At 45.7% G+C, this 142,671-nt stretch overlaps 2 protein-coding genes across 5 annotated transcripts; one reads left to right on the top strand and one right to left on the bottom strand.

Annotated features, from left to right (window-relative positions):
- The first annotated feature begins 34,164 nt into the window (after positions 1-34,164).
- HPCAL1 (hippocalcin like 1) lies at positions 34,165-100,319 on the top strand. Of its 3 annotated transcripts, XM_065631128.1 has the most exons (5): positions 34,165-34,415; positions 50,863-50,909; positions 95,875-96,277; positions 97,411-97,516; positions 100,119-100,319. In XM_065631128.1, the coding sequence occupies exons 3-5, from the start codon at positions 95,900-95,902 to the stop codon at positions 100,214-100,216; spliced, it is 582 nt and encodes a 193-aa protein (XP_065487200.1). In that variant the 5' UTR covers positions 34,165-34,415; positions 50,863-50,909; positions 95,875-95,899; the 3' UTR covers positions 100,217-100,319. The 3 variants fall into 3 exon arrangements, with proteins under 3 accessions (XP_065487200.1, XP_065487201.1, XP_065487202.1); XM_065631129.1 differs by lacking the exons at positions 34,165-34,415; positions 50,863-50,909 and adding an exon at positions 74,021-74,109; XM_065631130.1 differs by lacking the exons at positions 34,165-34,415; positions 50,863-50,909 and adding an exon at positions 74,928-75,000.
- Positions 100,320-119,638: 19,319 nt separating this feature from the next.
- ODC1 (ornithine decarboxylase 1) lies at positions 119,639-128,938 on the bottom strand. 2 transcript variants are annotated; one of them, XM_065630805.1, is made up of 12 exons: positions 128,774-128,938; positions 126,059-126,167; positions 125,737-125,882; positions 125,396-125,569; positions 125,051-125,223; positions 124,624-124,758; positions 124,370-124,451; positions 123,956-124,039; positions 122,516-122,678; positions 122,323-122,435; positions 121,854-122,068; positions 119,639-120,126 (listed from the first exon to the last, which is right to left on the bottom strand). In XM_065630805.1, the coding sequence occupies exons 3-12, from the start codon at positions 125,836-125,838 to the stop codon at positions 119,985-119,987; spliced, it is 1,383 nt and encodes a 460-aa protein (XP_065486877.1). In that variant the 5' UTR covers positions 125,839-125,882; positions 126,059-126,167; positions 128,774-128,938; the 3' UTR covers positions 119,639-119,984. The 2 variants fall into 2 exon arrangements, with proteins under 2 accessions (XP_065486877.1, XP_065486878.1); XM_065630806.1 differs by lacking the exon at positions 128,774-128,938 and adding an exon at positions 128,495-128,549.
- Positions 128,939-142,671: the final 13,733 nt, after the last annotated feature.

Here is a 142,671-nt window from a genome sequence, read left to right as displayed (position 1 = left end):
GAGAGCAGGATTCAGATTTTAAGGATTAACAAGGATTTCCAGTTGCTAGAAACAAGAAGAAAGCTGCTATGAAAAAGTACCCGCTGCCTGCTCTGCATTTTTTCCTAATGAATTTGCTGTTATACTGAAATGTCAGGCACAGTCACTGAAATTTCCTCCTTTTTTTTTCCATTTTTGCTATATTTGCTATGGCTTTTCACCTGTTGTACCTGAAGTTCTCTTTTTTTTTTAATCATCGGTAAAGCTTTCTTGGCCTCTGGTGTGAGCAGCTGACGGGGGGGTGATGGGATAAAAGGGAATAGAAGTCCCACGGCCAGGCTGAGGCTGAGCAGTAACGGCACAGCTGCCTGTGACTGTCAGAGCTGAAGATGATGAGCCCAATGATCCCTTCAGCCGTGTGTTTCTGCTAGTGGGTTACAAAAGCTAGGAAGTCATGTCCTTGTCCTCCTGCTTCTAGTAAAGTAACAACAGCAACTGAAGAGAAGACTGAAAGTAGAGGTTATACGAAGAAAACAGCAGTTGCAAAATTTTGGCCATGCTGTCAAAGTGAGGGCAGATAGTTTGGGTATAATAGTTGTGTAGTTGTTGCCGTTTTAGAGTGTTGCCGTTCTTTGTCATCCAGTATCACAGAATCACAGAATCACAGAATGTTAGGGATTGGAAGGGACCTCGAAAGATCATCTAGTCCAATCCCCCTGCCGGAGCAGGAACACCCAGATGAGGTTACACAGGAAGGCGTCCAGGCGGGTTTTGAATGTCTCCAGAGAAGGAGAATCCACAACCCCCCTGGGCAGCCTGTTCCAGTGTCACCCTCACTGAGAAGAAGTTTCTTCTCACATTTAAGTGGAACCTCTTGTGTTCCAGCTTGAACCCATTACCCCTTGTCTTACTGTTGGTTGTCACCGAGAAGAGCCTGGCTCCATCCTCGTGACACCCACCCTTTATATATTTATAAACATTGATGAGGTCACCCCTCAGTCTCCTCTTCTCCAAGCTAAAGAGACCCAGCTCCCTCAGCCTTTCCTCATAAGGGAGATGCTCCACTCCCTTAATCATCTTTGTGGCCCTGTGCTGGACTCTCTCCAGCAGTTCCCTGTCCTTCTTGAACTGAGGGGCCCAGAACTGGACACAATATTCCAGATGTGGTCTCGCCAGGGCAGAGTAGAGGGGAAGGAGAACCTCTCTCGACCTACTAACCACCCCCCTTCTAATACACCCCAGGATGCCATTGGCCTTCTTGGCCTTCTTCACCTAGAAAAAGCTGCTGATGGAGTTTAGCTGTAGCTTGTGACAAGTACTTTGTAGTCACTAGTCAAAAGATCATCTGTTGGCTTCGGTTTCCTCACATAATGAAAAGTGAGGCAAATATTGGAAACTCTTGCACAGGGAGATGAAGAGAGTCACTTGTGGTTGTGCTATCAGTCAACTGCAGAGCTGGGACCAGCACTCAGCTCTGGAAGAGTCCCACCAAGGCAGCTCAGTTCTGTTCATAGCTTGAATTGTCTGATTTTAATTACAAGTTCCAGCTGGAAAAAAAGTGGTTGGTTGTATCCCGTTGTGCTTCTTGGGATGGTGACAACTTAATAGGTTTGAGGGCAATGTCCCTCTAATGCAAAGTTTGGGGGTATCATCATTTGGTGACGTAAAACTGTTTTCCTGCAAGGCGTGTGCTGTGCAATCCACGTGTTCCTGACTGAATGTAGCCAGAGAGACACATTAGCATTTCTCCCACAAACAGCTTTAGTCTTCACTTAGAAATGGGAACTATTTTAGAAACAGGCTGTGAATACAGATTCAATGATGTTGTTATAATTACTGTACCAGACAAGATGCCTCATTTTAGGAAGGGGAAAGTAGTTACAAATACAGCATCTCATAAAAGAGACTTTAATTAAGTTAAGAGGCAAAATATAATAACAGTCTTTTCAATGTAGACATGCTGTATCAAAGATCCCCAGACTGACAAGAAGATTAAGCTGGTTATGGTTTCTACGTCAGCATAACTGTTGAATTCAGCACTTGCCAAAAAAAAAGCCTGGATCATAAAATAGGAAAGTTCCTACTTAGCCCACTATGGAAAGTTTTCAGGATTTTTTTTTTAATTTGGATGAAACAGTTTTATTCACAGTGAATGGTTTAATACCATGTGCATTTGTATAATGAGAGATAGAAGATCCTTAAATTAATGAAAATTACCCAGGTTCTATCTCAATTCTTCCCAATATAATTACATGCTGGGCACATGTATTCATATATGCAGTGCTACTCATATATACAGTGCTACTCATATATACGGTGCTCCCACTAAAGCACTGCCAGTCATGGCAGAAGCTTCAATGGCTTTTCCCATGTCCCGCAGGAGTCCTTTGGTGGTGGTTCTGTGATGCTTCCCACTAAAACTGTTGGTGACCTTCCCAAAGCTCCCCAGCCCTTGTGCCGCTCCAGGGGTGACTCTACTTCCTACCCCAGCTTGTCCATGTTTGTGCTCCTTTCCTGCTCTGCATTGCTATTTATTCTCCGTCTCTGCCAGGTGACAGGGCCTCTCTTTAGGCTGGGCTTGGGATGCAGAAATAGAGGAAGCAAATCAAACTTGTTTCATGTCTTTATTCTCTGGATAAGCAACAGCTTCCTTGTGTGATTTAGAAAGCCAGGCTGTGTTGTCTTATCCCTGGCATTGCCTTCGGAGTGGATGGTCCACCTGGGCTGGCTCCTGGACATCCTCCTTGCTTCCATGCCATGGTTAAAGCCCCTGGGTTTGGCTGCTCTAGAAGCAGATGGGACCATCTGGGACTAATGCTGGAGCTTTTAACCCAGGAAGCAAAGGGTCAGATTTTCTGATCAAATAAGCATCAAGTACTTCTTGCGGTGTGGGCTTGTTCTGCCAAGTCCTTAAGACCTTGGCCTGAAATCAGAGGCATCAGTTCCTACCTTTGCCATAGACTGTTTTTTCCAAGTCAGGCAGGTCCATGTCAATAAAGACAACTTTAGTGCCTAACTCCACTTGGAATGTTATTTGTTTCTAGTTAACTTCAGCGTGACTTAAGCACTTGGATCTAGATCTTCTCTATTTATGGTTCCTTTCCCTCTTATTTGCCAAAGCTGGTAAGTCTGTTCCCTGAAGAGCTAACGCTGTGCACGTGAAATAATGTGTATGATAAGACACTGCTACAGTAATACTAATTGTTAGTGAAGCTCTGGCACAGAAGTAGTAAATGAGAATTGAGAATCACTATCTGCTTATACAATTTCATTGGGACTTTAAGTTGGGGAGCAAAGCAATAATACGGTGCTATAGATCAGACTGTAACTTCCTGACAATTTCATTTATAATAGTCCTTTTGAATGAAAGATATTTCGTGAATGTTATTTTAATCATTCAATACTTCAGACATACCCTGCTACTGCTGTCATTACCGGGAAAAAGAAGGCCTTTGGAATTAAAATGAGATGCAGAGAGCATCATTCACCGGGCTGATTCCACTTTTGTTGGCAATCTATCAAATATGCTGCCAGTAGGAGTCCGATTCTGCAAGATGAAGAACAGTCAAATCTGCTGGCCCCGCTGCACCACACGCTGGTTTTCAGCCACGTTTGAAGAAGAGTTACTAAACATTCATTCTCAGCCACAGCTGGTGATGGGGTCAATCCTGGATCCTTGACATTCTCTCAAAGGTGGGAATGTTTCACTGGCAACAGGAGAGATGCTGAAGGCTCCCATTCCAGGGCCTTGTTGCAACAGCATCAGCATTTTCATCAAAAATATCCTCAGAAAAGCATTGCCTCTACCCCTAACATTTTCATTGCTTGGGTTTTTTCACTCCTCAGGTTTGTTGCAAGTTTTTGATAATGATGTAAATGGCATCTGTTTTCACTAGTTATAGCGCACAGCAGTCTTGGGAGACAAGTAACCCTTGTCCTATTAAGGGTTTGGTTTGATGGTTTCTTCCATCTGACTTAGCTTTCACTTAACTAAGAAATTGCAGGGAGGTATTAGCTCTGTTTGGGGCAACGAAGCAGTTTCCCAGGGCCGGGGTTATCTGCCTGCATGTTTGAATCGGCTCTTCAGGCACGGTCCCACAGGCAGGGACTATCTAGGGAAGTCTGGGCAAAGCCACTGTAGCTGTTGTGGTTCTGCTGTTTTGTGCAAAAGGCTGGTCTGAACCTCTCCATCCTGAGCTGCCTGAGATATCCCTTCTGATTTTGGCTGGTCTGCAGCTTTTAGAGGCATTCCTCAGCTGTTTGGGTTCTGCTCTGGGACCTGGCATGCCTCAAGCATCCCCCTCCTGCCCAACTTGGGAGCCACGGGCTCCAGCTCGCTCATACCTCCCTGCCATCCCAGGGGTCCCTGACTTTCTGCCTGTGCTTCTTTGCAAGCACAATTCCTATCAACAACTGGAGATTTCAACCCAGAATAGGAAAATAACAGGTTAGAGGGTAGTTCCTGAAGTTAAGAGTTCATTCTCGCTTTTACCTTTGAAGATAAAGTGATGTGAGGACCATGGTGGATGGATGAGGTATTTGGAAGTCCAGGAGCATGCAGACATTCTCAAGAGAAAGTGGGAGAAAAGACTCACAGATGAGTCAGCTGAAGGTACCACCCTCCTACCCAAAAGCACCTGGAACAATAGACTGTTGGAAAGCACCTGGAAGGATCAAGTAAGACAGGTAGCAGCAAATACGACACTGTCTTTTGAATTCCCAGTTATCTTCTCTTTATAGTTAGATGAAAGTCGATGTGCTCAAGGGAGAAACAGGTATCAGAAATACTGTCCTCAGGCTTTGGACGTTACATGTGAATACCCCATCTGACCACGAAGGAAAGCACGGTCTGGCTGAGCCTCCCATGACATATATGTGAGGTTGGTTCATAACAGTGTATGAAGTGTGGTAATGGTTCACTTCAAAATGAAAGGAGTTGTCCTTGGACACTGCTGCATCCATCCTGCATGTGGTTTTGCTCTGTGTTCTTCAGTGATTACCTGGATGATGGACCAAGGCAGTCTGAGCTTGTTAATCTGCAGACAACGTGCAACCAGGAGTATGTGCAAGCACATTGGTGGGCAGGGTGAGAATTCAAAATAACCTTAACAAAAATGGATTAAAGCTGTAGGAGGTGAGTCAATGACAGCAAACACAAGGTGCTGATGTGTGGGGGAAGATAGGGAACATGAGGATGGGCGGCAGCCCCCCTCTGTGGGTGGAATGACAGAAGTGGCAGGCTTGTGGTGACCCTGGCATGGGGCTGCTGGGAGAGGCAGAGAAGAAAGGAGAAATCATTTCTTTGTGCCTTTGATGGATAGGTTAAGAAACAAGAAGCTTAAATTCACAGGAAGAAAGATTCAGGTTTTATATTATCGAGAAACTCTCAAAATGCCAGGAAAGCAAAGTTATGGCAGACCAGGGGGGGAAATGTTTTCTTATGTCTCCCTTCTCTCAACCACCAAATTATTAACAGCTGAACAGTTTCCAATGGTGGACAGCCTAGTTCATCTGAATTGGTTTCAGGCAAGTGCTTCTTGTTTTTCAGACCAAAGCCCAGAGATCAGCACTCAGTCTGTCTCCATGACAGCAAAACACTGATTTTTTGGGGACACTCATGGAGATTTAAATTGGGAGCCTTATGGCTCTTGAAGCCTGGTGGATAAACACTGGGTTTGCTCCTGGCAGATGTTCTTAGCACAACTCTTAAAGAAAGCAGATGTGAAGCTGGGCTGCAACCAGGTGCACAGGTGGTGTGGGTCGATGCACTGGCACAAAACAAGCTGGAGGAGAGATGGCTTTGCGTCTCTCCACAAAATGCTTGAGAACTGGTGAAACAAAGGGCTAAATGTGAGCCTGGCATTGTTGTTAATGTTTTAAATGAGATGTTAAGCCAGAAAAAAAAAACGGAGACTGAGTCATTTCTTTCTGTCCCTTACCCTCTCTTCTTGTCATCTTCAGCTCGCCTCTGCTCATCGTGCCCTCTTCTCACATCCAGCAACCAGCCATGGGCTTTGGCAGGTTTCCCAGACCTCCTCCATGGTCCAGCCAGCACAGCTGGAGACAGCAAGCTCTGCTGCTGGCCACACTATCCCGAGAAGGTGGATGAAGGCACTTTCCTCAATCCAGGACTAGATGTCAGCCTTCTTTACAAATAATGGGTCCTAGATTTTGCAAAGATCTGTCCTGCCTCCAGCGGCGCTTACTCCCCTATGAATCCTTATGCAGTGAAATGTCCCAGCGCTTGCTGTGAAAAGGTGTAGAAACAGCTTTATTTATTTATGTATTATGTATTTAAAGATGCAAGATAGCTATAACCTTGTCAGGTTATATTCCTGAGGCCAAATTCTCTTCTTATGCACTGTTGCCCATTTGGTTACTATGGATGCCCAAGTAGGTGAAAAGCAGTGTTGGGTTTCTGTTGTCACACATTCCTTCTAAGTTGCTGCCAAACTGGAAATTTTAAATAACACATGTGAGTAGAGTTCCAGTCAAGCTGCAGAGGTCCCATTTGGATGCTGAGTGTCAGGGTTATATTCTGATCCTTAGAGATGCTGAAATGTGTTTTATGAGACGGAGTCAGGCAGTGGTCAAGGATACTTGAATCTTTTGTGAATTATTTGATCAATGAATATTTTATTGTTCTTGTAGTAAGAAGGCTAATAGATTGAGTTTTCTGATTGCTTTTTGATAACATTTAACAGTTCCAAATGCTTAAACACCTTCATAGGTTTTGTTACCTGCAATACCAGAATTAAATATATGAAATAGAAATTACAGTAAACTTTGCTTGTAGCTCCATGAGAAGTATTTCCTATTTAATTTCTGCAATGTTGTCAGTATCTGCATGATACTGGTATCATGCTTAGAGAATAGTTTTACCTGATAAAACATAACAACTATTAGCACATTATGTGTTATGGTTTCAGACACAAGGAATTGCTCAAGTGCATAATCCTGCCTCGAAGACAATCCAGCCCTTCCCAGAAGTATGGTGAGTTTCAGAGTTATAGAAGAGTGAAGGAGCAGAGTGAGCATGTGGCAATATGTTCACACCTTCTTTCCATCTGCATCTCCAACCTGTTGAGAGCCACAGGTGGTATTTCTCCAGGTTGATACTCTTCAGTGGGCTCCCATCCTCCTCCAGATTTGTGTAACTCCATTTTTTTGCACCTAGAATCTTTTTGCAACCCGCAGCAAGGAGCTCCAGTGATGTTTCCTAATCAGATATTTTTGCATGCTCACTCTGCTGTCCAGTTGGAAAGTGTCAAACAAAACTTATCAGAGCCAGGTTCAGAAACAATCATCCTGTTTGCCCTCCCTGTCCCACTTGGACTTTGTGGCTCTCTATGATGCCTCCAGTCTGTTTTCTCTACTGGCCTGAAGATGACCAGCGTGTTGAGCTTTCATTGCCCTTCCCTGTCTCTCCCAGCTCCAGCCCATGCTGCTGGAGACGGAGGGTACCCGACCCGCACACCCTGTGCCAGACAGAGATGTTCCCTGCATGGTCTCAGTCCCATGAGGACAATTTCTTTTCTGTCCTTTGCTTCTTCCCTTATTTTTATGTTCCTACTTTGAACAGCTACTATGTTGAGTTCTTCAAAAACTATCCCATCCATTAACCATATGGAAAAAAGAAATTAAAATTAAAATTCATCATTGTGTAGGATTAGAATTTTTTTCCACTTATGTCACTTTGTATTTATCCATAAATTACATACTAGCTTGCTACATAGTTGCTGCCCAGTGAGGTTCTTCTGAAATTCCTCTGTTATCTTCAAATTTTTTTATTCTAAATAACTCTGTACTATCAGCAACATTTTTTCATGCCATTATTCAAGCTCTTTACAGCTCTTTACTTCTATTATAACTTCAGGATCTTTTTCCTGAGTGGTAATGGTTTGTTCAGAAACCACTATTGTGGAAGTAAATCAAGAACTGTTCTTCTCATCTTTATTTATCCACGGTGAATTTAATTTGCCATTACAGAAAATTATGTTGCTTTAAAAAACAGAAGATATTTATTTAAAACAGATTTTGGTAAGAAGAAAAGTTAAAATTAAACTACAATAACGAAATAGATGATCTGCTTTAAGACATGAAATTCTGACAAATGTATTAAGGCCAGAACTTGCTATAAAATCTCAGAATTTTAGTTGATGATATAAGTTAATTAATGTTAAGTTTATTAATATTAATTTGATTAAATATAATATTTAAGAATGACACTGCTTGTTTCCAAAATTTGAAAAAAGAAGGAGCATTAAGCTCATAAAAGTTACCAGACAAGCATCTAAAACAAGTTTTTTGTCAAAATAATAGGACAGTTTTACAGCTGTTTCATCTCAGCAGGAATTCAGCAGGGTTTTTGTTTCAGCATGTTTCATCTAGTTCAGCTCAGAGACAAGCTAATTGAAAGCTGAAAAACTGTTTCAAAATAGGAAAAGCAAAGTGTGATCTTTCTGCATTAACAGAGAAGTAAAAGTGGGATGTGAGAAGACCAGCTCTACTGGTTTTAATGTCTTATAGGACCTTGTGGTTAGTAATGGTCACTTGCCATAGAAAATGTGTATGTTAATAAATGAGAAATCTTTTCAACAGCAATCACATTTCATTGAGGACTTAAATAATATGCAACCAAAATAATTGATTTTTTTTTTAAAAGTTGCTTTTGTATTTTGTGTCTATATTTTTAGCCAGATACAGTTTGACCCAAATTATCTAAGAAAAAATCACAAGCAAAGAACAAATCTTTAACTTACATTTTAAAATAGAAAATTATGAGCTACAATAAAAATTGGCAATCTGGATGCACAAATACAGTCTATCCCCCAGCCCTCAGAAGGCACCATGCCGATCTCCATCTTTGATTAAGTTGCAAATTGTCATATCCTAGTGGATGCCAGGCAATAAGAATGATTTTTTAATTTTTTTTTTTTTAGTTCAAATAAAACATGCAAAGTATGATTAAAATTAACTCATTCCTATCTGCAGTTGGCAGAATTTGTTGAAACTGGTGAAAATTTTAAGTGGTCAGAGTCAGCTCTTTAGGAGGGAGCTGTCACTGTATGTGTACTTCAGTGCCCTCGGGTCAGCTGGCAGCTCAGTGCACAATCCTCCCTGGCTGATGAAATCAAGATAAACTCATAGTCCTGCTTTTAAGTCTGTGGGCACGATATCACAGCTAGAGAACCACGCATGGCATCTGTCTGTGGCAATAGGTTAAAATGAAGGGGAATGGTTGGGTGACTTCAGTAATGTATTCTGGCTAGAGTCTTCATGCAATTTAGCAGCCATTCCAGGTAGACCTTACCACTGATAATAAAGGTCTCCTGATTGGGAAGGAACGAGAGATTCCTTCCCAGACAATGGTTCTGACATGCGGAGCTTGTGTGAGTTTTCATTTTCAGGCACTCTGCAGCAATGTGTGAATGGTCACCCAACATCGCAGCTTCCTCCGGGTGACATCTGGCTCACTGCTCCACATCCCGCCCTAGGAGCTTCCAAATTTCAAGAGGCTCCTCCTGAATTCCTTCAACATAAATCTGAGTCTTGGCCAATGCAAATCCATGTAGCTCCATTGACTGCAAAGGAGGTCATTTAATAGCAACCACAGACTGAGCCTTGTTTGTGTCTTAACTCTAATATAAAAGAAACGTGGTAATTGTTCATGTTGGTAATGGCCTCCCTTCCTCATGTGCCCGCTCTGAGGTATGAATTAGCTTTCTTGCTCCTTCTCTGATAAGCTTAACAGGGTGGCCTTCTTGGAGGAGGATTCAATTAACATGCAAATATCAGATTGTATAGAGAATAGCTGACACCTCTGACTAGACCTTTGTGAACTTAATTCATAAAGCATTGTAAGCAAAATAATTGCTTCTTTTCTGAGGCTGTAATTGCCGAGTACATTATACTCGGTGTTCAGGAAGAAATCATCACTGTGCTATCAGACAAAAAATCAGGAACTAATAGGAAACACACAATTTTATATCAGGGAAATACAAAACAAGGTCATGTAATTTCTGCACATAATTGTGATAATGTAAGGCCTAATTCTTCAAGACCACAAAATTCACGCACTGAACAGGAGTCCTGATCATGAGGGTAATTCAGGAGCGGGTTCCTACTAAAATAACACTTGTGAATATCATTCCTAACTAGATCTAACTTAGGATAACAAAGCACTGCAGTAAGCATTTGGATAACACACGTTAGATTCGATCATCAGATGCATATATAGATAATGACATTTAAAAGTTTCAGGGAGTCAGCCGACTTGCTTTTACCACACGCAGCTTTTTAAAGCAAATTATAACAGACCACCTGATTAGGGAGATAGTATCTCTGCTGCTGATTGGAGGCAGAATTTGAGAGTAGATGCTCTCACTCCAAACCAGTGAAGCAGAGTCAGGAAGATTTCTTTTGACTGTGGTATTTTTGTGGATGGACCAGATCAAGCAGATGGAGCTAGTCTTAAAAAGCAGATTAAAAATGTAAAAAGAAAAAAAAGTCCTTTCTAGCAAAGAAAATATGAATAGAACTGTATAAGAAAGGGAGGATCTTAGATGCTGGAATCTCGTGTGCTAAACTTGTCTAAGCGAAATACCTGTAATGGGGTTATCAGCTTCAAAACAAGGCTCGTGTTGGTACTGTTGCCCTCTGAGCTATTGCAGTGCTCCTGGGACAGCTCACACGGCCAGGACACTCACTTGGACTAGGTGATGGAGTAAGCAAGCTCTGACACAATTACTGTATAATAGGAGGTGAAATTATCCCTTAGAGAGATATTTTCATTGCTATGAAGTTAATCCAGTTAGGCTAACTTGTGCCAGGCATTTATGAGTGTGTTTAAATGAAGGAAAGACATCCTCCTTTTTAAGGATTCACTTACTGCCCAGGCATTGCTTGCCTTCCCCTGCCCATCACCCACCCATCAGTATCCAGTGGGAACAGCCACGGTCCTTGTGAGCTGAAGCTGTAGCTTCTCACACAACAGGAGCCCAATTCAGGGCATCCGGATGCTACCATAAGGTAAACAGCAGCGTATGGGTAGTAGTATGTTATGTAAACTGTGGGAGAAAGAGATGTTAATATGATTATGAGACATTCACTGATGCACTCCTGAATTCCTTCTGCATACACATGCCTCTCTGTACCTGGGATTATTGACAGAGTTTTAATTTATATGTTAAATACAATGCACTCATAGTATTGGTGTGATATTACAGCAGTCTTCTTATCTTTCATTACCAACTCCAGAAACAAATAATATTTTTTGCTGGTATCTGCATTATTTGTAACATGTTCACCCTATTCATGACAATTATTTTGTTTCTGCTCTCCTTCCATGTGCATATGCAACGTATCAGCCAGGTTTCACAATTTTCTTTCTCTTATAGTTCAAGATTAAATTTCTCAGAATTGTATTTTTTCTTCCAAGTAAGACTGACCATGCAGTCCAATATTGCTTCTTTTCTGAGAGTATTAGATTTCTCGACAGATAAAATATGGACACTATTAGATGGCATTGACTTTTTTAAAGCTGTAAGTAGTAACTGACAAAATCAGTAACACAGACCATTCCAAGCAACCTTTCATCCTAATAATTCTTTGGCTTAGTCTGATACAGAAATTAATTTTACATAATGGGAGAAGATATATTTATGGAGCCTTGAAAGAGCATATCTTCTTCTGAGTTATTGAGCAGAGCAGCTCTATTTTCTTTTTGAAGTTTGTGTCATTCTCTGTGGTAAATGACTAAAGATGCTATTCGGCTCTGTGAGTTAAAATTTCGTGCAGTGGAAGATCTGGCTAATCTGCCGTATAGTTATTACAGTCATGCTGTGCGAGTTTTATAACTCTGCGAGGGTCTGCAAGAGGCAATCTGTAGCTGATGCTGCTTGGCTATTTGAAGATGGATATTTCTCCAAGGCTTTCGATACGGTTTCCCACTGCCTCCTCCTAGAGAAATTGATGTGTTATGGTCTAGACAAGTGGTCTGTGGCGTGGGTGGGGAACTAGCTGACAGGCTGTGCCCAGAGGGTGGTGGTAAATGGCTCCTTTTCAAATTTGCAACCTATCATGAGTGGCATCCCCCAGGGATTGATTTTGGGCTCAACGCTGTTTACTGTCTTTATAAATGATCTGGATGATGGGATCAAGTGTACTCTGATGAAGTTTGCTGACGACACCAAACTGAGTGGTGAAGTGGACACTTTGGAAGGGAGAGCCGCCCTGCAGGATGACCTGGATAGGCTGGAAGAGTGGGCTAACAAGAACTTCATGAAGTTCAACAAGGAAAAGTGTAAGATCTTGCACCTGGGAAAATGTAATCCAGGAGTGCAGCACAGGCTGGGATCTACCCGGGTGAGGAGCAGCTCTGCGGAAAGGGACCTGGGGGGCCTGGTGGACAAGAAGCTCAATATGAGTGAACACTGTGCTGCTGCTGTGGCAAAAAGAGCAACAGGATGCTGGGTGCGTCAACAAGGGCATCGCCAGCAAAGACAAAGAAGACATTATCCCGCTCTACTCAGCACTTGTCAGGCCACACCTGGAATACTGTATTCAGTTTTGGTCCCCACTACATAATAAAGATGTTGACAGGCTGGAGACAGTCAAGAGAATGGCCACAAAGGTGATCAAATGACTGGGAAGCTGCCATATGAAGAAAGGCTGGAAGAACTGGGTCTGTTCAGCCTTGAGAAAATAAGGCTTTGGGGAGACCTTATCGCTATGTTCCAGTATTTAAAGGGTGGCTATGAATAAGATAGACACTCCCTTTTTACAAGGAGTTACATGGAAAAGACCAGCGGCAATGGGTACAAGTTACTTGTGGGGACATTCTGATTGGACAGAAGAACAAAACTTTTAATGATGAGAACAATCAGGCTTTGGAATAATTTCCCCAGGGAAGTGTTGGATTCCCCAACACTGGACACCTTTAAGATTGGACAGGGTGTTGAGCCATCTTGTCTAGACTGTGCTTTTGCTGAGAAAGGTTGGGCCAGGTGATCCTTGAGGTCCCTTAAAACCTGGTATTCCATGTTTTGCAGGGATTTATTCTCAGAGACAGCAACACTCTGACTTAGTGAGATCGGTAAAGAAGAAATTGTGAAGGTGGGGTGGCAAAGGGGCCTCTGCAGTGCTGGAGTCCTCTGCTAAGGCTGTGATAGCATCTGGAGAAAGCACGTGTGGCTGAGGATGAGGGCGATGGGATGAAGCTGCCTTACCCAGAGTCTGTGTTGCATAGATAGGTTCAAAGCCAACTTAGGTGCATGTGTTTGGAGGTGGTGCATCCCAGCCATGTGATCTACAAGGAAGAAGGTTTACATGAAGAGCCAAGATGACATCTAGCAGATCCCTAAGCCAGAGGCAATGTTTTTTTCTCCTTTACCACAGATGGCTGGGTAGAATTTATCCCCAAATCCAGAAAAACTAGTGTCCCAGGCTCCTCCAAAAAAGAGCTGCAGATACTAAGTGGAGGACAGAGCTCCCACTCTTGTTCAGAGACAAATATATGGGTTGGCATGTGTGAAAGAGGACTGGGGTGGGAAGGGCATCCTGCAGCATTGGGGTTGGAAAGGGACAGAAGCCAGAGACTGCAGCTATTGCTGTTACTGAAGTGGGAGAAATGGTGCCTGCTTCTGCGAAGCGTGGACATGGAAGGAAAGAGCTGGGGAAAAGCTGTCCTGATAATAGAGAAATAATATTGTTGATTCATGTTGTTGTAACAGTCAAAGGGCAAAGCTTGGGTTGTGTGCTAGGTAAACACATAATTGCATCAGCAAATGAGAGTAAATGTCAGCTTTGCTTTGAGGTGAGAACCCCATTCTAATTAAGGGTAAACTAAAGCCCATGACAGGCCCAAATTACTTGGAAATGTCATGTTCTGCAGCGTGGTGCAGGGTAACATAGAGACCTACTTTTTGGGTAACTGAGCAAGGGATTCTTGAGCTATAATACACGACCATGAAAGGTCCTCCATCAGCTTGTAACTCAATGTGCATTTTTTCTGTTTCAGAAGCTTGAACTAGGTATTTAGGAAAGGATCAAGATGACTGCTGGCAACAAAACTTGATGTTTTTCTGGCATTTAATGAAATAAAGCTTGTTTACTCTCTAATTTTTGTTGTTACTAAACATGAAGACTATTACAGGTAACTTGTACTTCGTCAAGGCTTCCCTTTCTCTGTGCCTCCAGACTCCTGGAGGAGAACACTTAAAGTTGCACAGCTGTGTAGATGTAGAGTTACTAAACAATTCCCATTCTCAAGTCCTGTTTCAGTTGCTCATGCCTTGCCAAATAAGACTGAATCCAAGTGGATTACATATTATACTGCCTATCCCAGAGCTTGGTGGCTTTGCAAGCTTCAGCAAATTTGGAAAAAGTCTGACACAAGCCAGTTTAATTTTCTTAAGTCAGAATTCTTGGAGCTCTTTAGCCCAAACTTCAGTGCCTTGTTTTTGAGCAGGAATTGAAGCTCAGTAGGAGGGTTTGATTTGCAAATGGATCCATATTTGGTTTTCCCTCTCACCCAAATCTGGCCCAGATACAAACCTCCAAAAAAAAAGTTTAAAAAAAAAAAGAAAAAATCACTATTTCACATACACTTTAGATATATGGTTCTTCAGGTTCTTGGATGATTTCATCTCCAAATGCAAGGCTCCAGCCCAGCATAGTATCTGGAGCTCTTCCTTTGCAATTGGATATTGGAGACAAGAGTGAAGAAATGCTTCGCTTGCAGCTGAAGCATATGGCTGCATAAAGCAGAGCTGTGAAAAGCAGATGAAGAAGATGCAGACTAGTGAGTGAGGAACAGATGTGAAGATAGACAGGGTGATCTGGGTGATAGAAATAGGAGCAGAGTAAAGCATGGTAAGGAGCTGGGATAGGAAGCAAGAGAAGACAGTGAGGAGGCAGGTGGGTCTGTAACCAATGATCTTCTAAGATCAAATTCAGGATAAATGGGTTTCTTTAGCATCTTCCCCAACAAATAGTCAAGAAATAACGTCAAATAAAATGTGAGTGTCTTCCTACACAGAAGACAAGAGTTTGTTGTCTCCACTCCACTAGCTTATTTTGAAAGGATTCACAGGTTGAAGCTGCCCAGTTTGGGTAAGGACTGCTTTGGGGTGTGTCTGGTCCCAACAGATGGGATGAGGGATGAGTTAACTCCGAACGCAACACGCGCCCTGACTCAACAGATGAGACCAGGTGTGAGTTAACTCTGGGTTAATTCTGCGTGGCAATGAGAAGTGAATGACAGACAATCACTCTGGGGTTCCAATTATGAATTTACTAAAAGCACATGGTGGTATGCAAATTACAGCGATCAGTGACTTGGCAAAAGTATGTTATAGTAACATGAAACTTATCAATACATTGACAGCAAACGCCTTTCTAAAAAGAGTGGATCGGCAACAATTAGTAACTGTAATGCAAAACTTAACAAGACTTTAGCAGCAGAACTTATAATGGTATTACTTTTATATGTTCAAGAAAAAGAAAGAGAGAGAGAAGGAAAACTACCATATGAGAAAGAGAAAGGGAGAGAGAGAGAGAGAGGAAGATATCACCCCTCTACAGGTACATTGGTCCCGCGACGACCTCTGGAAGGGGGGACGCGTTGAAGATTTACATGCCGCCCACCCGTATCATATATGAGGTTGTTTTATAACCCTGTTCATTTACATGTGAGATAGGAGAGGGCGGTTCTTCTCCTCCCTCTGATCGTTCTTCATGCTAATTAGGAAGACTCTTCTGGAAATGGGTCTGGGGTCTTCAAACTAGGGGAAAGTTCACAGTACTGGCCAGAAGTGAGTTGTTTTGCCCGTCAAGGGTAGCTGTTGGTTCGTGGTTTCTTCTGGTAGCTGGCTGTCCGACAGATGGTTCATCTCTATCATCCCAATTGGGCCATGAGACCTTTCACAGCAACACTGTTAATTGCCCTTCTCTTACAAGGCATCTGCCTCCATGGCTGTAAAACTTTGGGAAAGATAAGACGAAGTGACAGCTATCTTCTCCTCCCAACGTAGCAAAAACCAGATGTTTAAGGCATAACAAGGTCCTTTGTTCTGCTAAGGATGGGGGGTGCGCTTCAAAGTTGTCACAGGGTGGAGCACAGAGACACTTGAGGTGCCCCATACGCACAAGAGACAACACACCAGTGCATCTGATGGTAGCAGAAAATAGTTGAGACATTTCAGTGGAAAGCCTCCTCAGTCAGTGCTGTGGGATGAGGCCACCTCTGAGGAACACAGCTGCAACAGTAAGCGGACTAGTCTCCAGTGATAGCATTTGAATAATACTATCAATGCTATCTGACACGTTTTAGAATACACTGATATCTTATATAATATCAGCCAAGGACTGAATTGCTTTGCCAAGCTTCATCAGGACAATGCGGACAGATTGGCAGAGCACATCATACCACAGACTACGTGATACTTCAAGGGAGAAAAGTGCAGGAGAGGTGAGATATTGAACTTTACATCTTTTTTATTAACGTCAGCTGCAGAAAAGAAAGAATTCTATGTGTTTCTATGCCAAACCTAAAGGATTCCATTCACCTTTGTATGGCAAACCCTAGCACTTATTTGCCATCTGAGGGCCTGCTTATCTCAGACAGGAGAGGCACCTTGGGTGTCAACGAAAGGACTGTGAAGGGTTGATAGCATTTGAGCAGGGTCTATGTGGAGATGCAATGAATGGACCAGGCAGGTATTGAACTTAGCAAGTAGCCAAGGGGCAGTGATCACAGGAAAATGATGGTCCTGCAGCTTGAGCACAGGCTGAGTGTGGTACCTTGGCTGGGAGCAGAAGAAGGGAAAGGCTGGGGAAGAAGTGAGGGATGCAGCTGAGTCATGAACGCAGGCAGCTGGGGGTGTGTGGAGGTGCTTTGCGCTTCCATTGAGAGCCAGGGAGATGTGAGCAGCAGTATTTCAGTTGTGAATGACTGATGCAGGCTTGTTTTGAAGGCACAGCCTTAAGTCTCTTACCTGTTGGAGGTAACATTTGCAAGAGCAATACGCTTCCAATGCAAGACTAGTGCTCTTGAATCCAACCGAGGAGGCTTGTGTGAAATATGATTTGTCTTGCAGGGAGCTCAGAGGTGCACCCTTGTTGGGGCATGGGGACCAGGAGAGCACTCAGAAGTCCTGGCAGGCCCCCCAAGCAACAGTGCGAGGGGCTGATGGCTCTCAGAGCTGTTTGAGTGCAGTTGTGACATCAGTACAGAGAAGGGACCTTCCCCTGTGCTTCCACTAACATCTTGAGTTTGACCACCTTGATGGCATGCTCCATCCCTGGAAATATCCAAGGCCAGGCTGGATGGGGACATGATCTAATTGAAGATGTCCTTGCTCAGTGCTGGGGGTAGGACTAGATGAGCTTTGGAGGTGCCTTCCAACCCAAACTATTCCATGATTCTATGAGCAATCCCATGGTCGCTGAATGCTTGTTTGTAGAGCTGAGAAAATGATAATGGATTTGCAAGAGTAAACTCAAATAATTGAATTCACTGATTTGGAAATTTTTCCTGAAGCCTCGTTTGACTTCTGCATGCCTTTAGCATATGCATATCCTGTAAGTGCCTGGAGAAATTCTATATGCAGGTCACAAAACAGATCTTTGGATCTCCTCTCAGGGAAATGCAGAGATACTTAAAACAAGACTGAAAAAGTGCCCCTCTAGGGCAATGCTTTTCTGGCAGACGTGGCCTAAATGGCCATATCAACACAAAAAAGTGTGTCAGATTCTTACATCTGACAGAGTAGGATTCAAATCTCTCAAATATTAGACTTAGCAGAAATATATAATTTAACAATTTAATATTAACAATATATTAACATAAATTTCCTATTGAGGCGGGCATCAACTATGCTTAGACTGAACTGAAAATGAGGCAGAGGTGGTGGCCCTGTCTCCTGCAGCCTCAGTCCCCAGGCTGGGACCAAGCTCAGGGTTTCCTTCGTGTGGACTGAAGGGATGCGCTGAGGGTACCCAGGTCCAAACATGGACTTGGGCAATCTCTGGGTCCCTCTTCATCCAGCTGAGCCTAAGAGACAATGTGTATGTCACAAAAGGCTTTTTCTTGCCTTGCGAAAGTCCACATAAAAGAAACTAGCCTTGAGACATACTTTCAGCAGAGAGATGATGTGCTGAACATACAGAAAATTTAGGGTTCACACACTTTCCTGGAAACACAGTTTTCGTGGGACAATCTTTTCTGTCAGTGCCAATGACCTACCTCAGGAATATTATTCTATAACTCTGCTCAGGTTCTTCACATAAGTAAAAGAAGATAAAATACAAGCTCCAGAATCTGAGTCAGGGCAGGCAGGTAATGTCTGAGAGGGTTTGCAAACCAGTTCTGGTGGTGGCTGCATCATATTTCTGTAAGTGCTTGTTTCAGTGCTGATGTCATCAGCATCATACAGGCCTATTGCAGCAGCATCATGTCTCTAGAATTTAAATAAATAAATAAATAAAATCAGTTTGGAGTTGAAATTTACTTTTTCCTCTTCTTTTAGGCTTATGGTTTTTGTATTATACATTTAATTCTGTGGTCACTTTTCATAAGCTCTTGCACGGGATTTTACTTCCTCCTCTTCCCTGGGAAGAAGGTTATACAAGGAATTTCCAGCTGTGTTCAAGTACCGTGCAAATATGAAATTTTTAAAAAAACCTGTCTATTTAAAAGGTGAGAGTCAGACATCTTTGCACAGAGTTGCAGGAAACAATGGATGAAGTTTGGAAGCTTGTTACGAACATGAATGGTTCTGCTACTTGATCTGTTTGATTTGTACTTAATTGTGGCTTAGATTTAAATGAAGCTAAATGCCAGAGATGTCAATCTATCACAGAAATGGTACAAAATCTGGGAATCTGGCTGCAGAACTCATGTTGCTCAAGGCAACCTGCATTCATAGTTGGAGAATTAGGTAGCCCATCCTGCTTCCCATCCTGCTTTTCCTACAACACGCAGAGTCATCTATTTGGGTGATGTACATACTGCTGTCTACTGTAAGTCTTGGTGATACTTTCCATGTAGAAAATGCCAGATATTCACTGCCAACACGTTGAAATGGAAAGCCTGCTACAATTCGAAAATAAATATCCTGGGAGATTCTCGGCTGTGTTGAATTAAGAAAGGAAGAATAGTTCAAATGTTTTTTTCTAAGCTCAGTTAACTCCATGAGAACAGGACACAGCTGTGAATCCCTTAAAGGCAGTACACATTCTCTGCCAAGTTAGAAGGCAATTATTCTTCATAAATCTGTCTTTTTAAATTCAAGCAGATCGATTTTCTCGTCCATCCTTTCCCTATGCAAGCACGCGGAACGGCCCTTTTAGCACCACCTCCAACCAAGTGCCCTGCTTACGAGGAGAGCCACACCATGGAGGCGATGAAAGCCCTGTCAGCCCTGTGTATCCCTTTATAATGGTGGATGTAAAGGTACGTTCAGATTTTTAATGCTTTAACCAAGAAGCTTCTGTGCTGTTTTTAAACATTTCCTTGGCTTTAGATAACTGACCTCTATACAAAGAAACAGGACACTCCTAAAAATGTATTTCTAGGCAATGGGCAGAAAAATGTTGCAATAGGACAGGATAGTTTCCTTATGTATACTGTCATAGTTGCATCAGCATAGGTTTTCTAGAGCTGTGCTAAATTGGCTTGGTTACAAGACAGTCATCTCCTAATAGCCCTGTTCTGCCAAATCACCCAGACTCTGAAAGTCACAATGGCTTCTGCCCTTTCTGCTGACCCGTAACCACAGCTAGACATTCAGCAGGTAAAGCCAAGGCAAATATTGCTTGGTGCAGTTGTGAGCAAAGCCTGTGTAAAAAGATGTGTGAGATTCAGGAGGACTGGTTGCCTTCAGGGATTTAAGGTGCTCATTGTGATCTAAGTAACATGCTAGTCTTGATGTTTTTCACTTTTTCTTTTATCAGATAGGGAGAATGCTTTGCAGTGTTTGTAAATTACTTTTTGATTTTACTGATTACAACCATTACTGCTATGATGTGTCTTTTCTGGCTGACATCTGGTGGATTTAGTAAGGCCCTGAAAACCAACAAACACTTTGAGAAAGGGACATGCGTTAGCATAAATTGTCCTCTCCCGTGTTGCAGTGGCACAGCAATGAATGAAAGGGTTTTCATTTTTATATATATATATATATATATTTTTTTTTTTTAAGACCAAATTGGTATATGTACCTCCTTTGCATTCTGCCATAATGAAACAAAGCAGGTAAATGAGATGTTTGTCTTTATCAACCAGCCTCCAGAGCCCAGCCTGAGAGGAGAGTTAAGAGGAGCTGAGGATTGGGATGTGGTGTGGAACAGGCCCAGCAGCAAGTCGTGGGTCAGCTGCTTGGTGGCGCAGAATTGGACTGGGGCAGCCTGGGAACACACGCAAACTGTTGCCAACTTAAATCCAGGGGAAAAGTGTGTTCTAGGGCTGAAGAACTATAGGAAATTGTGCTGTCACTTAGGAAATTTCTGATTTATCTCCATTGGCATCATAGAAGGATCCTCTGGGGTCTCAGTTCCACCCCTGATCCCAGTATGACCAACTTCAAAGTTAGGTGAGGTTGTCCAGGGCCTCATCCCATTGAGTTCTGAAATTTCAGGATGGAGGTACCACAGCTTTCCTGAGCAACTTTTTCCAGTGCTTAATGACCCACCCTCATGATGGAAATTTCTTCCTTGTTTCTAACCAGAATTTCCCTTGCTGCATTTGTGACTTCTGTCCCTTGTCCTCCTGTGATGTGCCTCTGCGAAGAGTCTGGCTTTGTCCTTCTCCGTCACCCACCATGCTATTAGGCAGCAGGAGGCACTGCTGCTTCCCCCTAAAATAGCAAATGAAGGAACTAGAACTGAGCCAAGATATTCATAATAGCTTCTGGGGGACTGAAAGGCCATGTGAATCTCAATTTGTGAATCATTTCTGCCACAAAAGCAGATGGAATTCAGAAAAGTCAACAGCTCGGCATTGGCTCTTTCAATTTTACCTTGAATTTGAAGTGACCTAGATATTGACAAGGGATGGTGGGAGAGAAATGCGCTAAACAACCTGGAGGTCGAACTGAAATGTTGCTCTTATTTGACCAATTCATAATTTGTTGTTGATATTTTAGTTCCACAAAAACTGTTGAGAAAAGCTTTGAGCACCCCTTTCTCAGCTCCCAAGGAGACTGGAGCATGTCTCGCTTGTGCCTTCCCGGAGGTTTTGCTGCAAAAGTGGTGGGGCGTCACTGGGCTTAGACAAGAGTGCTTCCACTTTCTCCAAACTGTGGTGTTGGCCAGCAGAATTGCATGTTTAAACTCTGCAAATATAGAAAGCTGCAGCTGTGAATCCTCTGGTAAACCACAGGAAAATAGGGCTAGAAAGATTCACAAGGGCTCATTTAATCTTTTCTTCAGCCTCAAGGCAGGTTGTACCACTTTATCACCTCTAACCACCACTTGTCTGACCTGTTTGTAGCATGATGGAAATTTCAATCCCCCCAGTGGTCCAGTCCAGTGGTTTGATGCCCTTACCTGTATATTTTTTTCCCTCTTACTTGCTTTAATTTAAGCTCACAGCTCCTTTTCACCACAGACATCCCCCTCCACTTACGACAACATTTTACGTAGTTGGAGGATTATGTTTCCCTTCAGGCTTCGCATATTTAGGCTAAACCCCAATTCAGTCAGTCTCTGCTCTCGGGATGTTTTCCACCTCCCTGCTCGGCAGCTGGGCTCTCTGCAAGTGCCACTCCTCAAGCCACGGTGCATCACTCTGGCTGCTGTGGAATGGTAATTTCCCATTGTATGGGCTCTGCTCTTCCTTTATCCATCCTAGAACATCTGTCTTCTCCACAACAACCTGAAGTTGTTGATTTATGTTCACTCTGCAACCCAGAACCGCCCTCTCAGACCTTTTTTTGGCAGAGCTACTGCAGCTGAATCCAGTCTGTGTTTGTGCAGCTGATTGTTCCTGCCCACCTCACACACGTCTCTACTGAACCGCATCCTTTTTTCCAGGCTTTTTTCCCAACTTGTCAGTGTTGCTTTGGATCCTGCCCTCCTCTGTACCCGCAGCTCCCACTTGCTTTGCCTCGTCTATAAGCTGATAAGCATACTCTCCATTTCTTCACCATCTGTACCCTTACCACATGCTCTTCAATTGACCCTAATGTTTTTGGACACATGGGACATATGTGATGTTTCACCTGCCACTCACTTAAGAGCTTAAGAGCTCTAAAGAGCTGATTCTCGTAGAGATGGCCTTTTTTTCCTCTTGCAGCAAGAACCCCACAGCAAAGCTGGATGCATCTTTGACTCCTACAGTAATCCTTGCTTCCTCTCTTCAGTTGCTTTGTGTAATGTCAAACAGCTCCTGCAATTACAAATGAAGGAGGGATATCTGCCTACAATACAAGCCTCCTCTTATGCACATTTTAAGTTCAAGAACTGGCATGGATTTATAGGTTTTTTTATCCTTTGACTTTGAAACATGCCAATGCTCTTAATAAATAAAGTCTATAGAAAATCATGGCTCACCACTACGAAAAGAGCACTCGTTCGATAACATGTTATGAGTGTACCAAATAACTTAGTACTGGGAACAAATAATGCCATAACGGTGAGCTCATGGAAGCACAGCTGACATGGGTCAGAGCCCTCTGTCATTCTGCATGTGTCTTTGGCCAGGAGGTACGACGGGAAGTGCCTGGTCCGTGCTACCAAGAGTCATGCTGAGCCAGGGCACTGGCCATTAAGACAGCTCTTCTGCAGCAGCGATAGTCTCTCTGTTTGTCAATCTGCGAGCAGCCTGTCACTTCTGGCTTGCATAAAACTCAATTCTCAGGTGATCTGTTGCTGTTATTAGAAGCAGGCAATAAACTTCAGCCTCTCTGTGGGTATGCTCTTTTACCAGAAAGCAACATGTGAAGGCCAGAGTCTGTCCTGGAGAGCCCTGTGCAGAGCTGCGGGGAGACTGCTGAGATGCCGAGGGCACCAGGATTGCATGGTGCCAGCCGTAAACCAGTCACACAAGGTTGGCTCCTCCAGTATTCAATTAAAACGTGCCCCATATATAGCCTGACTACGTGTGTTAGTCTGTAAACTATAAAAATCCCACATCTCCTTACGTGAGCGTGGCAAGTTAAACAAGCAGTTCCAAGGATTCCACGCCTTGGATTGGACACTGTAGTGACCGGCTTCAAAAACTGGGAAACTGGAAGAAAATATCTGTGTTTGCTTGCTGGTGACTCAGGGCTCAGAGTTAACGTTTTTAAACTTGTCATGAAAAATATAGACTAGAAATATAACTGGTTTGAAAATTGAAGGTCTGCATTCATAATTAACACATGAATTCCAGCATCTGGAGCTTTGAAAAAAGCCCAAATGTGATAAGGTCTGCAAACAAATGGAGATTTTATAGGACCAGTTGTAACACAGTAGATGTAACAATAGTGGAGGCAGGGTGTGTGGAAGCAGATTGAACTACCATTACAACAAAATGGTTCAAAAAATATCCCTCCCTGTTTGCAGGTGGGGCGGGAATGTTAACATGAAAAAAATTCACTCATTTCTTCTACGCCTTCTATATTAAGAGGTGCTATTTTAGATTTCTACTAATTTCATCAATCTAACTGGGGTCTGCTTTCTCTCCCTGGGCTGAATCCATCCCGGGAAGAGCTCTGTAGAAGACTATGCAGTTCTGTTGAGTACCAATTTGACCCACTGTGCTCAGCTGTCCTGCTAATGCATCTGTCTTGGGCCCAAGTGCTCTCCTGATTTGTACTAAAATTATCCTAAAACTAGATTTTTCTAAATTTCATTCCCTCGTAGCTTTTTATAGTTCTGCAAATTAATTATTCAGAGCTGTGGAAGTTCTCAGCAGCGTTCTTCCCCAGCTTTTATGGACACAGATGCATTTGGCTCAGGTAGAGCGGAGCACGAGCTGGTGCTTCAGATGGGGATTAGGGAATGAGTTTAGCCAAATGTTAACCATGCTTTGTTCAGCATTTTCTTGGTAACATCTGTATTTCCTTCCTGGCATTAATAGGCTTTAAAGCAACCGTTTACCTGTTAAAGGTTGGTGCCACCTGTGGCATCGTGGGGCAAGAGGGTTTGCAAGGAGCAGATGGAGATGGGGACGAGTGTGGCTGCAGAACTGGGCACTGCCAAAGACACCCCCACATTTTGGCTGGGGTGAGAGTCAAGTGGAGCAGGGGTGCAGTGGGGAGGCTGAAGGAGACAGACTTCTAGACTGGAACCAGAAGCTGGGGAGGAGTTAGCAATCTCATTTTGCTGGCTGGGAGTGAGTGGACGTGCAGCTGAGGATGGCTGGGTTCTGGGGGACACGCTAGAGGGGTATCTCTCCGGGTTGCAGGCTGGGGAACATATGTTGTTACAGCCCTAAGGCTTTGTTTGAAGCCTTCATTTGAGTTGGAAGTTATGAGGTGTGTTTGGAGGTCATGGAGGCACCAAAGCATGGACCTATGAGGCTGCTGCCAGCAGAACTCCTCTGGCTTCCTCGGCTGGGGACAGAGTGGCCTCCAGCACAGGCATGTGGGGAACAGCACCCATCTTGGGGTGTCACTCCCTCCCTCGACAGATTCGCCCCATCTGCCCTGGGGAGTCACAGACACTTTGTCACTGAGCCCTTTCCCCGGAGGTTGCCACTCGTGCTGCGGGTTTCCACTGCACGGAGTGGTGGTGAGGGGTCCATGCTTCAGTCACTGGGCTCTGAGCAGGACCGTGGGTCCCCTGTGGTTGGCTCTGAAGAGGCAATATGGCAGTGGAAAATGAGATTGAGCCTCTTCTGCCTCCCACATCCTTTTTGGGTTAAGTGTAGAGTGTGTACTTTAATTAGTGATGATACATGAGGGAGACAGGACATGAAGCAAAGTTCGAATTAAGTATCTGCAGAGCTGGTGAGAAGGTAAATATGAGCTCCCAGACTTGAAGGATTTTTTTCAGTCCTTTCTTCCACAGCAACATTTTGAGTTTTAACTTAAAAAGCCAAGCAATCATTGTTGCAGCTTTTTTTTTTTTTTTCCCACAAACCCACCAGCTTTGATGTCCACTGGAGTCTGGGTCCCCACCATGCACAGCTTTGCATCAGGCAAAGAGATTCTGCTCCCCAGCTGCAAATGCACGAGGAGGGCAATGGACTGATGCCTGCCTGACACCACCAGACCTCCTGCAGCAAATCACCCTTTAGCAGAACCAAAACATGATGGGTTTAGGGCCTTTCCTCAGGGATGGAGGACTCGGCAACCTGCCTGACCCCTCTCTCCCATCACTTTGCACTGTTGGGGGGGCAGGATGTGGGTGCACCTCTGCCCCTGCATGCATTTCTGCTCCCAAAATCAGGAAGTGCCGCTCTCAGCTGTGTACTTTGTATCACTGCCCATCCCTGGGACATCCAAACACCTCCACCTTCACGTTGAGCATCCTCTCCCTGCTGGGGCTTCACACTGGAAGTGGGTGGGATGCTGAACACAAATATTACACGTGTGTCAAGAGGATAAATTAAAGTTTATTGAAGAACAAGATAACCTTACATTTCAAAATTGTTGTTTCTTAAGTGTGTGAATTCCTCTGTCTGTGCCCTATATGACAGATTTTTTGCTTGCTTTTGTAAATAATACAGTATTTAATTGTTGGACAAAGCATGCTACATAGCAAAATATGGTTTCTAATGCATTTTAAACTAGTAAATACCAAGTATTCAAACCCCCTTTGCTATCATTTTTCTTTTAATAATGATTTTGGTGTTTCAGTATGAGTCAGGCAACAACTCAGGAATTGCTGCAGAAACTTCGCTGAAAACATCTTCGAAAAACCAGTTATGAGTCAGAGGAAACACAGCTGAATTTTACTGGTTCAGGCCTGGCTTGGTTGAGTCTGTAATTTCAGAAACCAAACTCCACATCTGGAATTGTCTACAGTTTGGCTATTAATAGGATGTCTGTATTTTTATTTGAATACCACCACCAACGGATGAGGAAGGTGGCGGGTGCCAGCACCCACCACTGCCTGGTGGAGAGGACCCCACTAGAATGGGAGATTTCCTGCAGATATGACTCAGAAATGGAAAAATGCATTGCCAACATGAAAGAAAACCATAAAGACAACCAGCCTGGAGAGAAAGATACTGGAAGACCCCAAAGGCTACAGAGTCCCTTGTTTTTGCTTTTGCCTCTGCTAGTGTAACTTGTTTACCTACCTTTTTGTTACTAGAAATTAAATTTTATATGCCATTTAAGGCTGGCTGTTCCCAACAGGAGCCCAAAGCAAAGCAGCAGTTGTGTCGCTCTCGAGAATTCATGTGTGCAATGGCAGAAATGTGCTCTTTGCACAGTTGAGGCCAAACTGTATGTTAATTAAGCAGTGCTGAAATTCTACTAGTTTATGTTAAAGAAGACCCACTCCAGCACTTTTTAGGAATTTATCTGGTTTACGTACTCATTGGGCGCCCTTGATTGCTTCTTAATCTCTGTCAGCATGTAGGGATGTCTCTAAAAGTCCCTATCAGACAGAATTAATGTCATTTAGATACCCCCAGCATGGAGTAAGTAACTGAATTTCTCTTACTTTCCTAGATTTTTTTTTTTTAATCTAAACCAGCACACGTGGTATAATGATAATATGAGAGATCTGGTAGCATTTGCACAACAATCTGAGCACAGAGAAGCTGCTGTGGCTTTAATAAGCTGTGCCACTGTTTGCCTCTGAATGCTGTCGGGTGTATGGGCTGTGAGTGGCCACACCGGCGGGTGCTGTGGGCACCACATACCTTGCCACAACACCAGTGGGATGCTGATGGTGTCATGCGTTGTCCAGGATCTTGCTAGTGGGCTCTTTTATTGGATTATGGTCTGTTTGGAGGGGGAAAAAATATCCTCTGCTTGAAGCAAAAGAAGCCTCATGGTTCGTGTTGTGATAAAAGGTGATTACACATCCCTGAAAACCACAATTGCTTTTATTTGCAAAGTTGCTGCCCCTCTCTCTGTTCGTTTTATAAAAATGCAAGTTTTGGCAGTGCTGTGGCAAAGGCAGGGCAGGATGCTTGGCAAGGCCAGTAAGTAACCTGCCCTTCGGAAAAGTCCTCCCATTTCTGCAAGAGCCCTCTACACTTCGCTGTGATTTTCCCATCGGGTGAGCAGCACCAGCTGCTGACCAAGCTCCTGAGGGGTTGTTGCTCCCTGTGTGACTGCACCAGCCCCACCACATCAATGGATCTCGCCTCCCCCTCCTCCTGCACCCACCACGTCAGGCACTCAGCCTGCGTTGCTACCTGTCCCAGCTGAGCCCGTCCCAGCTGAGCCCATCCCAGCTAATCCCAGCCTCCAGCGGGTGGGAAGCCCCAGCAGCACCTTTTCCTCAGCCCGCAGGCTGCAGGGGCTTTGCAGAATCATACGCTGTGATCTCTATCCGATGGGAAACACACACCGATTTTTCATGCAAAGACCAATGAGTGAAACACAGTTGTTCACATGCATGAATGATCAGAGGTCTGGAACACCTCTCCTGCAAGGACAGGCTGAGAGAGTTGGTGGTGTTCAGCCTGGATGAGAGAAGGCTCCGGGGACACCTTATTGCAGCCTTCCAGTACCTAAAGGAGACCTACATGAAAGCTGGAAAGGGACTTTTTACAAGCATATAGTGATAAAACAAGGGGTAATGGCTTTAAACTGGAAGAGGGGAGATTTAGATTAGAGATAAGGAAGAAATTCTTCACCATGAGGGTGGTGAGGCACTGGAACAGGCTGCCCAGAGAAACTGTGAGTGCCCCATCCCTGGAAGTGTTCAAGGTTGGGTTGGATGGGGCTTTGAGCAACCTGGTCTAGTGGAAGGTGTCCCTGCCCATGGCAGGGGGTTGGAATTACATGACCTTTAAAGGCCCCTTCCAATCCAAACTATTCTATGGTTCTGTGGTATTTCACTCCTTGAAATCAAAGCTTGAGGCAGCAGAATTGGGACATTCCTGCAACAGCACGGAAGATCTGGTGATTATCTAAATGCGTAATCAATACCACCGTTTAATTATTAGTGTGCATTTGTCAAATGCCCAACAATGTGATTACCCTATTTAAGGATTTTCTCCAGGCATAAACCAACCTTTCTGAAATTACTAACTTTTTTCTTTTTGAAAGTGTTAATTAATACTTTTATTGCCTTCCCCTGCGATTTGCTTTTTGTTAATTACCAACAGGAGCAATACAAGAGTGCTCCATCACCCATGGCAAAATTAATCTGACTTCCTCCAAATTGCACTGAGCGATCCACATGGCTTCGCCTTTGGGTACTGAGAGGTAGAGCCTGATCTCATGGGAAACAGTGTTCTGCCAGGCCCTCTGATTTCAGGGTGGGCTTGTTCAAATGGGAGCAGTGTGAGGACTTGGGTATCCTGGCAGGAGGGTCTGAGCCTCGAATGGGGGGTGCAGCACAGTGCAAAGCCCTTGAGCCCCAGAGCGCTGGGGCAGCAGCATCCTGATGCCAGCATGCAGGGTCCCCCGGCTCTCGCAGGGCTCTGGAAGGCATCCCAGAGCACACAGGCTGGCAGAGCGCTAAATTAGCATCTTGTTGGCTCCATCATCCCCAAAAGCATTGTCGGGTTTCTTTCTTTTCTTCTTTTGTTCAGCCATATGAAAACAAGCGGTCTTAGCAAAACCAAAAGTCACTGTGGGGAAATACCGGGTTTTACTGTATTATTTTTTATTGCCCTGATTGAACAAAAATACTTTGTTTTGTTTTGCTTTTTAAAGCTTTTGTAATACTAGGCTAAAACATTCATTTCATTTAGACACACTAGTATTTTTCACACTTCATTTCTGGCTTTTGCATTTTCCTGTTGTGGTTCAGAATAGAAACAAATAACAGCATTTATATTTTCTGCTGCGTAGAAACGTGAGGTTTCTTACTCTATCCCACCTCTCTCAGCAAAAATCTGTCATTTTGGACCACAGACCCAAAGTTCGCTCCACTGCATCCCATAGACATGATAGTCTTTCGATGGGACCTCTTCCATTTCAAGGCTCCTTCTTCTTTTCTGCTTGGGCAAATCAGACACATGGTTTTGTGTTTCAAAATTGCTGCTACTGCCCGTGTGACAAAATAGCCCGGGTGGGAATGCCAAGTCCAGGTGGGAATGCCACGGGATCACAGGCAGACACCCAAGACCCTGCTGCTCTGCCCTGATAACAGGTGTCCCTGTGCACAGAGAACTGGATTCTTGATAGATGCAACTCGAAATAAGCACATTCAGGCTATGGAGCAGAGGAAATTCAACTTTAAAAAATAATTTTAGTTAAAACACTCCCCGCCCACACTTTTTTTGATGATAAATCCCAGCAAACTTTGTGGCAAGCCCTGGAGTGCAAAACTACAGTAAAGCACCATGGAGAGAAAAGAAGCTTTTTAATTTTCCCTATTCAGCAAGGTTTTTCCCTTTTTGTGTAAGAATCTTTAATATTAAAATCTTGTTTAAAACATCTAACTTTAGTGTCTGGCATAGCAACTGCAGCCTGGGAGGCAAAATCGAGCCCCTTTTAGATTCCCTTGTAATAAACTGGTAGACAACAATAAAAGAAATGAAAAAGCGCTGGTTGAATTCATAAATTCGTCACCTCTGTCAGTCCTGATATTTTTAATATTTCCTCCCTCAGTCATTCTATTATCGGAGAGAAAAACCACGCAGCCAAATTTCCCCTATATTGCTTTAATCATTGCTCTCTTTGACTTTGAAAAGGACACCAAGTGTTCTTATATATGTAAATGTGCCTGATGGCTTTTGCTGTTCACATGCTAAGTCCCCTGCAGGCACTGGGCTATCCCTGGGGCAGCCTTAATACAAATGTAGGTAGCAAAGTGCATTTTTTTCTTTGTCCAGCTGTGGAGGCTCACATCTGCTGTTCTCAGGCTTAGTGTCAATCATCACAGCTCTTACTATTCATTTTTCCTCTCAGGGGAAGAAAGCACCCAACACAATCTCCTGCTAAGAGAAAGAGCAGCAATCACGCAATGATGGAGTACTGCCACTATTTTTCTTACCTTTTTTTTTTACATCTATCTGATGTTACTGGCAGAGCGGTAGGCATAGCAAGTAGGTTGGAGATTAAAAAGCATGCAAAAATTACATAAAACATTGTATTGTAACTAAATTCTCTGAACACCCATTTACGTTTGCTTCACATTATATTATTCAAACTAACAAAGGGACTCCAGAGGGTACTAGCAGATTCCCCTCTCCTGCCTCTCCCCATCCTCCAAGGCCATTTACAACGGGCCAGGAAAGTACACTAGAAGATCCTGCAGGGAACAATCCTGCTTTGGGAGGAAAATGCACAGTAAAAACCTACCCGCTCTTTTCCACCTCCAGTTTCTGTGATCCATATGACCGGCAAAACTGCTCAGCACATTTGTTTTGGCCGTACGTTAAATACTGGGTCTGCCTGTTCGGGCGATGCTGCTTGCCCGTACTGCTGGTGAGAGCAATGCATGCAGCTGGCATTTCCCAAGTTATGTTTGTTTGCACGTTAAATCCAACTTGGAAATGCGAAGGAGCACAAAGAGGGGTTAAACTGATGCAGGCAAAGTTTCAAGCCCCAGCATCTCATAGCAAAAAATGGGAGGCTTCATAGATTCATAGATGAGCATTCAAGTTTTGATTACTGGAAGACAAAACTTACCAAAGAAAATAGTTCTGATAAACAATTTGGGGATGACCAGGATGACCATGACCCCGGCTCAAAAGACATACTTTTGCTGTCACTGTCTGCAATAGGGGCAAGTCCTGGCTTGTCTGGGAGAGGCAGATCAAAGCCTGTCTGACCCACGCAAGCTTTCCACCAGACACCTGGCCCGAAAGCGGCTGGAGCAACCGGCCGCCTTTAAGGACGCTGCCAGCGCTTTCCATCCCAACGACCATGACAGGTTTCAGGAGACCAACGGGGAAAGAGTGAACAGAATCCTTAATCCTTGCCGGCAGTTTCCTCCTCTGTTTTTGTGGTGCTGGGCTGTCCAGGTTAAGCTGATGAACTGCTCAAAAAGGGTAAATATCGCTTTAATCTCTTCCTTGAGTTAATCATGCCAAACCACAGGAAGGCAGGTAATAATTCTAGATTAGCAACAGCCATATGAAGCTCACATTATTATGGCAGATATGTAAAGAATAGCAGTATGCCACACACATCAAATACTTCAGTTTCCATCTAATCCCTTGGTGATTAAACCCCAGAGAGCAGAAGGAATTTCACACAGTATTTTCAAATTCAGCATAGTCTGAATGATCCAGATGAATCCAATTTAATCCCTCTTTGTTTCTCTCTCCTGATTGTGGAAACAGAACGAAAAGCAGAAAGAAAAATCAAACAAAAGGTGAGATCCGAGAGCAGCCATGGATTTAAGTTTGGGAAGGCCCACGCTAGGTCATCATGGGAGTATTACAGATAGGCTTAATGAACTAGGCTATCAAAATAAGAACTTCAGATAAGCCACATACACCCAGAGGGCCCAATCTTGCAAATATGCCTACTTTCACAGGACATTAAGTTCCTGCAGTAATATGCTCAAGTACACACTTAAGTGCATAATATGAGAGAGTAACTGCCTACATATGGATCTTAACTTGCAAGTGCAGGGCTTGACTGTTTTCACGTGGCAATGTTCTCTGAAGAGGAGAGCAGAGCTGGGAGGCTGCAGAGCGGGAGCAGCAAACTCATTGCAGGAATGCATCTGCAGCTTCTTTTTATCTCGGATTGTTTGTGAGCAGCCAAAGACTTTCTAAGGTCAGCCTTCCTTGTTTCCCAATGGGTTTCTGTAACTCAGGAATTGCTCATTATATAGCATTAATACTCAAAATCATCTGAAACGTTTGCGGTGGTTTTTTGGTTGGTTATCTATCTGAACTGCACCACCTTATACCTAGTCACAGCCGGAAAGGTGCAGTTCTTAAAGAAATAAGTTGGGTATAAATGATAGTAATGCCTCATTTGGTTCTTGTGTGTTCCCCAATAACTGCTGAACCCAGATTTATTTCCAGTACTTATGCGATTTATCATGGGAAAATATACAGAATACTGGAGGGCTTGAAGAAAAGAGCAGCCATGGGCACTTCTCAAGTAAGTACCCATCAATCATGAAACATCTGTGAGTCTCCCAGCATAGGCAGCTCTGGAAACATTCGAGCACGGTGCTGAGTGGGGGCAGTGCAGCACAGGGACACCCACCTGAGTATCACCCCAAACTGAGGGCAGGGCGCTCACAGCCGCCAAGCCCCATGGAACCAAGGCAACCCTGTGAGGAACCGCTGCAGCCCCCAGCCACAGCTGCAGGTCCCACCTCTCCACCTGCGCGTTGCAGGACACGGGGCAGCACCGTGCAGAGGAAAACCTGCTGCTGGGTGAATCCATGTTAAAAATGAAAGCGGGATTGAGTGCCATAGACTGCCTCGCCTCGTCTCACCAGAGGGCTGTAAGTCTCAGCACAGGCCTCAAGCAGGTACTTGCTCAGTTGTCACCTATTCCTGGGTGGAGTTGTCACCCGCGCCACCGCCCTCCCTGGCAGAGCAGCCGGAGAGGCATGGTGGGAGCCGCCACCCCATCCCCACGGCCACTGCGCTTACGTGGGCAAAGCTCGGGCAGGGGAGGGTTTGTGGGGAAATCAAGGGGATTACTCGCATGTAATCATCTCCTGCAAGGAAAACCCAGCTCCAAGTATGTGAGGCTGGCAGCGATGGTGGTTGCATACAGTTTTCCATTATATGTTGCTTGTCGAGTTGCTTCTGGTTTTAACTGTTCAGGTTCTTTAGTTTCTAAGCTTGTTCTTTGCCTTGGGCTGACATTTTTACTATCTTTTTTTTAAGCTGGCAGAATGGCTGAACTATTTCTGAAAGGCTTTGGAGAAAATGGTTATTGTTGATAACAGTTTCATCTCTTTGCATCTATGTATTCAGTTTCAATGTATTCAAGCTTTGGACTATATGTAAAAGGTTGGTGCTGCTTTTTTTTTTTTCTGTCCTTATAAAAATCTGCTGGACTTAGTGCAGAGATAAGCTTTGAAAAACTGCTGCTTTGGTGGTGGTGGTGGGATTTTTCTGTTTGTTCCTGCCCCCGCTTGCCTCCCAAGGTTTGTCGCTGAAATCTTTTAAGTATCTTTTCCCTGGTGTGGCCTTGATTTCAGCTTTATTCAGTTCTTATCTTGCGACTGCACCGAATGTGCTCACTTAGTCTCCTATAATGGGAGGCAGAGTGAAAGCTACCGATAAGGCACGGTGGCAACTATATTAAATTCTCCCTGTATTTTTGACTTGAAAATGTGCTAGGCATGAGCTAGGGTGGGGTGGGCAGGAAATATCCTAACGGGAAGATTCACTTCTTTGTCTGTGCTGTAGGCCGTATTTCTGAGCAACGCTTCCTATTACCTCCCTCGGGAAGCAGATTAGCAGCAATCCCTAAATGCCCTCCATTTTGTGATGGGGTACACGGGTAAACAGTCCAAGTTCACGTCTCGCACAGAACCGCCTGTGCTTGTCTCTAGCCGGGTGGGGCTACACCCAGCCACAGACTCAGTTTACGGTACCAAATTTACCTGCACCACATGCACCTGTACCGCTGTCAGCCTTGCTGGGGGACACTTTGGGTGGCGGGGGGGCTCGTCCGCATCCTCCTGCTCAGTAAGGCGGCGTGGGGTGTGTTGTGAGGCTGCTGCGCTCGCTGCCAGCGGCCGCTCCGCGCACCGAAAACTTGCCACCTCCAGCCGCGCTGGTGTGAGCTGCTGCCGCGGGAGTCCTGCTCCATCGTTTATTTCCTTTGGGATTTAAAAAAAAAAAAAGGGGGGGGGAGGAAAAAAAGGAAAAATAAAAGCAAACACGAAAAATCCAAACTTTTTTGCACCCCCTCCGCATGCCCACGTTGCGGACGAGGCCGGCGGCGATGCCGGCGGGGCGGTCGCACCCCACCCGCGGGCGCGCAGCCCCGTGGGGCCGCCCCTCCGCGCTGCCCCGCACTTCCTGCCCGGCGGCGGCCCGGGGAGGCGGGCAGGGCGATACCAAGTGGCCCGGCTGGGCGGGAGCGCCGGCGGCGGCGGCGGCCGGGCCGCCCCTGCGCGGGGCTCGGCGCTGCGCACGCCGCGGGGCGGCCGCGGAGCAGCGGCGCGGTGCGCTCCGCCCCCCGGCGCGCCCGCTGCCCCACCGGGGAAGTTGAGCTGCGTCCCTCGCTCTCCCCAGTCCCTCGGCGACGGCTCCTTCCTCCCCCTCCCTCCAATGCGCCTCCCGCTCATTTCCTCTTTTCCTCCCCGCTCGCCGCCGCTCCGCAGGCGCGCGGCTCGTCCGGGCGCCGCCGCGGAGTTGTAGCTCCCAGGAAGCCGCCGCGCCCCCGCCCAGCCGCCGCCGCTCCCAGACCGCCGGGGGACCGCGCTCCGCCAGCCGGGTAAGGGGCTGGGGCTGCCCCGCTGCCGCCCGCGGAAACTTCGGCGGGGCTGCGGGAGAGCCGCGCTGCGCTCTCCTGCCGCGGGGACCGGAGAGGAGAGGCGCTGGGGTGGGGGGGTTGGAGTGCTTTCCGGATTTTGTGAGGGGTATTTTTGGGGAGCGAGGGTTGGAAAGACCCCGGCTGGGTTGCGGCCGCGGTGCGCTCTTCGCATCTCTTACAGCTCCGCCGGCTGCGGAGCGGAGCGGGCGCCCCCTTCGCCGTCGGGGGATGCGGAGCGGATCCCTCCGGCTCCGTCGCCGCGGGGCTGCGGTGGCAGCGCCCGTCTCGCCCCGAGCAATGGGGAGTGCCTGCGCTTTCCCCTGCGCTCGGAAAAAAATATATATGTGCGTATTTGTACGTCTTTTTCTCTCTATGTGTATATCTGTACGTATACATGTGCGTGTACCTATACACATGCAGCCCGCGTGTGTATCGGGGGTGTGTGTGAGTCTCGCCTGATGCTGAAGGGAGTTACGCAGCTCTCCTTTATGGTGGTTAATGGTTTACTCGGCGAAGTTCCCGCCGCATGAATGTTGCAGAGCGCTTTGAGTCAACTCCTTCAGATCCGGACTTCCTATTTGCCACCTTCCCAAACGGCCTCTGAAAGATGCTGGCATTTGCCCCTGGCAAATAGGCTTTTTTGGCTGTCTCCTCCCATGGGAGATGTCCGGGGCCGTGCTGGACGCCAGATGATTGTAGCCGAGGTCACCCCAGTCCCCTAAACCCAGGGTAAGGGGGGAACACCCAGCTCCTGGGAGGTCGTGGCAGCAAAGGCGTGTGCCAGCCATGGTTTGCATTGGGCTGCCTGAGGACCCGCCGCAGCGCAGGGCTCTGGTGTGCAATAGCTGCTAGAGTGCTGAAAATCGCAAGAAATAGGAGATAAAACAAGGCAAGTGGGTTCATAAATGAGTTTCCATGCAAATAAGTTTCTGCTTGGTTTGGGAAAAGGTCGTGTAATGCATCATCTGGAATGAAAAGGTTTGCTGAGAAAAACAGCTGGGTGTTCAGTAGGTCTGTGTCTGCTGCTTGCAGCTGGGTATTTTGTAACTTTATGACAAAATCCTGAGTTTTTTCACAGACATACTTATAGGCAAGTGCTGGAACTTTGCGTTATTCTGTAATCCAATTCACAAGTGAAAAAATCTGGTAGGGATGTTGAATTTTCTCTGAAGGAAGGAAAGGAGGAATGAATTACTCCCTCCCCAAAATATTCTGCAGTTTTTCCAATAGGAACCATTTATTATGGGTTCATGTTCAAAAGGTCTTCCTGTCTGTGGAACTCGAGCAAAGACCAGGAGACTATTTCAGCAGCCCACTGGTGTGGTAATGCTGTCTTGTGTGGAGTCCCACCAGCATCATCGGTGCTTCCCACAGCAGCCAGGGAGCAGAGCCGGAGAGGAGCCCATGTGGGGCCCTGACTGCTTGGGGGACAAGTATCCACCTCGCTTCTGGTGCCTCGGCTCTTCTCAGGTGCTTGGATTGGGAGCCCTTTGATTCAGGCAAAAGGATCTTACAACTGCATGTATTTGATTTGATCTAGTGTGGTGAGGCTCGGGGAAAAAGGCAGATTATCTCCACACATCTTCCCTTAGGTCAGGTGGGGAGATGCTGGCCAGCCAGCTTCTTCCTGACATCTATTTTCTGTCTTTTCTTTGTTTCTTGCTTTAAATTTAGGGTTTCTCTGTGTAGAGATGGAAGTGTAGGAAACTAGGAGGAAAAAAAGCACGTGCCGCTGTAGAGTGGCTGTCGCAACGCTGGCAGCAGCTCTGCTGAGGAGTCAGCTACGCTGGCAAAGAAAGTACTTTTTGTTGGCATGGCTTAGCCCATTCAGGCAACTGCAATGGTGAGAGGAGTTCTGCCAGCTGCAGGAGTGGGGTTTGCTCTTGCGGCTGGGTGCTTGCACCAGCAGGAACTTGTGCAAGTGTAGACAAACCTTTTGAGTTCTCAGATGAGGCTGTCGCTGTGTAGGTGCAGGCGATGCCTTGCTCGCTGTGTGTCGCAGCTGGCACCATGGTTCTGCTGCCCGAGCTCATGGGCATGGCAACAGCATGGACCAGTTGTTGAGAGCTGATGATAGAGATTACTTTGTAGACTAAGCAACATTAAAGTTGGATTATGACTCTGGGGGAAAAAAAAAAAAAAAGGAAAAAAAAGAAAGCATGTGATCTGTGATTAGAAATGGTTGCAATTAAAAATACTCATGCAACATGATTTTATTTTTCTTTCGAGCAAGACAGTATTCTTTTGAGTCAATTACTTTGATGAGAGACAAGAATGCTGGTAGGCCAAGGGGGCAATCTGAAATAAAATTCTGTATTTTTTTTCCCTTGCTTTTAGTGACACAAGACTGTTAGGAATGAGGTTGTGCTGTCTGCGTATGCAAGATGCAGTGATACTCATGAGAGGAGGGTCTCACGCTTTTCCAAAGAACTGCTGGTCTTTCCAACAAGCATGACTTTTAGGTCAGATTCAGTGACAAATGCAATAGTGAATGGAAGAAAAACAGACTTTGTTTTTTCTTTTCTCAAATGTGCTTTTCCTCATGTTCCTAGAATGCTTCCCATAATGTCTGTGTGTGGGATCAGTTTCTTTGTCTGTTTTTTGTATTAGAAGATAGTTTGTGTCGAACTTCAGCATCTTCAGGGGGCTTAGCTCAGACTGAAGTTAAATTTATTTTAGCAAGAGGTGATTTATCTTAGCTCATGTTGACTGTATTACTGTATTGTGTGGGATCTTACCCATGAATGGTGGAAGGATTTGCTCTAGAAAAATTATTGGGTTTTAGCTTTTATGATCAGAAAATGTTTTAAATCAATGCCTGAAATTTCTGTTGTTCCAATAATTCTCTACCATCCTGAGAATATGATAAATGCAAACAATTATCTTCACTTCATCAACCTTTTGCTGTATAAAAGCTTTCACGGGTCAGTTGTGTTTTGCTAACTGCTAATTAACCCATTGATTTCTGCATTTCTTGACTTCCCTGGATAAACATCTTTTGCCTGTTGTCACACTCCGATAGCAAAGTAGTTGTGAATCCTTAAACAATGGTAGCAAATACTGCATGAAGGAGCTCCCTTACCTTACCTCCCTGAGTCTTTCAGTGGATAAGAGAGAATATTCTTCAGCTGAACCTCCTGGAAATGTGACCTTTCTGGAAGTTCAGTGTTATGTTGCTTAATGACTGGGAGACTCACGGGATTGACTGCGGGATGAATTATGCATTTTCCTGCACTGATTGCATGGGAATTAGAAGGCAGGAGCTGGGGGGGAGAGATCCATCTTGTAATCTAAGAAATATTGCCCTTCTTCTGGATTGCACTACGTGAGATATGCCTTTATTATTATTAAGAAATGCTGCTTATAATTCACACAGCAGGTTTGTAGATACCTCTGAATAACCAAAGTGGAAAATGTTTATAAATACAAAAAGGGTGAGTGTCACGAGGATGGAGCCAGGCTCTTGTCGGTGACAACCAGTGATAGGACAAGGGGCAGTGGATACAAACTGGAACACAGGAGGTTCCACTTAAATTTGAGAAGAAACTTCTTCTCAATGAGGGTGACAGAGCCCTGGAACAGGCTGCCCAGGGAGGTTGTGGAGTCTCCTTCTCTGGAGACATTCAAAACCCGCCTGGACGCCTTCCTGTGTAACCTCAGGTATTCCTGCTCCAGCAGGGGGATTGGACTAGATGATCTTTTGAGGTCCCTTCCAATCCCTAACTTTCTGTGATTCTGTGAGATGGCAATTGTACTTTGTCTTTTTCAATGTTTCTTGTCCTGTAGGTGTGTATCTTATTAAAGTCAAAGAAAGCAGCAAGTAGTTTAAGGAAATCTCCCTGGTGATCTGTGTTAGTTGAGATACTGTGGAAACCCACACCAGCAGCATTCTGCACAAAATACGCCAGCTACAACCTGGACAGCTTTTCTCTTGCACGCCGCATGTTTCCCGATGATTGAACTGCCTGTGTCAAGCGACACAATCTACTTGAAATCTGTCTGGGTAAAAAAAAAAAAAAAAAATCAAAACAGCAACAAAACTTAGATGTAGCTATAGTTACACACAGTTCATGCACCAGCCTTTGAGACCTTCTGCCAGTTTTTTTTGATGACTTCACATGTATTTTAGCTTTATTTTATTTTTCTGCCCTTTCTTTTCAAGGGAGATCAGGCTGCCTAAATGGGAAAGGGTACAGCTAGATAGATGCATCTTTAACAACTGGGGGAAAAAAAAGGGATGTTTGCTATTATTTCAGTTGCTGTAATCTTAGTGTGTTCAGAGAGGTGTTCTGAGCTGATGGTAATCCCTTTAAATATCCACTTGGGTTGGAAAACACTGGATTTGGGTGACAGGGACACCTGGAGACTTCAAGGGTGGAGGGCATGGCTTGCACCTACAGAGATGCTTGCTGAACATGAGACGTACTGAGATGCTGACCTGCCTGCCAAGAGCAACAGCTGAACTTGGGCAGCTGATTTAGCAATTAAATTGGGTTTTTGTTTTGGACAATGGATTTATCATAATGAATTAACCGGTGGACCTGTCGGAGTGGCAAAGGGGTTTGTTTTTGATTCCCCAACCATGCAGCTTGCCAGCATCAGGAGTGTACTTCCCACCAGTGGAAGCGCAAGAAACATTTCATAGTGAGTGCCCTGGGAAGAAGCAGCATACGTGTCTATCTTCTGGTGTGCAAACCCCAAATTCTTGTAATTTCTTGAAAATGCAAGCATATGATGGACGGTATAGCTTGGGCATGGGATAAGGAAATATATCTCACTGATGCCTGAAAGTTGGCATGTGGCTTATGCAAAGTCATTTTAGAATAGGCGGGGGTGGCAGTGGTGGGAGGAGGGAGGAAAAGAAATGCCTTGGGGGGGCTGGGAGCTGGAGTGTGGGCGAGCTGCGAGCCTTCCTCCTGTGCCGCTGCTCTTCTTCACCTCTGCTCCGCACAGGCTAGCTCGGAGGTAGCAGGATATTTTTTTCACATTTCTTCTTTTATTTCTAAAGGGCATTGTGCGCAGGATGCTCTGTTCTTGGCAGCTCGCCTGTGGTGTGAGGAGGGAAAGCTCGCTGCTTTTGGTCGTGCTGCAGATAGCCACCGTCAAAGCCAGTTAGCATTTGCAGAGCATCCTTTCCATTTTCTCTTTAGTGAAGCTATTTTTTTTTTTCCCTGTTATCAGGTAAATGGTGTTTCTCCAAAGACACCACTTTGTGTTTTTTAAAACTTATCTGGGGAGAAGCAGACTTTCCTTTGGAGGACAGTTTGGGGCTGGTTGATGAAGAGCTGCTTGCACATGAGAGGGGAGTGGGAGTTACAAGGGAGGATGCTGTGGATGCATAACCATTAGCACTGACTTTAATTATGAAATGTGTGCTTGAAAGAAAGCAAGCGTACTTTGCGGTGCTTGGGAAAGGGCCTAGAAGCAACATCTGTTAAATATGTTAGAATACTCTTGAAAATGCTATATCCCCTTCATCAGAACTGAAGGGAAGGCTGCAGCTTAGAACTTGTTCTTGGGATTGCAGACCTGGCAGGCGCTGCACGGCCAGTGGGTGTCACAGGCCTCTCCACAGAGTGGTCAAAGCATCGCCCAGGAGCAAGCCAGGGCTTCTGCTGTTCATTCGAGTTTCTTCTTTGATGGTCAATACCCTTTTGTCTCATGTCACCTCTCTGTCTCCTCTCCCTGCTGTCTGTCTTCCTAAAGCTCCTCTTGTGCCGAGAGAGCTGGAGTCGCTGTATGGAGGAGTGGGGAGAAGAAAGTGGGCTCAGCATAAAAGGCCCTCTGTGATTAGACATTACTTTGATTTTTGATGAGCTGAGTTTTATTGCTCTTGAGCACATGTATGCCAGCTTTGTTTCAGAGGGATTCTAGGGGGCTTTCCAGAAAACGGGTGCTTCTGTGCGTAAGAGTTTATTGAAGGAGGCACTTATGTAAAATATAATGGGGCTTGGAAATGCATGCACTTGACAGTCGGTTTTTTGTGACAAATTTCTGAAAGCCAGGACCATTTGAATTGGGAACGAGCATGTACCTGTGTCCAGCCGCTCTCCTGGCTTTCTGCAGTGAAGCCTGGATGGCTACATTCAGTGGCGGGTGTCAGGCCAAGCGTGTCCCTGGTGTAAGGAACCTGATTCCCCCAAATCCCATAGCAAATTATTCTCTTTGGCTTAGGTTTGACAAGGAGAAACCCACTGAAATCAGTTGTGGGAGACCTTTTCCTTTCAGTTGGCTCCCTTGCTGTTGGTAACTCACCGACTGAGGGGGTTTGCTGGGTGTTTCAGTGATGACTGAAACCCTTTCTGAGGTTGTCAGGACAGGAGGGGTTTTTTTGTTTTGTTTTGGTTTTTTTTAATGGAAATTGGATTTCATTCCAGCTGAGGGTAATTGGAGCTGTAGTAATAATCTGAAAACAAATGAGAATGAGCTCTGTAGACTCCAGCCACAATTTTCTGTTCTGCTCATGCCGTGCTTCTTAAAATGGCATTCATTCCTAAAACTGGCCCTAAAGCTCTTTTACTAGGAGCTGTGCTTTTCTCAGGAGATCTGCAAAGTGAGGGAAGACCCTCCTTCATTTTTTAATGCATCCTCTAGTCCTCCTCTTCCATCTCCTTAAGGATGCCCTGAACCTGCAGACTGACTGGTCCGTCCAGGCTTGTTCCCAGTGGGAAACCTCCTGACCCAGGTGGCACTTCGCGAAGGAGCAAAGAGCCTGTCTCATCCTGTTCCGATGGTGAACATCCCTTCAGAGCAGCCTGCGGCTGCAGGAGGAGGAATCTGTGACTCTGGTAACGTCTCCCTGCCCAGCTGGGAGGAGAAGAGGAGTCTTTGCAGAAGAAAATCCCATCACCAATGCTTGCCAAGGTACCGCTGGATCCTCCAGAGTGGAGAACCAAAGCAATCACTGTGCTCATTACCAGAGAAGATCTCTCTTCTGACAAAATGGGTTGCTGCATGCGGGTTTTGCCAGATCTGAGCTTCTCAGCTGCACCGACTATGATTTCTTCTCTCTCAGATCTCCTGGTGTTTGCCCGTGTCTTTCATCACCCCCGACAGGGGCTGTCTGCAAGCTTTTAGCAGGGTGTGTGCCGCAGCTTTCCAGAAGTCCTGTCCTATAAGTGAGGCAAGCTGTTGCAAACTGACAGCACCAGAAACAAGTGAGTTCACTGACTGCTCATTTTTATGGGTGTAATTCAGAAGGCATGGTTTGGAAGTGAAGGTGCCCTTGCTGGCTATTTCCAGAGCCCTGGCTTGTTGCAGGACATGTTCAGGGATCGTCTTCCTTGGCAGTTGGCTTAACCATTGTCTTCTGGGGGCCAGGAGCTTCACAGACGGGTGTTTGCTAGTCTCATTCATGTTGAGACATTTTGAGTTAGCTGCATCTTGGTGCCAAGCTTTGTTTTCAGATGCTTGGTGCCCATGGCTGGTGCTGGGGTCTTGTATGCCTCATGAATGGGCTTGATGGCCTTTTACGCTTGGTGAGGAGGCATATTTCTAACAAAAATGCTCTGCATTGCTTACTCAGTTTCATTAAAGGGTTGCAAAAACATTTCGGGGGAAGTTTTAATATTCTTGAGCTATATGCATTTAAAAGGAAGGGCTGACTAATGAATATTAATGCCTGCTCAGGGTTTGTAATGAGCCTGCCTCCTGGTGTAACAGTCATTAGACAGAAAGACAAACCTTTGATGGCTTTTAAATATGAGGGGTATAGTCCTGTGCCTTCTGCTTTCCATGAGAGCCCACTTGCTGCCTCATGCCCAGTGTTTGGGTGGACTGTGACCCGAGGAAGATGTGCAGGTGGTGCTGCAGGCTGAGCTCCTCAGGGCTGGCCACTGATGCCACTTCTTTCTCTGACAGCATTCGTCGCATCCCTGTGCCAGGTTCTGTGGCTCTGGCCAGAGCCTGTGGCTGGTGTAACACGGGGTCTGCAGGGTGCCCATTTGCCACCACTTGCCTCTTCTCCTCCCCCAGCTCACCCTGCTGTCCACACCAAGCCATGGAGATGGCAGACTCCTTCTTCCTGTTATCAGCCTCCATTTAAATGCATTTCTTAATGTCAGTCAGCAGTGGAAGGAGAGGGAAAAAATCCCTAACCAGAATAGCAATGATGACAGATCCCAAAGTGTAGACTTCAGGTTGATCACTTGTCAGTCTTTCTCCAGGTGCCTGATTTCATGCAGGTCATGGCTTCCACCTGGTATAAAGAGGAAGGGACTTCCATCGCTGTCATCTGGCTGTCCCTGCAGCTCCCGACGAGAGCTTCTCCTGGCTGTGTTTCAGGGAGCCCTGCTGCTGGTTGAAGCCCATCTCCACATCCCTTAGCGGTGCCGGGACAGCCTGTGCCAAGGTGAGCTGTGGGATGCGGGAGGGCTGTCTGCTGGCAAGCGGCAGCCTGTCCTGGCACAGCAGGGGAGACCATCAGCCTCCTGGAAAAAAACTTTTGTTACCTGAGGTTCATATTTTACAGTCTCTAAAGCTGTGGTTGGCATGTGCAGGAAGTTTTGCTCTTAATGTTGCTTTTCCAGCTTTCTAGAGGTTAAGACACCGGTACATCTGGTTTTTGCTTTGCTTTCAAGGTGGTTTTCCCCTTGTAATTATGAATATGAGAATGTGTACATTTTTTAAGTGAATAAATGATCTGCCCAGGAGCACTAGTTTGTGATAATTTAAACGCAGCTGCATGTTCTGTAGCTGGAGTGTGGTTTTATGTAGTGTAAAAGGAGCTCTAATATGCAGAGAGTGTTAAGGTTATATGAGGCATCTTGGCTGTGCCATAACAGCATTTATCACTGTAATTTGGTTTTTGAATAAATTCTGGCTTCATTCAGTCCTTGGAAAATTTTTGAACTATTTCAACTGCTGATCTGTTGTGTCCCTTCACCTCATATATTAAATGATAAAAATTTGCTATCTCCTTTAATAAAAGACAGTTGACACTATGTCTTGTGTAGCTGCTTAGGAAATCTTATTTTAGCAGATACCTCCCTTCCCATGACCTTCCTTATTCACTCCATTCCTCCCAAATCTTTATTGTGCAACTTGAATGTGATGTTTAGTTTACAGCATCCTGTGAAGCAGGGAAATGCAACTGAAAAGGAGGCTAAAAAGGGGAAGAGAGAAACTTCCCGGACAATGAATGTGTAATGGCATAATTTAGTTAATTGTTTTGGAAAAAAGTTTAAAAGAGGAAATAGAGTGAATAACTGGCACTGTTATGTCCCCAGTTGCCTGTATCCTTTTTAACTATGGGCTGATCGCTTGTGCGCAAGTCAGACCAGGCAGTATGTTGTTGTTGTCAATAGTCTTTTTGGGGAAAAAAAAAAAAAACAAAAAACACCACCAAAACAACCCTGTAATTTAGTAAGAGAAAATATTTAAGTGAAAATAATTCATCTTGCTTTGACAATTTAAGGTTAAATAAAATGTAATGCATTTAGTTGGCAGAGTCTTTGAATTTTCATACCTTCCTTTCCTTCCTTCATGCAAATGCAACTTCTAGGGGAATTTAGTGCAGTATATGAGCTTATACAGCTTCCTTTGGCAATCAGTTCTGTGATAACATCGACTTACCCAACTTAGCTTCTAGTGTAGCCCTAGTGCTGTCCTGAAAAAGCCTTTGCTTACCCTTGAATTCGTAAAGCTTCCTTACCCTATTGTGGTTTCCTTTCAGTTGGTTTTGTGGAACCCAAGTGTGGGCTGTGTTTAATAAGCCAAATAGCTTTGCTCGTGTGAAACTGTGCTAACGACTGCAGATGTTAATTACTCATTGAACTGGGCAGAAGAGGTGTTTGTACAGCTTCCTCACCCCTTGGAAGCAGGTCATCATGGCATGGTCATCCTCAGTAGCCAAAGGTTGTCGGCCAACTTGTGAGAGGGTCTGTTAGCAGGAGGGACTGGAGCCAAAACCAACGTGCAATGCAGAAGTACAATCTGCAGCTTTGAGCTGAAGTGAGCAAAACTCCTCAAAAGCCAGAGGAATGGCATCTGCCTGCCCTGAGATGAATCTGTGGTGGTGTAGGCCATGATGTGTTTCATGATGGGCCTTGTTGGTGTGGAGGTTTCTCCTTTGCATGGCCTTTTTTCGGTTTCTGTTGCTTTCCCTGTTGTTCCCCAGAATCTGGCAGGGGTGACTGTTTGTGTTATGATAGCATCAGCCAGAGATAAGGTTCTTGTACTGCACGCTTCAGGCTGTTCTTCTGCCAATGGCATAACCACTACATTGCAGCTGTGTTCAATAAATAAACCTTTGGGAATGCTCGGAGTGGGGTTTTTTGAGATGTGGAACAAGTTACTCACTTAGACCTAGTCTACTAATTTAGGTCCAAGCTTTTTGGATTGTACTCCAAGTGTTTCTATGCTGTAAAGAGAGCTCCAGCATGGCAGACATGCAGTGGAGATGTGTGGGGCAGCATGGAGAGTTTCCTGAAATCCCCCAGTAAAAATTGAGGGGATGGATGCGTTACTTCGATGGGATTTCTGTGACTCTTGTGAGCCCAACTCTGATGTCTCACAGCTAAAGCGTGATGTTCCTGCTTGGGTAGGAGCACAAGTCACAAACAGTCTTCCAGACAGAGACTTAGGTCTCTTACTGTCTTGCAGAGTTTACATTTAAGCACCCAGGTAAACATCTTGTGATGCTCTCGGAACTTGTTGACTTACCTGATTGACCGGAGTGCCAAGGGAGACTGAAGGAAAACAACCTTTTGCTGGGGCAGAGATTACAGGACCATCCTGCAACACCCAGCAGCCTCACTCTCCCTGTTGTGTTTTTTGTTTTGGTTTGTTGTTGGGTTTGTTTGGTTGGTTGGTTTTGATGGTACAATATCTACCATTGTTCTGTCTTCTCTGCTGAGAGGTAGACCTGGCTTTGCATTTCAGCTCGCCGTTACAGGTTAAATTCACCAAGCACTGTCAGGGTGGCTTCGTGAGTAGATGTAGGTACTGGTGATGCTGCAACAGGCTTCAGGTTGTAAAAACTTGTGTTGGGAAGTTGTCCAAAAAAAACTGCAGAGGGAGAAAGCCTGAAGGCAGAGAGCTGGCAGGAGTTGCAACACCTTCTGAAAATGCAGGCTGCTTTACAGCATGAGAAATCAAAGTTGCCTGGGAGCCCAAGTCTGTACAGGTGCAGGAGGTGCTCCAAATAAGCAAAGATGGCCTCTGAGGAATGTTTTGAACTCCTCCCTGTTGCCGTTTCCTGATACTGTCCCTGCTTGGTGTTTCCTTCCTGCTCTGGCAGCTGTGTGGTTACAGCCTTGCCTGTGAGAAGTGGCGCTTCGCAACAGTGACTACCGGGAACTTTAACTGAGAGTTTTTGGGCTGTGGGACCGTTGTGGTGCATATGCCCAGCATGATGCATTCAAGTTGAGATTCACTGTTGTTATGGTCGTGGTGACAGCTGGCAGCAGGTATGGGGGGTATCTCCTGTCTGCTGCCAGAGCTGATGCACTTGTGGCTCGGCTGGTGGCCCGAGGCTGAGGGAGTGACATTCAGTCTCTGGCCTAACATTCAATCTCTGACTTAACCGTGCGCCTCCCGAGGTGTTCCTGGGGAGCCTGTAGGGTCTCCATACGTCAGTTTCCTATTGGAGTGAACGGTTTGTAATACATTTCTGTGAGTTTTGCAAGCACCTTGCTTAGGTGAAATGGTAACGGGAGAGGTGCCACTAGCTGCGTCTGAGGCAGAGGGAAGGAGGGACAGCAGTTTATTCTTTTGACACAACAGAAATCTCCCTCAGCAGTACCAGCCCCTCAGGGTGTGCACAGCCTGAGGTGTATCAACACCAAAGCCGTAGCAGGGTATTGAGGAGAAAATTAGCCAGTGTAGAAATCTCTAGCTTTAGCACCCTGGAGCTCTGTATGGGCTGGAAAACCTGCCCAGGAGCCAAGGGAAATGAGCCCATGCTGGGCTGTGCTGACATCTGGGCACTAAGCTGTGCCGAGTGGTGTCAGCGATCCCTGGGGCTTAGGTTGGCCATGAGCTTGAGTAGTGACAGCCCTTTGATGGACAGGGTGAACTGGCCAATGCCTCTTCTGGGATGTAGCAGCCTTAAAAAAACCAAATCTGGATGACAGAGTCCTCTGGGAGTTTCCTTGCACTGTGGCTTGAGAAATATGTCGAGGTAGGATCTCTGAGAGCTGCTGGGTAGGCTCTGATGTGATGGCTTACGGGCCTGGTGTGAAAGGTGAGGAGGAGAAAGGGAGCAAGAGGTGAGTGGGAAGAGCCTGTGCCGTGGGGGAATGGGTCAGAGCAGTTTGTCAGCTGGCACGAGTGCTGGCACGGCTACACATGCACTCCAGATGCATCCACGAGTGTGTGGAGAAGTGCAACAGCCAAAGGTGAGGTGCAGTAGTGGGTGATAAGCTGGCTGGCTGGCAGGGCCTGGAGGAAAATTAGAATAGTTCATTTGGAAGGGATCTACAATGATCATCAAGCCCAACGGCAGAGCAAATTACAGGACAATTAATTTCTTGGCTGTCCTTGGACTATTGGTACCCACATGTGAGGGGGCTGCAAAATTTTGTGTCCTACAAGCCCTTACCAGTTTGTATTTGCAAGAAAAACAAAAAAAGAAAATAAACAACAAGACATTTTTATAAAATAGCAGAGTCTATTTTGAAAATAAATTGCAAATAAGGGATAGCAGAGACTTCATGTAGCGCTGGGGGTTATCTCCACTGCTGCATGCAGTGTTTGCAGGCAGATCACACCATCCACAAACATAGCAACGTTAATGACGGTATTGATTTATCTTAATGCAGTTATGAAAGCTGAACCTTGGAGGTGTAGGAGGGCCTTATTAGTAATGAGCATCAAGACTGATCAAGGACAGTATCAGCCAAAGGGGAACAAATGGAGGCTAGAACAGGGCAGAGTAAAATAGTGGCCATTAAAGGAAGAAAAGTGCCCACAGCACTTGAGGCTTCTCCATCACATAGAAAGAAATCTACTTTATATATAATGTTTGTGACTCGAAGCAAAGGAATGAGGTTAAAATCACTTGGGAAAATGAGACAAAAGAAAAATAATGGTGTCTGCCCTGATTTTGGTGCAAGCTAAGGCAGGTCCGAGGACGCTGCAGGACATGGCAGAGCTGCAGTGCCCATGGGGGCGGCGAGGTGGGCGATGTGTGACTGTCGGGAGTTTTACCCCTGCCAGGTAGGTCAAAGCATGGTCTAAAAAAAACCATTTGTCGCGTTAGTTTCCCCAGTCTGTCAGTGAAGCTCTTTTTATAAGGAGGATCTTTACAAATGATTCTTTGGAGCAGTCTCCTCCTTAAGGTTTTTGCTAGCAGCTTCGACACACTTGCCTCTTCCTGCCCAGCCTCCAAAAGTTACTGACATCTCTTCCTTTAATTCTGCTTTGTAATTGAATTTCTGCCATAAGTTGCTTCTGCTAATTCAATTATACCTTATTTTAATTGGCAGTGGATTTAAATACTTCATGTGCTGTTAGCATAGAGATTAACGTGTGCTGACCGGTGACCCGCTACTCCATCAGAGTGGAGCAAAGGTTTTGTATGGTTATAAGAATTTAAACAGCCTTTTTTTTTTTTCCAAAAGTCTTTTATAATGCCAGAGTCTAGCCAAGGGCTGGGAAATGCCATTTATTTTGACATTGAAATATAGCCAAATAATCTTGCGCTATTCTGTAAGGTTTATTGAATGGGGAAGGCACAATGATTCTGTACCAGCCACAAATAAGAGAAATCAGAAGAGCTTTCTGTTTCCTATTTTGCCACTGATTTGGTTCAGTCCTTACCTTGCCTTTCCACTGTGTTTTATTGGATTGGTGGTTTAGAAAGATAACATCCATCCCTGTATAAAATGACGATACTAGGTTTTCTTCCTAAAAAGATGTTGAAGCTAAAATATCTTGTTTAAATGCTTGTATTGCTGCCAGGTTGCAACATTTGCCTGCCTGGGGATCTCAAGAGTAATAGAAAATTTCATGGAGTCTTGGATCTTTCTTCCTGTGAGCAGAAAACTGATGTAGTTCACATCTGCACTGACAAAGGAAGATACAAGGATAAAACAGGAGAAGAACCATTTAGGGAGCACTCAAGGGTTTTTCTCTTTCTCTTCATTTTTTATTCCATTGTCTGTGGGCCTTAGGGAAGGGTTTGTTTTGTGGGCCCCAACCCCCCCCCCCCCCGTGACACTTGTCTCACTCTCATGATTTGCAGAAGGAGCTGGATTTCAGCTGGCTGCTTGGCTTTGGTTCTTTTCAGTTTCTTCTGGGTGATAATTTTTGAAAACCTGTGGAGAATTTGTGAGGTTTCCATAACAATGAAAAGGCAAAAAATAGTACTAAATTTTTTAAAAAGGAGGAGACGGATTTGTAGTACAGTCAGTCTGACTTTTATTACAGTATTTTCCTGGAAGTCAATAAATTATTTCCCACCTAGGCATCTTTCTCTGGGTGCTTATGAATAACAGTCAGCATGGCTTATTCTGAACAAATAATGTCAGACATCCTAATTTCCTTTTACAGCAGGGTAACAGGTCTTGTGGACAGAAGGAGAGCGGATGATACGATGACGTACTTCAGTCCTAGTTAAGTTTTTGGCACTGTTTTGATTCTCAGAAGGAAACTAGGGAAAAGAAATTTTGGTGAAACTTTCACCTTATGGATGGTGCAGTGCAGGTGTGCTAACTGTGCTCCAGCTGAGCTCCAGTATCATCAAGCTCAGTCATCAAGCTCAGTCATCAAGCTCAGAAGTATTGGGTGGGGTTTGCAGGGGTGGACCGTGTGGCTTGGGTCGTTTTAACTGATGCATTTGATACAATACTGGTTCAGCCTCAACAAGTAGCACCAAAGTAGGGGAAGTTACAAGCACTCGGGAGGAGGGATTAGATTTTCAAATAACTTTGGACAAAACCAGGAAATTAGCTTGGAAGGTCCATCGTTCACACCTGAAGGCATTAACGTGGGCTTGCAGTTATTGCTGGTGAATGAGTTGGCAGCACAGGCTACCCAGGGATGGCTGGAAGGGCTCCACTGAAAAGCCTCTTGGGATCATGGTGGGTCACACACTGCTTTGCTGGTATCGTCCTGCCCCAACAGCAGCAGACAGAGCCTTCCAGAAACAGGAGGATGGGCTTGTTGTGTCCTGTGTTGTCTTCTGCTGCTTTGGCATCGCCGGAGTGCTGGAGCCAGCGTGGGGCCCTGCATCTGGGGTAAGATGCGGAGAAACCGAGAGGCCGGTGGGGGTCTGAAGAACAGGACCCAAGAGGAAAGATGGGAAGAAACTGGCTGGGTGTGTGGTCTGGAGAGAAGGCAAAGGATTGGCACAACAGGTTTGTGCTGTCTGGAATGCTGCCAGGAGAGAAATGTGGAACCTCTGCCCCATATCTGTGGGGGTTAGGGCAAGTGGTAATGAGTTTGAATAGTATCATGAAAGGATGAAACTCCTATTGTAGGGATGCTGAAGTGTTGAAGGAGATGGTTGGGAGGCTCTGGTGATGTCTGGGATCTCTGTGGCTGGGGTTTTGCATTGGGGAGACCAAATGTGTGTGTTATGGGTGGGCTGGAGGCACCTGTAATAGGGTCCCAAACCCACTGAGATTTTGTTTGCAGATGTTTTGGGGTTACTGGGTCAGACAAGGGTCTGACAGGAAAGAAGTTGGTATGGTGGGGCTGGAGAAGGTGAATGCTTGGTGGTAGGGGAGATCAAGGTCAGTTCTGTGGGAGAGTGAGAATTGGAGCAAATCACTTGGTTTTGATTTTCTAATCTGCAGACTTTGAGAGATGAGGAATTGCAGGAGCAGGTGAGCTCATGGTGCTCTCATATGTCACTCCTTAAGCACTGATGAACCCTCAGGATTCACAGCTGGCAGATGCTGAAGGGATGCAAATTGTTATCCTCTCCTTTCTGGACAAGCATGCTCAATGGGAAGAGAAGTGATTTCTAACCTTTGAGAGCAATGTTTAATGAATCCAGAGGACTTGAAACTGTCTCTCTCATGTTTTATTTCTTTTTCTTCTATTTTTAGATCTAGGCATAGTGATATTTTGATGTATAAACCTAGCAAACCTTCTGAATCTGAACTTGATACTAACTTTGTAAGATGAGTTTTACAAAAAAGATTTAAAGTAGGGATGGTGGTTTCAGCAAATTTTTCAATGCCAGAAGAATTTGCTGTCTGAATTTGAGATAAATCTCTGCATTTATCAACATGGGAGATCTTTTCTGTTTCAGGACAAATAATAAAATGTAAATGCAGGCAACAAAGTGGTTTCTTAGTGTAGGGTAAGAACTGGAGCAGGGTTTTTACATGTTGAGACTAATTCTGCTTTATTTTTCAGCTGGGAAAATTAGTTCCACAGGGAAGGCCAAAAAGGTGGGAAGGTTGTCACTTAGAAGAAAGCTGTAATGTAAAGCATGTTTGGTTTGTGTCTTCTCCAGGCAAGCAAGCCCTGTGGACTTTCTCTGAAGAGGTTCCAAGATAGGTGGTGAGTACTTTCCAGAGCCTGCTCCTTTCAAGGCACTCTTTAAATTAGTAATAGAAAATACAAGTATTGTTTTTTGTTCTACATTGTGTGCAGAAGTTTGTGTTTGCTGAGCTTGTGGCATGCTTTTATTTTAAAGCTGGCAGGGCTAATTTTTGGGTCGGGGTTTGGCATCAAAATGTTAAGCTTTACCTTTGCACCAAAATGAATTTCCTGAAACTTGATTAGTGAAAGAAATATTATAATATTTTAAATATTTGACTTTGGGGAAAATCTGTGCAAATTATGCTATATTTTTTAATAAAAGTCTACACTATCCAGTGGAGTAAAGTTTTTATTCCTTCTGTTCTGTCCAAGTTTGTTATCTAAAGGAATGCAACTTTCAGAGGGTTAAATGAGCTGCATAACTCACGCTAATCTCTGCTGCATGTGACTGATTTTTGTCCTGCCCACACCCAAGACTTTGATGTATTTTGTTTGTATGCACCTCATTAGGTCCTTATTTGTAACTAAGTGAAACATTAAATTGGTAAAGAACTGTAGGAGAATGAGATTGCTAAGAAATGCCGATGATGTGGCACTGAGAGAGTCACCTCTTACGCTGATGTAAGTCAGCGCAATTTATTTTACTCTGGTGGAGCTGATCTCTTCCGGCGAGTGCCAGCCAGGACGCTGCTCTGTAGCACCCTTTGCTGTTTGTTTTTGTTGTTTCTAGAGAAAGACATACTCTGTTTCCTCTTTCAGTTCTAGATGTCTTTCCAGAGAGATTAACCAAAGTATATCATTACCCATTAATTGCTCAGGAAGTTTATTCTTCAGTTGTGTTTCCCTAGTGCACAGAATGCAAGTTATTAGAGCTCTTCTGTGTTCAGACTGACTAACGAACTACAGGTCAATGTCCCAAACCTCTAATGGACTTCCCCTTCTTACAAAACAATGTATTTTCTATAGATAAGGTGCCTTTTGATACACATAGTCCCAGGTTGATTTGAAGTGTCCATACAGCTGAAATGTAGCCATCTGTGCTTGTTTCTTGTTGGGCCAGGGGAGCATGCTGAGTTTGGTGTGTAGTACTGTGCGTGTGTCCACCTTAAATACATGTTCGTTTTGGCCATAAAATGCTTATTTAGCATTTATAGAGGGCTTATTTAATGCCCCTTAAATGTATTTGTTATCAAATATGTCTTTCATCAAAGAAGACATCCGCTACTTAATAATCTGCATTATCTATGTTTTCTGTATAAGGGGAGCTCATTTAATCCCAGATGGTTCTTCTGACTAAGGGTTATGTCCCTAAAACATGAGCCTTACAAGGCCAAATCATGAACCCCATGTGCTTTTTGCCAAAACACTCTTGTGAGTAACAGCTAATAAACCCCTCCTCTGCCCCAGCCCCGCAGCTACGATCGGGTCTGTGTTATAAACCTGCCCACTGTTGGTACTGATAATTGCTATATGGGCACCTGAATCATCAGCTGATCTTTCTGAGATGTTGAAAGATGAATCAAGCTCTCTTTTCCTGAGGGCAGAGGGGAGTGTGAGGTTGGTGACTGTAATACCATGTGTGTAAAGGCCAGGCAATTTTAAACCGTTAGTTTAAATTGTACTTACAGTTGAATTTTCTTCTTTTGTTGTTTCAGGTGACACCTGAATAGGTTATAAGTAAAAAACCACTTGTTGATACTCCAGGCTGTGCTTGCTATAGTTAATGTTTCTTTTTCCTGGGTAGTCCCTTTGGGTAGTGCTTTCAAAAGCATGAAGGTCCTATGGTCTTTTGGGGAAAACTTGGGCTCCTGATGTACTTTTGCAACCGGAGTTTATAGGTGTTGGGTGTTTATACATCACATTTTGCCTACTTTAGTGGTCATATTCCTCCTCACCTTTGTGAATTCAGGCATGTCCTCTGTTCCAATTTGTGAATGTAGATGACCTGTACCAGTATGAAGGTACATCCCCAGAGTGTAACAGTTTCTGTGTGGAGCCTTACGGTGGTCTGGTAATTCATGTTTAACATATATTAAGAGACAGATTTGAAACCAGACCAGTGCTGAGCCAGCCGGGCATTTTCCAAAATGTATGTGTGGCTAGTGGCACGTGGGTGGCTTCAAAGCAAAGTATAGCATCATGAAAACAAAGTACGCATGTGAGTGCCTGAATGTAGCTTGAATTTTACCCCAGCTGAGCACACCTGGAGGTGAGTGTGCTGGCTGGGGAAAGGGGGACCAGGCACTCGGGTGCTCTCCTGATGGAGTACCGCAGGCTCTGACGGAGCAAGCTGCTTACCCGTGGTCCTGCCTGTAAGCACATAAGCAGCTCTGAGCAGCGGGGCCCAGGAAGCCAGACACACAATGGGACACGCACCCGCGTCAGGGCTGCCCAGGGCGGGACGGGCAAATCCGTGCCCATGCTGGGGTCTGTTGTGCCTTGGCGTGTTTCGCGGTGCTGCTGGGGACCTTGTGCCTGGAGGTTGGAGATGCCTTGTGGGCATGAGGGCTGTCTGGGACCCAGGTGCGATGCGGTGGGGCCGCAGCAGTGGCATCACCGTGGCCTCTGTGCTGGTGTGAAAGACTGAACGAGCAGCTGTGCTTTGCAGCAGAGGACAGGGCATGAAATGGTGTGAACGACAGCAGAGACTGCCTGTTGCTTGTGTGGATGTGGGGCTCTGCAGCTGAAATGGGGCTCCTCCGGTCCAGCGCTGGCGTGCATCACTGCAACATCCAGGACTTGAGTTTTGAAGTGAAACCTTTTGCAGCCAAAGACTGGCAGATCTGTCCTACCAAACTGACTTTGAAAAACATTTTATTTTTAAACTGCAAGCTGACCTGAAACCTGTGTAACTTGTGTTTGCAAGGAACGGGTGGTCTCATGGAGTACTGGAGGGCTGGGCTCCTGGAGATGCCTCAGGACCACCTGTGGCTCAGCATCGAAATCAGTGGATGCTCTTGCTGTTGGCGCTGGGGTGTTTTTGGAAATACACCACGGGCACCTCTCCATGGCCTGGCTCTGGGACCTTCTCCATTGTTAGGACATCCTCCATCACCGGGATATCCTTATCCCTGAGTCTCAATGCCTCCTGGCACGGCTCCCCCTCTGCTGTCCCTGCCAGCATCTCCCTGCCCTCCCCACAGCCCACCTCTGTCCCCACATCCAGGGCCCCATGGGGTCACCCTCCCTGTGAGCATCTGGGCTCTGCGGAGAGCAAAAACCAGCAGCAGAGCCAGGCTGAGCAGCAGGGAGGAGGAGGAAGAGGGAGCAGGCAAGACAAGGTGAAATTTGAGGCCATTTTCTGCTTTTCTCGGGCATCCTCTGGACTGCAGCCTTAGAGAACTCCCTGGTTTGAGGATTCAAATCCTGTTGGGGAAGGGGAGACCTTTCAGTGTTGTTACCTTTCCCCACAGTGTGATAAAACCCTCTGGAGGAAGCTGCAAGGGCCAGATGTCGGCTATACATATGATTATACCGCAGTGGGGGGAAGAAAAAAGTGCAATTAATTGGAGAATGTGTCATAAAAAAGAACAGCTGGGGAGCACAAGAGCAAATAAGGTACCTTGTGTGAGTGGCTTATGTAACAAAGTAATTAAGAATTTATAATGGTTTAATGTGTCACTAATCAAAGCTTCCATTTTTACCTCCTTACCACCTTTAAAAACTGCTATTTGAGTCTTTGTTTTCTATGTTTTTACTATAAATAGGTTTTATTAGTATTTTCACTGTTGAGGCTTTTCTATATTGTGTTGCGTGTTTGCTTTCCATATACACTGTTTGCTCATTCAAGGATATTAAAAAAAAAAACCAGAATGAATGTGCAACACTGCTGTTCATCCATGGTTTTTTTATGAATTAATCTTCTGCCTGGGTGCACACAGGCTTCAGGATTGCCCACTTTTCAAAAACTTCCACAATTCAAACATTTTATTAATTCTTTACTGTGATGGGGAAAAATTAAAAGCAGGCTTTGCATTTAAAAATGTAAGTTTTTAGCCAAGATTTCCAATCTGGAGGATAGTGGGGTACCAGGTTTGGATTATTCTATAATAGTGCTGGTTTTTTCCCCATTGTGTACTGTGCTTCCTACAAACACCACCTGTCTCCTGCGTTTTGTGTAGATCTTACTATATAGCATGAAGAAGGAGTGTCTCCTAATGCAAGTATCTCATGTTGATTCACTGCAATACAACTGTTCATCCTCTAATGGTGTGGGATTACAAAGCATTATCATGCTCAGATTGACTCAGGTAGTGCTATTTTTATTTAAGCTGTATTAAGGTATCACTGTGAATCTTTGGTCTTGCAGCATGGGGGCAATACGATTTACTATTTTTATAAAAAATCAACATGGCTGTACAAATCCTGTCCATAGCAAGAGCTGCAAAGATTATGCATGAGCTTGGCAATTTTTTTTCCCTTTCCTCTACAGTGAGTCATTAAATTTTTAATTTTCATGTGATGTCCATCATGTTGGCCAGGCTTGGAATAAAATAAGAGGGTGCCTTGGCTTATGGTCAGGGACTTGGTACTTGCTCGGAGAAGCTTTGGTATGAGAGGGCGAGTGTTTGGGGATGCTCGGTGGAGTTACCTTGGAGTTGCAGCGAGTTCCATCCATCTGAGCTCTTACAGGGTTGTCTAATTCAAGCAAATGTGCCCTCCCGTGGACATTGTACCAGCACTTGTGTCTCTCCACCTTGTTGGCTTTTCTATCAGGCCCTGCCCTTCTTAATTTAAAAAATTGTGGTAATTCGGTGTGGATCCTTTCCTCCTCTCCTCCTTATCACCCTGCAGCAGCTTGCTGCCCTGATAAAGCAAAAATAAATGTATGCCCTGGAGTCGAGGTTGGCTGAGGGGTGCAGTCAGCTATCTATGGACAGCATGTCTGCCCGGCTGCATCCCTGCGGGTTGGACAGACTGCCAGCCATTGCATTTCCAGAGGGGAAGGGAAAAAAAAGCATGGCCTTTCTTGGAAAAGGAGTGCAATGAAAAGTGAGGTGTGATTTTTTTTTTTTTTTTCTCTTTTTTTTTTTTTTTTTCCCCCCTTCCTCTCAGCTGGGAGAAATATTCATGTTCTGAAGGTGTTCAAAATTAATTTCCTTTGTGACAGGTCTCAGGGTTTGCAGAGTTGTGAGGAGCGACTGCTGAAAGTCAGACTGGTTTGGTTCTGGCTGTGGGTGCAAAAATGGCTTCATGGGGCTGCTTTGGTGCTTTAGGGATGGTTTAGAAGAGTGTCACTGACTCAGGGATCATCTCCCACAGGTGGTTTGGATGCAGCCCCTTTCTGGAGAAAACAGTGGGAAAGTCGTCACCCACCCCCAACATCCCACCTCCAGGATTTGCTGGGATGTGAGGCGGCTCTAGGGCAGGGGATGCAGCACTATCTCTTGGGGAGTTTCCTGGCATTTTTCTAGCCTTCGTTGACATTTGGGAAGAGATGTGATGGTTGACAGCGGTGGAGCAGTTCAGTGCTGATGTGCACATGCCTGCAGGCATCGTCCTGGGCTCTGCATCCCCAGGCAGCCCAGCTGGCAAGCAGCTTTATTGCTCTAATTGGCTCATGGCACCCAAAGGCACCAGGATCCTGATGGGAACATAGCAGGCAGGCCCTGGGAAATGCTACCAGGAACAGCCACGGCTGTCTCAAACATGGTCCCCAGTTGTTTGTGAACATACACAGAGACACACGGGGCTTCAGCCCTCTAAATAATGCGGTGAGCGTTTCCATCTCCCTCAGACTTTCATTTGAAATGAAGCAGTCGTTTATTGATGTGAGTTTTTTACAGCGTTCTCTTTAATTATCGAGAATGCAGAATAACTTCCGATAACTACTTGATTTCTACCTTGCACAGAAAAAAAAGCCAGTGGTAGTGGCTGGATGCTCCACAGTTCTGTGTGGGCGGCACAACACGTCCATCGGAAGGGGCAAGAAGGTGCCGTAGGTTTGCCAGTGCAGCATGGCAGCCAGCTGCTTGCAAAGCCTTTCAGTCCCGCTCCCTGCTGACCATGGGCTGTGGCGTTAGGTATGGAAATCAGCTGGCGAAGTCTGATCTCTGTTATACCATTTAGGGTAGATGAATGTAAATTGTCAGTTTTGCCATAATAAAATATGTGAATAATTTTGATGTGGGATGCGTGCTGGGTTTCAGAATAGCCAGGCTGGAAGGCAGGGAAAATTTTCTGAATGTTAATTAAAAGGTATTTTGAAGTGAAGGCGGAAAACTCCATCTTATTTTGAGGGTTTTGACCTGTCTAATAAATTTGTCTTTAAAAAGAACAACACTCTCCATTCATTGTTCCCCTTTTTACGCTTAACATGTATTTTAACTGTATTTAAGTGTTTCAGTAGAAAACTTAACCATTTAACTAGCTAACCACTTATAGGCTTACAGGTCTGTGCATTTTGCTGTAGCCTCATTTCTGTGTTCCCACTGTGACCAGGGGCTTGGACACCTTTGCTTTGTTAACTGTTCAGTTTGGGGGCTTGTTTTGGGGCTTTTTTCATTTGGTTGCTGGGGTTTTGTTTTGTTGTTGTTGGTTTGGGTTTTTTGTTGTTATTTACCCTGACACCACCAAGTGTTGCCTCTAAATCTGCTGTCACGTCCAGGCATGTCCCTCCTCCAGCACGACGTTCTGGTGAAGTTCCAGTGGACCATCAGTGGGGCTGGTGGGGTGCAAGCTGTTTTTTTGTGTGAGCAAAGATGTCTGAGCTAAGCCACACAGTTTTTTGTTTTCTTCTCCCTAAGCATTCAACACATATAAATACTGCCCTTGGGTTACCAAAAAACCTTGTCTCTTAGCAATCAAAATCTCGATTGGTCCCTTCCAGAGAGAAGCTTCCATTGCCAGGGGAAGCAGATGTGGCCATCAGACCCTTGTTGCAGTTTTCTGGGATGAAGCATCAGGATCTGCAGTTGGACTAGATGTTTGTTGCAGGTCCCTTCCAGCTGAACTCTCCTTTCTCCTCCTTCCTTCTCCTCCAGACAGGACTGGGGAGCTGGAAGAGGATGGGGATGTAGATGCCAGGCGGTATCTCCATTACTTTGGTGCAGGAGAGCTGGGAAAGGTGCTTGGTGCTCCCTGTCTGTCTTACACCCTCAAGCCTGAGAATTAATTGTCTTGACTCTGATTTCATCAGCAAATGGAGCATGGTCACAAAATGCAGTGAATCTGCTGTGGTAAAACTGAAGTGGCTTCAGCTACAGATTTCTCATTTCACAGAAAAAATAATATTTGATCGTCATTGAATTTCAAGGGGAATATAATTTGACATTTTCTTCAATGAAATGCCAGGAAAAAGATAATTCACGAAAAATATTTTTTGTAATTTGTGGGAGAAATTTCATTTTAGGGATTTACCATCAATAGATTATTTTGTGGCATGTCATTATTATGGCATATACCATTAAGAGTGTGTATTGTGTTTTGTTGTTTGTTAGGTACCATTATTACCTATATGTCAGAATGGCTCATTATCTAGTTCTGATAACTTACCTTGGAATCCCTGAAGCAGTTTGTTTCTAAGACTTTTTCTAGATTAAAATATTTCAGCATAATTCAGATAGAAGGTATTTTAACCCTGTAACAAGGAGCACAATAGATATGTTAATGTAAGAGTATGAAAATAGAAACTTCAGAATTCAAAACCTTGAGCAGATTGGTTTCAGAATATACTAGGAGTACCTTCCCCGAGTTTGCATATGCTTTCTAAGTATTTTGGATCTGAGGAAAAGAGCTTTTTCATTTTCCTTTTGTTTGGGCTTTGGTTTTTGTTGGGCTTTTTGTCTTAAGTTTGACCAAATATATCTGACAAACTGCTCTTCACTTCACAAGGGTGTCAGGTAAGAGGATTGAGTGGTCCCCGTTCACCACTATGAAGATAGTGGGAGATGAATTTACCTGCAAAATAGCAACCGAATGGAGGGTTGAGAGGTGACAGCAGGTACAAAAGACATTTAAAAGCAGGAAGGTACTAAATGTTGAATTTTGTACGATACCTGCAAAATGACTTCTAATTGTCCTCTTGAATCAGTGTGCTTTTAAAGATCGTAACCAGGGTCCCTGGGAAAGGGGTTTAGTTTTCCAGGCTGTCTGGTTCTTTGGTTGTTTCCAGGCATGTACCAGCTCTGCGGTTGCATTGCCCTCCAGTTACGTGCTTTTTCTGCACCCTGGGTGAATCTGCACCCTGGGTAGGACGGTGGGCCTTTACCATGCTCTCCATCATGATGGCAAGGGAGTTGTTCTGTCTACTTCTAGCTAAACAAATACAAAAGTTTGATTTTATTTCTCATTGCATCTTGAGCATCCTTCTCTCTTCAGCCTTCCGTGCTCTGTGAGATGCCCCGGTTGGTGGTGACGATGGCTCTGCCTGGAGCCCCAGGCACCCAGGGCAGTGGAGCAGCACCCACACAGAACCCAGGGTTTGTTATGCCTAAATGCAGGTCCAAACGTGCAAGAGGTGCTTTAATAATGGGAATGTCAGCAGACCCCTGGGTACAATGATGCTGCTGGATGCTTTCATAAATCTAAGGTTTAGGGATGACAGTTATGATGCATAGCATTGAGAGAACGTGAAACTGCAGTCATTAAACAAAAATGGGCTTTTAAACTAATGGCAGCTGCCTAAACAGTTTTGCAGTGAAGCAGATTCCCTTAGGCTACCATTCTTCAAATAATATGGGTCCTATTGACTTTAAAAAACAAGCAGGAAAATATTTTGTTTTGGTGCAGTAGCACGGCTTTTACATTCATCCTAAAGGTCAGGCTGCTAAGTGTTTTCTAGGTTTTAAGCTGGAGGTGTTAGAAAATAATGAATGGCAACATTTCCAAATAACTCATTTACTGTTACTCCCTTGAATTAAGCCACCTGCAATACCAAGGATTCACACCTGTTCCTAGATGGGTTTCCAAGCAAGTATGGGGACACTTTTTTCCATCCAAACTTGGCTGTGTTCAACCCAGTAGATAGTTCTGCACAATGTCTTTGTTATACAGAATTTTATCCAAATATCTCCATCAAAACCTGTTCCAAGTCCTGCTGGTTTAAAACTATACACAATAAAGCAGCGTGTTGCCTTGTCTCCTTTGAAGGCATCGTTCCCATCCTAAAGCTGGCAGTGTGAAGATGCATGTATTGCCTTTTCCTTTGTGCCAGAGAGATCCTGATAGACAAGGTTTCCCTGTCATCCAAAGTGTGTTGGTTACTTCCCTGAAGAGGCATTTCAAGAGTGTTTGGAGGTTGCAAAAGGCCAACCCATTCTCAGCTGCCCACTTTCACATCTTGCACAGCTTTTACTTTTTCCCTGCCCCGGGTTGGTTTCTTCCTTAAGTTAGCAGGTTATGGCTCTGTCTCCCTCCTCCTTCAGTTTGATCAGGACCCACCATCTTTTTTGTTTCCATTTCCCTCCTGCTTTTATTATGAGGAATAGAGGAGAAAGCAGAATAACCCAGACTGTGAAAGGATACTGAACAGCAGAACTTGGTTGTTTTGTGTCATCTCTCTTCATACCATACACAGCTCAGAGCCGACTTCTCTCCCTATAAGCTCAGTTTCAGGCTGGAGCTGGCCTTGATTGCTGAGTAACTCCAGACTGTTGGGGTTTTTTGTTTGTTTTGGGTTTTTTTGTAATTATTATTTTTTTAAAGCAAACAGTTCCATTAGAAATATATGTGAAATCCATTGCAAACAGTCATATTTCACTGTGAAGCCCTCCATATCACGAGATGACAGTTTACTGTTTTAATGCTCTCCAGTTTTTCTTGGAGCCCTGCAAGGCCGAGCAGAGGTTGTGAAGCATGGGCCGGAGGTCTCCTGCTGTGCTGGGGACATTGGGTGCAGCTTTCGGAACCTGATGAGTTCTCTTCCGAACGTCACCTGCAGTCCTGGTTCTCTGCAGCATTTGGCTGTCCTGTGAGACCTGGATAACACACTGCTCCTTTCTACTACTTTTCCTCCTTTTTTGCTTCCGTAGTCTGTCTTAACCATAAATATGTTTTCTGTGGGCAGTTCTGTGGACGAGGAGAACTAACTGCTGTCTAACTGCAGTGACTGCAGCCAGGTTTACTTCTTCCTGGGGAGTATACTTGAGTCAGGAGAGGAGAGTGGAAGAAGAAAAGTTAAATTAACTGTAACATGAACATTTGAACAGATGGTTGACCTTTGTAACACTAGGAACCATTTAATTTTAGAAATTTGCAGGCTATTTTAAGTTTGTCATGCTCTTTACAACCATCTGAGCATAGATACATGACACGATTTATTAGCTTACTGCAAGGCTTTTTTTGCTTAATTTCCCTGCTGTTTGCAACACTGAACTTTAGGTGGAATGAGCAGGATCTGGGAGCGTTGATGGGATTGGCTCCCTTTGTGCCAACTTTCTTTAAACCCCTGGAAGCTGAGGGCAGGGAGATGCTCCTGGTCATGCTGGAAGGAGCTCAGCTCCTCCGCTTTGCTTGCTGCCCAGCAGAGCTCGGGCCTAGCACGGATGAGGGCCCTGGAACAGTTAATTGTGGACAGGGCGGAGACAGATGATCATCCTGCCCCAAATCACTTAAACGTCTTAAGGGTCTACCCTTGCCTGCCTGAATGAGCCAACTAATCTTTAGTGAGCTGCACAAGTGAGCACTGAGCTATATATGGTACGAAGAGAGAGATGACATGAAACGATCAAATTTGCTTATCCCACCTCTCCCCAAAAAACTGTGCGCTGTCTGCCTGCTTAACGGTGGAAGAACATCACTGTTGGGAGCAAATTGTTTCAGGCTATGATGAGTTCTTCATCCTCTGAAGGCTTTTAGGTCATGGTTGCATACCTTCTGAAAACATGAGGTGTAGGCCAAACAGGTGGTGGCCGGATGCAGAAATTCTTGAAGAAATCATTTGAGTCAAGAGGTATAAGACTAGACCAGTGGTTCTCAAAACTTTTTGTGAGATCACAGCAAATTTTTAGGGGCTGCACTTTTGACACTTGTGTGGCAATTTGGAAGAGCAGGATCTGCGTGGTGGCCATACGTGAAGTCCTTGGTACTGTTCTGGAGAGCTGCTGCATAAGTCATGCTGAGGGTCTCATCTGGGATTCAGTGAGGCAAGCGTGGCGGGACAACTGTGAAGTGCTTGGAAATTGTCTTTATAAGGAGTGTACTATATTAGTCCACGAAAAAGTCAAAGAAAAAATCTGTATCAGCGCAGTGTGTATTTCTTTTACAGAGGTCTGGTTTATCACTACAGTTGGCTTTTCTTAATTACTGCTAATGCTTCTGCAGGCTGTGCATTTGGAGATGGAATGTGGCTGGCCCAAAGTTAGGACACAGAGGCTTTTATCGGGGCCACTCAGAGACAGGCCATCTGCAAGATGTATTTATTTTTTTACTTTTTTGTCTTCCCTAAATAAAAACGTGATGCTGTGAGAATGTCTGTTCCATCCCTATTGCTTCACTCCACCAAAGTTGCTGTTTTCTGACAAACTATTTTAGAAAGTTATTTTTGGCAAATGGCTGTTTACTTTATTCTTCTCCTATCATTGCAGTTTGTCCATGAAACCCAAATCAGTTTGCGTGCAAGCTCAGCTGTAGCTCAGTTCAGAGGAGTCTTTATACCATAGTTGTTTTCTCCTCTGTTTGCCTTTTTTTGTTTTTTCTTTTTTTAAGCTCGTTTTCTCTCATGATGAAGGAACTGCAGGTTGCTTCATATCTGACTAAGGCAAATCCATTACCTGCAGAGCTCAGGGCTGTTAGAAGCTGCAACAGCCTTGTGGTTGGGTTTCCTTGCTTACCCCAAGTGTTGGAGCTTCAGTGTTCTTGTCATCATGCAACTTTAACACAGACAGCGCAGCGAGGATTAGCTTTGCAGAAGTGAGTTTATTCTGTACGCAGAAAACCATATGAAGCTCCACGAAGGAGCAGTGGCCCATGTTGGTTCCCCACGTCCTGCTGGCTCAGGTCTTTGGCCAACGGGAGATTTCATTATTATTATCTTCAGCAAAATCGGCTTGTCAGGAGGAGGCTTGGGAGGAGTAGTGTGTGTTGTGGGGTTTTATTTGCTTTGGTTTTGTTTTCAGAAAAGTGATTTCTTTGGGCTTGGTGCTCTTTCTGAAATGAACTTACCTTCTTGAGACACTGGGATTTGTTTTAGAAATAAAATACTCCATCATAGAGCTCAGTGCAAAACTGTGCTGTTCAAATCACTGGGGCAAAAGCGAGAGTCCCTCAGTGTCACCGGTTGTTGCAGGGTTTTTCTTAAACTGATAAATTTAAGGCTGTCCCTGGCAAAGCGAGTTTAAGCAAGGCTTGAAATGCTTTGCCCATACTTACTGTGACATAACTCAGCTTTGGCCACCCTAGCCTAGCAGTGGTGTTTCTGGAGAAAGGTATAACATAAGGACTGTAGTTATAAAGGGAATTGCAATTATAAAAGCAAGAGAGCAAACAGTTGTTTATCATCTATAAAAATTAAAACTCATTACTGTTGGGTTTGCCTCCCTTGCCTTATGGTTTTCTCATTAGAAGCAGTTTCTGTAAATACCATCTCTTTCTTTTCCCTTGGAGAGATCTCAAATTGCTGGGCTAGAATTTTTGTCTGGGTAATCAATAAACTTTAATCTACATGACAGGTTTTTTTCCTTGACGGTTCTTTCTGTACTGGAGATAACATGTCTAAGGCAAATGTAAAATGAGGAAGGGTTAGATTTGACTTGACTCACTCTCACTATGTGCTTTTACAATTTTGCAATATGAATGTCTTCCAAAATAATTACGGTTATTGCTAAGTGGATGATAAATGATTAATTTACTAGCAGACAGCTTGTGCAGTTGTCTTTGAAACAATTTTTGAGCCTCTTCCCTGCTGTTCTTTCTCTGCAAGGCTAGTTTAAAGATAAGACACTGACAATAAAATGTGATTTGTAGCCTGGTTATTTTTCAGTCTACACCTTTGCTTCAGCGTTGCACTTGTGTCTTGCGCTGAAAAGTGTGTTATGAAAGGTGTTTAAAGTCTGCCCTGAGCCAGAACAACATTCAATCTTGTATTTCATTTGAGGCACATGCTTGAATTATCATGGGGTTGTCTGGATTTATTCGTGCACTTAGATGTATGCTTAATCGGGGTGAATAACAATGCTTGAGAGCTTTTGTTGGTGAGAGGTCACATGCAGAGTAATGTGAAAATATTCATCCATCACCTGACTATCTGGAGTAGTCCTTGTATTGGGAATACCTGCTTACATCCTGGTTTTCTTCTCAGAAGATCTCTCCTTTTGGTTATGGGGTGCAGAGGGAGAACTTCCCAGCTCTTAGTTAAGGAGCTGGATCTGCAGCTGAATTTAGGGAGATGACTAAACACTTTAAAATGCATTGATTTGTGAGAGGAAAAGGCAAGACTTCAGAAAATACTCCAGTTTGGTTCGTCATACATTCTAGAAACTTGTACATTCTTAACATTTTTACAGCAAGAAGTCATAACGCTACATACCACGTTGCATCATAACAACTGACTCAGAAAAATCCTCTCTCTGCAGATGCTGTGGGCTCGTGTGTGTGCTAATGCTGGTTCTAATTGTCTTTCTGTTTGAGGAGATGTCCTCAGAGTATCTCCTCAGGTTAGAGGTTAAGTTGTTTCTCGTTACTTTGAGTAGCAATGGTATGTTTGGTTGTATGCCCAGCTGAGCCAGCTTGGAGGTGGTGAGCAGCAGTGGAGCTGGATATAACTCATGGAGTTACTCATATAGGTTCTTACTCTTTCCTTAAGTTGTTCTGGTTAATAATATGATATTAAAATATAATAATAACTCTGAACGGTAAGGTTTGCTGCTCTGGCTTGTGTGATGGCAATTCTGTTGTCGCACCGGTTTTCAGTTTAGCTCTCAATGAAGTGCAGCCACAAAGCCAATGACTGCATGTATGGTTGAGTACTGGCTTGATGGAGCTACAAATCAGATCATACCCATGGCATGGGTGTGAAGATGCTGAAGGAAGGCACCAAGGGTGGTCTTGTGTGTGGCTGCTGAGGGATGGAGCTACAGGTGGCAATTAATCTCATTTAACCTTATTTTTTAAGACAGATTTCTCTGTGGATTGTGAGACTCTCTTATCATCCTGTTGTTTAGGTTTCTCTGTGAGTAGGTGATGGTCAGCATTTTTCAAAATAGCAGATTTCACGAAGCTTGTTGATTGCAAAGCCCAATTTTGTGCTGCTGCATTGAGCAGTGAGAAGACTTCCAGCCTCAACAAGCAAACAAACAGGTCTCCTCTTGAGTGCTTGCCCTGCTGAGAGGCTGTTCACCTCCCTCCATTGCCCCACTTTCAGTTTTAACTTACAGGCCGTTTAATAGTTTGGGGGTTTTTTTTGTCAGTGCTATGGCTTTCTTTTTTTCCAGTAACAGCAAAAGCTTCTCTCCCTTCTTATGCTTTCATTTTAAGATGCATCAGCCAAGTGCTGCTAATCTGCCAGTTTCCTTACTCTTTTTTTTTTTTTAATTTGTATTGCTGAAGAACAGTTTGATCTTTGCTCTTTATTTTCATTTGCATGATCTAATTCAACTTGACTTTGGCAATTTCTCTTTACCCCTTTGCTTCCTGACCCCCTGACACAGCTGTCTTTGCTGAGCAGCCCTTCCTTTCCATTCCTCACAGGCACCCTGCTTAGTCCTAAAATCTCTTTTTTGGTGATTGTTTCTCTGGTTACATTGGGAATCATTCCCTAGATGTTTCCCTCACTTTGCTTGGGGTTATAAATACCAACTCTTTTCTCCTTTTTTTTTTTTTTTTTTTTTCTCCTTCATCTTTGCCATAAAGATATTACAAGTTTGTCCTTGAGCACTTTAGTCTGGTAGCCTTCCATGCCAAGTTCATGTGATTCCTCAAAGCTTATGGGAAATTGAAAATATTAATTTATATGTTTCACTTCAGAGTATTTTACCTAAACCACCTCTCCATGATTACAATTGCTTTCAGAGTTAATTTCTGTGAGCGCTTACAGCTACTTACAGTGTCTAAATTAGTATCGCCCTTCCCTAGTTCAGCAGCTGGAGGATTACAACTGCTGTCTGCTGCTTCCAGGAATGTCTGTGGTCAGCTCTTAATGTTAATAGTAGGTTCTTCAGTTGAGTATTTTGGGAAGTTACAGCCCCACAATAAGATAAGCCCTGTTAGCGCTTTTATCTTGCTGTGGACCTTACAATCTATACTGCACTCCCACACAAACTCAGTAGGGTGTAGGACAACCCGTGCCGTTGTCCCTCCTTCTCCCAAGCAGTGCGGACCCCACAGGACCACAGGCCAGCCATGACTGCCGTCCTCCTGAGTTCCTTCTCCTTCTGCTTCCTGACTTTTCCATTGCATTGTCCTGGCTGCCAGTATCAGTATGTTAATCTTTGATCCTTGTTTTCTTACTCATCATCTGTGAATTTCTGGCTAATTATTTACCATCCTATCTCACTACTGCTATTGATGGTAATATGCTCTTTGTTCTCCTAAGTTTGGATGATAATATGTGCTTTTTTGTCCACATTTACCAATTCCCCTGTCTGTTTATTAAAACCAGATGTGGGAATTAACTGATTTTTCCTGATTATCTTTCCTCTGGAGTTTTGTGTGTGTGTGTTTAGTTTAAAGTGCTCAGCTGTGCCTGCTGTGATCACAGAAGGCCATCTATTATCTGTGGAGGAATGTCCTTTTTCCATTAATGCCTCTCGTGGTGGAACACCCTAAAACTTCCCTTACACTGTCAGTTCTTGAACCATATGCATGACATTAACTTGCAATAGCTTTTCCTTCCTTTTGTAGCATGGAAAGAAAGTCCCTGGGGATGATGCTCAGAGGCCAGGCATGGTCTCCCCAGTCTGTCTCCATAGCCTAGATGGAGGCAGGCACCACCAGTGAGCATCTAAAACAGGCTCCTGCTCCAAATTGCCTTCCTAGTCTACTTCTCCCACTGGCAGAGAGATTGTCCTCTTCTGGGCTAAATTTAGTCCTGAGCCTTTGTCTTTGCCTGTGGTTGAGTTCTCCATGTGCGTTCTGAGGGCAAGAGCACTTTGTCTCTCCCTGGAAGGCCAAAGATAAACCTCAAGGGGAACAAGGAACTAGGATACTTTGAATAATAAGGGCCACGTAAAAGTGGTGTGAGTAAAGAGAGAACTGATGACAGCACAGTGGAACAGCAAGGGGCTGCTGGAAAAGGACATGGAGAAGCAGAGCATGGTGGGGAAAAGTCAGGCCCCCAACACATGAGCTGTGGCTTTGTAATCAGAAGCAGCTGAAACACTTTCATGGTGCAAAGACATCTTGAAGCATCGCTCTAGTGGGAAGAATGAGCCCAGATTGCTGTGTCTACAGAGAGCGATTGTTTTATTTCCCATTAAGAGGGTAGACACACAATCAGATTTCCACTCTGAGTTGTCTTATATTTTTAGCCTGTGATTGGATTGCAAATGCACACTGGATATTTACATTTGTGGAAGCAGGCTCTGGTGCTGTCGTTTTAACCAGGATTCAAGTTAATTTGCTGAGCTTCCAGATGGGAGCCGTTTGTTTATCTATTACAAATTTGCAGGAATGCTTAATTTAATCTAGATTTTCTAGCTCAGTAGTTTGCCTACTCTGACATTCAGGCATTTTTACCTCCCCTTCTGCTTTTTTTTTTTTTTTTCCCTCTTTCTTCTTCCCCTTGAGCTGAATTATCCACTTGTGCAGGATAAAGAAAATGGATTTTGCAGAAGAAGCCACCTGTCTGTCATCCATCCTGTGTGGAAGCAGATTGTCCTTCCATCTCCTATAGAAGGTTTCCTAAGAGGGGACTAAGAGCAAGGCGTAGTTGGTAGAGCATCTTAGCCCCGTTTCACTTGGTTTGTTGAGGCTTATTAAATTTTGGTAGCTTCTTTATTTTAAACTATTTAATGATCACCTTATTCTGGTCTAGTACATGTGCTGAATAAAGATTATGTTAAAATACTGACTCCTTGTTGTGGGTAGATAAGGATATTTGCAAGGGGAGGCTCATAATTTTCCGTAGCAACATTCAGCCTCCAGTGCATTGATGATTTGTGACTGTATTATAGGCATTCCTTTAACAAAAGTTTAAACCGCATGTCTCTTTACAATCACTTCTGCCTGGGGCTCTTAGATAGCCATGCAAACACTATGTATGTCATTGCTGTGGTGTGCAGTACCTAATGAAGAAGCAGATGGGGTGCGCACAGGTAAGGTTAGCTCACAAGCCAACCCCTTTCTTCATTACTGCATTTTCCGTAACAGTTAAGACCATGGTAGGAAAAAATGATGCATCATGGTTTTGCTGCTTTAGTTTCAGAATGAGTGTATTGAACCAGCTTGAGGTCAACCTTATTATTTCTTCTTCTTGTGTTACGAATTCCCAGCGCTCCCGATATCCGAACCTGATCCCAGAAAAACACAGAAGTGCTGCACGAAGGGACTGCATCACTAAGCCTCGGAGACGTAAAGTGCCCAGAGTGACAAGCATGCTCGAGAGCTTGTCCTAAGCAAGCCAGGTCAGCGACCTGCAATACTTAGCACACGGATGAGCATTTACAATTGTCCTGGCTGGTTCCTGTGTTGCTTGTGGTCATGCAGAAGTGGAAGGAAGCTGGGGTTGGTAGGAAATACACGATATGAAACTGTCTGATTTCATTCCTAGCTCAGGATTGTTGCCTGTGAGGCAGCAATGCTGGGAGTGATGCGGTAAGGTACCAGAACTCATCTTTCTTTCTGCACCTCTACAACATCAAGTTGTGCTGCCTCCTGGTCTGTGGCTCAGCCCCCAAGGTTTCAAGGTGATGTTTTCAGCCATGTGGTGCTCAACCCTTGCAATGATGGAGCAAAGTTGAGTATTTGGCTACATGGTCAGGAGACTCTGGCTGCTCACTTCTGGTATAAATAGTCCCTGGTACTTTTTCATTTTGGGGGATGAAAGTATAGATATTGGGGTTTTTTCCCCCAGAGCAAATGAGCAGACGGGTTTTGAAGTATTTTATCAGGCGATGGAAGTGATGGAGACTCAGTTCTGGAAGGTGGATAGCAGAGATGAAGCGATGCTGTGGTTGTGCCTGGGAAGGCGGGCAGGAGCTCGGTAGCGCAGCCCAGCCCTGGGACAGAGGGCAGGAGTACATCTTGTATGTGTTTGAACGGCCAAGGCACAACCTGGACCTGATTCTGAGCACCGCTGGCAGGCTGTGAAACACCACAAACAGGGTGTGGTGGAGGTGATACAGTAAAATACTATTTGGCTAATAGTGCTCAGGTCAGCATCTCAGGTTAACAGACAGTAATCCAGACAGAGTGGGAAATTATTTGAAATTAAATAAGTGGAGCTATCATATGTATTTTATTAGACCATTGTTTTCTGTCTTACTCTACCACTGTAAAAAGGGGTGAATATAAGGAGTAAGAATCATAGAATACTTTGGGTTGGAAGGGACCTTCAAAGCTCATCTAGTTCAAACCCCCCGCAATGAGCAGGGACATCTTCAACCAGTTCAGGTTGCTCAGAGCCCTGTCCACCTTGGCCTTGAGTGCCTCCAGGGATGGGGCATCGACCACCTCTCTGGGCAACCTGGGCCAGTGTTTCACCACCCTCATTGTAAAAAATTTCTTCCTCATGTCCAGCCCAAATCTCCCCTCCTTTAGTTTAAAACCATTACCCCTTGTCCGGTTGCAACAGGTGCTCCTAAAATGTCTGTCCCCATCTTTCTTATAGGCCTCTTTTAAGTACTGAAAGTCTGCAATTAGGTCTCCCTGCAGGGAGAAAGAAGTGGCGCTGGTATTATTAATAGAAACAGAAGATTCTATAATGTAACCATGAGATAAGGTTGTTACATAGAAATGGTCCCTGGATGTTTTCTCCCTGTCATGCTGCACATGCAGACTTTTGTGAGTTTCTCACAGCCTCCTCCTGCCTTAGTGTGACCAGGACACTGAAAACGTGGGGTTATCCCCATGCTCCCCCGACTCGCAGCACTGTATGGTGTGCACGTGTTGTGAAAATTGCTTGGTCGAGACTGCACAAGCTGGTCCAGGCTACCTGGCAAATCCTATTAAGTCAGGGGTGTCAATACTATGTGTACAACTTTGCTTGAGAGGGGGCTATTTATAGCTGCAGTAAGAGTCTTGTGTGCACAGGGCTTTTCTTTCACGCCTTATCAGGGACCTTGGCAGGTTCGCCGTCCCCTTTGCCTGCTCACCAGCTTGGGTGCCAGACCTCTGAGATGACCATTGTTTTAGCTGGAAATCCTGGTCATCTTCTAAGGCCATCTGAGGGCCATCGTGGAGGAGAAGGTTGTGATTTTCTGGCTGCCTCCCTGCATGGCACCTCCTCTGCTGGCTCGCTGGGTTCAGTGGTTCGGCTGTCAGGGCATGTGGTGCTCCACCATGACCATGAGCACTGTGATGGGAAGGAGGAGGGATGCCCTGTATATGTCAGCAATGTCATTAAACTTCTCAGGCTCTTCTTGGTGATAAGTGAGCTTTCTGAAATGTTTTGGGGTAAAGTTTGGAGGGACTGGATGTGGCAGAGCTGCAGGGGCAGGGTAACAAAGAGATGTGCTTGGTCTTTGTGGGAAGGATGATTTCCGCACCCTATTGGCGATGTCGGTTTGTGGTTTTGGGGTCTGACTGGGGAGATAGGAAGGACTTACCTATAAGAAGTTTCCAGCCTGGGGTAATCCAGCGGTGGAGCGAGGACCTCATTTGTGAGCATACATTCACAGTCTGGTTTTAGGCTTTGGCATTTGGTGAGCACACTAATGGTATGTCAAGGAGTTGCCACTAATCTAGTTTTAAAATAACACAGCATTAATGCAGCACAAACAGCAAGGACTGATGAGAAGATGTTCCTTCCCACAGCTGGCCAAGGCTGGGGTCCCCCCAACGCCATGAGCCCCCTAGGTGCTGCCATGGAACGCAAACAAACATGTTAATAAAGCTTATGAGCTTTCTGCACGCTTACTGCATTACATCAAGTGAGTTGATTATAGGGACTGTTTATGGGTTTTTTTATATTCTTGTTGGGAGCCATTTGTCCGTCTGCATGGAAATGTGATTAGCTGAGAATTGCTATCTCTCTGGTATATGTTGACCTATAAAGTGAAGTATGCAGCAATAAACACAGTCCATTAGGCTGCTGGAGAAGTCTGTAGGCTTCTTTGGATGTTGGAAAGGAGAATTCTTGACACTTAAATGTCTTTCCCTTGGGAACTTGCCTGTGTTGGGGCGGGGGGGGTGCGGTGTCTGTGTCAGCATCCCTTGCAGGGGCTGGCAACCCATTTCAGCCCACTGGTGCTGCTTTCCACTGCTGGAAGTCTGGGGTCTGGGTGTCAGGGGATCTCTGTGCCCACTCCAGTGGTGAGCTGAGAAGTAGCTGCCTTACTACGGGTTGTCTTGTGCAGGAAGGGAGCAGGACGCTGGTGTCGCTGCAGCCACAAATCTGCCCCATCAGCAGAGCAGTGCAGCAAAGCCTTGGGCAGCGGGAAAGATTCTGCTTCGGTAGACAAAGGGAATAGGGAATTGTCGCTGACTGTGGTGATTCTGTGGTGCTTCCTAGAAGTGAGTGTGATGCTCCTTGCAGAGTGTGGTTCATTAGATAAGTAGGTTTAAATTCAAGACTCACTCAGGGTACAGGAGCACAGCACAAGGCTTCGCCTTTGCCCACCAAATGCAGCTCCCCACGGCTCTGCATAAAATAAATTCCAGTTTTTAAGCAGGAGAACACTTAAACCTGGCACCAGGCACCTCAGCATGTTGCCGGAGTGTGTTGAATCTGCATTGTGCACAATCAGATAAAGCATGGACAAGGTAACTTGACACCTGCAACCTTGCAGCAATTTTTGTGAAATGTTTCCAATGTAGCAAAAGCCCAGGACTCTTCTCACCAGTATCCTCTTATTTTCTCTTAATTACGACAAAAGATTGAAGTTTCTGGTATCAGCGTAGGAAAAACTTCAGGCAATAAGGCAAGCAGAGACTGTGGAAGGCTTTACCCTCTGTGGTGAAGCATTCAGGATGCCACTACCAACATCACACGGGGTGAGGTGGTTTGGGGTAGCAGAATGGTGCTGCTCACATCCCCATCCTGACATCCCCAAAAGATCCATCCAGGACAGGATACAGGCATATTTTTAGCACTCTTTTGGCAAGATGAGTTCAGCTGCTTGATCAAGGTGTATCTGGGCTGCAGTGTGTGCGAACAGCATGTCAGCGTGCAGCCTGCCCCGGTCCCTTCTGCACGCCCCGACGCATTGACCTGTTTTGAAAACCCGGTCTGGCTGGTTGGGATGGGCTGAGAAGGCTGGGTCAGAGTGAAGCAAGGGGTGGTTGTTAGCTAACGTAATCTGCTGTCCTAAAGCCAGCCTGTGTTTTACCACGTGTTGTTTGGGTTGGACTGGAAAAAGATGTTCCACATCAGCTCTGCTTTTTAAAACACAAAAAAAATTTGCCAGCCTTTCTAAAAGGTTTTGTAATTAATTGAGGTATCTTCAAGGCTGCACTGAATCTACTTTTTATCCTAGCATAGAAGACTACTGAGTGGTTGGAGTGACCCAACAGTTTTAGCTTCCACCTTTGTATATTCACAAACATATTATTAGTATTATTGTTGAGGTTGCAGAGCAAACTTATGTCTTCAAGTCCTGTAGTGCTGCTGTGCAATGGCATAGCCACCAAATTTTCCTTGTCTTGGAGGTAAAAAATCAGGAGTGAGATAATAAAACTGAGGCAGATGCCTTTTTATTATTTCAAGTGGCTTTGTTTTATCTTTCAAGTTTGCTTTCATCAAAATGATGGCTTACACTTACCTAACCGGTATGGTATCCAGCAAGGAGTGAAGGCATTTTTCTGCCTGGGATGAGACATTACAGGTGACAATCAGGGTGGTGCAGAGCTGGCGTGGCATTTGCAAACAATCACTCATAAAACCAGTCCTGTGATCAATTGGGGTTTTCAGAGCTCTGAAACAGTCACTTCTATATTAATAATGTTCACATCTAAGTGGCCCTCCACTGGCATGGGGTTTCTCTTCGAACAGAGGTAGAAACAGGTAGTTTTGCCATTAGAGCCTGAATATGTAGCCACATCAGGCTGTGGGCACGAATCGGGTCTATGTAAACGTGTTTGCTCCTTGAAAGTTTTATTCTCTTTGATGCAGAAGTCTTGCTGCTGTAGGTGTAGTTATATGTATGCTGACCTAGTGCCACCCCCCCCCCCAGTTTTCTAAAGAAAGATCCGTGAATTTCCAGTAGACACAGTTTGGAAAATTAGGGCATCTTTCAGCTTTTTATGTTTGTTTTACCTTTGAGGGAAACTAAGTGCTGTACCAGAAATTCCTACGGTGGATGGGTGACTAACCAGGTGGTCTCATCCTAGCTCCAAAAATTCAAGTTGGGGAGCTGTAGACTGCAAAACCATCAGCCTGTTGGAAACCCTTCAACTCTTTCTACCTGGCTGCACCTCTGAAACTAAAGTTTGGGGCATCTCTTGGAATCCCACATCTTGTTTAACTGAAACACTCAGAGACGCTGTAAGTAATGATGTCCGAGGAGCTACAGAAGAGAAGCAACAGCCAATTCCTGGCTAGTAAGGATTCAAAACTCTGTCTGAAATAAACTGATGGGAAGGAATAAATAATCCCATGCTAGCTCTTCTTTCTCTGAAATGTCTGCAGCGAAACTTTGGAGGTGTGAGCTGCGTCTTCTGCCAGTGCTTCTGGATGTCCTGAGCCTGGATGGTTTCGGGAGAGGAGGGAAAGGGGGAGACAAGCTGAGAGCAGAGCCACCTGCTTGCTTTTACACTGCAGCAGTGCTAGGGGTGTGTTCCAATTCTGAGCTCTCTCTTCAGGCTTTGCCTGCTTTGTAGAGAGTGTTCAGTGTATGAGAAACTCTTATTTTGCCCATGTAGGAATGGGGATGCTGAGGGGGATAATGGAAATGTGTGGGGTGACAGGGTGACGTCTGTTCTCCACCGTCGCCCAGGGCTTTCTGAGTGTTGAAAGGATGTACAATGTAAAACACATCGCTGGGTGGGGTGAGGGTGTACGCGTGGTTTGTGCGTATGTTTTCGCTTTGTGTTTAAGAAAAAAAAAGAAATCTCATCTAAAAATAAACTCCCCGCTCGCCTCTGCTTCCTGGTTCACCCGGGGCTGTGGCAGAGCAGCCGGAGGGATGAGGCGACCGGCCCGGCCCGGGGAGCCCCTTGCTGAGCCCAGGGCGGCCGGAGGAGCGAGGTGAGGGGGTGAGCGGGGGGTGGCTGGCACCCCCTTGGGCAGCTGGCTCTGAGCAGGGCCGGTGGGGCACCGGGGGTCACGCTGCCGTCAGTCTGTGTGTGGGCACCCCGTGGGGGTCAGTCCTGCGGGGATGCCTGTGTGAAGTTCCTCTGTGGCCATAAATATAAATGTCATGGTGTGGATGGTCCTCCATTGGTCCTGAACATATTTTGGTGCTGAGAGAGGTGCTTGGCTTTAAACCCTATATCCCAGAGTGGTTTGGAGGTCTGACTGCCGCTCTGCATGAAACAGGTGAGCAAGCAGAGCAACGGTGAAGCCATCCAAAATCTATAATATAGTGGCAGCCTCTCGTGTCGATGCAGCAGCTTGGCATTATGGTGGTGTAACCATCACCAAGACTTGTCTCGAGAGCCACCAGGACCCTGTGCTATGGCAGCTGTGCCGGCTCAGAGGGGCTTTGCTCTCTAGGCTGGGAGAGCAGCACAGGGCTGGCATGGTTTGCTGAGCTGGTGCTGGGAGAGCGTCAGATGGGAAGCCAGAAAGGCAGCGCCCAGCTAAAACCACAGGGCAGCTGTGTTCGTTGACAGTTGACGTGGGAGCTTGTTTTTTCATTAAGGATGCTACCGTATTTCCTAATATGTTGCAATATGTTGTGCCTTTTTTTTTTTTTAAAGGAAACCGAATGATATTGTGCAGGGGATGCACAGGCAATTAAAATGTTCATAATACTAAAGTGTTTATGAACAAACTGATAAAGGCAATAGGAAGTTGTGTTGTTTTCTCTGTTATTTACAGGCAGGACTGAAACTCCCCTAGTTTGTGGCCAGTAAGATCTTGCAGAGCCTGGTTCTGGATTGAGCTGCCAGCAGGGACCTTTACTTTCTCTTCCATGTGAGCTAAATCCCTTTTTCTCCACGAACCTTGTTTTTACCTCTGTGAACCTACCTTGCTTGTCTCAAATGCAGAAGCTGATGATTTGGAAAGATTTTTCTGAAGGCCCTCCTAAGTTTTACCACTGATTTCTTGTCATTAGTTCTACTGATGTATATATATCATCTGTATTTACGTTGCATATTTATACTTCACAGCTTGTTAGGTCTTGGAGGTTTAGCAACCTCCTGGAAAAATTTGCACTAAGCAATGGAGAAGCCTAATGGGGTAATCTGTGGCTTCAGTCCTTTGTGATCTCGGTTTTCTGACCTGTATGAACAAATTTTTCCCCCAGCCCAGAGGAGGTGGTGCCTGCAGGTTCAGTAGTGAGCTGTCAGAGTGCCACAGGGGAGGTACAGGCTTGCCAAAGTGGTGGGTTGCTCATCTGGGGCAGCCGATGGGAAGCAGCTGGCATTTTAAAAGCGTTAGTGGACAACGGATGTCGTATCTGTATGTAAAAGGTACTTTAAAAATTGGCTGCAGGGGTTGCATGTGCCCATCTTCCTGGCAAAGTATTTGAATAGCAGAGCTGCATGGGGGAGCATCTTGCTGTACTTGAGGCTTTTCTAAGTTGATGGACGCAATTTAGTTTCCGGAAGACTGTAGGCAGTTTTGCACGAGTAATCGTGGAGGGAGTAATCGTGGGTGGAAAGAGAAACGTGTCTGGTGTGGCAGAGCAGGGCTCTGATGAGAGTCACAATCTGTGCTTCTTTCCACCTTTTTCCCCTTGAAAAAAGTCTGAGGCCTGGTGGCCCTGTCTCTGCTGTGTGGCCCCGTGGGGATGCTCTGGGCTGCGGCTGCTGGGTACCAAAACCCCCGGGGAAGAGACACTATTGCATTGACTCGAGTGGTGGCACGAGGGCCGAGTGTTTCACGAGTGCTGCCATTGCCGTCCTTGCTGATGCTGCAGCCCAGGCCTGGCTGGTTGCTTCTCATTAACTGCGCGTTATTCATCCGCTTGGTTTTCCTCTGTGTGTGGGGGAGAGCTGATTATAGTGCAGGGATGCTCTTTGGTGTATCCAGTGGTTTCAGTTTGCCTTGAATTTTTTGACTAATTGCTGCAGCAAGCAAATTTGGTGTCTGAAGGCACCACCGCAGTCATACATGATAGGAGGGAACAAAAGTAATTTTTCTGCTTAGCTCCTCTGCAGATTTCTTTTAATCTGGCCAGTTTGGCCAGTTTTGTTGTTGATTCATTGGGGTTTTGATATTCTGAGGTGTGTATGTGGGTTTTTTTGTTATTAAAGAAAAGACAAAATAATAGCTCCTTGCCTCTTTAATGTAATGTAATTATATGGAGGAGCAAGTCATTGAATGGTTGTGGCTAAAGCCATGAAAAAGAAGTATTTTAACTGCTGCTATATGAAGAATCTTCCTTTTTCTGCTTTTATGATGATGACTGCCTGTTTATATTTTAGCATCTGTTCCTGTAAGAATGTGGAAGGAAATGAGCTGGCTCAGCAGAAACTGAAACCCAAACTAATCTCATGCTGTAGTAAATGCTCAATAGTCTCATTGTCCATGGGCACTTCAGCAGCAAACTCAGCGAGGAGAGAAAAAAAAAAAAAAAAAAAAAAGAAAAAAAAACCCAAACAAAAACCCACCACAGTAAAAACCAGAATAGATGGTAGGGAAAGCATCAGAGCCCTTTTGTTGTTTTCCCCAGTATCCCGCAGGTTCCACGCATATGCCTGGCAGGCACATAGCCTGGCAGCAACCTGCTGGATCTTTGCCCTGCTGCTGGGGGTGCAGGGTTTGGGTTTTCACTGCCAGTGGTGCCGGAGCCCAGTGTCACTGTCATGGGCAGGGCGGCTGGTTCCTGCCCAAGCTCTTTATGAGCTTTCCCAGGCTGGCTGCTGTGCGTCCCGCGGAGTCCTCCCGTCCTTTCACCCCGTGCTTCCACGCTTGCATAACTGATTTAGGCATTACTCTCCCAGCTCCGCTTGCCGTATCTTCGGCACTCGTGTATCACTTGGCCTCTTTGTTTTGATAAATGACTTGCCAGCCAAGTCGCTCCTTAGCCGAGGCTGGGAGTGTTTTGAAGCAGAAACACTTAAGTTTGCATTCTTGCCTGTTTAATTTTGTAGGTCTGGTTCATACCTAAATGCACTGGAATTATTTACTGAAAGTATATGGAGAATAACATTTCTCATTTAAAAAAAATCCTGGTAGCTTGTGAACTCATGATGCTTTCTCTGGTCAGAAACTGAAAGTGGAATGGATTTTTTTTTTAATTACTTTATCAGACTGAGAGAAGTGTAGAGATTAGTAGAGCATAAACAGAAGAGGAAGTAAAGCAGCTCTCAAGTGTTTTAATGACCTGAGTAGCTAATTTGTTTAGTATGAGTTGTCACTGAGCCTTCAGTTTGGCACTCAGGATTTTAGTTTGTTAAATACAAATAAATAAAGCATGGAAATGGAGTTTCTAGAAATTGTGGTCCAGCTTAGCTGTGTGTACATTATTCAGTGCCACATGTGGGATTGGTTGGTCCGTACTGGTATTCCCCAGCTGGGCTTTTCCTTGGGAGGTGTCGTCATGTATTTTAGCTTATTAATGCCATAGACAGTGGGACTGAGTGCTCCCTCAGCCGGTTTGCAGATGATGACACTGAGTTGAGTGGTGCAGTTGATACATTCGAGAGATGGGATGTCATCCAGAGGCACCTCGACAGGCCGGAGGAGTGGGCCCGTGCCAACCTCATGAAGTTCAACGAGGCCAAGTGCGAGGTCCTGCATCTGTTTCAGGCATCCCTCAGTGTCAATATCAATGTAATCAATAGATTGAGAAGGACTTGAGGATACTGGTGTATGAAATGTTGGACATGAGCCAGCAATGTGTGTTTGCAGCCCAGAAACTCAGTTGTGTCTTGGCCCCCATCAAAAGGAATGTGGCCAGCAGGCCAAGGAAGGTGATTCTCCCCCTCTACTCTGCCCTGGTGAGACCCCAGCTGCAGTACTGCATCCAGCTCTGGTGTCCCCAACATAAGAGGGACGTGGACCTGTTGGAGCAGGTCCAGAGGAGGTTGACGAAGCTGATCAGAGGGCTGGGGCACCTCTTCTATGAAGACAGACTGAGAGAGCTGGAGTTGTTCAGCCTGGAGAAGAGAAGGTTCAGGGGAGACCTTATTGCCACCTTTCAGTGTGTAAAGGGCCTTATAAAAAAAGATGGAGTGAGACTTTTTACCAGGACCTGTAGTGACACGACACAGGTTAATGGTTTTATACTGAAAGAGGATTCGTTTAGATTGGATATAAGGAAGAAATTCCTTACTATGAGGGTGGTGAACAGGCTGCCCAGAGAGGTGGTAGATGCTGCATCCCTCAAAGTTTTCAAGGTCATGTTGGATGGGGCTCTGAGCAACCTGGTTTAGTGGAAGATGTCCCTGCCCATGGGGCTGTTGAACAACTGTTGGAACTGCTGCTTGATGAAGGTAAGCAAAATTCTTGTGTCTGAGCAGAAAATATGTTCTTCAAGACATGAGGCATCTAATATTTTCAGTCATGGTAAATTTGATGATATTTTATGGGCTGGGAGGCAACAGTAGGAAAGAGGTCTGTAACCTTTTGAAAGAAAGGAAGCAGATTTTTTTTTTTTCAGGCTTGCCAAGTGTTGCCATTTATCAGGCAGCTCCTCTTTATCCCCTGTCCTTGGACCTGCCCAGGACTGATTTGGAAGGACCCTCCACCTAGTCGATGCAGAGTGATGTTTGCTGCTGCAAGATGTATTTCTCCAGCTGGCTGCTTGGCAAAGCAGGGAAGTCCTGTCAGCTGCCTCTCTACTTAAATTATCCGCTTTTTGGCAGACCGACAGGCTCTTTTTAGCCCCGTGCATGGTGCCTGGCACAGTAGAGGCCAGATCTCAGCTGCCGCTTCTCTGCACCACAGCAGGAGCCCTCCAGCATCCCACTTTTGGGCTGGGGCAGCCACTGGCAGATGCGATGCCCCTTGCAGAGCCTTTAGCTGCAGGCTTCACTGCTGGTTAACTTAGACGTGTACCAGCTTAAGATGTGCTCTTAGCAAAGAAACAGTAGCTGCCACCGCTTGTATGCATGTGTGAAACCAGACTGCTCGTGTTAAATGTGGCATGGGCTGGAGCATATGCGTGCCGTAGTTTTCTCCAGGAAAGCTGCAGGCGTGGATACGCTGACTGCGACAGCAGCGTCAAGAAATTGGATGTGATTTAGTGGGGTTATTTGTGGGTAAAGAGGTAAAGGTGGGTGAGGGTAAAGCTCTGTTGTTGAGGAGCTCTGTGAGCTCTGCCTGTGGTGCTCCTGACGGCTCCCATGGCCTGGAAGAACGTGCCGCCACAGCTCCCTTCCCTGATGGAAAGAGCAGTTCTGGTCGAGAAATGAGTGTCATTTTTTATTGGAAAAGTAGATTTGGTGGATTTATGCATGCACCAATTTCATTAAGCAACATGCTGAAACATGTAGGGGTTTGAAGCTTTTTAATGACTTGTGTGTGGGCAGTAATCGGCCATCGGGGCGAGCGCCTGGCTGAGCAAGCTTGTGCCTGGCCAAAGCCAGCAGCGTTCCCCAGCATACAGCTAAATGCTGTTATGGCATAGCCCAGAGTTCTGGCAAACCTGTGGTGTTTTTGCATGGTTTCTCCCCATTCGTTTCCTTGCATGGCAACCCAATCCAGGGTGCCTTTCTGCTTGCTGCTCTGGTGCAAACACTGCTTGGAGCTAGGGGAGGAGTTGGGCCAGACTGGTGCGGTCCTGTCCAGGGGGTAAAGCAGCAAAGGGCCTCCTTATTTTGACTTAAAAAAAGGAAAGTGGCAAGCCTCTCATTTACTGCAAGCACCATGTGTCTGCAAGCATTCCTGAACACGTCTGCTGAACTGATTCCCCTGCATATCCTGTGGCCTCTTGTGCTCCAAGGGGGCTGCAAGCTGCTCATAGCATTCAGGGGTATTTTCAGTGCCCATTGTCACTTCTCTAGTCAAGGAGGATTTTTCTTTTTATATTCAGAGTGAACTGTCTAATAGCCTTTCTGTTTGTTACAGCTGTTCATCCGATGTGTCAGATCTGAATCTCCCCATTTGGGAGGAAAAAAACTCAACAGCTGGATTATGGATAAAATACAAATGTGCGTGTGAGAGAAGCTGCACTTACTGAAAGTGTTTGCTAGTACAAGGATCCTATTGAACAGCAAATAGAGGGTGATTGTGGTCTCCCCTGGTTAAGGCTGTGGTTAGATTTGCTTGATTGGTTGGTTTTGTCCAAGCCTGTTTTGTTTATAAAACAAATAGGCTGTTATTCCCTGCTCTCCCTCTGGATGGGCGGTAGAAGTGGTCCTCCTCCGTTTCCTGGCACTTACAGCTGGAGAATAAATTGGAAAATCCTTCTGTGACTTGCACCGCTAGGTTTTACATGTGGAGATGTTCCAGGAACGCGTTGTAACACTTATTTTTTAATGCAGTTTTTCCACTGAGCTTCACATCTCTTCCTTTAGACCTTATCAGCAGATGGGTTTTGAAGTTCCATGTTTGAGGGTACGCAGATTAGATATCTGATGTCGCGACATTGGCTTTTGTCATTAATGTTACAGAAGATCAGAACGTGGTTCTGAGAAAGCTGGGTAGCCCTGGGGATGGAAGTTGCAGAAGAGGCAGGGAGAGTCTATCTCTGAAGTGGGGAGAAGCTGCTCATCTGGAAATGCAAAGAAGAGCTCGGGCAGAGCTGAACACAGATTGACCCAAGGCACTAAGGTGAAAAGACAAATCCTCTTCTTGGGTGAGTTCCCAGTGCAGATAAGGAAACTTAGTGTCACTGTGCAGGTGCGGGCAAGACCTCGTCCAAGATGGTGCAGTGTGGTCCTCCTGATGGCCAGGAGTTGGGAGACTCTCACTGCATTAAGTGCAGAGGAGGATTTCTACAACAGGGGAAAAGGAGAATGTCAGTCTCAGAGGGGATGAGAAGAGCCTGGTTAGTTAAGCCAGGAAAGCCAAGGCTGATGTGAGAGTGATGGCTCTCTATACACGTGTGTAGCAGAGCGCAAGTTCTAGAGAAGACTATGTTGAGACTAAAGCAAATGCTATAACCAGCTCTGAACATGTTTGGGCTGAAAGTTAGAAGATGATTTTGAGCTGTTAGAGGAAGTCGAGGAAGGGAGCCAGGAGACCTGCTTGGTTAAACAAGGAACTGCTGGGCAAACTCAAGTGGAAGAGGAGAGTTTACAGATCATGGAAGGAGGGGCTGGCCACTTGGGAAGAATATAAGGCTGTTGTCAGAGGATGTAGGGAGGCAACTAGGAAACCTAAGGCCTCCTTAGAGTTAAACCTTGCGAGAGGAGTCAATGGCAACTGAAAGAGCTTCTTCAAATACATTGCAGATAATTTGTAAAGGATGAGTGTCATGAGGATGGAGCCAGGCTCTTGTCATTTGCAACCAATGATAGGACAAGGGGCAGTGGGTACAAACTGGAACACAGGAGGTTCCACTTAAATATGAGAAGAAACTTCTTCTCAGTGAGGGTGACAGAGCCCTGGAACAGGCTGCCCAGGAGGTTGCGGAGTCTCCTTCTCTGGAGACATTCAAAACCCGCCTGGACACCTTCCTGTGTAGCCTCATCTGGGTGTTCCTGCTCCGGCAGGGGGATTGGACTAGATGATCTTTCGAGGTCCCTTCCAACCCCTAACATTCTGTGATTATGTGAGTCAAGCCTGTGACTGGGGTGATGGGAGCAGAGCCTGGCTGGCTCTTGGGATGAAGCTTAAGAAGAAAGTCAATGAGCGATGCTACATCTGTCATACCAGGGGCCAAACCTGGTGAGCTGGGTGGTCCCATCTCCTGTTGAATCCCCACTCTTACTCAGCCATGTGAGGGGGAGTTGCCAGCACCATTAGTTTGATCCCACCAGTCATACCAGGAGAGGTAAAGCTTGCTGGTGTTTATGCACAAGTGGCTGTTGCGTGTCAGCAAGAAGTAGGAAAAACGTGCAGTGCAGGGGGACAGCCAGGGCTTTCCAGTGCCATTCATACCCCAGTGTGACAGATGAGCTCTTGTTTGATGTGAGCTCCCCTAAGGCTTACCTAAACCTCCAAACACACATCCATGCATAAAGGTCCTCAACATGACCATATGTCCAAGAGGAGCAGCTTGTTTTTAGCAATCTTTAAAATAATGAGTATTGACTGCATTAAGGTGTGAGGATATTGAGATTCACCCACCCTGGCATGGCTCTGTATGGAACCCATTAGGACAAACCTGAGGAGTGGCAGCCTGTAGGACACTGAGATGGTTTGAAAGCAACAAGAAAAAGAGAAATAACCTAAAGTAGCTGAACTGAATTTGCAGGAGCATTGGCACTCAGCACCTTTGCATCAGTGCCTGCCCATGCTGGATGTGCAGGGCTGGCACTGGGGCAAGGCTGCCCCGCGCTCCCTTGGCTGCAAATTCAGTGTTACCACGGGCTGTTTCTTACTGCACTTTGTCTAATTTCAGTCCAACAAAGCTGCCTTCTCAGCTGAGTGCTCACCATATTGCCATAATATGAATTAGTAGAGATAAACCGGCAGTTGTATAACAAGAGTAGGTTTACTGGGCACATTTTGTTGTCCAGTGAACCCAGAACCTGGCAGATAATTGCTGTAAGAAACAGTTTTGACTCTTTTGCTCCCTTGTAAAACTGTGGAGGAGCTGATAACTTTATCTCTCTGAGTTTTGGACCAAGAGCAGTTTTGATGGCTATCTTGGCAGGGCAAAACCACAGACATCTGTTCCAAACTGGTGGGTAATTGCTTTGTGCAAAGCCATTCATGAACTCGTCTTTTTTTTTCTGCCAGGAAGGTGAAGTTTGTTTATTCAATCCCATTTCAAAGCAATGCCATTTCTTACCAGAGACTCTAGCAGAAATGGGTGCACAACTCTGTTCTTTCTGACCTGCTTGTATGTTTGCTTTTGTTTTGAGAATATAACTTAGAGTACATTTTTCCACATTACTTCTTAATCGGTCTAACCTGATATTTGCCAAACCTGTGGTTTCCTTCTTTCCTTCTCTCCTGTATTTTCCATTATTAAATCTTCCAGCCCATTGGAAATATCTGAGATGTAGATTTAAGTAACTTTGGCACAGCACAAGTCTTCTTCTATTGGGTTAACAGGCAATGGGTGCAGCAGCACACTAAGGATGGCTTGAAAAATGACAAATGGGCTTGTTCCCATGGGCCGACACTCAGGGCGGAGAACAGCGCATGTAAGAACTGTGACAACTGAGTATGTACATTAAAACGGACAGATAACTGATTTAGTCCCATGCAAAGGAAAGATCTGGGTGGTCTGAAAATATGTATTACCATATTTAGGATCAGATTCTGTTACCTCCAAGAAAAGTAAATATTGCTTCGGGACTCATTAGGAGTAGGGTTTTTCTGGTCAACACCAGTTATCTGCTTATCGGTACTGTTGCCCAACCTGCAGGTTGTTGTGGCTCCAGTGTTGGTGGTCTATGCCTGGGGCCACGCAAGAGGCAGGAGGGAGACAAGGGGGGAAGGTCTGGTGCAGCTGCAGAGGTGGGGAGGGAGACAGGGAGCAGGTTGAGTGTCACCATCAGTCAGAATAAAGGGGCTGCTGCCCTATGAGCTGTACGAGAAAGGGCTAAAAGGGAAATGGGGCCGAGAAATAGTGTGATGTCAAGGTAGCATTGCCGAGTGTAAATGTCACTTCTTGATTTTCCTTTTTCAGCAAAGGATGTTCTTGGGGGACAAGTCCGGCTCCAAACCTTTGGTGGAGGAGATGGGAGCCCTGTCCTGGGCTTTCCACAGGCTTTTTAGTCTGGACAGTGCTGATCATGCTTGGGACTGTGGGCAGCCTTCCCATTCCCACCAATGTGGTGGGAATCGCAGTGGGGTGGCCGCATCCCATGGGAGACCCTCAGCAGCCTTCAGCCAGGTCCCAGCCAGATAGGACTTCCCTCCAACGGCAACCTTTTTGGTCTTCAGCAGGGCTCAGGAGAAGGGTTATTTAAAGCCATCCTTCTTTTCTGTGGAATATAGGAAGTAGGAAGTGCTTCCTCCCCGTAGATCTCTGTCCAAAGCTTTTGTCCGCTTCCTTACAGTCCCACCCTGCTTGGAGTCGCTCCAAAACCCAGGACACGGGGGTGGCGCGCCGTCGTTCAACGGGGTCATCCTCCGCCGCAGCTCCTCTCCTTTTCCAAAGCAGAAGGTTTCAGCACCAGAATGCCGAAGAGCTGTGTCTTGGGCAGGCTTTGGATACACAAATATCCATCTGTTTGCGCTGCCCCACCACCCCTCCTGCAATTGGAATGCTAGTGCTGCTGGGAGGAAATATGGGGATCGGACCTTCCTTTGGGAGCCCGGTTGATGCTTTCTGCTGCATTTTAGTTCTGAAACTTAAGGGAGGACTCAAGATAAGTCTGACATCTCTTGAGATAGAGGGTCAAGAAGCTAAAAAAAATGTTAACCACAAAGATATGAGTACCTCAAGTGCTTTTAAGGTAATGCCTGCTCTCTTCAGAGCATGGGGGGGAAATGTGGGACTATTTCTGTTGTATTTGGTTTATCTCAAGAAAGTGCAGCAGCAGCAGGATCATGCCTGTATTTGCAGAGGGCAGAGAGAAGAGGCTGAATGGGAGTCTTTGCCAGGGCAGAGCATTGGCTAGAGGATCTACCTGGTGCCTCCATGGGGTGGTCTGCCTTCAGCTGAGCAGATAAAGCTTCACCTTCCTCTGGCAGGAACCTCTTCACCAATGCCAGTGTGACTCCAGACATTTACATCTGTTCTGGAAGTGACTCCCCTGACCCTGAAGGTGGTACATTCTGGCCTTCCCTGTTCAACACATTTACTGCCAACAAAAACCTGTTAGCAGGCTTCAAGGAGAAGGGAAGTGTCCATGCTATTGTGTACTGAAAGATGATGTCTCCACACCCCAGGAGAAGGCATCACTTCAGAAACTTTCAATTAGTGCACCATCCTCCACCAGCATAGCCCTCCTTTGAACCACCACCGTATCCTTTAAACACTTCTTTCCTGTTTCTCTCAAGAGGAAAAAATAAATGATAAATTATTGTGTTGATGCTACACAAATGTTGCACTTGCGGAAAGGTCTTGTTGACATGGTTTCTGAGACAGCATACCTTCTCCTTCATGTGAAAAAGTCACTGAAAATTTCCAGGAAAGCAGATATGTCATCCCTGGGGAAGGGAGATTTAAAAAAAAATTACAGCATGGTGGCTACTATGGATCTTGGTTTGTGAAAGATGAAGAAGTTGGTGAAAGTGTTTGGTTTAGTAGGATTTTCTGTAGCCCTGTTAAAAGTGGAGCAAACAAGTAGTTGATATCAGATATAGCTTAGGGTCTCTTCAGAGACCAGGATAATAAATGAAAAGATCAAAAAGCAGCTGAGGTCAGTATCCTGGTGTGGCCAGACCCAAAAGAGCTTATCTGACCATGACCTGACATGTTGAAGCTTTACTGATTATGTGCCTTTTTTTTTTTTTTTTTCTTCCTTCACAAAAACAAAGTTCATGAAGATAGTGCCATCTGAAAGACAGACCTGAAGGTGGCATCAGAAGTGCATTTTCTCCTTCCTTCTCTTCTTCCCCCCATGAATGTGCACCTTGTTGAGAGGAGCCACTAGTTGCTTGTTTTCCCAGTGGTGACCTTCAGCGAGGCGGTGGGACGGGATGTGCCCCATGCGTGGTCTCGGGTGGAGGTCAGCTGTTGGGGTGCTTCGTGCTTCAAACCCATCTCACCTCCTCCTTGTTACCATACCCGCTAAAGAGGAATACACACCTATTTGGCCACTACTAGCCTCGCTTAGATATAAAATTCACTGTGATTTGATTTTCCATTTGCTGTCTTGCCCAGCCTGCTGACAGAGACTCAGCTCCAGGCAGCCCTCACCCACAGTGCTCAGGAAAGCACATTTGGTGTGGATATTGCTGAGGATGGAGCCCTGTGGTGGAGGTTGATGAAGAAAGTGCTGTCTTGAGCACAGATTGCATGGTTTGCTTCCAAGATGATTTGTATTCGAGTGTTGAACACCGCACAGAAATGCCAGAGGAGAGAAAGGATTTTCATAGGGCTGTTTTTGGTGGCCCTAAAAATGTCATCGTATGTCTGGGTCAGGGAGTCTCTAGCTGTCTCCTCTGATATGAAGCACTCCTTTTCTCCTAGACAGTCATATCGCTCTTCTGCATAATTTATAGTGAATGCACTTAAAAGCAAATCGCACTGTTGAGCACGCAGGATTAATGCACATTGCAACTACTTAGCACATGGGCTGGGACTGGAGGTGTCCTGCCGTGCTGCTGCATCAGACGCTGCTTGCCATGGACTCAGCTCCTGGGAGAGTCCAGCAAGTGCAGTCCATGACAGCTCAGCAAAGGGGTGTTGTCCATTTGTGTTCTGCCTTTGCAGGAACTAGTCACAAAATAATCCGCTATCTCCTGTTTTCTGGAGTACTTCTCACATTTTTAATGATGGGAACTTAAGTAAGAGCGTTAGACGTATCACTGAGCACCACACATGCCCAGAGAGATGGTCTGTTGTGTCACCTCTATCAAGCAAGTATTTCCTTCTCGTCTCCGCAGTGGGTATGGAAACTGGCACTGTGTTCAGGACCCACCTGACATGGATGCCAACACCCCGCTCATCCCTGCGACCATCAGCTCTGGAGTTCACACCACCAAGGTGCTGCCTTGGGCAAACACCCGCATGTGCCCTTGCACACGTTGTCCACGGAGACCCACCAGCCTGGCCATGCCTTGGCATGGGCAGACCTTGCCATCCCAGGAGGACAGCAGGACGTTGCCCCAGATGGGTGTCCACATCTTGGAGTACGTTTTGCTGTAATTCAACACAAAGTGTTCGGCGTCGTGTTCTCCAGGCACTAAGGCTTGTGGCTGCCCTGATACTAACCTGAGCACGAACTTCTCATCGTGTTCCTCATGCGATGCCCTTAGACAAGATGTGTGCTGGGGACATGGCTTTCCTGCACGTGATGGTAGTCTCTGCACTTTTGGCTCCTTGATTTTAAAAATAAATTAGAAAAAAAAAATCCGTGTGAGTTTCATACAGTCACCTGCACCAAGACTTGAGTAATATCTTCAGCAAGCACAGAGCTGGGGCTGATTCCTACCAGCACAAGGTTTGGTCTTGTGCTGCCTGAATTGCTGCATCCAGCAGAACCAGGTTCCTTCCTTACGGGTGAGATGCTGTTTGTGTGTAGTTATTTTACAGAGTGTTTACTTCGCAGGGTTTTTACACCTCTGCAAGAAAAAAAAAAGTTAAACTCTAGGTTTGCTTTTAGATTTTTAACTTCAGTGTTTTTTTCTTTCAACAAACAGGAAAATAAAGGTTTTGAAACAATTAGATTGCTCTCATTAGTGGTTGCCACTGAAGGGGAAAGAGAACAGTGTTTTGAGAAGGATTTTGATTTAGTGGAGTTCATTTCTACAAGGAAGTTAACCAGTGGCTTTTGTGCTATTCTAAAGCGATGATCTGTTGGGGAAAATAAAGTTAATTAAAAAAAAAATAAACTCATTTAGAAAGCTAGGTTAATAAAATAGATGGATGCATTTATATTAGATTTGAGACTTCCAGAACAAAAAATTGGGTAGTAGTAGAAATTGTTAGCAATAGCTGTGTATTGGGTGGATGAAAATGTTAGTGACAAACAGTCTTTCTCTTTTGGTTGTGTGTGAGGTCTTTTTGGTTTTGTTTTTATGTGGATTGTTTTGGTTTGGTGGTTCTTTTTTTTTTCCTGCCAGTGTTTCAGTATTTTTAATTAAGCATCCAAATAAATGTTGATTGATTTTTACCACACTTCAGTATCTTTCTACTAAGTACATCTCTGCTAAATAATGCTTTAAAAAAAAAAAAGTTTCTTTTCATTCTTTGAAAATAAAGCCAGCTCTTTTCCCTGTGTCAAATTAACTACCTGAAATCAACTCCAGTCCCCATATCTCAGCACAGAACCTGCAGCTGGGGAAGGGAAGGATGTCAGTTATTGTTTTGTTTTGTTTTTTCATATAGGCATCCTTAGCAGTAAGGATTGGCTTGGATACCAGCCTCTGAGGGCTGATTGTCATCTGTCACCGTCTCTTTAGCAAGTGTCATTGTCCCCAAACTCTCCATTTTCTCCACGTGAATGGCTCCGGTGCAATGGGGTTTGCTATGGTGCGGTCGACTGGCTCTTGATACTGCCATACTTTGACTGATTCTTCTGAAATTTAATCCAACTTCTTTCTCTTGGGACTCTAATTATTCTGTAGAGATGACAGCTATGAAAAAAGCGGGAAAACTACCCGTATTTGTTCCTCAAATCCGTAGATATGCATCCCTTAATGCAAACAAATAAGACACTGAAGAAGTCAGTGTACCACTGAAGATCCTGTCATGATTTAGGGTCTTTACGAAGGTGGCACAGGGTATCTGAGGTGGTTGGGCATCACTGCCCCTTCTGCTGCACTGCACAGAAATGCTGCCCAGAAGCAGCTTTCTGGGGAGGGAAAGGGTGGGAAGATGGATGTGATTTACCTTCGTCAATTAAATAAATGCATGATATGTAACTTTAAAAAACCCAATTACAAGACAGACCAACCATGTAAATTGTGTGGTCTTAATTATATTAAAATATAATGCCCTGTGCTAATTCTTATTACTTTTTTCCCCCTCTTTGTAAACTGCGAGGCTGTGAAGTTCTCTCCAATTTCCTGCCTCACATCAGGCACCTTTCTCTGTCCTGCAGGCCTGCACTCACAGAGCTTTATTTAAAATTATATATCACAATAGTATCTTCAATGAACATGATGTGGGTTTCTCCACATGCAACGCAGCCTTCCCTGAAAAAGACCTTGTAAGCTAAGACATTGTGCTGACATATTTTCCTTGCTCTGTAATATTGTGTAAACAAACTATAATTTGTTTTTCTTGAGCCTTGCCAACTTTGCACAGTGCCTGAAGACAAAATAGGGCTGACTGCTTCTCCCTTGTTTTTTTTTTTTTAAAAAAAAAGGGCAAAGGGAGGAGACAAGGAAAATCCACTCATGATATTCCTTTCCTGTCTGCAATCACAAGCTGCACTGCTGCCCAGTCTACTCCCACCCAAATTAACCCAATTTCCTAATTTACTTGAAATATTTCTGTGCTTTTCTTATTGCATTGGGAATATTTGCCCTTTACAGTAATAAGCTCTCTTCCCTGGGCTGGAGAATGTTACAGAGAGCTCCATGAGGAACTGTCACTTCTCTGGTCATAGTGCAGTTCTCAGTTGTTCCTCATTAGCATTTGTGAATATTTGGGGGTGTTTTGTGGCATTTTTTTGTTTCTTTGCAGTGAATTTCTAACCATGCCCTTGATGGCAAACTCCCCTCTCCCAGTGATGGGGGTCGGTGTCAGCAGGTGCAGCGGGTGCCGGTGTGTCCCGGTTCCTACAGGGGTTGCAACAATTGGGAAGATGCTGCAGCCATCATCTGCAAGTGCCTCTGCACCACATACCGATGATACGAACATAAAATGGTTCTCAGGTTAATGCGTTGATGCTCAATGATAGAGACTAATTGACTTTTCTCTGTAAACCAGGAATATAATCTCTAGTAATGTGACTTCAACAGACATGAGTGATCCAGGGACCTATAAGTGAATTTCTGAGGTTTCAGCCCTTGCAGCTGACTCCGTGAAATGAATGTGCCAGCCTGGAAGTATTTCTCTCACACAGCTATTTGCAGGCTTTGAGGTTTCATAATGTCTTCCTTTGGCAAGCTTTGGGTAAGTGGTTATCTACAGAGCATTTCAAAGAGATGGACCCAATTTGAAATCTGACCCCATTTGAAATTGGGTCCATCTTTTTGAAACACCCTGTATAACAGGTTTTCATCCCAGACATGGGGTTGGGTTGCAAGACCACACAGATCCTGAGTATGTGTTTATAGATAAACTTTCAAAGGAAGGTGTCTCCAAGTGCATCACCCATTCCCTGTGCCTTTCAGAAGGACATTCAATGCACATACCTGAATTTTTACTGGGTTTTCTGGAACTTAAAATGCGGGTGATACAGGTGATGGTCCTTCCCCTTTGCCCACTTTTTTTTAATAAGCTTCTGAAAAATATTCAACTTGAAAATAAGTTGCAAGTAAGCAATGTTACTTAGTTAAATAAAAGTCATTGAAAGCCAAAAATATAAAAAGCTCGTTTATTTAGTATGCTTTGTTCTTTTCTGTGAGGTTTCATTTCTCTTTCTGTTTCCCTGAAGGCAGCGGAGGAAGGAGCTTTAGCTTCTCTTGACACCAGCCTTTCGTGTCTCAAACCCTGCAGGGTTTGAGTTTTTCACGGCGTTATCGATTGAGGTTTCTCTTTTGTCTCGATGCTTCTATTGTTAACTTTTCAAGACATGGAGATATTTGTTGTTGCACTTCAAGTTTTATCAAAAGGTGTTGCTTTTGGCCCCAAGTCTACAGCTTGGGAAGGCGAAGCAGGAGCTGCAGTAGCTGGTATGTGAGTGTCGGTGCTGCTTTTGCTACAGGGCAGGAAAGAAGTTCACAGGAGTTTACCAGGCAGGACCAGATATCTGTAGCAACGTATTTGTATATCCTGTGCCTTCTCTGTTGCAATGCTGGTTGCTTAGGATACTGGCATTAAAACATGTAACAAAATCTGCTCTTTACTCCAAAGTTCATGATTTGTCCCAGGGCCGTGTAATTGCACGTTTCCCCTCCCAGTTCAGATCAGACCTGTTGACCGGCCCTGGGCAAAGCGTGGTCTACGGGATGTCATTATAATCCCGTTTTTCAGCCTATTTGCTACGTGATCTTTTCTTACTGCGATGCATTTGTTGCTAGCTGGGGTGCCCAAGATCCCATCTCTCTCTTGCAGCTTGACCTGCAGGAGCTGGATTCTTCTTAAATGAATCTGTGCATTGACTAAAGTTGCTGAGTGCTGATGCTACCAGAGCCCAAAACATTTTTTCCTGAGGACATATTGCTGAAGTGAGGCAGCAGACATCTTTAGTGACTGAGGCTTTTGGTTGGGCTGCCTGTGGGGTTTGGGTCTTCGTTTGTTTTTTGATACAAGTATGAAACTTCAAAAAATACAACCCCAGAACTAGCTGATCTTTCAAGGACCACATTTACTGAATTGCCCCAGGGGATCAGGACCTCCTCATGGCTCTTGTTTTCACCTGAACGTAGGAAAAAGGATGTTGAGGCTATTTCTCGGCATGGTTGAGGTTGTCAGGGGCTTCTTGAAATCATCCAGTCGTACCCTCCTGCTCAAGCAGGGTCAGCCAGAGCAGGTTGCCCAGGACCATGTCCAGTTGAGTTTTCAATATCTCCAAGGACGGAGACTTCACAGTTTCTCTGGGAAACCTGTGCCAGTGTTTGACTACCATCACTTTGTCTTTCAAAGCAAAGTCTTTCTTAACATCTTGCTCACAAGGTCCTTGTGGGGTAAATCCCTTTGCCTCTTTTTCTGCACTCCAAGGCAGAAGGCATCAGTAACAGATCTGACAATTCAGGTGTTTTAATAAATCTTCCACCCCTGGGGGAATGGTTCTTGCATTTCAGACCAACTTAGAGCAGTATTTGCTGGCTGGATTATGCTCTTCATTTGCTTTGGGCTCCTACAGCCCCAGAGGCACCGTGCTGCAGCTTCAAGACCGTGACAGGTCTCGGCCACACTTGTTCTGTTTTATAAGTGAGCACCGCAAGAGAAAAAGTGCTAGATTTCCCTCTGCAAAGCAGATAGCTCAGATAATATAAAAAGTATTTATTCTATTTCTCTGTGTACTGTGCTTCTCTGCTGGAGAGCACCTCTGTACTACAGACAGGCATTTCATCAGTTTTCCTCCTTTTGTTAACGCTAAATCAGTAGCCAAAGGGGGTTTGCACAAGGCAGTGCTGCTCTAAGGAGGCATCCCTCCTTTTGCGACTGTAACTGATGTGCTAAGAGGATTCCATCAGGAGTTCAGTTCAAGGGGGTTTTGCCTCAGAAGGTTTGCAGTAAAAAAGCCGGATTGGTCTCTGGCCTTCTGGGTTACATGCAAGGAAAATGCTGCTTCCTGCAGTACCCGGTGGTTGACAGAGAGTTGATGCAGAAATAGGATGCACTGGGCTTTGTTACAAGTACATCGAATACTTCAGCGTGTGGATGCTGACAACCAGTCCATCTGTTGGTAAAAACACAGAATTGCTACTTTAGCTGTTTCAGAGTTTGCTGCAGGTTACTCACAGAGTGCTGCATAACTGGTGTCCCTCTTGGCCTCAGTAAAAGACCTTTTTTCTTATTGCTAGGCCTTTGCCATGAGATTATTGCTTATTTTCGGTGAGCCTCAAAGGAGAGAGGATATAAAGGTTCAGGTAGGAGTTCTCTGGCATCTCGGTTTCTAGCCTGGCTGGATGTAAGTTGTGCAGACAGGCAGCAGCACCACATAATTTTAACAAATTACTCCATGACAGTGCTGGATGCTCTGAGGGCCTTTGCTCATCAAGCTAAGCAGGAATGGACCTTGCTTGTGGCATCACTTCCCTGGATTTTACCCTGGCGTGGTGGGAAATGCGGGACGGGAGGCTGTGTTGGAGCTAGGGCACTGCAGACCGCCCGGGACAGCTTTGCGTGCAAGGATGTCTCTCCTCCCTTACCTTCTACACCCACTGCAGTGAGTCATTTGGCTGGTACGGGCTCGTTAAAAAGAACACCCCATAGCCCTAATCACAGGACTGACCTGAGCACGCCAGACCCGCTCCCCGTGATTTCCATTAGCAGCCATCCTCCAAGTGGTCTGGTGGCTAAATCAGCTGCTGAGCCTCTGGAAAGTGGTTTGATGAAAGCGTTTTATAGCAATTGAATGAAATGTCAGGTGGATGCCAGCAGCAGGGGTTGCTGTCATGATTAATGAGATATTTAGGCATTTCATTTTGGAGGAGCTACCTGAAAACGCAATTCACATCGAAGCTTTTTTTTTTTAGATGGGCTTTAATAAATTAATGTTAATGTTGGTTATTTAATTATTCATAACAAATTGGTTACAACAACTGCAGGGTTATATTTCGGTTGAACACATTATGAAGCCTTTCAGAAAGCTCATATGCAAAAAAGGGTTGTGTTCAGAGCATTGCACATTTCTGATATAAAACGATGTAAAAGAGGAGGAAGGGTTGAAATGACCTGTAATTTGTTGAATGCAAAGACTACTGGAATATAAAGCTTTTGAAGCTGTTATTAAATGAGCATCTGTCCAAGTAACAGGATATCTCTTACTGCTGGTAGAAGTAGTGAAATCTAATAAACGGAGTTAACATCTTGCCTCTTTGTTGTCTAGGGGCCTCTTTTTAAGGGAACAGAAATGATAAAAGTATTATAGGAAAAGGGAGAAATGGTATTAAACCTCTTCAAACTTCTTTTTAACTACCAGTTGGAAGTTTTATAGTCCTCCAGCCCTGTGCGTGATTAAAGCTGAGTTTATTTCTGCTTAAAGCCCAGCTCCTGCATTGAGGGGGCTCTGCTGCTGCTGCTCTTTTCCCAGGGCTGCCCCAAAGCCCAGGCAGGTCCGAGGCTGGGACTGATCTCATACTGGGGCAGTAGCTTTTACAAAGCATCTGGGCATCATGAAGCGAAGGGGTTCACTGAAGGATGAGGATCAAAGGCACCTCCTTGCCAAAGGACAGAAACATAGTGTTACAATTTCTTCTCTTAAAAAAAGGACCACAGTCGATCTGTTACTTGTGCTAAGCCACTGTTTTCTGCAAATTGACTGCAGCAGAGTAGAATATTGTGTTTTCTGCCCTTGGCACTGCAGGGATGGATATCTGGAGCAGAGGAGATTCAAAGATGGAAAGGCAGTGGGAGCAGCTGGGAGTTAGTGGTTTAACTGGAGGGCAGCCCAGTGCTCTCCTAGGGATGACGCTGGCAGGGAGTGGGAGCTGTAGCATCTCTGCCTGTTGGGAACAAGCAGAGGTATGTCAGGGGCCTGGAGAAAACCCTGCAATATAATGGACAAAAATTAAGCTTTGGAGCTGAAATATTGGCAGCTTTTCTAGAAAACAGAAGTGCTAATAATAACACAGTTTTCTGTTAAGCCCGATGCATTGAACTAATGAGCAGCTGGTTGGTTTTTGTCTCTGAGCATTAAGCCACAGAGCAGGATGTGGATTTTTTACATTGCTGAGGCGATACAGAGACTAAGTGGAATACAAATAAAACAAGCTTAAATTCAGCTGTTGAAAATCTCTCTGCTGTAGAGCAACTTATTTTTTGCTGACCTTTAACTTTTTTTTTTTTTAGGTTCTTATGCATGCCTGGGATTTTTGCTCCCTGGGAAGTGCTTAGCCCCTGTTATGTTTTTCCTGGTCCCTGCACGTTTTGCTGCTCAGCTCTTGCAGTTTCCGAGTAGCCGTGCGGTGTTGGCCTGTTACTATCCTGCCTTCTGCGCCAGCTGTGAGTGAGCCTAACAGGGGCATAACAGGCCGTGCAGAGAAATGTCATTTATGCTGGGCCAGTCTCAGGGGTTTGGATGTGACCTTGTGTAGAGCTTGTGAATAAACTTCTTGAGTCTGGGGAAGGAATCATAGAATGTCCTGAGTTGGAAGGGACCCACACGAGGATCATTGAGTCCAACTCCTGTTCCTGCATATGACAATCCCAAAATTCACACCATGTGTCTGAGGGAAGGAGATGCAGCTCAACCTCTTGCTTGGCAGCTCAGTTTGCTGTTGCTGAGAAGCCATGAAAGGCTGAAAGGGATAAAAGCCAAAAATATTTTTTTTTTTCTGTTGTTTCTTAAGTGTAGATTGACCATCTTTCATTTTGTCGAATGAGCTTTCCTGTTGCTGGGCAGTCTCACCTGTGAGTCACCCATGCGTCATGGGCACTGTCAAGGGAGGGGACAAACCCAGCCCCCTCCTGACATCCTGAGGTTAAAAATGCCCTTTTGCCCGTGTTAGGGAATATTGAACTTACTGAATAATCTTATACAAAAGTCTAAATCAAATAAACCTGGAAGAAGTTGTTTTACCAAACATTGTGTTTTAAAAAGCCCTTTTCTCCACTTGTCTGGGAAGGCAGCGGATTGCAACCTGCCGAAAAGGATGAAGCCCCTTGTGCCAGTGCTGCTGTCGCAGTGACCCCACTGCTTGTGCTGCCTCCGTGGCTGGGGCAAAGAGGGAGGTGTCCTTCAGGGGATGCTGTGAAGCGTGAGCTGTGCTGAGCTCAGCCTCCCAGAGCAAGGCCTCAGCCCCCGGGGTGCCGCAGGCAGCACCGACCCAGCCTCTGCACTGGGGGGCTGCGGGGGGCCAGGGGAGCAGGGAGGGACAAGAGAGATGCTCTGTAAACCGAGGGCTTTCGAAGAGCATCTGGCCAATGCGAATGCGCCTGGCGCAGAGCTGCCTGCCCTTCCTGCCCCTCACTTCACCCCCACTTAGTTTCACTTGTAAATACGTGGATTTCACTTTTCATCGCAGCTGTGGTCCCTGCCCAGTCCTGCTTGGTCATCACAGCAGATCAGCCTGTTGGGGTGGGTCAGGAGCTGGAATCCAGACCTGGGCATTGCAAGCCATATGATAAGAGGGATGGGACTGTAGCACAGAAATACAATAATGGGTTGATAATAAGAATTAATGTTTCCCAAATAGTCCTTCCCAAACTGCCTTGCCTTGTGCTTCAGTGGCATACTAATAACTGAGAGAGCCTAGAGGAGGGCAAAAGAGGCCAGATGAAATGAGATATTTTCCCAGTGATTTATAGCATCCTTTTTCTTCTCTTTCCCCTTTGCCCTGTGTAGGGTCTGTGTTTCCCAGAGGGCTCTGCCTGCCTCCCAGCCCCTCTGTGCTGAGCGGGGCTAGAGCTCAGGTGGATGCTCTCTCTCTCTTGCTTTGCAGCCGCTGAACCCAGATCCAGAAGAGGATGGGGAAGCAGAACAGCAAGCTGCGCCCCGAGGTGCTGCAGGACCTGCGCGAGAACACCGAGTTCACGGACCACGAGCTGCAGGAGTGGTACAAGGGCTTCCTAAAAGATTGCCCAACAGGCCATTTGACTGTGGAAGAGTTCAAAAAAATATACGCGAATTTTTTCCCCTACGGAGATGCATCAAAGTTCGCGGAGCACGTCTTCCGCACCTTTGACACCAACGGCGACGGGACGATTGACTTTAGGGAATTCATCATCGCCCTGAGCGTCACCTCTCGGGGCAAGCTGGAGCAGAAGCTGAAGTGGGCGTTTAGTATGTACGACCTGGACGGTAATGGGTACATCAGCCGTGGGGAAATGCTAGAAATAGTGCAGGTAAGATGTTGTCTCTGTTTTATGTTTTAATCGTGTTGCTGTAACTTGTTTGCCCTGAGACATCTGATGTGCTAATCAGTGGCTTCCCCGAGGAGGGCGCTGAGCCCCTGGTCACCAAAGGGACATTGGTGGGACCTACGAGTTGCAAATGCAAAAAGAGCCTAAAAGACGAACGGGGCTCTGTGCACCTGGCCCACAGCCAAACGCTTGCACCTCTCCCTGGGGATTTCTTAGTGGGAGTGTCGATGGGATCAAAAAACCATAAATGCAAATTTTACTGACCTGATTCATCTCAGAATTAATACTTTGAAACTTCAGATCTGAGTCAACGTGAGCTCTGAATGAAAGGCTGTAGCATGTCTTTGACTCCTGAAGTCTGGGGGTGTGTAGCCAGAGGGGAGTGTGGGGCAGAGCCCCCTGTGCCCCTGCCCCGCGTGCCGCCGGGGCTGGGCTGTGGCAGTGAGCTGCTTCCATCGGCTCTGCAGCCGGGATGTGTCTGCAGGGCACTGCGAGGCAGGGGGAAGCGGGTAATGTATCCAGCCAGTGCCCTGGCAGCGGGTCCACATGGCTCAGCAGGGGTAACTTAGGAAGAGGGTTAGGACTGCAGATGTCCTAAAGAGATCTCCTCTTTATTCATATTCTTGTAGGTCTGAAAATGTGTTTCCTTACCCCTCCACAAAGAAAAACAACCCAGATTCCTATATATTCGTATTTACCTGTACAACACCCCACATGCACACATGTAACTGAGTGTGCATTAAGAGCCAGCTGAAGACACAATGGCTTTCCCCAGCTGCAGAAAGCAAAATTACACAGCAGTGCCTCCTGTGTTTTAGCTCAGTCCTGCTCGTACATTAATCTAGACCCCGACTTTCAGGTAAACTGACCCAGCGGTGCAGGAGCTTCTTTTGAAGTGTGAATGCAAATGGGAAAGAAAAATAAAGAAATCTGCAGTCAGAAATTCCTGTTTGTTTTGGTTTATAAAGTCCTGCAGCCGCCTGCCAGGGTCAGCTGCCTTTTTTTATTGCTACAGGCTTAAATTCTTTTTCTCAGTCCTGATGCTTTGTCATTTGGGTTGTGTTTTTCCTATTTTTTTTTCTTTTGTTTTTTTGGGTTTTTTTTTTAATATCCAGGCAATCTACAAAATGGTTTCATCAGTAATGAAAATGCCGGAAGACGAATCCACTCCCGAGAAGCGAACAGACAAGATTTTCAGACAGATGGACACAAACAATGATGGTAGGATCCCCACCATCACTCCTTTGTAGCCTCTAGAAATAGAGATTTTCTAGTTCAGTGTTCATTGAAGCAAGCGATGGTATTTGGGGTCAGGGGGTAGAGGGCAGAGATGTCCTCACTGGTACCTCTGAGCTCTGCCTGGCCTTGGAGAGCATCTCCAGTCCATAACAAATAGGGTGAGTAAGTGGGCAGCAGGTGAGAGTCTTTCCCTGCTGGGGCCTGGGAGGGGAACAGTCCATCCCTGACATTTCACAGGTAAATCCTTCTGCCAGGGATCCTCTGAAACTCCCCTGAGTCCTGTGTCTTTGGCTTATTTTCTCTGGGTGCAGCACAAAGTAGGCAGGAGGTTTTGCTCCCGTTGCCCTTGACAGAGTTGCAGTCGTGGGCTTATCCGTAAATGTGGGTCAGGGATGTGCTCGGGTACCTGAAAGCAAAAATTTCCCTAGGTCCATAATACTTATTTTCTGTGCATTTTTATGGCATCTGTACGTATACTTGTGGTCACACGCAAACCTGCAGTGTTTACTCCGTTGCACTGTGCGTATTTGGAGGACGTAACAGCTCATGGGCCAGTTATGGAGCCACTGGCTAACTTATCTGACAGCATACCTGTCACAATCCCTCCACCTGAGGTAGCTTATTTCCTTATGCTCAAAAAACACAGGCAAAATTGAGCAGTTTCCTCTGCCCATCAGCTTGCCGACGTGTTTCCTCTTGTCCCAGTCGAAGTGGAGCTTTCCCTGGGAATTACCCTGGCAGCCGCCAAGGTGGCAGCTGCCCATGTCAAAATCAGGAGCTGTGTCCTACTGGTGTGCTCAGTCGGAGCAAAGATTTGGTTCTAGTGCTGAGGTATGGAGACCTGGAAAAAGATTATCTTATGCAAAGGAAGTTTTTTATTCAAGAGAATGTTATGGCTGCATTTTGGCATCTGCTGCTGCAGCCTCTGGGGCAAATTCCTGGGCTTGGTCAAGTCCTCTAGCATTTTGCCTTGGACTTTCAACACGACCAGCACTTCATCACCTGACTTCACATGTAGAGGGCCCTAAAATAACATTATTAAAGTGTCTTTGTTCTGTGGAAAATAGCAGCACATGTGGATGTGTGACAGAGTAGTGGTCACAAAACCTGCTGTATTCATCCTCCAGTTGTTGCATTTCGTTGCTGAAATAAAGTCATCTTCTTCCCAGGAAAATACCAGCCCTGCAAGCCGTGCGGTGCCGAGCAATAAAGTCTGCACATGGGGAAGTGCATGTGCTCTTGGTGGATGGAAATGTTTCTTCTTCTCCATCTGACTGTTGGACGTTGCAAATAGATTTTGATTTGTGCTTTGCTTTTAAGTAATGCAAGGAAAGGGGAAAACCCGTACACATCCTGATCATTGAATACTCTTTTTCAGACTGATAAAAAACTTAAGAAAACACTTGCTTTGGGAGCTTTAGCTTAAAAGCCAGAAAAAAGAACAGAAACATGCCACAGGGTGACCCTGTGCTGTTGGGTGAGGGTAGGGGTGGGTTGTGCTGGGAACACAAGGTAGGTGGGAGACCACTGAACACGGTGTCAGGGATGCTGCACATGCCTGTCTCCTCCACTTCTTAGGGAAAACTGTTTCATTTCTCATTAATATTGCTTTGCCTTGTGCCATGGTTCAGAGAGCTGGAGCAGGAGAGTATTGTTGATAGCAGGCAAAGCAGAGGCTGCTCACGGGCTCTCGATGGCATTTGTGCAGAGGACTGCTCCTGAGGTTGTGAAAAACCTGCCAGGGGGACAGGTTGCCCCAGAATGAAGTCTGGGAGACTGGGTGGGACCTTTCCTCTTTGCCATGCCACGCCGTGCCGTGCCACAGGACTGTTGCCGGCAGGGGATGCTGGGGTGGTTGCTCCTCGTGGTTGCTCCGCCAGAGATCACCTTTTCCAACCTGCAGACTGGTACGGGGTCTGTCCAAGTCAGCGCCTCTGGCCTATATCGAAGATTGCATGAACCAGAAATGCTCAGGAGCGACACGGGGAAATCAGCAGCTACCTGAGACTGGCTTTTCTGGCTGCCCCAGGGGACGTGTGCTGTTCCTGTACATGCCGCAGGGCACTGAAAGTGGCTCATAGGTGCAGGAGAAGCCGTCACTGCTCAGCCCTACACGTCACAACAAACCATGAGGGGACAAAGTGGAGATATTTGGGATATTTAGGTTTAAAATGTCATAGTAATATGGGTGTAGTTTTCAAAGCTTACAGTTGTTCAGGTACTGTATCCTGTGTACCGTATCCCAAACCTATGTTTCATGTAATTTATATAGTCCGGTTCTGGGCAAAAAGCTGCCGAATGATATTAGGACAATTTTTATATTGGGTACTGTCTTTTTAAATAAAAAATAGCAATTATTATGCTAGATTGTTTTGCAGAAGAAAAAATGCATCTGGGCTTAAGAGCTTGAGTAGGATTTGGCTGCTGTGCATTGCACTAAATTCCCCTTGATGCCTTTGCGATAGATTAAATATACGTATGTTGCTTCAGTGAGGGTTTTTTTTTTTTTAAGCTACGGCAATGGTGGCAGCAGCAACTGACTTTTTAAAAAAATTTTTTCCATTTTGTTTTTCTTCTCTTTCAGGTAAACTGTCGCTGGAAGAGTTCATCAAAGGTGCCAAGAGCGATCCCTCCATCGTGCGGTTGTTACAGTGCGACCCCAGTAGCGCGAGCCAGTTCTGATTAAAGCGGACAGTGTGCACAGAGAATCTCAGCTTGTGTCCTTCAAGCTTTGCTCGCAAATGGATGCCTTCTCAACCATCCCTCCACACTTCGCGGATAAGATCCCATCGCCAGATCGTGTGTGTGCGTGTGTCCGAGCGAACCAGCCCGCGCTTCCCTCAGTAACACCAGTGCCGCCCTCCTTCGGCAGCTCCGGTTCTGCTTCCCTGTAATGTTACGATTCACTCTACACATTTTAAACATTAATTGAAAGGTATGTTTACATGCAGCTACAGAAGAGGTCAAATCGCCAGTGAGATACCACTTCACTTAGTCCGTAAGAAAGGTGATGTTCTAGTAGTTCCTGAGAAGATGCTAGGTAGGACTTTTACCCAACATAGCAGATGGTAGATAATTTATTTTGCTTCAGAAATGATTATGTAAAAAAAAAAAATGTGGACTGAATGGAGTAGAAAGTTAAAAAAAAAAATGGAAAAAGAAAAAAAAAAGCAGCTTTCCTGGGCATGGTTCCAATTTTCTTTTTGAGGAAAATTGCTTGCACTTATCTAATGGTCTTTACTTTCTTTTAATATATATATAAATTATATATATATGGTGAAGTAAAATTTTAAATATTTAGGTCATCTATTTAAGGCATAAAGTAGAATTCGAGCTTTGTTTCTTCTAGTTGTCTGTGATTTATTCAAATCTTGGAGATTGTTTTTATGTGATATTTATGCATTAGCAAATTGCTGTTCCAAAAGAAATGCATGACTAGCAGTTTGTGGATATTTCACTCTGTTTTAATTCCTGAATGCAAATGTTTGTTCATTTTTTACTGTCAATCGTTCCAGCATTACTGTATTAACAAAAGACCTGAAAGGAGTTCATCCTCATTTTGTATTTCTCAGTGGAGTCCTACTTTCTGGTGGTTGCTGCGTTAAATGGCTTTTGAGTGCCCCGAGGTGACGTGACTCGCACTGCTGTTCTCAACTTGGCTACACCTCCTCCCTTTTGCTGTCGATATGTTAATAGTCTCGTGCATTCCAGTGTTATTTAATATCTGCCTAATGCCAAGAAATGTTAATTGAAATAAAAGACTACTTTTCTTGTCCACTGCCTGTCTTGGTCTAACCCATGCAACGAGTTCCTAGCGTCACGTATTTGGGGGAAGGATGAGGCCGGGTCCCTGCCCAATGTGTCCCTGTCTGTCTGAGACACGTTGCTTTGTAGGTACTTAGTTGTTTTTGGGATCCCGCCATCACAGGTGGGTTAATGCAACGGTGTTGGTGCCTGTGCTCCATCCCAGCTGGGTCCTGGGTGGAGACAATTCCTTGGTGGAGTCCACAGGAAGGTGACAGCCCTGTTTCTGCTGGATGCGGAGCAGCTCAAGGCGATGAAGGGAAAGCCATCGGCCGCCATGGCCAGGCTGTTGTGACCACGAATTTACAAAATAAAAATAGCTTAGTCCTGTCGGGTACCAGGTACGTGCTGTTGGAATAACGTTTGGCATTGGTAGCATGGAAAGCAGTTTTCCCCATGTTCATCAAGTCTGCAGGTACTGTTTAAGCAAAATAAAGTATCAATAAATTATTTGGCCCGAGGTTAATATTAAGCATGTAATTAAGGGACTTTTATTGTGTAGAAAGACCCAGTAGTGGTTACATATTAATGCTTTCATATTAAAAAAGAGATGTTTGCAATATCCAAATGGAATTACGTTGTTAGGTCAGACTCCATCTACAATACAGACTTGTGTCCATGCTGCCAAGCAGAAAAGTGTGTTCATTTTTTTCCCTAGAAATTCAAATTTGAGCTATTAAACCAACAGTCCTTTCAACCGCAACACCCTGCTGACAAGCGCAGCCCTCAAAGGGGAGTTAATCAGGAGCCTGCCTGCTTTCCCTGGGCAAGCCCAGCAAAAAAAGCAAAGTATTGGGAAAAAAATATAATTCCATGGTTGCTTATACTCTGTCTTCATTCTATTTGTGTTCATGCTGGCTGGCTGCCAGAAGATGTTGTGGTTTTAAAGATGCTGCGGATGTTCTTACACTAATGGCTCTTGTTGGACAAGCTGCATACCAGTTGTTTAGATGCACAAGGTTTAGATGCAAATCGGCCACCGTGGGCTTTAGCATCTCTCTGCATTCAGGAAAAAGTGCAAAAACATCTCTGACCTTGTCACAGGGTGGTGCCTCTGAGAGGGTCCACAGCATTTAAATCTTGTTTGTGCCATCTTAAAATGAGTCAGGCATTCCACAATATCTTTTTCTTAGGTACCAAGGATGTAAAACCTGTTTTGCTATAGCACTCATAAATGCACAAGTTCTTCTGTCATCATTCATCTGCTCTTGTAAGTGGGACTTTTGTCACCTTTTCCACCTTTTTCTGACATCTCTTCTGGTTTCCACTTCTGTCTGTAGTGAATAGCAAGTTTAAGTAGCTATTTAACAAAGCCCAAATTCTTCTCACTTGAAAAGAAAAAAAAAATCTCCTTACAGAAGCTGATTTTGTCCTTGTTTTTGCAGAAACGAGTCTGGATTTTAGTGGTCAAAAACTCCCGTTTCTTTGACTTCATAGTTTTTGTTCTGAAATGTGGCCAAGGTATCCACAATGGAGTTCACTACTTGCTGCAGGCTGACAAGCCCCTGAGCAGCCCATTGCAGACCCTGGAATTGCATCTTGCTTCATCCGGTCCAATTTCTTCTGCCTTTCACTTTGCCTCTTAAAACTTTCCAGTCTCAGGTTTGATTTTTTTAGACTGTCCCCCATGGCTTTCCCAGCTTTTAAGGAGTTTCTTCTTTTCAGGGCAGGGTGGGTTGGCTTCGTTTCAGACGGGGGCTGGCAGAGGGTGTGCAAGCAAGGTGCTCCCAGTTTGCCTTTTGGAAAGCAAGCGAGGAAGATGCCCAGGGAAGGTGACCGCACGTGGCACCCCGAGGTGGGGACTGGAGAGATGCTCTAAAGCCCGACCAGGATGAGCTTTTCAAAGGTAGCTTCTGATCCAGGGAACCTTTTGACTACACGCCAGCTAAGTACTGGAAAGAGCTTTATCTGCTGCTGCCAAGCAACTTCTTAAGAAAATGAGACCTGCTTCAGAGGCTGAAATTGTGCATCCACAGCCACTGGGTAACTTTGAACATCTTGGCTGTGCTTTGAAGAGCTCCTCTGAGGATGTGTCCGCTTCCCTGGCTGGTGACAAGGAGGGGAGAGCAATTTTCTAGCTCGTTCCCCAGGATGTGTCGTTTGAGAGTTGATCCAGGCGGAGTTCAAAACCAAGGAGGAAGCCTAGGGAAACTGATGAAAAGCTTGCAGAACTTTACTGCTCCTCAGGATCCAGGGGTGTCTTTCAGGGAGGCATGGGTGTGTAGGGGGATTAATTACTTGCAAAATGATGTCCAAGTGAGTAATAGAAAATTTCAACTTGTTAACTGACTTTGGTGTTTTGGCAAATTGTATGTTTCATCAAAAATGGAGTCTAACTTGGCAAAAGTGGAGTTTAGCATAAAAAAACCATCAGCACATCCATTTTAACCTCACTTTAATAAGCTGTGTAATTATTTTCTTGCCACAGAGATATCTAGTACTCTGAAAGCTCTGGGTACTTACTACATAAATTCAGGCTTTTCTCTATGAATTGCAGGTCCTGTTAAGCTAATTCAGAATTATGTCATTACCTTTCAAATTAAGTTAGTGCCCGTCTGGTTGCAGCTTAGCTCCAGCCTGGGTGGCAGAGCTGCTTGGATTCAGTCTTGTGTTTCTCTGTTGCCCAGTTTGCATTGGCTCTTTGTTTTTAAATAAGGCCCTTTGCAACATATTTTTAACGTTAGCCTGTGAGTAATAAACTCCTGCAAAGAACAATGTGAGCATTTCTGTAGCCACCAGGCAGATGGTCTCCGTGGATAGCCCCCGATCCATTATGCAGGGCAACCTCTATTCGGATTTAGAGGTTGAGAACAGCCATTGACTTTGATGGTCCAGTGGGCAGACTGGCATTTTGAGATCCCTGGGCTGTGTGATGGCAGATATATTGTTGACGAACCCAATAATTTCTGTTATCTCTTTTGGGAGGAGAGATGCTTCATTGAAAAGAAGGAAAAAGGAGGGAGAATGAGAGCAGCGCATCTCTGTGTGGAAGCTTTGGAGATGTGCCTGCATTGCTGGAGCGGTGTGCCTGCAAGCAGACCTTACCTGTTGCCCACCTGTATCAAGTGTGATGTTCAGACCCAGACACGCTCCTGAACACTCTCTCACGGTCACAACGTCTAAAGGGCAGCCAGTGCATCAGCAGAGGGTCAGGTTAATCCCAGGCTGATGATCATGCCACACAAGTCACAAAAGACTGGCCAGGAGAAGGAGGTGAGCTGCTTGGTGTCTCCAGAGACACGCGGGTGAGCCCACAGCCCCGGGTTGGGTGGGTTGTTTTAACAGGCTGGCAGTGGGCTGGCTCTTCCTGATGGAGGAGCAACTTCTCCCAAACAAAATCTTTACTGGTTGGGCTGTCACTAGAGGGAACTGTCTCTCACCTGAAGGTGAGATGCAAGGTCTCCTCCTGCACACATTTCCACACCTCAGTGTTTGGTGCTGCTGGGGCTCGGGTGGGTCGGGGCTGGCACTCTGCGTTATCCTCAACTCCCCCAAGCCCTCCCTGCCTGTAGGGCTACAGCTCCGAGCACATATTTGGTGTCTTCTCCACCCGGTCTCTGGCACGGGGAGCTGCAGCACTAAACCTCAGGGCACTGCCAGCTCCCAGCGGTGCTGCTGGGCCCCCACAGCAGCAGGTTTTTACCTTTCCTGCGCTGTTTTGCCCAGGACTCAGCTTCCCTTGCCTTAACTGTGCCTGACATGAAACAGTGTGAAACTCGGTGCAGAAGGCAGGTCACACTCTTAAAGTCCAAGTTGCTCGCAGTTACATTACAGTGAATATGACAAATTACACCCTGGATGAAGTTTGCTTCTGTATTGCTGCTCCTGCCACCCAGGCCATTCTGCAGGTAATGAGGTGTGGGCGAAGGAGCCTCTTCTCCCTGGTGATGCTGGCTGTGCCTGCTCATCCGCGGCAGTGGGGATGGGGTTGTATTGCAGAAGAGAGCAGGAACGGGGACAGGTCCTGCCTATAGGTCCCATCCTGTCATAGTCACCCACGGAGAAAACTTCCATCATCTTTCCCAGGTCAGGACAGAGGCGTCTTTCGAGTTGTTGTTTGCATTTTGCTCTTTAGTTTCAAAGCAAAAAAAAGTAATATCCCAAAAGCCTAGTGTGGGTACAGATTCTCCAGCAAAGTGTGAAGAAAAGGAGGCTGAGGGGAGACCTTATTGCTGTCTACAACTACCTGAAAGGAGGTTGTAGCATGGAGGGTGTTCTTCTCTTCTCCCAAGTAACAAGAAATACGATGAGAGGAAATGGCTTCAAGTTGCACCAGGGGAGATTTAGATTGGATATTAGGAAACATTTCTTCACCCAAGGGGTTGTCAGGCATCAGAACAGGCTGTGGTTGAGTCGCTATCCCTGGAGATGTTTAAAAGATGTGTAGATGAGGTTCCTGGGGACAGGTTTAGAGGTGGACTTGGTAGTGTTAGGTTAATGGTTGGATTCAATGAGCTTAAGGGTCTTTTCCAACCTAGATGATTCCATGATTCTGAGTCTAAAGTCTTGACCATCAAGACCAGCAAGAATAGCCACATATTTCTTCTATGCATTAAAGCACCTCTAATGGATTCTTTGGCTTGTTTGCACAGGAGAAAAATGCTGGTGTCTCTGGCGCGGGTAAATGCAAGGAGAAACACTCCCTTACTCCTGCGTGGTGTTTGGGTTGTAGCTGGCATCTCACTGAGCGCTCCTCAGTGCTCAACAAGTCTAAAGGAGCATCTGGCAGGCAATATCCCCAGAGTTTGCTCCTTTTTACCTCTGCAGAACCCTGTGTTGCTTCTGAGGACTTCTCTCCAACATCTTCTCCATGGCGGTGGCTGCAGGGACAGCCCGCGCTCGCTGCGCTGTGGGAGCTGGCGGTGGGGGTCTGCAGAGCAGGGCTGGGCTGGGGCGCCCCTCACCCAGGTCTTAAACCAAACAGGTGAATAGAGATGTCTTTGGGTTTTTAAAAATATTTTGGGAGGACCCAAGGGAAAGGCCATGTGCTGAGCATCACAGCACAGAGCTGGGAAGCGCCGTCCTCTTGGGGACACTGGGAGCCCCGGTTGCTGCAGCTGCTGGGAGCAGTGGGCTGTCCATCTTCAGGTCCCTCGCGGATGCTGTGTGGGACCACCGCTCTCTCCTGCTTGCTGCAAAGGTGCAATGGCAAAGTGGGGGTGGGAGAACAGACCCTTCCTCCTTCACTCAGACCCAGCTGGTGCAATCAACACCTCACTCCTGGTGCTGCAGTGACCACTGAACCTCACAGCCAAGAGCCAGGCTGCTGCTGAACCTGTATGGTTTTCCTCTTTATTCTTTTTTCAATACTTTGCCAGATCCTTTTCAGGGCAAATAAATGATTCCACTGCTGAACAGATGCCATGGGCAGCAGGCTCAACACTGGCAGCTGGTTCCTGGGGGAAAGGTGAACGGAACGACTGTGTCTTAATACGCCATTAATAACCAGGAACAAACCACAAATACTGCACACGCTTTCCTTGGAGAAAATAAAATAATCTCAGCTAATTTAGATGTTAGCGTTGCACAGCCATGGTTGTTCCTGTGCTGCTTTGCTTCTGATTTATTAATACATGCGAGGCTCACAATGAGCCGGTTTGGTGCCTGCCGAAGGACACGGGTAGTGGCACCACATGCACACAGCGACACCGAGGAGCGAGGCTGCCTGCACGCTGGGGACAGTGCTGATGCTCTGGAAATGGGTTGCAGGTGCCAGGGTCCACCCCACACTGCACCATTCTCCATCTCGCCAGCATCAAGCCCAGTGATGCCCCAGTGAGCTGCTGCTGCCAGGCACGCAGCCACACTAGGGAAACATGATCTTCAAGGAAACTGGCTTTGATAGCCCCCCGCCCTACCTGGGGAGCCCTGTGGCCTAAAGATAACCATATATGAGAAAAGAACTTGGTTTTTCAGCAGGAGTGGCTTAAGCCAGCTTAAAAGCAGCTGTTGAAGCCTTCTGAGCTACTTGGCAGGAGATTTCATAGACACTTCTTGCTGAGCTGCCAGTGCTATGGGCCACCCATCAAGGATGCTGCCACCAGCCTGCAGTCCCTGGAAACTGGCCCTGGCTGCACAGTGGGGCTCCCACAGCAGGTCCCTGCAGGGCTTTGGCTCTCCTAGGGGGAACCGGTGTCTTTTGGGACCACGGCATCAGAGGCCACACCAGTGAGACCTGCAGGACTGCTTGGTCGATGCCACTTGCCAACTCCAAGTCTGCCCAGCTCTTTGATAACTACCGGTGCTGCTGCTGAGAACTAGGTAAAAAAAGGGGAAAAAAAGTGGTGTGGGGTTTTTTTTTTTTTTTCATCTTTTCTTGAAGTGTGATGCTTTCCCATGATGCTTGTGAAGGGAGATGCTGGCAACCCTGGCTGCACCTCCGCGTGGCCCCTCCTGCACCCACCCAGGTGCCCAGGTGATGCTCTCCAGGCAGTGGAGGCTGGGGCTGTCTCAGTCGCTATGGCAACACCAAAAAAAGGAGCCAGGAATTGGTATATTTTCTGCTGAAAGCAAGGCAACTCACTTGACGAAAAACCTCACTCCCCCTTTTGGATGACTTTGCAGACCTCCACGTTCACCTTCTCTGTGCAGTTCAGAGCACCTGCACTGGGCAGGATGCTTGAAGGGGCCAAGAAGTCCCCGCTGAGAAATGCTTGTGCGACTGTGCAGGGGTGGTACCTGCACAGTCCAGCAAGGATGGGGACAAAGCTCCTTATTTCTCTAATTCACTGCTCCATTGTAGCAACCTTCTGGCTAAGTTATTCTTGGGGCAATTGTGCTTTGCACTCCCCTGCAGTTTTGGGGGTTTTTGACACCATCCAAAATACAGGGAATGAGTGAAAGTGGACTATGAAGGACACTTAAAATGAATTTCGATATTCTGTTAGCTGATTCTCAAAACTGATGTTAGACCATTCCTCCACCAGCCAGTGAGGTTCGTGCTGTTCTTTGCATTTCCACTGTAGTTTTTCTAGTTTTCATTTCTTCTGTGTCAGCAGCCTTTGTACACTGCTTCCACCCAGCTACAAGTTTCAGTGCTCTTATATTGCTTGCGTTTTTAAACTTCCTCTTCACACTTGAGCCAGCACCAATTGCTGGTGATTTCCCCTCCCAGCCCACACCTGCCTGGTTTGAGTGTGCCACAAATCTCAGCAACCTCCTTGCAGCTGAACCTGCCTGCAGGCAGGAGGCCATGGTGACACAGCTTGCCAAGATGAAGATCTCCTGTTCATGGGTTCCCTGTTCACAATGTGGCAATTTCGGACATACCCAAAAGACAGCACTTGTCATTTTGAGTGGTACAAACTGACGTATCTCCTGGAAACCTTTTCTGTAGAGGTTCGGCTGTTTTTATCCACATGGACTTGCTTAGCTGTGATGCTCCCTCCTCCACCACTGCGTGGCTGGAGAGCTGCTGTTACCAGGGGTGAAAGCAGGACCACAGGCACCTCATTTTCACACCTCACCAGGGACCAAACTTGAGCTACGTTATCTATAGTGTGATGTGGACATGTCTAAACTGCCCACATACCAGAGATGACACTGTGGCCCCATGAGCCTCCACGAGCATCAGCTGGACACAGATACGGCCACATCAGCTGGTGGTGCTGACTGAAGGCTCAGGGACACTGGGAGATCTCAAAGGGGCACCACTCCACAAGCAGGACTGGCACAGCAAGAATTAAATAGCTTTTTGTGTCTCTCCGTTGAGCAGCAGCAGGGATCCCACCTGCTCGTGGCTGTGCAAGCGGTGGCATCACCACTGGAACAGGCTGCCCAGAGAGGTTGTGGAGTCTCCTCTGGAGACATTCAAAATCCACTTGGACGTGATACTGTGCAACCTGCTCTAGGTGAACCTGCTTTAGCAGGTGGGTTGGACTAGATGATCTCCAGAGGTCCCTTCCAACCTCAACCATTCTGTGATTCTGTGGTCACTTGACTAATCCTCCGGGCCAGGCACTTTTTGATGGGAATCCGGGGTTGCTGCAGCTCCACAGACCCAAATGTGCTGCTGAGTCACATCACCTAGTCTATGTGTGCGTTTGTAGCTATACTGGGCATTTTTTTTCAAATTGCCACCATGCAGGTCGAGTACAGCACACCGGGCAGGCTCTGGCAGGGAGGAGGCAGTGGGAACACGCCTGCAGCACCAGCATTTGGGACAGGCAGGTGGGTGGGGATGGGGCAGGAGAACGTCCCGTCCTGGACAAAGCTGCCCAGGCACGGAAATACAGGGTGCCATGCAGCAACAGGTAATGCCAGGTGGTCTTCCTTTGCCCAGCGTCTTCCCATAAGCTTTCTTTGACCAGGACCTTCTGCACAAGCACAAAATTCAGCAGCAGCATTTGGAAACAAGGGAAGAACACGTGGGCATGAGGAAGAGGATGGGACTGGCAGGGGGATGCTGAGCCTGAGATGCAGCTTGTGAACATGATAGCAGATCACCCATGTGGGATTTAGACTCACCAAGCAAGGGAACTTCCTTGAAACTGTCCACCTCTTGGCTAATGCCACCAGCAGAAGTGGAGCTGATGTCACGAGCAGCACAATTCCTTGCTACATCATTTTATATGACTTACAAACCCTTTCCTAAGGATAAAGCTAAATGTCCCACCTCTGGACTTGCCTTGTTCTCCTCTGCAATGAGTAATTCCCACCTCTGTCCTGGAGCATGAGTCACTTCAATGTCTTCATCCCCATCAGCTGCACAGCCTTATCTTACAGGCTTTTTCCAAAGCAAGACTGCTAGTTGATTTCCTCCTCAGTAATGCGATTCAAATCACCCTTCAATCACTAGTCATTTCCACACCTTGTGGCAATAAGGACAAATTAGCACCTTAAATGAAAGGTGCTTCTGGGAAATGGGTTTCATTCCTCAGGGGTTTTTGAGAAGGGGCTGCCAACCTTGGATGAGTTGTTTCCTCTGCTGCGGTTGTGTGAAGAAAAAGGGGCACAAATTGGGAAAAACTGGTGCCTCCCTGTATAGTGCACAGCACCAATAAGGAAAAACACTATCTGAGTGCCTTAAGGAGGGCTGCCAGGGTGTTGTGGTGGTTCCAGCCCACATCCTGCCTTCACCTGCACCAGAAGCTGACAGCCACAGAGGGTGCACTTTTCAGGATTGCCCAGAGCCCTCTGAAACTCAGGGGTTTCAGTGCTTTATTGGAAGGTAGCTGGAAACGAGCCCTGAAGGATGCGGGAGCCTGTGCCCCACTGTTGGTAAATAGACACACAGATCATTGAATAGGGGGGAGATTTTCCCACCGGTTTGCCTCCAGGTCATGCCTTTTCCTTAAAAATAGGGGAAAACTAATTTTTAATGTAAAAAATAGTGATGTTGGGAGGTGTTAAGACCCAGCTGCACAGAGTGGTGTGGTGGGATTGCCTCTGGAAGCCAAGCTCAAAGGCACGTTCCCTAGCTCTGCCCAGGGGATGGAGAGGATTTTTGGTACTTTAGAGAATCCACTGCAGCCTTAGCAGGCTGGATGAATGGCTCGGATGACTAATTAGTGATTGACAATCAATCAGAGCCCAGAGGCATCCCCTGTCATGTCCTGGGAGAGAGGATGGGGTTGCACAGTGAGGGCCTGGATAAGGAGATGCTGGATGAAACATGCCCAAAGACACCTGCTGTGACTTCAGATCTCATACAGGTAAGGTGAAGTGAGGTGAATGGATTTGACCCAGGTATGTTTTTACCTTTACCCACATATCTTACAGTAGCAAGCATTTTTTTCCTCTCAGAAGAGTGACGTTTTCCTATTTGTGCCAGCAGCATGTCAGTGAAAAGCCAAGCTTCAACAGTTCATTTCCTTCATCAAAAGCTGAAACCACAGTGTCCCCCAGCCATGGGTGGCAGCGACCAGGCTGAGGAGCTGCCGCTGCCTGGAACGCCAGAGGAAAGTTTTTCTGACAGCCTGCTAAAATGAACAGCAACAAAGTGCTTGGATCAGGTAGTACCCACCCCAGTGTACCCAAAGAGCAGAAAGATGGGACCGTAATCTCTCATTTATATCAGCCTGTGGCAATCATGATATCAGATTATTATTAGAATTTTTTAATGACTCTAGGGCACAGTCCGAGGAACTCTAGACCAGTAAGCCTGATGTCTGAACCTGAAAAAAATTGGTAGAATCTATAGCAAAGTACAGACATTGCAAATCTGAGGATAGATGGGGTGTATTAGGGAAGAGACAAAATGGGCCTTTATAAACGTAAGTCTTGCCTGATGAATTTATTTGTGATTTCTGCAGGAATGAAGGAGTCCCACATTTCTAAATGGTCTGAAAAGGGATAAATGGATGGGTGGATGGACAGATAGATATAGTGGGACAAGGATGTTTGCTAATGATCCAGGATTTTCTAGGATCATCAGAGATAGTGCAAAATATTGCAGAAGTGTTTCTCCATACTGGTGACCGGGCAGCAAAAATGTTAGTTAAATAGCCTATTATTAATTACCAAAAAAAAAAAAAAAAGACAGGGAAAAAATAGCTGTAATTTTTTATACACTTTGAGGCCTGAATTAGTGTGATATTGGGATCACTTTGGGCAGAGATCTGAAAATACCAGCTCAGTACTCAACTTACACTGTGAATAAGCTTTTGGGAAGCCTTTGGGTTTAGGGTGTTGCTGAGCGGAGTAAAAGGGTTCTCTAGGCACTGCACACATCATGTGGGGTTCCACTGGCCTCCAAAACCTCCCTCTTCTGCTCAGACATGGCTGGTCCTCCCCTGCAGCCCATGTTTCTGTGCACTTAGCTCCTCACTTAACGATTTAAACTTTCAGGCTATTTATGTGGCAGCTGGTATCTGGTTAAATCACATACAGTGTCAGCAGTACTCTCGCAGACCAATGGCAAATAGCTCCACAGCTGCTTAATGCCAGTGGGAAACGTTTTGATCAGCCCATTATGACCCTGCAGCTAATGCAGGCCAGCAAATCTGCCCTGGTAATTTGTGTACCAGGCTTATACCTTCAGCCCGAGGCTGGACACGATGTTAAACATCTGCCACCACACTCCTGGGAGTGACGTCAATACTCCTTTGTCTTAAGTCCAGTCCCAGCTCAGTTGCATCCATCTCTCCCAAAGACAAATTATATTTTATTGCATGGTATTGCTCTGTACAGAAAAAAATTCTCCCTAGGCACCACGAATTCAGCGCTTAAATCTCAGAGTAACGAAGAGCTTGATCAGGGTAACTTTTTGTTCCCTTCCACGTTGTCTTTCCTTCTCCTCCTGCCTGCCTGCTCCAGCTCTCGGGATGCACGGGGGGCTGGTGGGCAGTGCGGGGGCTGCCGGGTGGCAGAGGATGGTTGCACAGTGTCCCTGGGCATTGCTGGGGACAGCGGAGATGTGCTCTGCCTCCCTGCAGCCCCTCTGGCATCATCCACCCAAATGGGATGATTTTTCTTCTCCAGGAGGGGACAGCAGCAGGAGGAACTCAGGGCTTCTCCTGGGGCATGTCTTGGGCTGCATCCACATCTCGGGGTGCATCCAAGCCTTGGCTTACACCCAGTCTATGCCATCCAGCCCTGTGCATTTCATGACCTCCACTTTCCACATCCAATAAGCACTGTAAGACATCTGGCTCCAGCCCCCCTGGGGCCATGGGGTGCTGGTCTGGCCTTGGGAAGGGGATGTGGGCAGGAGAGCAGGGAACCGGGCTCAGTTCATGCAGAGGTTTTTGGGGACCCCTGCTCGGTGGAGCCTGCCCTCGTCTCTCAGCAGCTGCAGATCCAGGGACTCTCTGCTGTGTCCTGCAAACCCCTGCCCTTGGTGGCATCATGCAGAAGGATCTCTGAGGCTGCTGGTAACCTGTCTGGAGGGACACATCCTGGGCAGGGTACACTGGCGCTGTCTGCTCTGGCTTCCTCCATTCCCGCCACCCTCTCTCCAACTCAAAAGTGAAGGGTTTAAGGAAGTACCTTTTCCCTGCAAGCACCATTTCCCTGTCGGCTCTCCTCAGTGCTGGTCAATTATTTGCTGGTAACAGAGAAATGTCCTTGCTTTCCCCCAAAAAATGAGGTGTGTAGGTGGTAACCACAGCTGTGAGAAGGTCCCAGAGCCGAAGGCCTTGGTGTGCTGAGAAGCAGGTGGCAGCAAACCCCAACTCCCTGTTGTGGGTTGCAGAGGAAGCTGGTGAGACGAGGCCCTAACGTGGGCTGCTGCTGCCATCTAGCCCTGCCCGCTGCACAGGCACAGCGCAGCCTCACACGCTATTTGTTTTCTCTGCAAGTTACTGGTTTTCTGTATATTTCCTCTTCTGAGCTACCAAGGAGGCGGGTTCCATCTTTCCACCCAGTGAGATTCACCTCCCCTGAGGGAAGACGCTCCTGGCATGGACATCGGACCCAGTGGGTCTCAAACCAGCTTGCCCAGTGTCCTAAATCTGAGGCTGGGAACGGGTCTCTGCTTTTGAATCCGTTTGCTCCCTGCAATGGCTCTAGACATATGCTGACCCAGGAGGAGGAGTGAATGGCATGCCCCAGTCTGATGTGGAGCACAAAGACTCATAGAATTGTAAAATCATTTTGATTGGAAAAGACCCTCAAGATCGTCCAGTCCAACCCTTAACCTAACAATGTCATTAGACCATGTCCTTAAGAACCTCATCTATGCATCTTTTAAACCCCTCCAGGGATGGTGACTCCACCACTTCCCTGGGCAGCCTGTTCCAGTGCCTGACAACTCTTTCTGTGAAGATTTTTTTTCTAAGATCCAATCTAAACTTTCCCTGGTGAAACCTGAGGCCATTTCCTCTTGTCCTACCACTTGCTACCCGGGAGAAGAGACCAACCCCCTCCATGCTACGACCTCCTTTCAGGTAGTTGTAGACAGCGATTAAGGTCTCCCCTCAGCCTCCTTTTCTCCAGACTAAATACCCCCAGGTCCCTCAGCTGCTCTTCATAGGACTTGTGCTCCAGTCCCTTCACCAGCTTTGTTGCTCTTCTCTGCACTCTCTCCAGCACCTCAATGTCTTCCTTGTAGTGAGGGGCCAAAAACTGACCCCAGGATTCGAGGTGCCACCTCACCAGTGCCAAGTACAAGAGGACAATCACTGCCCTGGTCCTGCTGGCCACACTATTCCTGGTATAAGCCAGGGTGCTGTTGGCTTTTTTGGCCACCTGGGCACACTGCTGGCTCATGTTCAGCCAGGGACACAGGGAAGGTGAGATGCTGAAGTTCTCGGATGAGGACCCTTCCTCATCCCATGGAGCAGGATGTGGCTCTTTCCTTTGCTCCAACAGCCACCCTGTGGCTTTGGTTTAGCATCCATTACCACTTCTTGCCCTGCCTCCCCCCGCCGCCTTTTATTTTTGAGGCAGGAGTGGGTCCTCTCTCCTCAGCAGCTCCTCAGAGGCAGCTGCCCAGTTTAGATCCATTTTAGCACTGCAGCACAGGCACCGCACCAAGCAGAGCCCCACCAGTGGGAAGGCAGGCAAGGAGCCCGTGGTGTTGGCAAAACCCGCTGCTGGACCGAGGGCGCTGTGCTGTGGGGCTCAGCCCCATGGCACTGTGAGACCCACTGGGAACCAGGGTGAAGATAAGTGCACTAGGATAGGAAGGGACTTCAGGAGGTCTCTATCCCAAGCTCGTGTTCCAAGCAGGATCAGCTGCAAGATCAGCTCACGGTTGCTCAGGATTTTGGCCCTTCAGGTCTCAAAAGCCTCCAGAGGTGGAGCCTGGCTGGCCTCACCAGCAGCCTGGTCCTTTCCTGGCTGTCGTCATGGGACAAGTTTCTCCTTGCACCCAGCCTGACCGCCCTGGTTCCAACTTGTGTCCATTGTCACTTAACATCAGCAATCCTGCAAAGCTGCTCTACAAAAGTCAGTATAAATCATCTCCATGGACTTGCCCCCCGCTCCAAAAAAACCCTGACAACAGCAAACCTAAACTAACCCCAGAAGCAATAGAATAAAAAAGTCCCAGAAGTAACTACTGGAAATGCCAAGCCTGGGGCTGGTCTTCAAGCAGGAAGCTGGAAGGACATTTGAGGTAATAGCCTTAATAAATTAAAAAAAAAAAAAACAAACAACAACAAAACCAAAAAACCCATGCTACTCATTTTGAAGTTTTCTGTGTATTAAAAACCTTGAGTCCTCTGTTTCCCATTTCTGTGAACGCATGGGAAGGGAGCTTGCTTTGGGGGTTTTTTTGAGCTGTGCAATAATTTAATTATTATTTTGTAAATACTTTTTCCTTGTACTTTCTTATTTGCAATTGTTCTCTCTAATAACATCTCGCTCATGCTGCGGTCTGACATCCGGAGTGTGGGATTCATTTGAAAGCTTTCCATTTCTCTCCTTTCTCTTGACTTCTCTGGCTCTGACAGACAGGGGTTTTTTGGATGCTTTTTTTTGAACTGAGCTCCATCTTGCGGGCTTTTGCTTCACTAATTAGTCACCACATGCCTATCTCTGAGAGGATCTCCCTTGGCCCCGGTCAAAGGAACACTCTGGCTTCGCTTGCCGTCAGGTATAATCACCCCAATGAGGGATGAAACCCACATGGCTCAAGCAGATGAGTCCAACAGATGAGTCCAAGAGCACCTGCCTCCAGGAGAGGCTGGCGAGCCGTCCTGGCAGGGCGTGGGAGGAATTTCCCTGCCCAGAATCAGCAGTTTCCGTGGCAAGTTAGATTTTCTTTTGCTTTTCACTTTGGCCAGATGCTTTAATGGTTTAATGTGAGTTTTAACTGCGGGAAAGCGGGAGAATCATTGCTGAGAAATATTTATTGAGCTGTTACAGTGAAATTCTGTTGCTACTGGCAAACTGTACTTAATAGCAACTGGAGTTTTTAAGCAGGTATTTTTTATCTAGCAACATGATACATGATTTTCTTCCTGTCTCCACAGTAATGGCAGCAGCATCTCTATTATCTTGCTGAAAACAGCATCCACATTATCGTGTTCAAGCATTGCAACCCCACTCCTTGCAAAAGCACCCATCTAGAGCTACTGCCTTGTTCTTCTAGCTAGTCAGCTTAGTAACCAAATATAGAAGGGTTATGCTTAAGCCAATTGAATACCCCAATCCTGTCCTTCTCTCAAAGCAGGGAACTGCATTTTAAGGACAGATGAAATAATACCTGTGACTGCAAAGTACTTTGGGAATTCTCCATGCTGAGCTGCTACAATTGCCCATTCTCAGCTTGTACACAGTGTTTGCTGCATTCCCAAGGTCCTTAGGCTGACCCTGCACTTCTCCAGCAACGGTAAAGTGTTGGTGTCTCTGCTTTTGCTTCCTTCCCCGAATTGCTCTGCAGCCCCGCTATCCCTTGACCACTTTCTAGGCTGGAACATGGTTGTTGGCTCTATACCACTAGGGCAGGGTGAGCCAACTACTCTGCAAAGCACTCTGAGAGTGTGAATTGCAGAGAGTATGACTGGAAGGCTTTTTTTTTTGTGGGAATACTGTGGGCAAGACTGGGATCAGCTCCCTAAAATGAGGAAGAGAGTTGGTTCCAGTGTGCTAATGCTTTTGTCTTTAGGCAAGGACTAACAGTCTGAGGAAAACTGTTGCTGTAGTGTAAGGATCAAGAAACAGATGCAAATAAGGGTCTAATATTAGTTGGATTGTAGTGGTATTTGCAAGATGACATGGACATGTGTGTAAGCAACACACAAGATCGTGGTGTGTTCCCCTCAGGGAGCTCCCTTCGCTTGCCAGTGCTCAAGCATTTGCCTGTGATGCTGATGGCCTCTCCTTACCAAAATGGAGGGGGCTCGAGGGGCCTCCCTTGCTCATGCCCAAAGCACTCACCTTTGCATTAGCACTCAGACTCACACTGCAACGGGCAATGTCTTGGTGGCTGTTCCTCTCCAGATGCTCACCATCAGCTTTCCAAAAGTGGTACCGCTGTGGTTTAGCTGCTCTGAACACCTCCTGTAGGCAGAAGGCTCCAAAACCAGCTGAAGAGCAATAGCAAAGCTTGCCAAACTGTAAATCCCAGGCCCTCAGTACAGGAAAGACATGGACCTGTTAAGAGCAGGTCCAGAGGAGGGACAGAAAAATGATCAGAGGGCTGGAACAGCTCTGCTGTGAGGACAGGCTGAGAAACTTGGGGTTGTTCAGCCTGAAGAAGAGAAGGCTCTGGGGAGACCTTATTGCAGCCTTTCAGTGCTTAAACTCTCCCTCCAGATCTGGCTTACACCAAGAAACATATTTTCCCAGTTCAGATGGCAAGGAATCCCTGCAGTCAGGAGGGTCTGATTTACCATCTGGCTGATTCCTGTCACTTGGGGCATTTTAAAAACAATTTAAGAAGTAGAAATGGACCACTAGGATTCTGTGGAAGCCAGGAGCAGGGCAGCTGTGAGATAAGGATAGATATACACTCAGTATCCTAAAACCCAGAACACCCGCTCAGCATCATCCAACTTAAAATGAGAATCTTGTGTCTTGCCTAAAATCACACCACCATTACTGTGAAGTACTTACAGGAGTAATAAATTTTTTTTTTTTTTTAAACACAGAAGGTGCTCAAGAAAATTAACAGTTCAAGTACTTGATCCTCTCCTTAGACACAGCTTACAGAGCACCAGCCGAGACTACAACATACCTGCCACAGAAGAGGATGGTAAAGAACTGAGGTCAGCTACATCTCTTTTGGTGTGGCCTGTAATTGTTTGGGATTTGAGACAAAAACTAATAAAAATCACTAAAACAACCAATAAAGTTAAAAGCAGATAAAGAAATTATTATAATGGCAAGCCTATCTCACATTCCTCTCAGGGAAGCTTTCTCATTAGCTTCCACAAGTGATTGCCTTCAAACCGCCTGCTGGAGATGGTCTCCACTGTCTGTGAGCAGAAGCAGCCAGACTGGGCCCCTTGTCCCCCAAGGCAGGAGAACAGGCTCCAGCACTAGCTGTCACATCAGGTCTCAGTACAGCCCTATGCCCTCCTGGCTCAGCCATCCCCTGCCTTCACACAGGCAGGTTCACACATAGCTACGTGTCCTTCAGACAACTGCAGTCTTTCCAGGAGTACTTCTGCATACCTGTCCAGTGGCGGTTTTGTTCTCTCTCCCTCCACAGTTCAAATGCACTTTGCTCTCACAGGGTAAGATTAAGATGTGAAATTGTTACAGTAACATTTGGTTACCAGTCATTACTTTTGCTTTCATGCTAAGAATCATTAAGTTTCTACAAGAATTTGGAGGAGCTAAAAGAAATCCTGGTTTAGAAGTAGGGCCTTTCTTTGAGATAAAGGCTATCACTCCACTATGTGGACATACCGGACTCTACACCACTGTAGTTCAGTGGCCAAAGAGCTGACTACTGTATGCATGAGAATAAAAGTCACCCTTTGGATGACCCTTGAAATTTTAAGACTTACTCCAAATTAGCCTAAGCTTTACATACTTGATACATTAAGGTTTTTCTCTTTACATATCAGGCATTTGCTAAGGGGTACCTGATTGAACAGATCCTGATCTGGGACTGTTAGGTATAGCAGAAACATTTTGCAATTTTAGTGCAACAGAAGTGGTAACAAACTAGCATCGGGTTAAGTACAAGTCAGTATGCTCGACTCCAGTAAGCAAACTCACTGATTTTATCATTAACGCACCCTGTATTAGCTCCTAGTATTTACTACATAGTGGCATCTATCATGTTTAATTCAAAGTCAGTTTAACAGAGTAGCATGTATTTTCATAACATTAAACAAGAGCTTTGAATTGTATTGCATGCACAGAGAGTGTCGAGTCCCACCTCTTACCATCCATTTTATACTAAAGCTCCAGTAACAAGTGTCAGAGAGTAGTTGTCACTTACTAGTCAGTCAGCCACACAGGTTCAGGTTCTTAAGTTCTCTCATTATGTACTTTAATCCCCACACACGTAACAAGCAGCTTAGCAGCAGCAGCCATGGAGCCTGTGCTGTATTCTCTCATTAGTGACTGTATGTTTAAATAGCCAGTCCTTGCCACAGCAGTTACAGATTGACACGAATAAAAACTGCATGGCATTTAACAGTGAAATGCGACTGTGTTAAGCCCACATTCAGTAGTGAAAGGCAAATATGATTCTACAAGAACTGGCACAGTATTCATCTTGTTGACAGCCAAGCTTTTTCTAATAACATATTTTAAAAAGACACAGTTTAGTTTCCCCACGTATTAACAGGTTCTTTCACTTCAGCAAGTTGGGAGGGCAAGGGTAGGGGAGGAGATGGCAACTGTGTTATTAATAAATAAGCTCTGGGGTTGCAGCATCTGGTCTGCCTTCATATATGCAATAAGAGCCACCCATGACAGATTAATTTTCTACAGATTAACCAAACACATGACCAGTTATTTCAATATACTTTATTTTAAAACAGGTAGGTCACAAAACACTAAGCTTAGCCCGTTCTGCCATACACAAGCTACAAATACTTGTTTGACAGTTGAGGGTCAGTCTTTAGTAGCATACATGAAAAGTGAATAAAAATCCATATAAAACAATATTCAAATAGTTTCCATAGGAACACCAATAATTGTGACCCATCTCCTAGTCATTTTTGTTGCATTTATGCCAAACCTAAACTTTAAAAAAAAAAAACCAAAACACTTAAAAATTCTAGCAAGAATTAAGTTAGTGGTCCCCCAAATGCCCTAAATTCAATGACTAATCTTGCAGTTAATTATTCTGTATTACCTATACATTAATACTAGCCGAAGCACAAGTTGCTGGATACTCAATTCCGCTTTCCCAGGCACAAGAGAGTGGCAGACTAGCAACATCCTGCTCTTCCACTTCAGCTAGGAACCCTCGCTGCTTAATCTGCTGCATTAGTTGCCTGGAAAGGAAATAAAAAAAAAAAAAAAAGCAGTCAAAAGAATATTTCACTACAATGTGACAAAAAGAAGCCAAGCAAAGTACTTCTTATTTTTTACTGCCAGGGTGCATGAAATCAACTCTTTACTCATCATCTGCAATCCAAACAACATTACTAGAGGGGAAACAAAACAAAAAACTAAAACAACAATCAAAGCAAAATCTATGACAGGTCACTTGTGGCTGGCTAGGCTTTAGGGCAAGTGCCAATACCAAGCTGGTTTCATCATTTCTGGGGAGGATCTAGGGCTGCAAGGGTGCACCTGTGTAACTGTAGCTACATCTGTATACCACACACTATAAAGACTTTGACTTAGTGGTCATTAGTTCAGAATTTCAGACCTATGTCACTGACTACCCCTTATCCCACACCCTCAAGTTCCTGGCTAACTTGAATCAAGTAAAGTATGGATGACAGACTACGGATATAAGTGAGCTGACCAGTGAAAACCACATAACTCATTCCATACTCAGGAGTTGTACTGAAAGACAAGCTCAGAAGAACTTCAGTTGACCTGAGTTTTTGGACTTGGTTGTCCTATACTATATGCAAAGCAAAAAGTTGTGCTACTACATGGCTCCCCATATACTACTAGCTTTTATTTAAACCTATGTAGTCATTTTGTCCCTTATCTTCAGTTATCTAGCTACAAACTTAGTTGCACACCTTTATATACATAGATTACATATATAAAAGCCATTTTAGTTCAATTAGACACAAGTTTGGAGTTTTACAGGAAGTCTAAAAGCTTCGTTTGGTTTGAGGAACACTTAACTGACAGGAGGTTTCATAACGGAAAAACAATACAAGACTCGCTTACAGACGTTACTTATAGAATGGATGAAGCTGCTGCTTCTACAGCAGGAATTCCCCTGAACGTAAGCATTTTCAGTAAATTTGAAAGCAACTCAATAGCAATACTGCTGCCCAAACACTCTCTGCCAGTTTAGTGGGCAGACTTCACCACAGATATAAGTGCTTCCTCTTACAGGAAACCTCGCTTTTACAGAAGATGAGATCTGTTAACATGTCACGCACAGAAGAGCACCCAGGTTACTCTAAACTACTGTTCAAGGTGCGCTTTCACAGCAACCTCATACTCAAGAGGTAGTCCTGCTCTCTTTGCTTACCTGTTTAATAACTTCCCATTGGAGATCTGACACTCTGCACTAAACAATGAGCCAGAGCTCAACCTAAACCAAGGAACAGCTCTCAAATAGAGATCATGCTGTGAAGCAGCACTGTTGAGTGTTCCTGTCTCCTGCGGTCAGGATTTAGCAAGCTGTCAATTTGGAAGACAGCATACTATTAAAACTGTGACTGACTGGTCTAATTACTAGTCACAGAAGCTAACTGCAAAGAATCTGTAATGATTCTGTATGTTGTGCAACAGTGAAAAACACCAGCCAGAAGCCTGGGTTAATTAAAAGACTCCTAACATTATACCTTTAAGAGGGCCTCTCCTGGAAGTGAGTACCTCAGAAAGAGTAATTGGTATCGTTAGGATTGTTCTAAGTACACAGCAAAAACCTTCAGAGGCCTTTTTCCACACCACAAGGAAGTCTTCCAAGAGAAACAGCACCAAGACTATGGCCTTGTTTGTTAATAGGCAGTCAACTGACATGAGCTATTGCACTACAGTCACCTGTATCAAAAGCACTGATGGATCAAGATACTTCATTACTAACCATGCAGGTCTTGATATCACATAGTGTATTGTTGGCCTCTGGAACCCATTGAAAGTAGAAGCTGCTGCAACAGTATAGGCACCCATGTTTTCAAACAGGATCCAGTCACCAACTTGCAACTCTGGCATATTAAAACGCTCCACAATACGATCCAGGCCGTCACATGTTGGTCCCCATATGCTGCAGGAATAGCAGCTGTCATCTGGTTTAGACCGCTAAAAGAAGAGAGTAGACTATAATTAGTCTGACAATTAAAAAAAGATCTTCCAGAAGTAATATCATAATTAGTAAAACATTCCACCTCATCTCCACCCTTGGCTTTGAATTAATTCCACTGCATGCTTCATAAATCAAATGCCAAATTCTGGCAACATAAAGGGAGTAGTGAACCAAGAAGAGGCTGTTGTGACAAGGATTCCCCTACATCCATGACACCTGACTAGTATGCGATACTTCTGAACAAGCATACCTTTTGCAGAACTGGTTTAACATGCGCATGATCATACAAGATGCAGTTGAATGATCCATAGACTCCATCATTCACATAGTACATAAGAGTTTTGTCATTTGCATCATCTTCATCTGGAAGAAGTTGAGATACCAGTAAGAGAATGCTTGGAAAGAAATTGTCTATAATTAAGATTATGTCTATATTTACAAACCATCAGAAGCTGTTTGCTCCTTTAAGACAATTTTTTTTGCAATGATGTTGACTGCCAGGGTGAATGCTGATGCAACATAGTATCTTCCTGGTTCTGCAATAATTTTTATTCCAGAATCCATAGGGAAGTATTTATCCAGTGCTGGGTTGATTACACTTGTGATCTAGGGAAGAATCAGTTGCCAATATTAGTACTTCAGCAGTTACTCAGGTGCTGTTTTAGAGGTCTGAGATGAAGTCAGACTTTCAGGCTCATTATGATACATTGGTCAAGTGTGTAATAACTATTTGCATACTGTAATCTCTAATGATTAGTTTTGCTTGTTTCCTACTCAAAGTTTTGTTTGGGATTAAGTTTGCACAAAACAACAAAAGCAGACATTACTTGCAGCTTAAAAAATTTAAGTGACCAAACAGCTCATGTTTGAGTCTCAAGGATATCACCCTTCCTAGACTCATTAAGCCAGCATTAATGCCCTGCAAATCCCCACACTTCAACTTCAATTTCTAGTCTGCTCGTAGTTCTGCTATCATGTAATATCCCCCACCTTACTGCATCCTAAATAAGTCATCTCACAGGATCTTAATAATACAGAAGGCTTTGTCATCACCTTTGAAATTCAGTTGCTGTAATGGACAGGTTTTTTTACAAGTTCTGAAGTTCTGTGATTACAAAGCTGCCTCCAACCACAACATGACTGCATTATGCCATGGAGGCCAACGACAACATCATCCGCTCTTCATGCTTCACGTAAGCCAATATTACACTAGGAGAAGCCAGTCTTCATTAAGAGGTATTACAAGTGACGCATCATTGGCTCACATTAGCAGCAGAAAACTCACTTTATGTAGCTTATTTACTGTCACCTTGTGTAAATATATAACATAATTTCAAACAATTTTAGACTAGCAGGTGCTCTGACAACACTGCTGCAAGTGAAAGTCCTTCTCATACCCAGCCACCTTGTGCCTTCTGAAAGCAGAAGTATTTCTGTACAAAAGCGGACTGGAGAACACTGACCAATTAAAAAATGATCCAAAAGCTAGTTCTAAACCAGATCAGACACTGACCTAGTCTGCTGCCACCTAGAAGGACAGTATGGGTTCAGGACTACTTTTTCGCCCTATTTGGGAGCATTGCCAATCCAGATAGTCTGAAGTACAGCATCAACTGGGAGAAATCTATGTCAGTAAGAATCCAACCTGCTTTACAAGTTTGGTATCTCTGCATGTTTATGCAGTCATTTAGCTACGTATCTAACAGGTTCACCCAATTTTCAGTTTTCAAGTTAATTCCCCTCTTTTTCTCTGAATTCAATTTCTGAATAAGCAAATTCTTGCGTGTCTGCATACCAATATAAAAGTCAGATTTTGTTTAATCCAGATTGACATTCAAAAAGACACCACAATCTGAGAAGTTCTTCGCAAAGCAAAACAATACCTCTTCAAATTTAAGTTTGACATCTTCAGAGCCAGGGAAGCCACCACCAATATCAAGCAGGTACATATTGAAGCCAAGTTCAGCCTAAAATAAGATTTAGGACAATACTGTCAGGAAAGGAGTTCTTAGTTTACCATTTTAGCTTAAAAAGCAATGTAAAGTCATTCCATTAATACTTAGAATAGAGCTAACTCATTGTGTTCAAGTAATAGTCACTTGAGTTTGAGCTGCTGATTTTGGCACATCTGTAGATGATTTTTGCAGAACTGGTCAAAGTAAACCACCATGACCTCAAAAATTCCAACTTGAAACTAGTGACTTAGCTAGCTGTTAACCTCCCAACCATTTTTCACTTGATTCAGTTTTGCCACAACAGTTCAGTAGTAGTTCCAGAGAAAGCAGAACTAGACTTACTCCCATATCGAACACACAGCGGGCATCAGAAATGGCTTGAACAAAGGTCTCTGGGTCTGTACATCCACTTCCAACATGGAAACTACAGAAGAGATACAAAATATCAGTTGCTATTTGTCCCCACTATAAACTGCTATTAGTCAAGCAGTTTATACAAAACTCAAGTCACAACATCCAAAGGTATCTCTACTGTCAGGTAGACCACTTCAAGAAGTGATATTTAATATAGCTATATTTCAATATTGCCAACTCACCTAACTCCAACAATGGCAAGGTCAAGTTCTTTTGCACGCTCCAGAAGAAGCCTGCTAGTCTTAAGCGTAGCTCCAAATTTAACACTCAAACGACAAACTGCTTTGGAGTCATCAGTTGTAATGCGCAAGACTAACCTAGGAATAGGAAAAAAACACAATGGTTTAAGTTCCAGTATAAAAGACATCATTATCAGGCAGGTATGACCTTAGAATGAGGCTAAGCTTAAACATACAAGCTTTCTCATCTGTCTCTTCCTAATGTGCCAGTAAGCTATACAGGATTAGATTTTACTGGCTAAAACTAGGTCTATTTTCTCATCATTTTGCAGCCTATTTTAACTCATGAAGAACAAGTTTCAGATAACAGCAGATGATTCTGTAATTCAGAAATCCAAGCAAGAATTATAGAACAATTAGCATAACTTACTTGGCTTTTGGATGGGCCCTTGCAACTTTCATTAGTTCTACTTCACTATCAAATGTCATCATCTGTACACCACTGCTGGCAGCATGTTTGATCTGAGATACTTGTTTGCAGGGATTTGCATATATTATTCGCTCAGGAGGTACATCAATGCTCTGTACCAGCTGTATTTCCGTCTGAAGAAAGAAAGAACAGATTACACTTGTGAAAGATATTTCTAGATGGACGATCAAACTAATCAGCACAATAAAAGAGACATCGCTTGGCTAAGCTTAATTTTATATGAACACATCTTGTAAAGCTGAACATATACTAATGTCACAGATCAGAACACAGTCAAGATCTTACCTTACTGGCACAATCAAAACCTGCACCAAGAACAGCAAGTGTCTTCAGTATGGCTTTGCTGTCATTACATTTTACAGCATAGAAGGGGGTCACCCGAGGAAGAGCTTTATGCCACCGCAAGTGCTTCTTTACAATATCCCCGAGGTCAGCAACATAGAAGGCATCTTTATCATCCTAGAGCAAACACACATCTTAAAGTTACAAACAATAGATAATAGGATGAGCCTAGAGGTCAGCCTTTGAGGAGGAGTTTGCCTTGCAGAAAATCTGCAAAGACAACTTGTTCCATTGGTTTATAAATTTGTAGCATTCACAACATGCAATGACTTTCCTATACTTACAGAAGATGACACTTCATTTATCTTTTGGTCGAGGATATCCTTGGCAGTAAAGCCTTCATCAAGGAAGGTGAATTCAAATTCTTCATCACTGAAGCTACTCATGATTTCTGAGATTTCAGGTTTATGTGAACAAAATTAAGTACCAACTGTTGATAGAGGAAAAAAAAAACCCATTCATTACTTCATTTGAATCCATACAGTTTACATTCACTACTTCACTTAAATTCATGTAGTCATCATACGACCACTACATCGTGGTGATCTAATTTAAAGTTATATGACTTCTACAGTTATCTCTAATAGCAGCAGATTAGGAACTTACATAGATGACAGATCAGATTTAATCAGAACCAAGGAGGCACTCCGCGAAATAATCTTGGTAGCTCAAAGGAAAGTTCTCCTCTGTTCAGCAACTGTATGATGCACTAAACCTATTCAAAGAAAAAAAAGAAAAAAAATCAATTAAGTACTGTCAGATATTATTAGTCTAAGTACCTGGAAGTTTCCACTGTCTTTTCTTTCACCTCCATATTTTTTTTAAGCAATTCTTAAGCACTATTGCAGCTTGCCAGTTCCTGGGAAAAGGGATTATATGTTACTACAGACAGAATCTGAGGATGGTACTGACTTTCGAGTAGTAACAACTCTCACTAGGTCAAAGCCAGTTGAATACCTGGATTGTTACTACAGTTCAGACTACACATAAACGAGCCATGAGATCAGGGCTTGCCTAAGTTGTTCTGCTGGTGGTTAGAGCTTCCCTATTCTACCCATGACCCCCAGGCTACATGAAAACCTCAGCTGTCAGGAGTGACAGATAGACACTAAAAGAGTGGTTCCTAACTTGATTTGCACATAGTATTAACAGTGATCCCAATTAATGCTTTATAAGAGGATTTTACAGCAGTCCTTAACAAAACTTCATTGTTAACAGAAATCTACTACCAGCCCAGTATAAAGTCCCTCAAGAATGAGAACTAAAGAGCAAAAGAACTCTGCCATCTAAGATCCATGAAGTCCATGGCAAAGTGCATCGGTCACCACTTTACTGGGTAATCCAAATAGAGAATGACAGCCTCCTCCATTAAACTGTTAACTCAAGCAGAAGTGTGTGCTACCTTTTAAAGACCTCAGCACTGCAAGTGACTCATAGGAAAGATATGGTTTCATGTAACCAGGTCCAGCCCTCTGCCTTCTCTCAGCATTTTTTTTTTTTTTTCACTCAGTCTAGTCATACAGATTTGGGCTGAAGATTATGCAAACTCTAAGTTATTCACTAATCTTTAGTTACATCACTGTTCTCTCAACTTTAAAATAGGCTGGCTATAAACCGTATGAAAAGTAAAATGTCTTATAGCTGTTGCAGATTAATGATGTTCTAAGATCAACAGAACCATTCATTTCATACACTGTGTATACTAGAATTCATTAAACTTCATCTACTGAATGGCTTTGAAAAGTCAGCAATTATGCAACTTCAACTGAGCCCTCAGGAATATATGGCACCTGAACTGCCAGTGTCAGCAACTACTCCACATCTTTTGATCAATTCTCACTTATCAGAGACAAACCAGATTTGAGATTCAACCTAGATTAAGCTTTAACTCTAACGAAATAAAACCCAACAATCCACTGAGTCTCATTCTCCCCCTGCTTTCATTCACATGCAGTGTTAATTCTCCCATAAGCTGGATTAAAGTCTCCTCTTAAAAGCCTCTTTGAAAGGACCTTAAGGAATGGCAAATTAAACACTTCTCAGGAAGCTGTTTGTTACTAAAGAGAACCTGCATTTTATTGTAGGATGATTTCAACAAGATGTTGCAGCTTTGCAGAAAGCAGTTCAGAGACTTTTGGCTGTGGTTAAGTGAAGACCATCAGGATGAATTGAGTTTATCCTCCCCTCTGCATGAAAAGCACTTTTCTTGTTAACCTCAAAAAGCGGAATTACTTTTACTGGTCACAGCAGACTCTGTTAAGAAGCTCTTCCAAGCTTTCCATCTCCACATTATTGCCCAATTTTAACTGCAGTGTAATTACACAGAGTACAGACAGCACATGATCATGTAGATGCAAATTGTAGCCTCCCAGTGTGTATTTCTATTTGGACTGCGTGCAAAGACTCTGCAGCTTCCCAGAAGAAAGACAATTTGTGCTCATTTAGGAGTTGTTCTCCAGAACATTCCCTTATTCAGCAGCTGGATTTAGACACAGCTGAGTCATGCCTGCAGGCTCTGTACTCAAATACCAACGCTGGGGCTAGAAAGGGCGCCCGAGGCGCTCCTGACCCTGGAGTTAGATCGCTGCTGACTGCTACCAGGAAGGAAACGCCTGGCTGCCCTGCTCTCACTGACGGCCTCTTTGTAAATCCATATGGTCTCCGGGTTGAGCGACCCGCCCCAGCTGGGGCTGCACTGCCTGCCCGGGGAGCGGGGCACCGAGCTCTCCAGCCTGAGGCTTCCCGAGGAGGAATTTCAGTTTGCCCTGGGGGACACCGCTATTAAAGCCCGGCTCACCTTGCAGAGCGGCCCCCCTGCCCCCAGAGGAGTCGCGCCCTGCAGGAAAGCGCTCCCGCCGCAGGCCGGGACCCCACGGGAGTGCTGTGGGGAGCCGCTCGGCGCCCGGCCTAAGGGCGAGCCAGGGCGCCCCGAGCCGTGTTCCTGCCACGCACCTGCCTCTTCCCACCCCGGAAACAGCCCGGCGGGGCCGCCCCCGCTCCCGGGACACGCCGCCAACACGTCCCCAGGCAAGGCGGCCTGACCTGTTCGCAGCCGTTCGGAGCCTGCTTTCTCCCGGCTGGGGCCGGGGATTCCCCGGGCGCGGAGGGAAGGAAGGAAGGCGGGAGGGAGGGAGGGAGGCCCCGTGCCCGGCGGCAGCAGCCGGCGCGCAGCCCGGCCCGTTTGGCAGCGGCCCCGCAGACACGTGGCCCCGCGCCGGCCGGCTTCCGCCGCGCGCCTGCCCCGCCGCGCGCCCCTCCGCGGCCCGGCGGCGCGACCGCCGCTCGCCTCACCCCCCTTCCCCTCCCCTCCCCTCGCCTCACCTCGGGCAGCGCGGCGAGAGCTGCGGTCAAGCCTCGGGCGCGGCGGCCGATCCCCTCGCTCCGAGCCGCCTCCTCCTCCTGCGAGCCGGGCGCGGTGCGGGGAGCTGCGCGGGAGGCGCCCTGCCGCCTGAGGAGGAGCGGGGCTGGCGGAGCGAGCGGGGCGCCGCGGCTGACAAAGCTTCGCCACCGCCGCGGCGCTCCTATTTATAGGGCAGCCGGCGTCGCTATGGCAACGCACCAGCTCAAACCAGCCGCGATCGGCTGGGACCGGGCCGGGCCTCTGGCCAGCCGCTATTGTGACGTTGGCGGCGAACACGCGCAGGGCGCGCCACGCCCACCCCCGTCCGCCCCGCCCACCCGCCCCCTGCCCCGCCGGGCGCGTCGGTCTGTGCGGCGGCGCCGCCCGCCCGGAGGCCCTTGTCCCGGCGGTCCGCACGGGGGACGTGCGCGGTGCCAGCCCCGCCGCTGCCAGCAGGTGCACGGAGCTCGCCGCCCCGGCCCCAGTACTGTACCCTGAACAGTCCTCTGAACGTGGCGGCGGGATGCAGGGGGCTGGGGGAGCCGGGCTGGGAGCGATGCTTTTGGAAAATCCCGGAGAAAGGAAACGCTGAGGCGGGGGACCCAGAGCATCGTGCATGTAACATCGGTGGGGTGACGCTTAGGGTGACACACGCGTTGAAGCCATCCCGTTTGCGCGGCACTCGCAGCCCCCGTGGTTCACCGTGGCTGCTGCTCACAGCGGTGCTGCCCCTGGCTCCGTCCCTGCCTGCCCAGGTTGTTCGACCAAAACGCCTTTCATAACACTGACCATCTCTTTTACGTTCGCTTTTGCTTTGATATCTGTTTCTGCTGTAAGGTTATTTTGTCTCCCTGTGTGCTGGCTTGTTTGAAAAACGAGTTTCGGGGGAAGTTGTAAGCAGGTACGAATTCCATGCTGCTTGTAACCCACTTCTGTTTTAGCCCTGGAACGATTTTTTCCACCCCAGCCAGGACGAGTGCTTTCTGCTCGTCTCTTTAAAAAGCTGGAGTCTTACCCCCATGGTAGATGCAACCCCACAGGGACTGAGTCCCCGTCCTGTCACTGTATGTAGGAGTACGGAAGGATGAGGCTGCCCTTGCCATGCTGAAAAGGGGATTTTTATACCCTGCCAGCTCTGGAGCATTTGTAAGAAAGGCAGGAAACTTTTCTGCAGCCCATGCTGCAGGATGGAGCTTAGGGCACTCCCAGTCCCCATGTTCAAATAATCAGTGGCTATTTTAATGAGGAACTAATAGAGGGCCACGGCTTTGCGAAAGCAGAGACATTTGGCCAACCTCCGTCCTGCAGAGCTGGCGGATGGGCACCGCACCATGTGAAAAACTCTGGGCCCTGCTTGGGGTAAGGTGATGGGGAACGCTGACCGCTGCTGAGCAGGATCCTTTCATCAGGGTACCAAAAACGCTACACCCACCGGCCTCAGAAGACTCATCCTCCCATCTCTCCCACTGTCCCCCCTCTAGCCCTCCAGCTGCTGGAGCTGGGTTGGTGGGGATGAGGTGGGGCCAAGGCTGAGGCTGCACAAGAATCCCTTGAAGGAGTAAAATAAAGGAAAACACCAATATTGGGCAGATAAGAAACAAAAGGCCAGTTGGGCCACAGCCAAAAGAAATGTCTGGGGACAGAGCTGACTTTGGTTAAAATAATTAAATGAAGGAAGGAACAAAAGCTCGTAAAATTTGTTTGAAAAATCTATTTAGTGTGTGTATGTAGCCACACGTGTAGGCATGAATTGGGGAGGGTTTTCTAAATCACAGCAAGTAGGCAGTGGGGAAAACTGTCCTAGCATGTAGCATCCACCTCAGCTCGTCCTTGGGGCACTACCGTCCCTCAGCAGCTATTCCTGTCACTGCACAATTGCTGCCTGTGCCAAGAAAACTCATCGAAAACCCAGAGGAGTTTCACACCACCTCCCCTGACAGTTAACAGAGCAAATAACAGGGCTTGTAAGCCTCTAGATTTGGCTTCATGGGCAGCAGAGGCAATTTAGCTGTTGGAAAAGTGACTGGAGAGAGGAGCGAAGGGCTGTGCCACCACTGCAGAAGCCCAACTGCTCACCGAGCTGGCAGACAAATTGGGAGCCGAGGCCAGGATAGAGATGGTGGCCAACACCTGGCCCCAGACCTCCACAGCGTCCCTGGTACTGGCTGTCATTCCACCTCTCCCCTTCCACCCTCCAGCTGGGGTGGGAGGAGAGCCCATGGCTCCATCCCCACCAGAGTCCGGGCTGGCCAGCCTTGGCTGATGTGGGAGGGCAGCTGCTGGCGGGACCTGGCACCATCATGTGAGATGACATGGAGTCATACCTGAACCCGGAGAGTGAAGGCAGAGATGGGCTGGACTCAGAGCAAAAAGGTGCAGCAAGAACCACTCTAGGGTACAATTATCTGAGGAACTGACGCATTCATTAACTGTTTCTGGGTGATTAATTGTGAGGTTATATCAGGTTCTCAAAAGGATGGGATTACCAAAATGTTTTATCCTCCTCCCAGTTTTTGTCTCTGGAGGCTCCTTTACTGCTGCTGGTGGCAAGGGCTGGCTGTGAGGGGCACAAGGCTTATGGGAGATGCCTCAGTACAGGGAGGGAAGGGGTCTGGCCCTGGGTCTCTCTGCTGGAGGACAGCCACGGACAGCCTCCAGGCACATCAGGTGAGAGCAAGGAGGCTCATCCTTCACTACCCATTTTCTGGCTAGTGCCCTGAGGGTCTGGCCAAGCTGCTCTGAAGGGCATGCGGAGCTGCACACGTCCACGGGTGACAGGAGAAGAACAGATCCTGGGTCTGATGAGCGGGGAGATGCTCATGCAGCTCCTTGCAAGTCACCACCAGTCTCAAAACTACCTTACACGAAGCAGCTGTGTGGGCCAAAAACATTTTCCAGAAGAGGGCACTGGAAAAGCATTTGTTGGCAGGAGAGCGTGGCCACATCTTCCTGATGTTTCCCCTTCTCGTTTTCTTTCCAAGCAGGGCCCATGGAAAGGGGATGGAGAGGACTATCTGACTGCCCCGTAGCATATTACAGCAGCAGCAACCTGGTGGTCCCTGGTCCTGCTGAGTGATGGGTCTCCCAGCTATTGGAGACCCCCAAATTTGGGAGGAGCTGGAGCCAAACATCCACCCTATCCCCCGCCATCACCACCATAGCAGCGGAGGAAACCTTGAGGTGACACCTGACATTTTGCAGCTGCTTTCTTTCCCTCTGAGATTCAGTGATATATCCGGGTCTGCAGAGAGTAGAATCCAGATTGGGGTGTGCTGTGCCATGGGGCTGTGTGAGGTAGAGATTCCCTGCAGGCTGTGAGGCGTGGGGCATACACATGGGGGACTCACGTGGGGCTGCCCCTCTCTTGGGGCAGCAATTCCTCACTACCTTTCCCTTTGTTGTCCATTGCAAGGAGGAAAAAGCTATATATTGTCCCTTTCATTCATAAAAAAGTCATTAAAGCAAACAATATATTTCCAGGATAGATTTTTGCAATAATTTATTACAGATTTTCTAGGCGTTTGAATGCATTTTCTTGCCACTGAGTACTGTAAATGAGATGTTGCGATTTTTGAGTCACAGCAACAAACTAAAATAACTCCTCACAGTGCCAAAACTAAAAGAGATGGAATGACCAAAAACTTTGTGAAGTGACTGGAAAGCTTTGCTTTGCAGCTCAACTGCAGAAATGCTTACACTTCTGTTTTCTAACTTGCCTTTTTTAGGAGAAAGCCACCTCATATGTTCAAGGCTAGTCATTCACAGACACCAGCTATGAGGTGAAGCACATAACTCTGACATTACAGCACCAGTTTTGTGTCTGAGGCTTTTCTAGTCCATCACATTTACAGATTTGAGATTAAAAAAAAAAAAAAAAGTGAAAAAAACCAGTGCTCTCATATGCATGTTGTTAAATATACTTGATACTGCAAGGTGTTTGAGTATCATCATCCTCTGTATGAGCTCAGCATCCACCAGAGGTGAGCCAACTCATAAGATTTGGCTCTAGCATTTGTTATATTTAATACACGGATTCTATAAGCAATGTATAATGGACTTTTGAAATACTTTGTATTCGAATAGATTCTTAATCTCATCTTGCTCTTGTCAAAGACAATGTCCAAATTCCCTGAAAGTCAGGAGGAGTGAGAATAGCTCTTGCAAACTTTTGAGAATTAGCTTGAAAATCAGAGGTCAACTTGTACTGTGAGGTCGATGAAGGGGAAATCATGGAAGTGACAGACTGATTTTGTGTGTGCGGCCAGCAGAGTGCTACTTCCACCAGAAGATGGACAGGCAATGGCATTGCGGTGTTCAGACTGTACATCGCATCTCTCTCTCATGTAGAGGACTGTCCTCTGCAGTGGTGAAAAGGTTGCTGGGACCAAGGGGCATCTGCTGTGCACAGTATTGCTGTCACACATAATTCACAGCCAGCTTCTGAGCCCACTGTGGGCAAGACCTCAATTTACACCAAAAGCAGCCTCAGAGTTTGAGTAAGCTTCAAGTTTTGAGTGAAGAAGCATTTGGTGCTTGTAAGCATTTTAAGTGTTATATCTAAGGATGACCACTGATGATGTACAGCACAGGAAAAACATGGACCTGTGGGAAAGGGTCCAGAGGAGGCCACCAAGATGATCAGAGGGCTGGAACACCTCTCCTGTGGGGACAGGCTGAGAGACTTGGGGTTACTCAGCCTGGAGAAGGCTCTGGGGAGACCTTATTGCAGCCTTTCAGTACTTAAAAGGTGCCTATAGGAATGATGGGGACAGACTTTTTAGCAGGGCCTGTTACAACAGGACAAAGGGTAATGGTTTTAAACTAAAAGAGGGGAGATTCAGGCTAGACATGAGGAGGAAATTTTTTACAATGAGGGTGCTAAAATACCAGAACAGGTTGCCCAGAGAGGTGGTGGATGCCCCATCCCTGGAGACATCCCAGGCCAGGCTGGACGGGGCTCTGAGCAACCTCATCTAGTTGAAGATGTCCCTACTCGTTGCAGGGGGGTTGGATTAGATAACCTATGAAGGTCCCTTCCAACCCAAACTATTCTATGATTCTGTGATTCTATGATGCTATGATATCAGTGCTGGGTCTGGCCCCTGTATGCATCTTGTCTGGCACACTCTGCAATGGCCACTGGGAAGGAGGTCACTGTTCAATGTGTAAAGCAGCAGCAGGACCTGAAATATGCCATGATTTGCACAAATGAGCACTTTGCAATAATGGTCATTTCTTTAATGTCTGAGATCTCTCCCATGGATCAGATGTTCAAGTGTTGTGCAAACACAGTGAGGTTACAGACTGCTCCGGCAAACTTGCAACTACTGGTGAGTAGTTCAGTGTACAACGTGAAGAAGCAGAGGACAACAGTAGATGGTGGCACGTGTTGGCAAGCACAGCCCAGCCCCTAAGACTTTGTGTTTGCATGGTGCACATACTGACACAAAGGCTTATCTTCTGGATGATGTATGTCCCAGGACAGAGCTCTGAGCACACACTAACGCTTTCTGATAAAAGTAAGGATGACTGGGAAGTTTAGTGTCTTGGTTTTCACTGCAGTCTTCTCTTCCTCTGATTTTTTTACTGTCTTCAAATAGACAAGTGACAGGAACATGCAGGACATCTTTCTCTTACAGTAATGCAAAAATAAGAAATTTTATGGCAGAATTAGACTTCAGTTTATGGCAGTATTAGACTTCAGTTGTCATCTCTAGTAGGAAGAATTGATAATGTGAAGGGTAGAAGGGAATATATTAGATAGTGCACCAAATCAGGGCCCAGAAGTTTTGAAGAAAAAGAGAGTGGAGTATAAAATTTAGGAAATTATAAATTCTAGAAATGTTAAACATGATAAATATTATCTTCTGTGATAATACTAGGTATGTATCATGTAGCAAACAGTTTCCCAGACTAACTGAGAACTTGTGGAGGTTTGCATGTCAGAGGAAGGGAACAATTCAATATCTGGATCATACCTTCCACTCCTGGAAAGACTTTCGTGTGACAGAAATCTTTTGAGACTACACAACAAATGGTGAGATACTTTGGAGAGGCAGGGTGTTGATTCCTTACTTTTAATCCATCTTCAGTGAGATGTACAAGTTGCAGTCTCACCTATACAAAGAATGAAGAAACACCTCACAGCTGAAAGCCTCACATTTTGGATTATAATTGCAGTTTAATTCAGGATTAGTTTTATCTGGTGAAGAGCAGTTTGAGAGGTGACTAGCTGAAGGGTAAACGCAAAAATGGTGCAAAAGTCTTCTCAGTATTGCCAGGCACTAAACCAAGGAGCAATGGCCATAAATTATGGCATTGGATGTTCAGGTTGGACATAATGAAAAACTTACTCTCCAGGAAAGTAGTGCAACTCTGAGACAGGTACCTCGAGAGGTGGGGTGGCCATCCTTGGAGATTTTCAAACTTAAGGTAGAAAAAGCCGTGGCTGACCTGATTTGGTGCCTGGTGAGTCCTGCTTTGAGTGCGAGGCTGGACAGGAGGCTTCCTATCCAGCTGGCATTTCTGGATCTGTGTTCTGCCTTCAGGTAAGAAGCCCATGGGTAATGCAAACAAACCTCATGACATTTTTCTGACACAATGCATTAAAGGTGTGAGTAGAGGTGTCTGTGTGCCAGGGAAATGACAAGGAAAACACGGAGGGATGTCGTGATGGAAGGTGGGTGACTTTCCCTGGGTGACGGTTCCTCCTGAGAACCTGCTCCCCAGCTGTTGTGCAGCCCTGCAGCCCCCATGTTGGACCTGTGCTTCAGATGAGGATGTTGACCAGGATGGTTGGACGCTCTTGCAGACAGGGGAGAGACAGCGTGGTGCTCTGAGCCTGTGGAAGGGGGAAGGAAAAGCAGAGTACTCTCCTTGGGAGGGGGACATGGGACAGCCAGGCTTGTGCAGCCGTGGCCTTGGTCCCTGCTGTCCTTTGGCAACTGGTGCAGTGGGTGCCTGAAAACCACATTTGCTTGCAAAAACACACAGCGGGAAGGCCAAACGGGCACATTTTGTGCATCAGGAATGACGTTTGGCCATGCTAATGAGATCCTATATCCTTTAGCAAGTTGCAGCTGAGCTAGGCTTTGCCTTCCTTCTTCTCTGGCAGGTTAAATAAGCCTCTGAAAACCTTAGCTTTGGGAGGGTCAAAATTCACATGCAAATTCTGTCATGTGCTCAGTCCTTTAACAAGATGGACATAACTACTGGCTGCAGCAGCAGCTGTTTTATGGAGTGAGGCAGAATTATGTGTCTCAATGTGAAGCCCAGAGGCACACGATGGTCTTTTCATTTCCCAAATGCATTGAATCCCTCAAGTGTCCCATGCACAGGACCTGCCTGAAGTCAAGGGGAGCTCTGTTTGTGAACTGCTAGAGCAAAAGGAAGGATCAGGCCCTCAGAGGTATATTTTCATCATAATGTTTGAAGATTTACGTGTATAACTACGCAACTCAGGGTGAGACTGTGCCTCTAAGGCAAAACATATGAGCTCATATAAAGAATTTATCATTATAATAACAATTTGCATTTCTATAGAACCTTTGATCTTAGGATCTCAAAGTGCTTAACAAACACAAATTAATTAATCCTCGCAACTTTCCTGCAAGGTAGACATGTATTATGGAGAGACGCTAGCAGCTAGCTTTCCATTATAAGTCTCATTTTAACTACCTCCTAACTTTGCCAAAACTAAACCAATACACAGAAAAATTTCACAAGCATGATCTTGTCCTTGAGTAGGATCTTTTTAGAAATTGTGGAGCAAATAGGATAAGATAGTTTAAGATAAGTAGGTTAAATGGGGAGACCAGGAATATATCCCTGGATGAACTAATGCACATACTCCATTAGTCCAGAGGGGAGGGAAATGCAGAATTTGGGATAGACACTTGCTTCTCCATAACTTATGGAGCATGGAGATTCCAAAGTGGTAAATGGTTATTCATTATTCACTCTATTATTTATTAAATCGGTGAGCTAGGTGAGTGCAGGAGGTGGCTTGCTTTTCTAAATGGAAGGGTTCTTCCCCATGAGCTGCACTTGACCCCAGCTATGAAGAGGAAATTGCTGAGAGCCATGTATTACCCGCTTTGGAGAGTTACTCTTTAAAACCTCTGAGTGAAGGCCAGGCGAGCAGACCCAGAAATGGTCTGGTGTTGTGGATGGAATATCACCTTTAAGGAGAAGCTGCCAAAGACAGCTGGAGAGCCAGCACCTGACAGCACGCCTGCACGAGGGATGGAGAGCAAGAACAAATTCTTCCTCTGCACGGGAAAAAAAAAAAAACAAAACCAACGAAAACCAAACAAACCAAAAACCAAAAAACAGCCTGGGAAAAACCACCTCTGACTACTCAGAGCTGCTCAGACCTGGGGCCCGGGCGTGGAGGAACAAGCAGGAGTCTGTCCTGTTCCCTTCCTCCCAAAACAAGAGGGCGAGGTGTAGGTGGACAGTGGGGCGGAGGCTCGTCCGTTGGCTGCACGGCAGGGTTCGTGGTTTGCTCCAGCAGGCTTACGCCGATAGCAAATTGCTGCCACTCCCAGGAGGAAGGAGGAGGACAGGAGATTATGACTCAGGTGTTTTTAGGGTGGTACAGCCTCCAGGGATGCTTCCTCTGCTGGGGGAACCCCTGTCCCACGCTCGCCCCAGGGCCCCGCTCAGCACGTATCCCCCACGGAAGCATTCGGTGCAGCCCTGTGCACCGCTGATCGGCTTTCACCTCACCTCCAGGCGTGCGGCAGTGACTCAGATGCTGTTGTGAGGGATGGAGCCCATGGCACTCCATGTCACCCGCCTCGTACCCACGCGATGCTGCAGCCCTCGGTTGGGATGCAGCGCGTGGTCCCGCCATGCACCGCTGCCTGGCTCGGCGGGCACTGTGTTTTGGTGACTCTTCTTGAACCACACTTAAAAAAAAAAGTAAAGCCAAGTCCGAAAATGACTCAGAAAGGTTTTGTAAAATCTGTTGCGAGCTGGTTGTTGGAATGTTTTTCAAGGATATGTGGTTAGTATATACAGCAGATAGCATCTGCAGTGTTGAAAACATTGGGTGTAGAGTCATCAGGGAGATCCAGTGGCGATGTTAAAAAAAGCGGATTTTATCCAAAATGGAAGGCCAGAGAGATTCTGCTCCCAGCATGGAGTCCCTCAGATATAGACACAAGGAAGAAAGAACTTTGCAAACCCATCCAAGCCTAAATGCCCAAGAAGTGTCGGGAGAGGTGGGAAGAAGGTGATGTCTGCCTTTCACGGGCAGGTGGGTCTCGGTGGTCCAGGCAGACCTGAGACGCTGCCCCTGGCCACGCAGGCAGCCTGCAGAGAAGCCGGCAGTGGCGTCTGCTGCCAGAGCAGCGCCCGGGCTCCAAGCCAGGCTCAGCCTGGGGCGCCCCAAATCACCTCTGCCTCCCTCTCACCACCGCAAGGTTGTACAGATCAGCCAGCTGATATTGAAAAGAGCTCCAGAGGTGCTCAGAAAGGAATTATTTATGACTAAGTACAACAATAGATCGCTGGTGTTGGCTTTGCAGCGATAAACAGTTTGATGCCAGGACTTGGCTGTAATCATGCTATGCAGTTAGCCAAACCCTTACTGTGTTTTCTTTTACTAATTGTGATCGGGTGACCTTGTCCTTACGTGGGCAGGTAATATTTGGCCTTCATTTTCATTGCATTCGTGGCTGTGCAACAGGTATAGAATGTAGCCCGTTGTTATCAGTGTTGTTACAGTGCTGTTATCAAGGGAGAGCAGAAGTGTGCTGCAAAACCGAAGTATTTTGCAGGCTTCTAAGGAATGAAGACCTTGATTCCTCTGCTCTTACCCGTATCAAATTGTACCTTACTCTTCAGACAGTCTCCCAGACTTCAATAGGACAAGAATATAATCTCAGTAAGAGCAACACTTTTGGGTCTTAATGAATTTAAAATGTCCTTCAACTGCTACTTTTCGCATGCATGTGCTCTTTCATAAAAAAGGGCATGGAGTGACAAAAAACCACAATAAAAATGAAATGTGGGAGTTATTCTCTACTAGTCCTCTGGTCAGTATAGCAGTGCTCTACAAAGCTGCACGTACCTGCAGGGGACTCACGTGTCCTGCTCTGGGCAGGGATCTTCACTGTACACTTGTTAACAGGTGCTTTGAATACAGCCTCAAATGTAAGGATGCACAGCGGGATAAATGCTCTGAGTTTTCATTTACAAGTACTGACCTATTGAACCAAGAAGTGTGGGAAGATTAATCAGTATAAACAGCTTTGTACTGTTGAACCATAACGCAGTTATCTAGTTGCTGTTATTTCCTTGAGTCCTTCCATGGGTGACAGTGAAACCCCTCAAATGAATTGCTGCAGAATGATAAAGGCTTGGGTTTATCTTCATTTATTTCTTTAACCTCAGAGCGTTCTGTTCTAGTTTTCTTCATTTTTCTGATCTGTTAGATGAAACTTAGACAATGCTGACTGCTCCTTGGTACATAGGTTTGCCCTGTTCCCTGAAGGTTTCTTTTCTGCAAAGAGCATCACCCCAGAACAGCTCCCACGCTCAGTCCCTCTTTCCAGCTCACCTGCCCTTCCTGAGCCTCCTGGTCCCTGCTGTGGGCTGGATCCAGCTCACCTGTTTTCAGGGCTTCACTGAGATGCCATACCATTGCAATTTGAAGTGCTTACTCTCAAGGGTGTTCTTGCTTTCCTTCATTCCCAGTGCTCTCACTGAAGAGACAGCAGGGAGAGCCCCAGGCTGCCTGCCCAGGTGCTCCGCTCCCTCTGCTGACCACAGAAATGCCTTTGGACCTCCTCTATGTAAGCTGGGTGCTTTCCTTGGGAGTCTGAGAAACCACCACAAAAAGTTGAGAGCTTCTGCCCCAGCAGCATGCTGTTAGCACACTGGTGATGTCCACTGCTATGCATGGGGGCTGCAGCGCACACCTGCAAAACGAGGCACCGAGATCACAAGCACTTCTCACCTGAGGGACAGGAGCCCTCATCTCCTGAGACCATTCCCATCTCCAGACGATGGGTGTCCTCAGCCTTTTCTGCTGAAACCAAGAGTTGTGGGACCAGCAATGGAGCCCAGGAGCTTGCCCACTGCTCATGACTGGAGCAGCCAGCTGGAAAGGGGAGGAAGTCAGCTGCACAATCTGTCCCTTTTAAATGTGGTCATCTTTAGAATAAAAACAATTTCAGGAACAGGTATCATAATCTCATAGGATAATTCAGGTTGGAAGGAATTTCAGGAGGTCGTTTAATCCAACCTCCTGCTCAAAGTAGGGTGAGCTATGGGGTCGGACCAATTTGCTACATGCTTAGGTTTCCCTGTCCACAAACAATTAGACGAATGCCTTAATTGCAAGGCTAGAGTGAGGCTTTCTCCCTCCTGCTTTCCCTGCTTTTACACCTGGTTGCACAATGACTTAACCTTAGTTGGCAGTTTGGTGTTCCCAGGTGAGATACTCATGGCATTGATCTCTTGTGGTCTAAGCAGAGAACATAAGCCCCCTTCACACCTCCTGCTCCACTCAGCCAGTGTTCAGGAGGAGGACACTACACCATCACTACCCATCTGACTTCTGAGGAGTCTCCAAAATTAACTCAGTTTCAGTTCAGACACTCTACACAGCTCAGGACTTTTATAGCGGTTAAGAAGACAGACCTCCAGACTGGACATGGGCATCTTGGGAGCTGTTAGACCAAGCATGTAGTTGACCAGTGAATTTAGCTGTATGTAGAATTATCCAGTCCAGGAGCCAGGCAGACAGGATGGCTGGCTACAAGGCAAGTGGGTTTCATAACCCAAGACCCAACTTTGGAGGCATCTCAGTAGGTTGGATGCCATTCAGTGTGCATAAATGCACAGTAAATTCAAGCTCCTCTGCGGGTGGGTGGTGAGACTCCTCTGTGTGTTTTACACATGTCTACATTAACATTGGTACTAAAATTAACATTATTTAAGTGTAGAATTAGATTAATAATTCCATTATTTTCTGTATTATAAGTATCATTTTTCTTAAACGTTTCCTGCGTGGAAGTCACAGTATTTAAAAGATACTTGTGATAGTGTTTCCCAGGAGAACCAAATTACAATGAAGGTGGAGGAGGGAAAATCATGCCATCAGCAGCCAGGGAAGGCAACCACAGTGGGTCAGCCTGCGCTATGAATGAAATCACAGGCAATAATGCTGACATCCTCCACTGTGAAAGAAAAAAAAGGCAATGAGGGAAACACTGATGATGTTAGGATTATTTTCACAAGAGAGGAGATAAACTCAAGGATGTTTTCACGGTCAAAGACAATCATGCTTCATGATGATTCACGATCAGCAGCTGGTTTGCAGTGTCCTTGGTGGAAGCAGAATAGGCTGTTGGCTAGATGAATTTCTCATCTGTGGACCTGTGGCAGGACCACGTTAGCCCCGCTCTGCTCCCACCTTATTTCCCCCCGGCACATCCCAGAGCAGACATAACACAGTAGTTGCTCAGCTGAAGTACAGTCTGGGTATTTAGGAAAGCAGGGCTACAGACTACATTCAGTGCATGTCTCCTTCAGTGATTTATCTACTACGCCATCATGAACAGGCAAGGAAAAATTGCTTTGCCACAAATGTGGCATTAAATCTTGTCTACACACAGAGCTGTGCTAGCCTGACAGCAAAGGAAGCATGCCGTCATCATTATTTCTGAAAGAAAAAGAGGGTACACAGCATGAGGGTGGGAATTGGGAGCTGGGCTCTGTTTTGTGCTCTGTCATTGAAGGGGTAGAAACCTGGCACAAATGACCCGGGTCTAGCTCATGCCCTGACTTTAGGTAACTGACTGAGGCCCCAGCAAGGGCATCTCCTGGGTAGAAGTCCTCTGTGGCAGACACAGAGGGGACGTGCCCCTTCCAAAAAGTGACTCAGATCTCCTTGCACATACCTTTCTCACTCTCTGCCTTCATTGATGGCAGAAAGATTCTAGATACCTAAAGCTAGAAGGAACATCTTGCCCCTTGTCTTTTTTTTTCCTTGCCATAAAGGGAGAATAATGATGCTGACCTTTACAAAGAGCTTCTGACATCCACAGATGAAAAAAATTAACTTTTAAGAGGCTATTATTATTGTTATATATTTTCGGACAGAGGGAGCAATGACATTTCTATGACATTTTATAATACACATGAAATGCTGCCATAATAAAGATAATGACATGTGTGATCGACAGAGTATGCTTAGTTGTGGTATTTGGCAGTGATAATTTGGCTTACTTCTTTTCCTCTGTATTTTCTGCAGAAAAGAAAAAAAAAAAAGATTAGCAGACATCCCTTGCAAATCCTGCTGAAATCAAAACTCCACTGAATTCAATGTGTACAGCTCTTTTTCAGGTTGTAGAGAAAATACATGGGTTGGGCTGTTTAGAAACAGGTGTTTGAAAATGGAATTGCAGATCTCTGCAGTTATCGATGGCACTGTTACTACTGTAGCAGGAAAGCTGACTCTCGTGCAGGAGCTGGGCATGAGAACCGTGCTCAGCAGTAAAGGGTGCTCACGCTTGGTTCTGCGTGTGATGTTTTGTTGCCTGCTTTTAGAGGAGTGGAGACTGCGAAGGTCTCCCGGAATCGATTAGGCTGGGCTCAGTTTTGTGTTGTGTCTCCTTCCCATGTACACATAGATCTTACACCAAGCACATACTGAGAGAAGGGCCATAAGGACATAAGAAAGGACCTGAAGCATCAGAGCAGTGGTCCACATGGGCAGTAGCCTGTGCCTGAGGACAGCAGCAGGAGAGCACAAGAGCATGGTCACCTTTGTGGTCCAGTGCCACATTCAGGCCTGCAACCCCGTCCAGTCATTTTAGTATCTACCTGTGGGCCTGTCACCATCAGTTCATAAAATCCCTTTTTG

Source organism: Caloenas nicobarica, chromosome 3 (genome assembly GCF_036013445.1).
Source record: "Caloenas nicobarica isolate bCalNic1 chromosome 3, bCalNic1.hap1, whole genome shotgun sequence".
NCBI lineage: Eukaryota > Metazoa > Chordata > Aves > Columbiformes > Columbidae > Caloenas > Caloenas nicobarica.
The sequence above is the reverse complement of the archived record's forward strand: the minus strand, read 5'-3'. Positions and strand labels throughout refer to the sequence as shown.

What these genes read in the sequence shown, in the direction of transcription:
- HPCAL1 (XM_065631128.1), top strand. Translation starts at nt 95,900, where the DNA reads ATGGGGAAGCAGAACAGCAAGCTGCGCCCCGAGGTGCTGCAGGACCTG. An exon ending in AAATGCTAGAAATAGTGCAG is followed by an intron (nt 96,278 to 97,410) that starts GTAAGATGTTGT and finishes TTTAATATCCAG; the next exon opens with GCAATCTACAAAATGGTTTC. An exon ending in GATGGACACAAACAATGATG is followed by an intron (nt 97,517 to 100,118) that starts GTAGGATCCCCA and finishes CTTCTCTTTCAG; the next exon opens with GTAAACTGTCGCTGGAAGAG.
- ODC1 (XM_065630805.1), bottom strand. Translation starts at nt 125,838, where the DNA reads ATGAGTAGCTTCAGTGATGAAGAATTTGAATTCACCTTCCTTGATGAA. An exon ending in GTTTTGATTGTGCCAGTAAG is followed by an intron (nt 125,224 to 125,395) that starts GTAAGATCTTGA and finishes TTCTTTCTTCAG; the next exon opens with ACGGAAATACAGCTGGTACA. An exon ending in GGAGCAAACAGCTTCTGATG is followed by an intron (nt 122,436 to 122,515) that starts GTTTGTAAATAT and finishes AACTTCTTCCAG; the next exon opens with ATGAAGATGATGCAAATGAC.